Raw genomic sequence first — 124,275 nt, 5'->3', positions numbered from 1 at the left:
AAAAACAGATACCAGCCTTTCACTCTACAGCTGGGGAAACGTACCTCGCCTGGAAAGGCGGCCGGGGGGGCAGCCCTGGAGACTGGAGTGGTGGGATGGGGTAGCTGGTGGGCAGGGTTGCAGGCTGAGGTCTGCTAGGAGGAGGACCACAGAATGAAACACCTTTCTCCTCTTCTCTCCTTAGCCCAGTCTCACCTCCAGCTCCTGGACGCAGAGCAGGGACCCGCCCCTGTGTCTCCGTCCAGGCTGCACAGGAGACCTGACCTGCTCTCATCAGCCTCTGACCTCTGACCCCACCCAGCCCCTTGGTGTCCGTGGCCTCCTCTGTGGCATACCAAGGAGAGTCAGTGGGAAGAGCTTCTCTTGGTATGAGAATTCCTTGGTGGAATGCGGACAGGTGGAGGTCACAGAGGCCTCTATGATATCACCACGAAGGGGGGCAGGACAGCTTGGAATGAAGTTTCTTTGAGTAGTGGGAGGGACACTGAGCAACTATGGCGGATAACCAGAGTACCTGGTGGCAGCACTGGACCGACACCACCTATATCAAGCCTTTGAACCACATGGTAGGTGGTACCTGCCTGGCTGCACTGCCCAAGCTGGGCATCCTGGGGCAGGACGGGGCACTGGAGGACCATACTGGGTCTGGAGGGGCAGTGGCTGCACTGATGGGCCCTCTCCTCACCCTTGCAGAGGGCCGCTCACGAGCCCTACCTCCGGCCAGAGGAGCAAGTGCTCATCAACCGCCGAGATATCACTAGCAGTAAGGTAAGGCCGAGGCCGGGCCTGCAGCCTGTTGGGGGGCCTGCAGCAATCCTCACCCCCACAGTGACCCTTGTGCAGCTGTGTCTACGGGGCAACCGGCCCCCAGAATACCTCTGCCCCTTCTGCCTTCTAAATGTCCCAGCTGTGATCCCTGCAGTGACCTCCCCCCCAGGGTATGTTAGTAACCACTCGGCTGTGCACCTACAGGAGCCCCTATATAATGACAACCACTCGCCAGCAGAGACCCCAAAAGAGTCTCCCTTACAATGACCCCAACAAAGACCACCCAGCAGTGACCCGCTTTTGTGGCCATTTAGGTAGTGACCTCTACATTGAGGCCCCCGTTCCATGATCCCCTCTCAGGCAACTTCTTTCCCAAGAGTGGCCCCCAAGGGTCCCTATTCACTGAGAGCAAACTTGCAGGCAGAGGCCTCCTACGGTGACACCTGCCTGAAGGAAGGTTCCCCGCCCTCTCCCAGGATGCCTGGGACATGCAGGAGTTCATCATTCGCATGTATGTCAAGGAGCTGCTCCGACACCCGGCCTTCCAGCTGCTGCTGGCCGTGCTGCTGGTGGTCAACGCCATCACCATCGCTCTCCGCACCAACTCCGTTCTTGGCCAGGTGGGACTCCAGCCTGACCTCTGACCCCACTGATCTAACAGGGGTCTGGGCAAGTCACTTCCCTCTCTGGGCCTCAGGCTCCTCATCTGTTCATGATGGTTGGATTGGATGCTCTTCAAGGGCCTGTCAGTGCTGACTTTCCTAAAGATCAAGGAAGACTTCGTGGTGGGGGGGGACCCAGCTTTGAGAAATGCATTGGATTTGCAGAGGAAGGACAAGAGAAAAATGGTGTGAGCAGAAGCAGGCAAATGGGTGCCTTGTGGGGAAGGGTATCCCATTTTAATCAATAGCCACTAAGTGAGAATCACTCTGTACCAGATACTGCACTCAGTGCCAGGTATGGACACAACAGACCCAGTTCTGTCTCAGATAGACACAGACATATCATTCCAAATGCCTGGGTGTCACAGAGTATGTGGAAGCTCAAAGGAGGCATTGACCCTAATCTGGGGGTCAGGGAAGGCTTCCTGGAGAAAGGGACATTTAAGCAGAGAGCAAAGAATGAATAGGAGTTGGCCAGGCAGAGAGAGGTGGAGAAGAGTGTTTTGGGCAGAACAAACAGCATGGAAGTGAGTTCTGTGTGTCCAACTTGAAGTTTGCTATGGCTTGGGTCTTACCCTTGATGTTTTAATTTCTTACAAGGAGTCTACCACATACATGAATTGTGCTATTGAAAATCAATATTTTTAAAATGTCCAGTGTGGTGACTGATGAGTTCAGAGAGGTGGTCAGCAGCCAGATCACACAGGGTCTTTAAGTTTTGTTAAAGAGGATGGGTTTTATCCTATGTCATTGGAAAGCCAATGTTTATTTTATTTTACTTTACTTTTATTTTTTTAATTGAAGTATAGTTGATTTACAATGTTGAGTTAATTTCTGCTGTACAGCAAAGTGATTCAATTATACATATGTATATACATTCTTTTTTTATATTCTTTTCCATTGTGGTTTATCATAGGATATTGACTGTGGTTTATCGTAGGATATTGTATAGTTCCCTGTGCTATACAGTAGGACTTGTTGTTTATCCAGGAAAGCCAGGGTTTAAAGTATGGCAACATGAGAGTGACTGGCATCTAGGTGGATGGCTGCTGAAGCTCAAGGAATGGATGAGGTTGCCTGGGAGAGAGTGTTGAGTGAGAAGAGGACCAAGACAGAGCTCTGAGGAGAGCCTCCAAGTAGAGGGCAGAAAATAGAGGAGGAGATGCCAAAGGATGCTGAGGAGGAGTGGCCAGAGGAGTGGGAGGAACCCCAGGAGAGTGCATTACCAAGGGAGCAGGCAGAGGGTCAGATGTGGCTAGGAGACAAGGCAAGGAAAGGACTCTGAAGCATCCCTTGTTTAGCTCTTGTGACCTTGACAAGAGCTGCCTCTGATGTAGTGGAGGCAGAAACCCAATTGCCAAGGTTTGCAGAATGCGTGGACTAAAGGGCAGATCAAAACCCGTCAATGGCTCATGAAATGAGTTCAGAGTGTAGATAGCAGCATTTTGAAGTAGAATGAAATAAAATGAAAAAGAATGAAGTAGAAATTGTAGTGGGGGAGAGGGAGGGAGAGGAGGAGGGGAGAGGGAGAGAAAGCATTATGGTGTAAAATGTAAAATATATTTCTTTGAGTCCCAGTCAAAAATGCTAAAAACCCTGATATAGGATATGTGCCCATGAAGGTCAAATCCTAGAGACTTGTGAATGCCAGACTGGTTTTGAACCTCCCCCTGCAGCCCATAGGGGGCCATGGAAGCTTTGTGGGTGGAGAAGGCAACTCTGATTTAGCCACAGATGTTCATGACTTGGAGAAGGCGGGGGGACTGTTTAGGAAGCTCTTTCAATAAATAGTGAGGAGAGCCTATTGCCACCAGTGGCCAGTGGGGTAGAGCTGAAGGGAAAGATGAAGGGAAAGAAAGCCCTTCCTTGTTGTAGGCAGATGTCCCTGGCCCATGATGCCCTTTGGGAATTTGGAACAGGCTGGAAGCCCATAAACTTCAGCTCCCATCTGAGTTTCAGAAGCTCTGCCCAGAGAATTCCCTGGTGGTCCAGTGGTTAGGACTCCGCGCTTCCACTGCAGGGGGCCTGGGTTCGATCCCTGGTCGGGGAACTAAGATCCCGCATGCTGCGTGGTGTGGCCAAAAAAAAAAGAAGAAGAAGAAACTCTGCCCAGCCTCGCATTGGCTGGTGGATGGGGTTGGTGGCAAGGTGTGGGGAGCAAGAGGCTCGAAGCACTGAGTCTGTGGGCCATGGAGGTGAGGAAAGGGAGGAGTCCAGGTGACTTTGGTAGCTGCCAGGGTGGAGTCGGGGGCTGGGAGCTGTTCACGTCCCAAACTATAGCAGAGTCACAGCTTAACAGGAGATTGCGTGAACATGAGTTGGGTTTTAAACAGAATTCAAAGTCATGGATCCATCCATCAATCCATCCACCCAGGGAACATGTCTTGGACCCGTGAGTAGGGGGATACCCAGGAGTTTGGTCAGGCCTGGCTGGGGGCATTTGGGAGCTGGAGCAGCAGGAGTGGTTGGGACACTCAGAGAAGCAAGGATGGGGCTCGGTGTCCTCCATCTCAAGGGCCAGGTCTTTTCCTCCCAATCCTGGAGTCTGTTCTGCCTTTCTCCACCTCCCTTTTCCTACTCTAGAGGTTAAGAACGAGGGTTTGTAGTCAGACAACGGTCTTTATCATTAACTGTCTGACCTTGGGCACCTCTCTGAGGTTCCCATCAAGTGCAAGATGGAAGTAAAACCTACTTCATAGGACGATGGTGATGGTAACATGAAATAATACATTTGTGGCCTTAGCATGGTGCCTGGCACGTACATGGAAGGGGTGCTCTAAAGGGAGCTACAAAGATGCTGAGGATGAAGAGCAATAAGAATCTGGGCTTCCCCTCCCCTGCAGACATGCTCTCTCCCTGGTCTTGCCACCCCCCTACTCACCTCTCTGCCCTTCCTTTTCTCTATCTTCCATGTAGAAACACTATGAGTTGTTCTCTACCATAGATGACATTGTGCTGACTATCCTTATCTGTGAAATTCTTCTCGGCTGGTTAAATGGCTTCTGGATTTTCTGGAAGGTGAGATCCTGGGCCCTCCCTGCCATCACATCTATTCCTCCTTAGGGACGGCACCCCACCCCATCCCCATCCCCATCCCTGTGCACCTGGCCCTGCAAGGTGCACAGGGGGAGGGGGGTGTGTGCATGTGTGTGCATGCGTGCTCATGCAGAAGGAGAAACTAACTACTTCTGAGATGTCTGTGATGTGGCAGAAAGTAATTTGTACTAGGAGTGCAGCCTCCCGGGGTTCCAATTCCTGACCCAGCCTTCCCTAGTTCTGCGATCTTGGGAAAACCTTGATTTCCTTATCGGAGAAATACAGTTGAGAGTATCCACCTTAATTTACAGGGTTCAAGAGCAGGGGTCAGCAAAGATTTTCTGTAAAGGGTGTTGACCTGAAGAATAAAACAGTCAGTTATTTTACCAGCAAAAAAGGGTTTGTTTGGGAATAGCAGAGGAATCGCAAATCAGGACTAGCAAACTACAGCAAAAGCCATAGGCTAGTCCAACAAACAATGGAGAGGAACGTTATTTTATAGAGAAAAAGGAGGAAGTTGGGAAGGGTTGTTCTGAACCAAAATCTACTGGAGAAAAGTGAGAGTTCAGGGTGATGATGGTCTCTCATTGGCTGAGTTGCTGGAATAGTCGATTTCTTGCAGGAGATGCAATGTTCATCTTTTCCTGTTGGGGCCTGTAATTGATAATTCTTTCCCCTTTGGGATTTTTCTGTTGAAGTCTGTAATTGACAATTCTTCCTGTAATTCCTTTTGGCCTCCCAATTCCATTGTAGTGAGGTTTCCCTTTATTAATTTTCACAAGGGCCAGATAAATATTTTAAGCTTTGTGGGCCATACAGTCTCTGTTGCAAACACTCACTTCTGCTGTGAGAGCACAAAAGCAGCCATAGACAGTACATAGACAAATGAGCATGGCTATGTTCCAAATCAATTTCATTTGTGAATACTAAAATTTGAACTTTATGTAATTTTCACGTCACAAAACATTATTCTTCTTTTGATTTTCCCTCTAACCATTTAAAAATATAAAAACCATTGTAAACCTGAGGGTCTTTAAAAAGAGGGGCTGCTGGTCAATTTGGCCCTTGGGCTATAGTTTGCCTACCCCTATTCTGGAGGGTATCAAAAAGCTGTCTGGGTGGGAACAGATCTTAACATTACGTAAAATGAGACAAAGACTCAAATTCTTTGTTTGAACAGGACTTCTAGAGTCAAGGGATTTCTGGAGTCAAGGGATTTATCTTGCCTTTGGGCATGTGCAAGAAGAGGCTTTAAAAAAAAACACATCAGATTTTTATACCTTTCATAAAAAGGAATCATCATTTAAATACCATTACCAGGAAAACCAATTAGAATTACAAGCTTTCCAGGGGTTAGAGGTGTCACTTCATAAAACACAGAATGTAGAACCTAGAACAATATTTCTGAAGTCCAGATGTCTTAAAGACTGCTTTGTGAAAACAACACTTGGAAGGATGTTTATTAACAGAAAATAGAATAGGATGGTGCATATTTACATGTCTCCACACTGGAGAGGAGAACAGGTACGATGCTTTTTGTGAAATTTCAATGTACCACTTTTTCAGAACTAGCTCTAGGTTACAGGCAGACATCTGTTGCATAAGAGAGAATATTTATTCCTTCCTGTAGACGTGAGATTTCTTTTGTTACCGGCCAGGGTTCTTGGCCTCCTTAATTAATAGAAACTGATCAGAGGCCAGACAAGAAATTCAGGCAAGGCTTTATTGGGGCCCCTGCTGCAGCAGGGGGGAGAGAGAACAAGTAACAAGTTCCCTTGCTCACTTGCTTCAGAGGGGGGATGAGCTTGTGGCTTGGGTGGTCTGCCCACCCCTTTGGTGATGTTGTGTGCAAGGGGCATGCACAGTACCCTGCTTTTGCTCCCAACCCCCTGCCTTTGCTCCTTGCTCTTCAGAAGTGGCATTTGGGCCTTTTGTATCTTTTTGTCCATAATTTGCCCCAGCTGCTCATGCGGGCAGTTATTTTTACTCCCTTATAGTTTCTTTGTATTTTGTTGCTCGAGGAGACGTGTATCAGGTGCAAGCACTGCAGCCAAGGGTCCCAGGTCCCAGCCTGTCTCACTTTTAGCAGCAGTTAGGAAGGCCTGCACTTTCAAGGGGCCTGCACTTTCAAAGCTAAGCTCCAGCGTTTCATTAGCACAAGAGAACTGGAGCAAGCCTGAGAATCTTCTGTTCTTCCAAGCCACTCTGCTTGTCCTCTCAAGGACAAGATTTCTCAACCTCGGCACTGTTGACATGTTGGCCTGGATAATTCTTTGTTGTCGGGGGACTGTCCTGTGCATTGTAGAATGTTTAGCAGCATTCCTGGCCTCTACCCATTAGATGCTATTAGCACCTTCCTACCTGTGACAATCAGGGATGTCCCCAGACATTGCCAGATGTCCTCTGGAAGGCAAAACCACCCTCCAGAACTAATGGCTGAGAACTAATGTCCCAAACCCTAACCTTCATCTGGGGCCAGCCTCCCAGGGCCAAAAGCCAGGGCTTGTTAGAGGCCCTCTGCTGTCTCCTTCCCTACCCCCAACCCCTCCCCTGGTCCCAGCGTACAAGGACTGCTCCCTGTTGAATGGGTAGATGGAAAGGGAGAATGCAGGGGAGGGAGGAAAGTCTGCAAGTTAATATCTCAAATATTACCCAGGCACGTGGGGATCCCCAAAGTTTTGCCCCCAGTGCCCCCTTTTCTATGGCCCTCGTGTGGCTCCTCCCTCTCCTTCTTACCTCCGTAGCCTATTAATTACTATTTCACCACCTAAATATTTCTCAGATTTCTTGCTGCCTCTGCATCTCTGCTAACCCTGTTCTAGCTCTTACTTTGTCTTCTCTCACCAGGATGTTGCTATGGCTTCTTGTGTACCCCACCTGCCATCAAAGTAATTTTCCGAAGGCCCAAGACAAAGTACCCTTAAACTACTCCAGTGGCTCCCTATTGTTTATAGGATCAGGTCTAAATGCCTCACTGTGCTTAAGGCCTTCCATGATGTGGCTCTTGCTTGCTTTTGCAGCCTCATCACTCCTGGCCTTACCCTTGGGTATTCCAGCTACATCAAGCTGCTTGTAGTGGCATTCCCCAACACACACTTTCAAGTGCATGCATGCACACACACATACACACACACACACACACACACACTGCTGTTTCTCACCTCATGCCCATGCTGACCCCTAGTCTATAAAATCTCTTTGCCACTTACTCACTTGCTTTCCTCCTACTTACAGCTTAAGACTCATGCAGATGTCTTCTCTTCCAGGAAGTCTTCCTGTCTCTCCCAGGCTAGGTTAGTTGTTGCTCTGTCTCCCTAATGCTTTGTACTCACCTCTCACCTGGAGTTAAAATTTACTGTCTATCCACCTCCCTCAAAATAGTCTGTGAGCCGAGCAGGGCAGAAATTCTATATCTTCAGGATCTGATTTGAGGTGTGGCATATAGTAGGAGCTTAATACTGAATGGATAGAGGGATGGATCTGTAGACAGGCAGACTTGTGTCTCCCTGTGTATGTTTAGGCACCGACACTTCGAATGTGAAACACCAGGAGGGCTTGTGTTTATTGGACTGCCTAATAAATTTAAGAACTTTTTCTCCATTAAAAATCATTTTCTTTTTGAATATTTAATGCAGCTACATATTGGTCAAAACTGTATTGAGAGACTGTCATATAGAATGAAGTGAGTCAGAAAGAGAAAAACAAATATCATATATTAACACATATATGTGGAATCTAGAAAAATGGTGTAAATGAACTTATTTGCAAAGCAGAAATAGAGACACGGACGTAGAGAACAAACGAATGGATAACAAACAAACAAACAAATAAACAAACCAAGGGGGGAAGGGGGGGGTGGGATGGATTGGGAGATTGGGATTGACATGTATACACTACTGTGTATAAAACAGATAACTAATGAGAACAGGCTGTATGGCACAGGGAACTCTACTCGGTGCTCTGTGGTGACCTAAATGGGGAGGAAATCCAAGGAAGAGGGGATATATGTGTACGTGTGGCTGATTCACTTTGCTGTACAGCAGAAACCAACACAATACTGTAAAGCGACTGTACTACAATTTTAAAAAAAAGACTATTGAAAGGCACACACAGAATTCTTGTTCCCACTCCTGACCCTTCATCCCTTTCCCTCACCCCCACCCTCTTCAGATAATCTTCGTTATTTATAATCTCTTGTTTATCCTCCTAGTGTTTAGTTTGCAATCATAAGCAAATATGTACATATTTTTAGTCTTCCCTTTCCTAACAGTAGCATACTGTAAACACTGTTCTGCACTTTCCTTTTTGTCACTTAATGGATCTTTCTATATCAGTACATGGAGACCTTTCTCATTATCCTGTACTCCACTGAATGAATGTGCAATAGTTTATACAACCAGTGTCCCAACTGCTGAACACTTTGGTTATTTCAGCCTTCTACGAATGTCATTTTGTACTTGTACTAGAGTTTGTGTGGGTCGGATTTCGAGAAGTGGGATCACTGGTCAAAGGTAAATGCGGATTGTTTATTAGAGCAAATTCTCCTCTGTAGTGGTTGTGCTCGAATTTGTCATACACATGAGCTTCCTTCCTCCATCCCCATTCTAAAAGAGTTTGTGCCATATTGGACAAAGGGCTTGCAAAATGTGCCTTTCTTCTACAGTGAGAGTTAGTTCACCTCTGACCTGGCTATTGAAGCACTGTTCCTTAATGTTTTAATCAGTATTTATTTTCATTTTATTATTAATTGTAGTGTGTGTCACACAAAGCTGGAGCATCCAAACACTCTCAGGTCACCTAACTGCAGGGCAAGGCCATTGTCAGCAGCGCACTAGCCAAGGTGGGCGCTCAGCTTAGGAACTGGCTGTGTATGTGTGAGAGACTCCGTTGTGTGCTTCAGACGCTGCGCTTGGCTATTGACATGTGTATGAGACAGCGAGTGCATGCACATTTGTGGCATGTTTGGGGCGACAGCAGGATGAGTAACAGCAGTGGATGGCAGATGACTGGCCCTGCTTCGAGAGGACCATTGAGTCCCCCATCCTTGGGGTGTAGGGAGGGCAGACCCAGGATGAACCCATGGGCTGGGCCTGACAGACCCTGCTGGGGCTGGCCCACCCCCCAGGACGGCTGGAACATCCTCAACTTCCTTATCATCTTTATCTTGCTCCTGGGGTTCTTCGTTAATGAACTCAGTGCCATCTCTATCACCTACACCCTCAGGTAAGCTGGGAACTCTGAGAAAAGAAGGGACCTGTCTGGACCCTGGGAAAGAGAGGAAGGGGTTGTTACCAGGTGGGGATCAGCTCTGCCTTTCTGGGCAGGTGGGGGGACGGTGAGGAGGAGGGGTCTGGGGAGGGCCGAGGGGCACCCCTGAGAGGCTCTGCCACAGGGCACTTCGTCTGGTGCACGTGTGCATGGCAGTGGAGCCCCTGGCCCGGATCATCCGTGTCATCCTGCAGTCAGTGCCCGACATGGCCAACATCATGGCCCTCATCCTCTTCTTCATGCTGGTCAGTGCCCTCCCCTGCCCCCGGCTACTCCCCTTCCCTGAACAGGCCCCTAGGTCCCTGGGGATACAGGGTGTCTGGAGAAGAGGAGAGGCTATGGGCCTGAAGCTCTGTGACTCCCCTGGCAGCTCATTTGCATGTCCTGTCCCCAAGGCCCTCGGGTGAAGTCCGGGCGGGTCTCTGGTCTCTCTGGCAGGTGTTCTCAGTATTTGGGGTCACTCTCTTTGGTGCGTTCGTGCCCATGCATTTCCAGAACATGCAGGTTGCCCTGTATACCCTCTTCATCTGCATCACCCAGGATGGCTGGGTGGACATCTACGGTGACTTTCAGTGAGTGCCCATGGGGCTTCCAGGGGAGGGGGGGGCCCAGTCCAGGCGAGCTAGGCAGGGAGGGGCTGGGCTCCCAGGGGCAAAAAACTGACTGGGGAGGGAGACGGGCTCTTGGGTGGGAGTGCGGCTCCAGGGCTTGGGATGAGGATGGCACAGCAGGAGGGGGATGCCTGGGGCTTTAAACTGGAGAAAAGCAGACTCCCTGGAGCTGAGACCTCTGGGTTTGCAGTCTACTTGAAGCGTCATCCCAATGAAACTCCACCCGTTCAAGGTCCCACTGCAGGCTATTCATGGACATTTCTCCCATTATGCTCAGCAGCTGGGCAGCTAGGCCTTGGGCAAGGGAGCAGGTCTGTGGTTGCACCTAGGGTTCCAAGGCAGCCTCCCAGCCCACACTGGAGCCCACCAAGCTGCCTGGACTCCTGAGAACTTAGGGTCTCATTTATTCATTCTGAGACCCACTGCCCAAGGTCATTATTGGCCACAGAAGGCTGCCTGGGTTCTGTTCTTTACCTCTTTCCCATTAAGCCTAAACCCTATTTGTTTCCAGTCCACTCCAGGGAGTGGGTCCCCCTGACTGATTTTCTTTTTATCTCCTTCGTGTGAGAGTAGAAGCCCAGTTGGTGAAGGGGCTTCTGCACTCATTACCCATTATGATGCAAGCAGTGGAAAAATCATGGAGTGTGCAATAAAGATGGCCTGGGGTTTTGAGTCTGCTCCACTGCACTAGCCGTGCAGCCGTCTGAGCCTCAGTTTCCTCATCTGTCAACTGGGGATTATAATACATTATTAACCGTGTCATGGATTGCTATGAGAATTAGTAGAGACTGGCACTGTGTACACACACATGCACACACATGCATAGCAAGAGAGAGAAAACTATTATTTGGGAAAATATTTTATGGGAGATTTACAATAGGTATTAACAGTGGGTGGGATTTTTTTCCTGTATATTTTCCTTCTGATCTTTCTATAATGAGCTTGAATTACTTTTTATAATGAGAACGACATGACTAAAGAATATAGCCAATAGATTAAACTCGATAATTCTGACGTACAAATCCCCACCTTGCAGGGCTGGCTTGAGGACCGCCCACTGTCTGGCAGTACAGCTGGTGCTCAGTAAAAAGCAGCTGCGGGGACAATTAGGAGTAAGGCATTAGATCTCCACAACAGCAGTGAGGCAGCAGAAGTCCCAGTGGGCCTTGAGATAATTTCCCCATCTCATAGATGAGGAAACTGAGGCCCAAAGGGCCAGGGAGGTGATAGGGCCCCTGACTGCCATCTCCAGGATGGAGACAAGGGAGTACGCAGTGGAGATTGGGGGCGCCATCTACTTTGCCATCTTCATCACCGTCGGTGCCTTCATTGGCATCAACCTGTTGGTCGTCGTGGTGACCACCAATCTGGAGCAAATGATGAAGGCAGGCGAACAGGGGCAACAGCGTCAAATAGCCTTCAGTGAGGTGAGTGAGATGGGGAGGGCAGAGGGGGGAGGGGCAGAGTGTATATGAGTGCTGAATCGAGCATGTGTGTTTGTGTGTGCGCGCACACTCAAGGGCCTGAAGAAAGCCAAGCCTGAGATGTGGAGGCAGCATTGCCCACCACCAACTCACCAACGGGGGCTTCTGAGGGGTGTGGAGTTCCTGGGTGTCTTGTTCTATGGCAACTAAAAACTAAGCAGCTGAGTGACCTTAGGGCATTTAACCAATCTAAGCCTCAATTTCTTCTCCTGTAAAATGGAAATAATAATAGTACTTCATAGGGCTATTATGATAATTTCATGGGTAAACGAACAGTACTTGGCACATACTAAGAACTCAATAAATATTAGCTATAGTGTTATTCATTCAGGGGTAGAGCTTCCGAAAGGCTGGGGAGTGTAGCATGGAGTATTGCCTAAAGCGTTGAGGGCTGTGGGCTGTGACTTGAGAGTAGATAGGGTTTCAGAAGTTTGCTGGGTAGGATTTATCAGAAGTGAAATGGTGAGGGAAGCACTAAGTTTTGAAAAGGGGTGAGAATTTCCAAAAAGGTGAGGGATGGGCTCGTGCGTTTCAAGTTGAGCTCCCACGGCAAAGGAGAGAGCCTAAGATTGGTTAGAGCTGAAACGAGGGGCATTAGAACCCTGGTGTCCTGAGACTCATCCTCCCTGAAGCCAAGCAGGAAGGGGCAAGGGGAGGGGGTGCCGGCTGAGCCGCCCTTCCCTCTCCATTTCCCCCTCCCCAGACAGGCAACGAGGAGGGAAATGGGAATAACGAGCTGCCGCTGGTGCACTGCGTGGTCGCCCGTTTGGAGACATCTGGCGTCCCCCAGGAGCCGTTTATGGGGGGCCTCCCGACGAACCTCTCAGAAGACACATTCGACAACTTTTGCTTGGTGCTCGAGGCAATACAGGAGAACCTGATGCAGTACAAGGAGATCCGAGATGAGCTCAACACGTAGGGCGGGTACTGGGGGTACCCTCGAGTCTCGTGAGTCAGGGCTGAGTGGAGCCTCAGATTCTTCTAGCCTCACGCCCTCACCGTTTTATAATGCGGACCCTGGGGCCCAGAGAGGTTAAGTGAATTGCCCAGGTTTCCCCAGCCTGTCGGTGAGGGAACTGGAATCCAGACCTCCCGGTTCCTCGCATCTCACAAGAGCCGTGAGCCTCGGCCTCTCTCAGAGTAAAGGGGGAGGGCGAAGGGGGCTAGACACCAGGGAAAAGATGGGAGGGCAGCCTTCCAACCCTCACCCTCGGAACGCACCACCCCTCCGCCCTCAGGATAGTGGACGAAGTACGCTCCATCCGCTTCAACCAGGAGCAGGAGGAGGAGCTGATGCAGAGGCACTTGTCGTGGAGCCTGTCGAGGGCGAGCGGGTCCTCCACAGCCGTCCGTGAGATGACTTGCCAGCAAGACTTGATCACTGCGCTCGTCAACAGGGAAAAGGTGCAGCTTCCCTCTCCTACCCAATCAGTACTCACCTCGCCACCCCACCCAGCTCAGCCTCAGCCCCATTAGTCAAGGTCTCTGTCTGTTCCAAGATCTGGTCCGCCCCCTAGACTCCCAAGCACCCCAGCAGTCACCGCCAATCTGGTTAGGTTCCAACTTTTCCTTTTTCGGGAGGCCCCGCCCCTCCCATAGGGCTCCACCCACTGAGTCATCTCGGTCTTCAGCGCTGTCAAGCCTACCCTTTCTTAGTGAGACTTGAGCGGTTCAGTTCCTGTTTAGTGGCAGATACTCAGGCCCACTGGGGGCATAGGACCCCCAGGTCCTGTCTAGGGTGCATAAGAGGAGCAGCCTCCTGAGGGAGGAAGATTCTATGGAGAAAAAGTCACACTCCCACATTATTTAGTTTCTTTCTGCTTCCCACACCATCAGACTGGGAGCCTTGTGAATGTCCACGGCCTGAGCTCCCACGGTCAGAGAGCAGACTCGGCAGCCTAGAGTTAGATGTGAAGGACTTCCTGCCAGGCCTGGATGAACAGCTGTTGAGCTGAAGGAGGGGAGTAAGGGGGCGTCTGCCATGTCAGGGTGGGGGCATTGACAAGAAGACCTCTTGGTTTGCAGGTCCAGGAATCCAACACAAATGTACTCCTTAATAAACACAAGTCCAGCCGCTGAGAGGGCAGGACGGGAGCCAACGGGCATGAGCACGCACACCCAGCCACTGCATCTTCTGCATCACTAGCATGACTTGGCACATCCTGGCCTGAACCCATCCTCTCCCTTACACCCGGGCAGATGCCTGGGGATGGAAGGGGGCGGCATCTCTAGGGCTTGTGCCTGTGATCCCCAGGTCCAGAGGAGCCGGGATGGAGAAGGATGCTGGATGAGAGTGGGAGCCCTACCACAAGGATGAGCACAGAAGGGGGTGCTGGCCAAGGCAGCCAGGATTTGCCCTAAGGATGGGCGTCCCTGGTATCCTGCTAGACTAGAACTAGATGGAGTCTAAGTGGGCCCAAGCACCAAGAGAAGAAAGGTGAGGCCAGTGGGGCCAGGTATCTGTATCAACAATAAACTTTTGTGTTGGGATCAATGTGTCTGACTGGTGGATCTCCAAACCCTTGGGGCAGCCTTGCCCCTCAAAAGCCTGTTTGTCCAATGGGAGAGTCACTGACTGTCCTCCAGAGCTTCCAGTCTAATGGGAGAGAAAATCCACACCCTGAAAATTTTTGACTTAATGGTAGAGATATAATCCCTGCCCTTAGGGTCCTAAATTCTGGGGGTGAAAATCTGGTCCTCACAGTTCCTCACAGTTGGGAGTGCCTCTCTTATGAAGGAGACACCCTACCCTCTCTCTGTGTCTGAAGGTGTAGGAGACTGGTCCTCATTCTGGGGAGTTCTAGTCTGATGGGGTCACCATCGACCAAGTCACGCAGGTACAGGAAGCTCTATCCTGGATCAATGGAGAATGGCTGGGCGAAGTGTGGGTCCTGGCAGGCTCTCTGGGGGAGAAGAGCACTGAAGCTTCCTGGAAGGCATCAAGAGGAATTTGAAGGTCAGGTGAATGAAGTCCGGTGGAGAACTTGGGACCTGTGAGACCTCTTTGGGAGCTTCATACCAAAGACCATCAAGAGCCACAGCAGGTTCCTGAGGTAGAAAATGCAGAGTCTGAGAAAGCTGTGGCAGTCGTGGGCACTATGAAGAGCTGCCTTGGTGGATTCTCATCCTTGGGCAAATCACTGGGCCTCATTTTCCCAATCTGTGCAATCGGGAGAGGATAAGATTGAGCACCAGCTCTAAAATCAAATGGCCAGCACTCAGCCCCAGAGTTGGAAGACTGATGAGATCAGCTGTATGGCTGAGACTCAGGTCCCCTGATGTTGTGTGAGGGGAAGGCTGGAAGAGATGTTGTGTGAGAGTTCTGCCCAGCTGTTCAGCAAAGACTGACAACTAGGGGCCTTGGGGATATTCACCAGTTGGAATGGGAATCCCCAGAGGCCCACTGATTGCAGGTGATGGGAAACTCCACCCTTCATCCCCTCCCACTGGCATTGCTTCCAGCCCTGAAAAACCCCCTGGGGCCTGCTGGGAAGGAGTCTGGACAACTGGGGCAGGGGTGGTGCACTCAGCAGGCAGGTGAGAGGTGGCGCCCCAGCAGTGCTTCACTGTCTTGGAGTGCTATCTGTTCCCCTGTTTGGGCCAAGACTCCAGGACCATCAACCAGCAGAACGATGGGCAGCCAGTGGCTTTTGCTGCTGCTTCTGCTGCTGCTTCTGCTATTTATTGGGAATGGAGCCCTCAATCTGCCTGGTGAGTAGCCACATACACCCTTGCCATCCATCCTTCTCTGGGGGCTCTCACAGCCTTCTTCTGGCTCACCAGGGAGGGGAAGAAGGTGGTGGAAGATCAGGTAGTGTCCCCAGGAAGATCTCATGTGAGCACAGCCATCCCCCAACCCACCCCTAAATTGTCTGAAAGGCTTGGGGCACCAATGAGCTTGGGGGCAGGAACATGATGGGATGACCTCCAAAGAGCTTCTGGCTTTGCCCATCCATCCTCATCCAGGATGCTATATTTGTCTGTCTGTTCCCTCCATTCTGTCTGTCATCTCAGCTGTCTCCCCTTTTCTGTCTGTCCTTTCCATCTGGGCTGGGCCAATAGCTTGGGGTTTCAGTAGGCTAGTTCCCTCTCAATCTGGCCCAGAACTGAGGGCCCAGGGGCTTGGACCCCTGCTGCCCTCCGCTGCCCTACTCCAGCAAAGATCAGCCGCCACCCCCAATGCTTCACTGAGCCTGATGGAGGAGTGCAGCCCTGGATCCTGAGCTCCTAGGACAATATAGGGGAAGATATTGGGAGGTGGCAGGAAATTGCATGTTTTAGCAATCCCATGAGTCATGACTTTTTCCAAGGCCAGGAGTATCCTTGGCAAAACACCCAGGAAGCAGATACCAGTTTTGGTGAGAGGCACAGAAGGGGATAATTATTATCAATAGCAGTTTCTACTTATTGAACACCTACTGTATGCTAAGCACTGTGCTAAGTGCTTCACATGCATTATCTCATTTAATCCTCATGACCACCAGTGAGGTAGGTATTGTTATCACTGCTGTTTTACAGTTGAGGAAACCGAGACTCAGAGACATAAAGTGATTTGTCCCCTCATCAGAGCTGGGAGTATGTCCCAGTTCTGACTTTAGAGTTCAGGCCACATTCCATTGCTTCTCAAAGGAGCTGCTGTTGGCAGGAAACTTCAATATCATATAAATGTCAATTCTTACCAAATCTTTAATTGTGACACACTTCCAATCAAAATCCTAACAGGGTTTTTTGTAGAAGTTGATATGCGGATTCTAATACACATAAGGGAGAACAAAAGGCCAGCAATAGCCAAGATAACTTTGAAGAGCAAGATGGGAGACTCACTCTACCAGATACTAAGACTTACATTAAAGTAAGATAATGTGGTGTTGTTGCAACAATAGACAAGCAAACCAATGGAATGAAAGAGCAGGGAAATCAGTCTGGATGCATAATAACAGGTAGCATGACAAATCGATCAGTGGGAAAAGGATGGACTTTTCCATGAGGGGGCAGGGACAACTGGTTAACCACATGGAAAAAACATAAAATCAGATCCAGTGGAAACATCTCTTCCTGCAAATAAAAACTCGAGACTCTTGTAGCAAGACATCTGTTCATTTCAGCCTGGAATTTTGTTGCAAACGGACCCACAGATCACTAGAGTTTAGAGGACTCTTGCGATATTAAGCTCAAGTCCCTCACTGTGCTGAGGGGGATGTAGAAGCACTGAGAGTGGTGGGGTTCTTCCCCAAGACTACACAGCAAGTCAGTAATAGAGCCAGGTCTAGAGCCTAGATCCCCCACTCTTTCCGTGCATACTGGCAAGCACTCCTGCCCTATTGTGACCCCTTAGCTCTATTCAGGGCTAGAAGAAAGTGGGAGGTGGAAGGAGCAGATGCCAGATGGGGCGGGGGCGGGGAGAAGTGTCAGTGCCTCTTTGGAGCTAGGTTGTGGGAAGGACAAGCCCATCACCTCCAGTTTTCTGAATTAGTCCTTTGACAAAGACCAAGGTTGCAATGACAGGGCATCAGGTGATGTGCCTATTTCTACCCATTGCCCAGGGGAAAGAGGAAGGTTTCCAAGGGATCCAGCTCAATGTAGCTGATTTGGGCCTTTTTCTCTAGAGAGAGTGGCTGGCTCGGACATGAGAATGAAGCAATGTCTTTGTGAGGCAGTGCAGCGTGGTAGGGAAGACATTGGGCTCTGGGATCTGATGGATCTGATTTCAAAACCAGTGCCACCACTTCCTGGCTGTGTGACCGTGAACAGATGCCTTCACCTGTCTGAGCCTCAGTTTCTTCATCTGATAAATAGAAATAATTGTCCTTACTTCAGGGTGGATGTGAGGATTCAGTGCACCAACGCTTGCACATTGGAACAGCACCTTACTCAGACAAGGTGAAAAACCAAAGGTTGTCAAAATTATCTTTGACTGCTATTGCACTAAATGAAGCACTTGGCTTTTGATTAGGGGTCACGTTGTAAAAAAAAAAAAAAATGTGTATCTTTAAATATTAGAATCATATTCAATGCAGTAGGAAACTCACATCAAAAAAGGCATCGAGAAATCAAAGATCAAGTGTGATAATAGATTTCCATCTTTTTCTGACTCTGTCTCTGTAATAGTTCTCGAGTGGAATGAGACATAGTTGCCAGAATTAGTTAAATTCGCTCTCCCTGGCATGCATCAGCTGAGATCTATTAGCACAGAGCTGGCACATAAATGAATGCGCGCCAGTAATAATGTAGTTGGTGTTTTGTTTTTTGTTTTTGTTTTTGGCTGCGTTGGGTCTTCATTGCTGTGTGCAGGATCTCTCTAGTTGCGGCAAATGGGGTCTACTCTTCATTGTGGTGCACGGGCTTCTCATTGCAGTGGCTTCTCTTGTGGAGCACGGGCTCTAGGCGTGCAGGCTTCAGCAGTTGTGGCACGCAGGTTCAGTAGTTGTGGCTTGCAGGCTCTAGAACACAGGCTCAGTAGTTGTGGCTCACGGGCTTAGTTGCTCCACGTCATGTGGGATCTTCCCGGACCAGGGCTCAAACCCGTGTCCCCTGCATTGGCAGGTGGATTCTTAACCACTGCACCACCAGGGAAGTCCCATGTAGTTGGTGTTGATATCATTTTTATTGAATCTTTCAATAAGGATATTTGATAAAGTGAGAACATCTGAGAAGAACTCTGGATTGGTGGAGGGAACAGGTATATAGGTTTCTTTTTGTTTGTTTGTTTGTTTTACAGGCATTATGACAACCTGGGGGTCAGCTACAACATCTTCCACGAAAGACTCTGGAACTGTGGGAACTATAGAGTGTTCCTCCACAATTTCATCTCCATCCAACAATGGGAGAGACAATGGCCCTGCAGTTCCACCTAACGCCTCACCAACAACTGGGAGGACAGAACCGTCTGAGTCCCAGCAGCATACCATATCAGCTGCTCCTCCAGTTTCACTACCAGCCAGCAGTTCTGCTGGGTCCACTGAGCAGACAACCCCAGCACATGAGACTCAAGAGGAGAGATTAAATACAGTTATCACCACAACCTCTGAGGACACAACACTGCCAAATTCCATGGTGACTTCTACATTGAAGGACCAGGGAGGGACAACCAGAAGCACAGCCTCATCCAGCATGGCCACGTCAGCAAACCCCTCAAAACAGAACCAGTGTGCTCCAGCTGCAACCCCATGCGCATCAAGCTCTGGAGCCAATGGATTGGAGTCATCAGTGGTCGCTGACTCTCCAAAAGTCAGCCACGATCACAGCTCCAACGGCCTTAAACACACCAGGCAATGACGTCACATCATCGGGGTCCATGAGAACCACTGTCTCTGAGAAGTCAGCTACAACGCTATCCCCCGCAACACTGGACGAAATCACTGATGTGAAAGAATCTTTACCTGTGACAAGCAGTGCAGTTACACCGCTTCGCTAACCGTGACCACCTGGGGACAGACATGCCTGGCACTCAGGAAGGAGTAACTACCGCTGCACCCCCAACCCCAATAACAGCCCCCACGATGAGCGCGCTGTCCCGAAGACATCACAACACCATCACACAAGCACCTACCCATCCAGTGGAATCAGCCCCCAGTGCTGGCACTGCAATGGCCCAGTCACCTGAGACAACAGCTGCTCATTCAACAACCCTTATCCCCAGCTCCTCGGGGATGACAAAATCTGCTGCCAGCACTGGAGCCAGTCAAGCCTCCCCTAAACACACCAAGAACAGTAGTCCTGGAGCAGGAGTCTGTGCTTCGGATGAATACCCGGCGGACAGGAGAGTTTGTATGTGCAATAACAGCTACTATGCCCACTCAGGTAAGTCTGAGGAACTCATGTCAGTACGGCGAAGAACTCTTCACAACTCTGTGAAGGCCCAGATGAACACATGTCCAAAGGGTGTGGGAGGGCCAGTGAGGTTTGGTCAGACATTGATATCTAAAGAGTCCATCTGGGCAGAGGTGATTTCTAGTGAGAGGAAAGGTAGCTGAGCATATGAGTTTGTCTTAGTCAATTCAGGCTGCTATAACAAAATACCATGCACTGGGTGGCTTATGAACAACAGAAACATTTCTCACATTTCTGGAGGCTGGAAGTTCAAGATCAAGGCACCGGTAGATTCGCTATTAGGTGAGGGCCCACGTCCTGGTTCATAGACAGCTGTCCTCTTGCTGTGTCCTCACATGATGGAAGGGGCAAGGGAGCTCTCTGGGGTCTCTTTTATAAGGGCGCTAATCCCATTCATAAGGGCTCCGCCCTCAAGACCTAATCACCTCCCAAAGGCCTCACCTCCTAATACTGTCACATTGGACATTAGGATTTAACATATGGATTTGGGGTGGGGGGTGTGTGCAAATATTCAGTATATAGCAGAGGTAGAATGGACAATTCATCAATCCCCAGCCCCCAGGATTCTAATTACTGACCAGAGATTAAGCCTTCCTGGAGGGAGTAGATGATGATCCACTAAAGAAAAAGGCTGTAGCCCCAACACAGGCCTGGAGGGCTAGACAGGGAAACTGAGGCAAAAATCTTGTTGAGGCAAGACCAGTGTGGCTGGGTTCACAGGGTCTCCCTGTGTTAGTAGCAGTACAACTAACTCCCAGGATCACCCTCTGGCAGGGCAGAAGCTGGGTCCTGGGAACCAAAAAAGATGATGGTGTCCCCCAAACATATGCCTCCTACAGTTGAAATAAATCTAACCCCCCAAAACTTTTCAAGTTAGCAAAATTCTGATTTTCCTAAAATGACTAGCCTGCTTTTTTTTTTTTTTTTTTTTGTGGCTGTGTTGTGTCTTCGTTGCTGCGTGGGCTTTCTCTAGTTGCAGCGAGCGGGGGCTACTCTTCGTTGCTGTGTGCAGGCTTCTCATTGTGGTAGCTTCTCTTGTTGCGGAGCACAGGCCCTAGAATGCGCAGGCTTCAGTACTTGTGGCTCGTGGGCTCTAGAGCACAGGCTCAGCAGTCGTGGCGCATGGGCTTAGTTGCTCTGTGGCACGTGGGATCTTCCTGCATCAGGGATTGAACCTGTCTCCCCTGCATTGGCAGGCGGATTCTTAACCACTGCACCACTAGGAAGTCCTACCCTGCTTTTTAAAATATCAAATTTCTTCAAAAAATATTTCCTTGGCATTCCTGCTTTGGTCTATTGGATAATCCAGCCTTAGGATGAAGCTCCTATTACATTTAAAACTAGGCAGTGCTTAACTTATGGGCCAGTATTTTCCAAAATGTATTTTGTGGGACACCAATGCTATGGGATTTCAATAGACATTACACTAAAACAAAAGGGTTGTATTGTCAAATATATTTGGGAAATACTGGATGAAACAAAACTGTTTCTTGACTGCAGGACTTTTCAGAGCCTTTAATATTTAGTATTCCACTGTTCACTGTGACTCCTTTCAAAGTCAGATTTTTAAAACAGATTATGGCATGCATTTTCCAAGAGTGTCCCCAGAAACCTCATTCTTAGGAACATTTAAGCAGTACCTTGGAATATACCCTGTTGCCAACGAGGGAATTCAGATGAGAGCTGAGCAGGCTGGGCAAGGTAGAAGTGACCAGGATGACAAGTCTGACCCAGGGGGGCTTTAGTCAAACTCTGGCTCATTAGAGGTTTGTCCCCATCTCAAACTCTCCTGGGGAGACCAGGGTTATGTGCCCCTTGTACAATGCAACATGTGTCCCTCCACAGAATATAGGAAGTATATCATTGTGTTTTCACGCATTGAGAATGAGACACCTTTTCTTTTCGTGTTAACTTTCTTCCCTGTGAGTAAGAACATGGACTCTGCAAGATAGACTGTCTGGGTTTGAATCATGACTCATTTTCTTCTGCTGGAGATAATATGATCACATTTACTTCAGGGCATCAGTTTTTGAGTGTTAGCTATTACTGATATTATTATTTGGCATTCCATATCACACAATATACTATTGATTACAATAGCAGAAAGTTATGTGACTGACTTACACTGCTCCCCTTCCACCAACTCAGGTTGGTACAAAACATCTGCTCTTTTTTTTTGGGTGGGGTAACTTCCCCCACCAGGGATTGAACCTGGGCCACAGCAGTGAAAGCCTGGAATCCTAACCACTAGGCCACCAGGGAACTCCCAAAGCACCTGCTCTTATACTGCGGGCCCATCCTCTGACCAAACATGCCTTCCAAGATAGAATCAGTGAGCTTTTAAAAAAAGGAAAGGAAAACAAAATCTTCAAATTCAAAGTAATAAAACAAGTCCAGAAATATTTAGTATTTCCATAACATTTTACTATTTAATGACTAACTATAAGCAGTTCATCCCAAATTCAACAGCAAGTGTGGAAAGAGCAGACACAGAAAGAGGGAAGGGTTAAATATTGATATTAGCTTCTCCTTCATCACCCGAAACCACTGGTGCCTGACATGTATCAGGGTACCATGTGGTGCCAGGGGCAGAAAATCAACACTAACTGGCTTGAGCAAAATTAATTAATTAAAAAAATTGAAAACATGAAACAAAATAAAACAAAATTTGTTGCCTCATGAAACTAAGAAATCCTAAAAAGGACTTGAAGACTCGTCCCTCTCCCTCATGGCTCTCAAAGGCACTCCCTCCCTCCCCTCCCTCAGTGCTGTCTCTTTGGGAGTTTAGGCTTTTATAAGACAGAAAGAGCCATTGATTTCAGACAGTTTAGGTCCCTCAAAAACCCCCAAGGCCCAGGTTACCTGCTGGAATGAGAAGGAAATCAAAGAACAAAACAAATTAATATCTCCAAAAATAATCTGCCAGGCAAGTAACAGAAACCAACGGGGCTGGAGAAGGGGAAACAGGAGAATTTATTACAAGGGCATCTCATGGAGCCCAAGGGTAGCCTCCAACCAGGGTCTCCAGGGACTTGGAACCATGCATGTGGTGGAACCCAGGGAGTTGCCTCTCTCTTCTCTCAGTCTTGCTTCTCCCCCTCTGCACCTGTACCTCCTTTGTTCCCCTCTCCACACACTGGCTTGTCCTGCCTCTCAGCCCACGTGGCAGAAAAGGGCTGCCTCACAACTCTTAAGCTTTATACCGCCTCCTTTCAGGCTCAGTTCCTGGGCAAATGGTTCTGAGTGGATCAGCTAAGTCCAGGAATCAGGGTCCCCCAGTGCAATCATGGCAGAGGGGTCTCACCTCCCATTGGGGAGAGTCTTCGTTTAAGCGAGTTGTTATGGGTTGGGCTAATATCCCCACAGTGTTTCCTCCACCCAGATTAGAATGTGTACCCTTGCCCATGGCATCATCCCAGGAGCCTCAGGAGGCCTCTGCCCTGGCTCTTGTCCTCCTGCAGAACTATCCAGGGTGTTGGTGGCCCTGCACTGCCAGCCGCAGGAAATTGAGGTGGTCCTGAGCAGCTGCTTCCTGAAGACTCGCCACTGGATCCTGGAAGAAGGTGCCTTTTCAGGATGCTCCAGTGTCAGTAAGACAGAGGAGGGTCTTAGTGTCCAGGTCTTCACGATGGAGAAGAAGGAGGGTACCTGTGGACTCCGCCTCTCTGTGAGCAATCTGGGAGGGGCCCTCTGATAGGAAGTTGGGCTGTATGTGTGTTTCGGGGGAGGGACTGGGAAATGAATGATTGGGCACCAGTTGTGACTTTATTTCCATTTAACCGAAGAATAATTCTCTAGAATGGAGTCAAGTCTTAGCAGTCAGACCAGTCGTTTTGGGGAAGAGACCACGTTGTCCCCCATCAGATTGGGAACGCCTTTATAAATGGTGCCATGATTGATGGACTGGGAAATTGGTTCCCAAACTTGTCAGCCACAGAATCCTTTAAAATAATAACTACCACAACCACAACCAATATTTATAAATTTCTTACTGTGTACCATGTGCTGTGGGTCAAATTCTTTTTTACGTGCACTATCTCACTAAATCTTCACAATAATCCTGTGAGGTTCCCATTTTACAGATGAGCAATCTAAGGCTCAGAGAAGTTGAGGGATTTTCCCAAGTCACACAGCTAGTTATTAACAGAGCTGATTTGTGCTCCTAACTGCTCACTGTGCTGTCACCTCCTTTCCTTGGAAGGGATCTTACATAAAAGCCAAATATAAAAATAAATATATAAAAGCAGGGCAGGTCTGATTGAATGGAGTAGGAGGAAGAGTGCCCTGCTGGGTCAGCTTCCCCCTAGTGCATAGGTGGGCTTTAACGCCCCTTCAAAGAGGCTCTGGAGCTCCCCGGGCTCACTTTGAAAACTAGAGTTTGTTCTAACGGCAGGGTGGGGTGGGTGATTTAGTTCCTCCCGTGTCTTGTTCTGCCACCCACAGATTCATGGTTTCTCTTGCTTAAGTCATAGAACAGAATCGGCAGTTTCAACACGTAATAGCTAAGTCCTTGGCTCTGCCCCTAGAATTCTCTATCAGTGTTCTTTTTTTAATAAACTGCTTGATTTATAGCAACAAAACAAATCATTTTGATTCCTTTTTTAAAATCCTATGGAAACAATGAAATACCAAAAAGATATCTGAATCTTGGGATAAGGACCAGGACTTGGCAATTTTAACAAGCCCCACAGTGATTCTTTTATTTTTTTCCAAGAGATTCTAAAATGCACGTTGAAATTTGAGAACCACTGGCACAGAGGTTAAGAACATGGGCTCTGGGATCAGAGAGATGTTGAATTCTGGCTTTGGTAGTTGCTTTGGGCAAATCTTTTAACTTTCTAAGCCTCAGTTTACTGCTCTGGGAATTCCGTGGCGGTCCAGTGGTTAGTACTCTGCGCTTTCACTGCTGAGGGCCCGGGTTGAATCCCTGGTCGGGGAACTAAGATCCCGCAAGCTGCACGGCGCGGCCAAAAAAAACCCCCCAAAAACCTCAGTTTACTCTTCTGTAAAATGGGACTAATAACAGAACCCTCCTCAGAGAGTAGTGGTCAGGCCACAGTGCCCGGAATACAACCCACGCTCAGTAAACTTTAGTCATTACTCTTATTTAAATCAACAACTTGAAGCAAATGATGATGGAAGAAAGTGATTCCCCTGGAGATCTGAGAGTAATGGCTGCATCCCTGTTTCTTCTAGACCAACAACAGCCATGCCCTTTATTCTCTGGAGGCGCAGCTTCTGCAGGTTCACCCTGACTATACCAATACTGGCTCCACAATGCTCAACTTCAGCTGCACGTACCCTCTGGTGGTAAATGTCAGCCAGACTCACCCCTACCCGGTGGTCTTCTTCCCGTGAGTTCTTTTCTGTCAGCTGCCTCTTGGGCTGGGCCCTGTGGAGGCTCTCGAGTTCCCACTGCTACCTATAATCCAAGCAAAAGGAGTCAACACCCTCAGGATGTTGCCCCGCCATGCCCACCCATCATAGGTACCTCTTAGATTGAGACTTGGAGTATTATTGGAAGAAAAAGATGTTCTATGAAGTAATGCATTATGGGTTGTTTATGTAAATTACCTTGAGGTAGGATGGCTCAGATGGCTTCAAGGGTCCTGGGGTCTGGGGATCTGTGATGTGGCCCCTCACTTTTTAGGAGGTCCAGGAGGAAGATTAGCAGATTTGCTCCTCCCCTCCCCTAGTTCTCTATGGCTACCAGTGCTCAGTGACCTAGGGTGCAAGGCAGAATGCAAGTGATACCCCTACCTCTAGGGTTTTGTGGTGAGGGTCTCATTCCCGTCCCTCTCCAGATATATCACCATCCATATCCTGGGCACTGGGGACACCATTGTCATCCTGGGCATCTTCACAGACCCTCAGCTCTCATCTCCACTTGAGAACAGACCAGTTCCCCTTGGCAAGCCTCTCTACGTGGTCCTCAGAGCCACAAGCAGTGACCCAGACAGATTTGCCCTGGTGGCCAGTGAGGTCTTTACCAGCACCAACAGCTCCAGGACAGGTGCTGTTAAGGCCACCTACTACTTTGTGAAGGAGAGGTAAGTACCTGTTGGACTCTGGTAACCTCCTTTCAGTGCCACACTAGCTCTTGGACTGTAGCTTGTGCTGGATGGTTTTGTACCTATGAGCACAGATCCTGTCACTCTTCTCTGTATCGCTGGTACATAGACAGTGGGAGAAAGTAAGTGCTGGGTGAATGTTTGTTGAAAAATATGCAAGTATTATTACCATTCCCATTTTTCAGATGAGTAAATTAAGGCGCAGGGAGATTAAGGTCTGTCCAAGATTACAGCCAATTAATGACGCTCATTCCTTGTATTCCTTCCTCAATTACTGAGGACCTACAGTGATAAAAGTAAAAAACAAAAACAAAACTAACATTTCAGGGTGCTATACACTATGTAATATATTTGACATTTACTCCATGCCTGACACTGTTCAAATCACTTCACATATATTAACCCACTTAAGCCTCACAACACACTCTATGAGATAGTTATATTTTTGTTCCCACTTTATAGATGGAGAAACTTAGGCTCAGTTCACACAACTCGAAGTAGGAGACCTTGCTAAGTGCTGGGCCAAGTCCTTACTCGCAACAGCTTATGGTCTAGAGAAGGAGCTGTGTCTCCTGTCTTCTGGTTGTATTTCATTAATATTAACAAGTCTTCGCAGAACACAGTGAATCATTCATTACCTCATTTATACCTGAAAACAACACTGTGAAGTATTATTTCCCCCACTTTAAAGATGAGGGGATTAGAGACGGTGCAGAGTTTAATGACCAGACCCAGAACATAATGCTGGTCTACTCATGCTCCAGAGTCCCGGTTCTGAAATACCTCAAAAACAGTCCTAGCATGCAATTCTTCCTTTGTCAGGAGGAAAGAGAACCTAGTGATTAAGGGTATGGGAGGGCACTGCAGCCAGGTTGCTACCTGAAGAAACTTGGACAACCTACTTAACTTCTCTGAGCCTCAGTTTCCTCATCTTTAAAAAAGAAAAAGACCATCAAGGGGGGAAACTAGAATGAACTTATTGATGGTGAGTTTGATTCCTGGAATAAAGATCACAGGGTAAAAAAGACTAAATGGGCTTCAGGAAGCACAGGAGACAGAGTTCAGAGAGGTGACTCCCTAATGCCCACAGGAGGTAGCATCTGTGTGGCTGGTAACTCAGTGGGAAGATAATTTGCTGTCCCTTAGGCTTTTGCATTGGCTGTTTTCTCTTCCTGGAACCCTCAACTCCCTGATACCCGTATGGCAAATTCTCATCTCCTTAGTCTTTGCTAAAATGGCACCATTTCAATGAAACCTACCCCGTCCATGCTATGTAAAATTGCAACTACCCTCCACTCATCCAGTCTAGATCCCTATTTCTTTCTTCTATCTACTTATCACCTCCTATTATATACTACATTACATGAGATCATTTACTTTTTTTATTAAGTTATTTATTGTCTGTCTCCGCTCACCCACAAGAGAATAGGAGGTTTGGTCTGTTTTGTTCACTCAGTTCTCTAATTCTCCCAAGCACCTAGAACAGGGCCTATGTATAATAAGACTTTCTTTCTGCCCATGGACTCTACACCATAGGTCTATCCAAATACTACCAGTTATAGTGAAAGGGTTACATCTAGGTTATTGTCACCTCAAAAAAAGTCACCATGACAATAACGTGAACAGTTCAAGCCTATCTCCGAATCTCTTAGCTCAGAATTTTCTATGTCTACCAGAGTTTGCCACCAGTAACTAAAGTTTCCTTTTTTAATGTGGAGGAGTTACTTCTAATAAGTATCACTGATAAGCTATGCCCAGTCAAGAAGCAAACTTTATTGAAGGGGAGAGCCTTAGAAAAACAAACAAACAAAAAAATTAAAGGTCATCTTGCCATGATTTACTACCACCACACCATCAAAATAATAATAGAAGAGGGGAAGGAGAAGAAAGGAAAAGACAGAGGGAGAGAAAATGTGTTAGAAAAAAAAAAAGGAAGGAAGGAAAGAGAAAGGAAGAAAAAAGGGATGGAGGGAGGGAGAGAGAGGGAAGGAAAGAGGGAAAGAGGGAAGGAAGGGAGAGAGGAAGGAAGGAAAGAAAAAGAAAAAAGGGAGGGAGGGAGAGAGAGAGGGAAGGAAAGAGGGAAAGAGGGAAGGAAGGAAGGAGGGAAGGAAGGAAGGGAGAAAGGGAGAGAAAGGAAGGACGGAAGGGAGAGAGAGGGAGGGAGGGAGGGAGAGAGAGGGAGGGAGGGAGGGAGGGAGGAAGAAAGGAAGAAAGAGGGGGGCAAAACTGTCTTCCTCCTAGCACTGATGTGAGGATGAAATGAAATAATGCAGGTAAATTTTCATTATGAGACCCAGCATCTACACCCACACAGGACAAGCAAAAAAGGGGAAATCAGTGTTTGCCGGGGCTCCTAGCAGTGGGTGACGCTTCCTCTCCCCACAGCTGCCCAGTCAGCAACAGGCTGCTCGGGGGGCCTGCGGGCCAACGGGGCCTCCCTGGAGGTGACGCTGGCCTTTAAACTGTTCCGCTTCTCGACCGGCGATACGCTCTACCTGCAGAGCCGAGTGACCCTGTATGACAAGCGGGCGGGACGCCCGTGTCCGCCGGTGAGCAGACAGACAGCCCTAGAGGCTCCGGGCAGTCGCTGCAGCCTCCGCCGGCCGCAGCTCCGGGTGGCTAGCTGAGGAGCCGGACCCCAAGCAATGCAGTCGGGTAAGGACTAAGGAGGGGCCTGCAGGGACTAAGGAGTTGGGGGACGAATGAGGGGCCTGACTAAGGAGGGGCCTGGAGGGCGGCGGTGCTGGGGATTGGCCTATCCTGCAGGGGGGCGGGGCTGAAGGCGGGGCCGAGGGCGAGGGGCCTGTGGATTGACCTAAAGGGCAAGATTTTGGAGAACTCACTGGGGCTACCTGGGGGTCTCGGACAAAGGCCCGCCCAGGCTGGGGCGGGAAGAGACCTCGCTACCCTTCAGTTGTGTCCCCGCAGACCTGTAGTCAGAAGAGTTCGCCTGGGAGGAATCGAGCCTGGGAGATCTCAGCTCGGGAGGGTCTGGAGAGCGGCGCTGGCTGGATGGTGTTCGGGCCCATTAGATCAAGTGGTAACTGGATCATATGGGGGCCTCCTTGACTCCTCTTCCAGATTTTCCCACTGACCTGCTCTGAGACCCCGACCCTTCACTGAGCCTCCTCCTACCTGCGTGTCCTCAGACTCCTCCCTCAATTCTAGTCCGTATCCTCCCCAAGCTCATATCCTCCTCGGCCTACTTTGCTCTGGAGAGGTCTCCTCCCCTCACCCGGTCCCGGTTCCATTCTCACTCATTAAACTTCTCTCATCCCATTCTCATCTTTCCTGCCACACCAGACCAGTCTTCTACCAGTCTGTTTGTCCCTTGTGCCAGTATGCTTTTTGTAAATCCTCCTTGCTGGTCTGAAACCATCTCTCCTTTCTCTCTATTCCCTGACAACCTTCCAAAGCTCTGACCCTTGCGGGAAAGCCTATCTTCTTAGTAAGTCCATTCTTTAGAGGCAGAAGGTTCATCATCACACCCTTCTGAGTCCCTGCTTCAACAAAGGGTTCTTTTGCCCAGTCTTTCAATGATGGGAGTGTGCTGACCTTGTACTGTCAGGATGCCTCCTTAAGCTTAATCTTTCTTCCTTTGTGGTTTCAGAGCCCAATGCCTCCAGTAGCAGGAGTTTGGCAGGTTGGTACACAGCGATTGCTGTGATAAAGTTCTGATGACTGCGCCAGGGTCTGGGGGTGCACACTGGCTTCTGGAGGGTGCTGGTCTTGGATCTCGTCCCTGCTTAACAGTATGTGACTTGGGAGAGGTCAGTTACCCTAAGTCTCAGCTTCCTCAGCTGTACATGGTAGAGTTGTCATTGTGAGGTTGTTGGTAGTCATAGTTAGACTTTTATCCCTCATCAGAACCTGAGGCTTTCCAGAAATGATTTAGGGTAGGGGTTGAAATTTCAAGATACAAGGCCATGAAGGTAACAACAAGTGAGAGGGGTTGAGTGGGGTCCACACTGAGATAGAGAGTTCATCTCTGTGTCTCTAACCACCTCACCCCCAGTCTAACAGAAGAACTGGCACATGGTGAGTCCCAGGAAGGCTTTGTTGAAAGAATGCATGAATGACTTACAAAACAATCCCCAAAGTGGAGTATCTAAGCCTAAAAAGTTTCCCAGGCTCTAAAAGCCACCTAATCCTGCTTTATAATCATTTCTTTCTTTCCTGCAGGATCCTGGATGACCGTCTTTCTTCTGATGGTGATAGGCTGGATGCTAGGATAAAATCCTGCCCAGACACCTCCCCCAACTCTAGTCCTTAGCCTTTAGTTTAGTTGCCTGAGGCAAGGGTAGGGTGGAGGAAGATTTAGGGAGAGGCAAGTAGTCTGTCCTCTTGTTAGGGACCAGAGAGGTTGAGGGTGAAGATGGAATCCATGTGTGACCCAACTACTATCTGGTTAGGAGTGTGACCACTGAGCCTTGGGCAGTGCTTCCTCATCCCACCTTCCCTTCCCATCTCTGGAACTCTTCCAATGGTGGGATTGGGCAGCTCAATATGGTAAGGGGCAGGGCAGAGGGTATGGCCAATAAACAGCAGGGAACTTTCCTACTTTGTCTGACTCCTTTTCTGTGTTATCAGACCACAAAGCTTCAAGGCTTTATGAGAAATGGTGTGTGTGTGTGTGTGTGTGTGTGTGTGTGTGTGTGTGTGTGCATGTGAGAAGTCGCTTTGTTCTCTATGGGTCTCAGTTCCCCCATTTGTAAAACGAAAGAATTTGACCAGATGATCTCTGCTTCAACATGGGGACTCCATGACTCTCATTTTAGGGTAAGTTGCTGGGCCTTGGCCAACTGGTTCCAAGTCTCCTTTCTTCTGCAGAATGGGCAAGAGCTATTTAATTTCAGAATTAGGATTAAATGTGTTCATATAATATTGTTCTGACCATTAATTATTTCCAACTTCATTAACTCCCATTTCCTAATAGAGGGTGGATACAGGGAACAGTATGCTATCATTTATTCATTCAGAAGCAGGTTGGAATCTACTATGTTAGGCCCTGGAGATTCAATAGTACACAAGACACAGGCTTGGACCTTACAGAGAGGACAGTTGGGTGCAGGAAGCAGGTGGTGTGGACTGGGAAGCAGGACAGGCTTTAGAAGTTGACAGAGGTGGCACTTTCACAAAATCACAAGAAGGCCCTGTGCCTCTTTTTGTTGTTTCATTTTTGAAATACTACTGTTATTGATATCTATGATCATTTAGAAATTAATTTCTTGGGAAAATATGTTGTTCCAAGCAACAAAATAAAAATTAAATTTAACAGTCTCAACATTTAATTTGCAAAATCTCTTCTTGTCATTTAATGGTTTAATAGCTCCAGAAAAAAATTAAGTCAAATGATTAATCCATATTATTTTTTCATGTACATAAAAATCACACACTTATTAAATCAGTACAGTTAATTACATTTCATTGGGAATTCATATTCACTTCATAAGTCTGGAGTAGAAACTGTTTAAATATCCCTCTTGACAAAGGCATTAACCCTTGCCTGTGTTTAAAATAGATCCTAAAGGATAAGGGAAAAATATCATTGACTATATTATGCTTAAATATCTCAAAAAGAGAATAGAATGAAACAAAATGAAGTTAACAAGGAAGCTATTGAACTTAAATTATATTTAGTTGACCATGTTAAAGAAGCCTCTGTGCTGTGTAACAATAGATGCTTATAAAATAATCCACCAGACAACACTTAATGCATGTGAAAGTAGCTCTAATTACATGATTACGAAGATGCAGTTAGTTTACTTTCTCACTTTCCTTGGTTAAATTAGGGTGGGACATAACTGACCAACTCTAGTGTTTTTTCAGTCATGTCAGGTGATAGTTCCATTCATATATCTTACTGAAATATGCAAGTGGTTTTTTTTTTGAATTTTATTTTATTTATTTTTTATACAGCAGGTTCTTATTAGTTATCCATTTTACACATATTAGTGTGTATATGTCAATCCCAATCTCCCAATTCATCACCCCCCACCGCCCCTGCCACCACTTTCCCCCCTTGGTGTCCATATGTTTGTTCTCTACATCTGTGTCTCTATTTCTGCCCTGCAAACCGGTTCATCTGTACCATTTTTCTAGGTTCCACATATATGCGTTAATATACGATATTTGTTTTTCTCTTTCTGACTTACTTCACTCTGTATGACAGTCTCTAGATCCATCCACGTCTCTACAAATGACCCAATTTCGTTCCTTTCTGTGGCTGAGTAATATTCCATTGTATATATGTACCACATCTTTATCCATTCGTCTGTTGATGGGCATTTAGGTTGCTTCCATGACTGGCTATTGTAAATAGTGTGCAGCAAGTGTTTTAAAATAATAAAGTAACTGAAGATTTACTATGTCATAACTAAAAATTGTGAATGTTCTCTGAGATTAGTGCCAAAATTTTTCGTTAAAATATAATTGAGGAGTCATTCACATTTGAAAATTGGTATTATAATAATGGAGTTACCTTTAAAATATAGATACCCATTGGAGAAAACTGTACAAATGTACTGTTTGCCAATTGTAAATTTAAATCTCAGCACTTCCACTGTTCCCAGTCTGGTTTCTCTTCCATTCTCCGCATCAGCTTTTCAAATCTTCCCCATTCTTCTCAGCCCTCTACATGCCTCTGTTCCCTCCTTTCTTACAGTTGCTTTTCACCAAAGAAATAGAAGCCATCAAGTGGGTGTTCCCACCACCCACCAGCCTATTTCCTACCCACCAGTCCACAAATTTACTCATTTACACACCTATCCTTACCATTTATATTTTAATAAAGACTTCTGGTCTTAATTTCAGAGAATACTCCCTAAATTCATCTATCATATCATACCCAGATTCATTATCGATTAAATCTGTTATTTTCTGCCATCTATATTCTTACCTTAAAACACTATAAGAGAGGGCAAGTGATAGAACCCCAGAGCCCTTCCTCTAGAGTGAATTTGGTCCAGTAATTAACTCTTTATGTCTGGTTCTTCAAAGTTAAGAAATCACACAACTTTTATTTTTCTTTTGTTTTGTTGAGTTATAATTGGCACACAGCACTGTATAAGTTTAAAGTGTACAGCATAATGACTTACATACATCATGAAATGATGATTACAGTAAGTTTAGTGAACATCCATCATCTCATACAGATGCAAAAGTAAAGAAATAAAAAAGAATATTTTTTCCTTGTGATGAGAACTCAGGATTTACTCTTTCATATATAAAATACAGCACCGTTAATTATATTTATCATGTTGTATCACACAACTTTTTAATGCCTCTCCCTCCCAAGTCGAGTTTCCAGATACCTGGAATTTTACTGTACTTTGGCTGATGGCTTTGTTCCTCCTTTTAAACAATTTCAGTCTGATTTTTCAAGTATGTATTAATGCAAATAAACTTAGTTCCTTTTCCTAGGGACCGAGTTTGAGTAGGGAGGCAAGATTGATCCCTTACCCTTCAACCTGAGTCCTGATCACAGATCGACCACTGATTCTAATCCAGACCAAGCCCTGACCCTGACAAGACAGTGACTCTGGCCACACCCTAACTCCTGGTCACAACGTCACCCCCTGCTTCAGGTGGGACTACTGATAGATGGTGAGGAATGCGAGGAGGGTGGGCAGGTTGGGTGGGATCCCGGAAGGAGCTGCGCTGGCTGCCAGCTTCTCGATCTGCAGGCCGCTTCAGGCCGGGGTGAACAGGGCTCCGCCCAGAGGCGAGACCCGCCAAGGGGTAGAGGCAAAGGCAGAGAGCCGCGGCGGGCTCATGCGCAGAGAGATCCGTCGGTTCTCTGCGCCGACGGCGGCGTGCGGGGGCGGGACACCCGCGCGGCCCGACTTCTGATTGGTCGCAGGGGGGCAGAAAGGGGCGGGGCCGGGGCGGTGCGCGCTCTCAGGCGCGCGCGGCCTGGCGGGTGTGTAACGGCCGTTAGGCGAGCTGAGGTGCCGAACCGCTGTCCGCCGCCGCCGTGGTCGCAGTGGTTGGTGTCCCCGAGTGGAGGATTTCGGTGCCCGCTTTCAAGCTCACGTAAGTCCTCCTCCCTTCGGGGGCCCCCGTCGGACTGACAGACCCTGTCCCCTGCCTAGAGAGCCTTGGCGGAGCCTCAGACACTCTCGACCGGCCTCCGTGGTGGGAAGGGCCGCGGGAGAGCGAAGAGCATGCGCAGAACGACTGAGCCGTTCGTCTTGGGTCTCTGACGCCGCGGCTTTCTGAAATAATGCCCCCCGCTCGCCTCCTTGGGTCTCAGTGGCCTCCCGCCCTCATCGCCTCGCTCTCTCCCCGTCACTCACTCCGCAGCAGTTTCGGGACCTTTGCGATGGACGGGCCCAGTGCCGGTCGCCAGGGCACGGCGGGAGGGAAGTTCTTGCCCTCCAGGAGCTCGCAGCCCCGGGAGAGGAGTAGACGTCCCGCGGGTGGTTGCTCGGCCAGCACTCAGTAGTGCAGGGTGGCGAAGTACGGGAGCGCGGAACCCAAGGCGCCGACGGAGTCTGAGGGGGCGGGGAGCCCTCCCCGAGGAAGTGAAGTTTGAGCCGAGATTCGGAAAAAGATAGAGGAGGAAGGTCGGGGGACAGAGAGCCCTTGTGAAGGCGCTAGGCTGGAGTTTCTCAGCCGGCGCGATTTTGCTCCCCACGGGATACTTGACAGTGTCTGGAGACATTTTTGGTTCTCACAACTCGGGGATTGCTCCTGGCGTCTGATGGGTAGACGTCAGGGGTGCTGCTAAACAGCCTGCAGTGTACAGGACAACCGCACATCAAAGACTTACCCGACCTCCAATGTCGTTAGCACCGAGCATGAGGCACCCTGCTATAGACAGGGAGGAGCTGGTTCTCTGGATGAACAGAAAGTGTGTTAAAGCTTATTTATGCAATAGAAGGTGTTCAGAACTTATTTCATCACATTAAACCGGGAGGATCAGAGCCCTGTTTGTCTTTTACACCATCTACTTCCACGATATGGCACAGAGCCAGGCAAACAGGCACTCAGTAAATTTTGGTTGATGACTTGAGTACTGTGTGCTGGGAAGGGAGGAGTAGTGATACAAGGACGATTAAGAGAACCATGCCTCATTACTTGCCCCTAGGCCTTGTCTGTTTTATTATTATGTGGTGGTGTTCAGGACTTGTTGTTTGTAAAGGCAACACCTTGGCAAGGATTTGGCTTCTCTTTCTTTAGGTTTGGTTTAATGAATGATCAAGGCGATGAAAATAGTGTGATGGTGTGAGGTTCTTAGTGTGTCTGTGTCAGCTGTCTGTGTTTCCCTTCAAATCCTCTCCTGTCTTGATGTGGTTCTGTCAACCGCTGCCAAGTGTGTTCCACACTAAGATTATAATTCTTCAAGGGGAGAATACTTATAACAGCCAAAATCTAATTCTTGGGTAGTAACTTGTGAAATAGAGCCTGGGTGGTGACCAAGGGCAGAGTGAAGGAATGATATGAGCTGCCCCTGCTCCTAACTGCTTTAGGGCTTGCAGCTCTGGCTATGTCTGAGGCATAGAAACTCCAACTTGTGGTGCCTTAGTAACTTCCTTTATTTCTTTTTGTCACAGACAGAATGCTGACTAGACTTCTGTAGCATTAGAGCACAGTCCTGGCTTTGAAACCTCTTCCTAACGGTACAGTCTTCACCTTTCTAATCCTTTATTTTCTCATCCATAAAATGAGGATAATAGTAGTAACTACCTCATAGGTTTGATATGAGCATTCAGCATAACACATGATACTATAGAGTCTTTAGCACAATGCTTGATGGGTAGTAAGGACAGGCATACCTCAGAAATATTGTGGGTAGAATTCCAGACCACTGCAATAAAGCGAGACACAAATTTTTTTGGTTTCCCAGTGCATATGTAAGTTATGTTTACATTATACTGTATCCCGTTAAGTATACAATAGCATTATGTCTTTTAAAAATCTATGTACCTTAATTAAAAAATACTTTATTGCTAAAAAATGCTAACCATCATCTGAGCCTTCAGTGATTCGTAATCGTTTTGCTGGTTTGCTAGTGGAGGATTCTGCCTCGATGCTGATGGCTGCTGACTGAACGGGGTGGTGGCCGCTGAAGGCTGGGGTGGCCGTGGCAATGTCTTCAAACAAGACAGCAGTGAAGCGTGCTGCATTGATTGGCTTTTCTTTTCACAGACGATTTTTCTATAACATGCAATGCTGTTTGAGAGTATTTTCCCCACAGTGGAACTTCTTTCAAAATTGGAGTCAGTCCTCTCAAACCCTACTGCTGCTTTATCAACAGAGTTAGTAATATTCTAAATCCTCTGTTGTCATTTTGACAGTCTTGACAGCATCTTCACCGGAAGTAGTTCCATCTCAAGAAACCACTTCCCTTGCTCATCCATAAGAAGCAACTCCTCATCTGTTAAAAGTTGTATCATGAGATTGCAGCATTCAGTCACATCTTCAGGCTCCACTTCTAATTTTAGTCCTCTTGCTATTTCCACCACATCTGCAGTTACAATAGTAACATCAAAGATCACAGATCACCATGACAGATGTAATAATGATGAAAAAGCTTGGAATACTGCGAGAATTACCAAAATGTGACACAGACACAAAGCGACCAAATGCTGTAGGAAAAAATGGCACCCATAGACTTGCTTAACACAGGGTTGCTGCAAATCTTCAGTTTGTAAAAAATGCAATCTGTGAAGCTCAGTAAAGTGAAGTTCAATAAAAAGATGTATGCTTGTACTTAATACATGTTAAATTTGTTGAATGCATAGTTCTGTAGTTTAAACAACTTTGAAAATGGAAACTATCAATGTTGGGTGCTTTTCTTCTGTCTGCCTCCATTCATTCTTACCTTTCTTGGCTGTGTAATTGGTTATTTGTGTTACTGCTATTTATTTATTTATTTTAGAATTTATTTATTTATTTATTTATTTATTTATTTATTTATGGCTGTGTTGGGTCTTTGTTTCTGTGCAAGGGCTTTCTCCAGTTGCGGCGAGGGGGCCACTCTTTATCGCAGTGCGCGGGCCTCTCACTGTTGCGGCCTCTCCCGTTGCGGAGCACAGGCTCCAGACGCGAAGGCTCAGTAGTTGTGGCTCACGGGCCAGCCGCTCCGCGGCATGTGGGATCTTCCCAGACAGGGGCACGAACCCGTGTCCCCTGCATTGGCAGGCGAATTCCTAACCACTGCGCCACCAGGGAAGCCCTATTTATTTATTTTTAATTAATTAATTTATTTATGTGGTTGCATCGGGTATTAGTTGCGGCATGCGGGATCTTCGTTGTGGCCTGTGGGGTATTACGTTGTGATTTGGGCTCTCTAGTTGTGGCACGTGGGCTTAGTTGCCCCGCGGCATGTGGGATCTTAGTTCCCCCACCAGGGATCAAACCCGCATTCCCTGCATTGAAAGGCGGATTGTTAACCACTGGACCTCCAGGGAAGTCCCTGTGTTACTTCTTATACATTCATTTCTCTCACTTTTATCTCAAGAAGTCTGTCTCCTTCAATTGGTCCTAAAAATTTCCACCAGTAGGCCATCTACTTCTGAACTTAAGTAGGAAGAAGTTTAAAATTATTTATTCTGTACTGTTTTACTCCTTGGAGTTTTTTTTTTTTTAATTAAGGTATAATTCACATACCATAAAATTCAATTTTATGTGTGTGCAATTCAGAGGTTTTAGTATAGTCACAAGCCATCATCACTATCAAATCTCAGAACATTTTGATCACCCTAGTAAGAAACCCCATACCATTAGCAATTGCTCCCCATTTCCCCCTCTCCCTGCCCTCCTCTTAGTCCCTGACAACCACTAATCTGCTGTCTCTATGAATATGCCAATTCTGGACATTTCATATAAATGGAATTATACAACATGTAGCCTTTGGTGTTTGTCCTCCTTCACTTACTATAATGTTTTCAGTAGCAGGTATCAGTGCTTCATTCCTTTTTGTTGCCTAATAATATTCCATTGTGTGGATGTACCACATTTTATTTATCCATCAGCTAATGGACATTTGAGTTCTTTCTATTTTTTGGCTATTATAAATAATGCTGCTATGAAGATTCATGTACAAGATTTTGTGTTGACATATGTTTTTATTTCTCTTGAATATATATCCAGGAGTGGAGAGTCATAGGATAACTCCATCTTTAACTGAGAGTTCTTTTGTCATCCCATTTGCAACCCCTCTGAATTTGGAAGGGTCTCAGAATCCAATGGGCCTACCATTTTGTTATATTTTAAAGAAAGGGGGACTTCCCTGGCAGTCCAGTGGTTAAGACTCCACGCTTCCAATGCAGGGGGCATAGGTTCGATCCGTGGTGGGGGAACTAAGATCCCACATGCTGCGCAGTGCAGCCAGGCCAAAATAAAAGAAAAGATCCTTAATTTAATCACATCTGGAGGAAAAACCCTTTAGAAAAAAAAGAAAAGGATTAAAAACGTTTTGATATTGACGATTCAGTATGACTAGCAGGTAGGGCGTCCTTCTGTGTCACGAATAAAACACTGAATAATACTAGCCATAAATGGAATCTTTTTTTAACTGAACAAAGTTTCTCTTACCCAGTATGTAGAGACCTGGGATTTCAGGGGATGGTACAATTTCTGTTGTAGATGCAATGAATTAGTGAGGGTTTGTGTTATTGTTACTAAGAGGAGACTATAGAGGTCAGTAAAGCACATCAGAGAAATAGTACCATATAGCTTTTTTATCCCCCCCCCTCTCCAAAGTTAAATTTCACCTTTCAGAATTGTGTTCTGTTGACAGGGTTTGTCCTAAACTCTTTTGGGGCTCTTATAAATTCAGAGTTTCTAAATTCGTACTTTATCTTCTGAGGACTGTACTGTGTCACTTTTTATTAACATAAAATGTTAATATGCCAAGTATAACAAAAACATTAAGCACTTAATATGTGTCAGGCACCATTGTAAGTTAATTATAAATGAATTAGAATGAATTAGGTCCTGTCTTTATCCTCATTTTTATATGAAGGAACTGAGGCACAAAGATATAAAGAAATTTGCCCAAGGTTACACAGCTAATACATTGCTCGTGTCAGGCTTCAAACCCCAACTGTCTGATCAAGAGTCAATACTCTGGGGACTTCCCTGGTGGCACAGTGGTTAAGAATCCGCCTGCCAACGCGGGGGACACGGGCTCGAGCCCTGGTCCAGGAAGATCCCACATGCCGCGGAGGAACTAAGCCCGTGTGCCACAACTACTGAGCCTGCACTCTACAGCCCGCGAGCCACAACTACTGCAGCCCGCGTGCCTACAGCCTGTGCTCCACAACAAAGAGAAGCCACCACAATGAGAAGACTGCACACTGCAACAAAGAGTAGCCCCCGCTCGCCACAACTAGAGAAAGCCCGCGCACGGCAATGAAGACCCAAAACAGCCAATAAATAAATAAATAAATAAATTTATAATAAAAACAAGTCAATACTCTGAACCACTTTTCTTACTCTGTACTGCCTCTCAATTACTATGCATTTACAAGATATTATTATTTGCTATTATTAGTTACAGTTAATTAAAGCTTTTGTTTACATAGATAGTAATCAAACTTATGCTAAATTCTCAGAACCTACCATTAGAATAAATATAAATGTTTTAAGGAATGGGGTAATGAGAAGAAAACCTCATGTTCCCAGCTGAGTGTTGAGGTTCTGCTTATGACCAAAAAATCTATCTTTGTACATCATATGACTAACTTTCAATACTGGAAGGAATCAGGGAATTCATTTTACGTTAATCATAATTGAAGCTATAATACTTCACTGTTGGTTTGGTTATTTAGTTTTTTTTCCACCTCACTCTTCCAACCTGTTCCCATGGGTAAGAAGATCCATGGCAATGTTTGTTAATTAAAAGTAACATTATTTTTAATTTTTGCAACGATTGGAGGGGTTCTAGACCTAATAGGATCAGTATTGGGAATCTCTATTTGGTTCTAGGTTTTTTCTTCTTGCTTCAGGAGAAGTAGAGTGGAATATTGGGAGTTGCTTTTCCTTAAAAAAACATCCTCAGGAGTAAAACATGTGGAAGAATACTTGAATACTCTGTGTGTTTTTGACAGTTTCAGCTGAATGAGAACAAGTTACAGGGAATTAAAAGATAGTGGAGAGATCTGACTGGTTCCTTCATTCTACAGCTGGCTTAAATAACTGTGTTGATGGCCATGCAGGAGAAATACCCAAGTGAGCGGATCTCGCATGCCACATCACCAGGTGAGTAGTCAAAGTTTTCTGGGTTAAATTCTGACCTTTCCTCTATTATTTTATAACAGAAATTTCCTTAAAAGGAAATACTGAACAAACAAGCATTCACTGAAAGGCTGGCGCTTAAAGAACAAAAATGACATGGGGCTACATTGAATAGAAAAATAGGTCTCTCTGAGAGAGCAACTATTTATCTCTGGTCCTACGTAGCTTCCAGCAAGACCACGTGATTGATTGGGAGAGGAAGACACATAAAGGATTGGAACAAAATGACTTTGGAAGATAGTTCCATTTGAAATCAGAAAAACACAGCATAAATTACTGTGTTCTATGTTGTCTTTGTAGTCCTGTGGGTGGGTCAGTCATCTGTTAGCCCACAAAGATTGGAATTCTTCTTGGATGCCAACAGTCTCACTTGTGTTGTCACTAGAGACTCATGAATTTATCTCTAGAATGGATTTACAGGGTTTTGAAAGCTCAGTAGATATCCTAAGTTGATATGTTGGAAGTTTGTGTATGTATTTAATATATATATTAAAACATGTAAATATATATACATACTCAGTAGACAATATTAAGTAGATATGGTATATTCAAATAGGAAGTAGCATTTTAGAAATATAACTTTTGAATTTGGGGGGATTTATGAAGAAAGGAGTACATTTGATGGAACTAATGGTGTGTTTTCTTTAACTTGAAAAATCCCACAGTGCCTTGTAGCAGACATTTGGTAGATATGTTCTGCTAGGCATACTGCCTTGCATATAATAAGCACTTCTAAAAGCATTTGTTGAATCAGTTCAAGGTTCATTCAGCAAATATTTATTGAACATTGCTATGTGCCACACACTGTCTTAGGACTGAATTATACAATTTCTTATGACACTTACGTGTATAGTGCACGTTTTTGGAATGTAGCAATTCCTAACAAAGCTCACTGCTTTTCTGATGGCTTTGTTTTCAGTCATCTCTCATTTGATTGATAATGGTCTTAATATTTGATAAGGATGCTGCTGATATGACGTGATACCAGCTTTCAGACTTGAATTTTGAAATAATAAGTCTCTATAACTACACCAAAACATATTTTTATTTTAGCAAATATCACTTTTAGAATTGATGTATGGAGTGGGTGAACAGAAAAGTGGTAGTGGTGAAGAAGATCAGTAGTAGTAACAGGGAGTGGTTTCCAGTAGGAGGCCAGGAACATGGTAATAGAGACCCTCAATTGATTTTCACATTTCAAAAGACCTGATAGATTGTACACTGACTAGAGAGATAATGCCATATAGACTCACCAGGAGGTCAAATTTCTTTGCTTCTGGCCAGAATTATGTTAATTTAGTATAGTAACACTGGCTAATCTTATGCTGATCAGATGCTCTGATTTTTGGCTGTGTTTTCTATTAAAGATTGTTACAGGGACTTCCCTGGCAGTCCACCGGTTAAGACTCTGGGCTTTCAATGCAGGGGATGCGGGTTCGATCCCTGGTGGGGAAACTGTGATCCCGCATGTCATGCGGCACAGCCAAAAAATTAAAAAAAAAAAAAAAGAAATTGTTACAGATTACTGTGTGTATATAGATTCTTTCAAATCAGGCAGTCCACTGAGACCCAAAGAATAAAAGGAGTTCTTGGGGCAAGTGAGGTTGTCTTCAGTAGAAAGCAGAAGTAAGGGTAGCAAAAAAAGGAGCAAATGTAGAAGAAAGTAGGTTCAAAAGATGGGAGAAGCACTAAATTCAAATATCATTTGCTTCCCACTAAATCATAGAGTCTGTAGAACCATATTTTCTGATTTCAGCTCAAACTCTGATGCTTTAAATGGATAAGTAGCTACCATTACCTGTTTGTTTGTTTACATGGATCATCAGATAAAGTTTAGAAAAATTACAGTGATTTTTAAAAAATAATTTGAAATTAACTCTTTGCTAGTATATTAGTAAATCAGGTATTTATTGAACACTTCGTATCTACCAGCCCTCAAACAACAAGCTGATAAAGTCAAATAAATCTCATCAGTCTTGTTTCATCTTACCTGCTCAGAAACTTTAGTAGTTTCTTTGCATTGCCCCCGCCCCACAAACTCTTCAGATTAACTTATAAGACTCACCTTGATCTGGATTTACCCTAACCACAAGGGTACCCTGATGCAGTCAAGCAGTGGTTTTCAGCAGGGGACTGGATTGCCTGTTACCCTGCAGAGCATTTGGAAACATATGGGATGTTTTCAGGTTTTATAGTGATGGTGGGATGGAGTGAGAGCTGCTGCTGGCATTTAGTGGATAGGGAGGGACTAGGAATGCTTAACCATCCTGTAATATGTAGACTGTACATTGAAGAATTGTCAGGCCCAGAATGCCAAAAGCACCTGTTGAGAAACCCTGTAGGAAAGAAATGTGGGTATTGGAATCAGAACAACCTGGGTTCAAATCTCAGCTCTATCCTCTGCAAAATAGGGGTTATAATACTTTTCAGTGAGTAGGTAGATGAGATTATGTTTGTAAAGTGCTGTGGCTTCTAGATTGCAAAGAATGGAGCTGCTATTAACTATTACTGTCCCAGTACCCCTGGATTCTTGGTAGTTTTTATTTCTGTCTTTGAACATTCTTACCTCTTATGCTATTTCCATTTAAAATTAACTGGGCTTCCCTGGTGGCGCAGTAGTTAAGAATCTGCCTGCCAATGCAGGGGACACGGGTTCGAGCCTTGGTCCGGGAAGATCCCACATGCCGCAGAGCAATTAAGGCCGTGCGCCACAACTACTGAGCCTGCGCTCTAGAGGCCGCAAGCCACAACTACTGAGCCCGCCTGCCACAACTACGGAAGCCCGTGCACCTGGAGCCCATGCTCTGCAACAAGAGAAGCCACTGCAATGAGAAGCCCACGCACTGCAGTGAAGAGTAGCCCCCGCTCGCCGCAACTAGAGAAAAGCCCATGCGCAGCAACGAAGACCCAATGCAGCCATAAATCAATCAATCAATAAATAAATTTTAAAAAAGAAACCTCCCTAAAATTAACTAATTCAGAGTAGCTGAAATAGACACAGGAGAAAGAAAGGGGTGGGGTGCCACTATTCTCTGATAGGTTTAAGTGATTTTTTTAAAAAGTTTTGTGGGGTTACATGAGCAGATTCACACTAAAGGTGGGAAATGCCACTTGTTTCAGGTTCCAATGTGATTCAGAGGGGCGGTTCCCTGGGGACTGAATGGCAGACCCCAGTTATCTCGGAGGCCTTTCGGAGCCGCTTCAGCCGCTGTTCAAGTATAGCCGACAGTGGGGACACAGCCATTGGCACATCATGCTCAGACATTGCGGAGGGTAAGTTTGGATTAATGATTTGCTTACCAAAATATGTTGTCATTTTCAAATTGTATTCCACGTATATTGTCATTTCCAGAGTATTCATAAGTCAATCCATTCAGTCAAGGAGTCTTCTTGATCCTTCTTATCCTATGCTCCTCACCGCTGGTCCCTTCCTCTCAACTTCTACTGTTTGTCCTGTCTGAAACAACTTTCTAATAGGTTTCTTGGATCAGGTCTTTCCCTCTCCTGCCAGATTAATCTTTCTAAAAGCCTGATTTCGTAGTTTCCCTTTCCTGCAAATCCTCAGTTGTTTCTATTACTTCGAGGATAAATGTCAGAGTCCCCAATTCTGTGATATGGCCCTATCCCATTCAAACATATTTCTTACTGTCACCAGGTATGTTGTCTAACTATGCTACGAGCAGAACCTTTTTTTTTGTTACCTGAGCGCTTTCCTTCTTTAATCTGGGCCCCTTTGTGCTGTTCTCATCTCCTCTTGCCCCTCCCAGCTATGCTTATCTTATTTTTCATGATTTAATGACGTGTCTGAAAAAACTTTTCCAGTTTCTTCCTCCCATTACTGATCTTCCTTTTCGCAATTTTATATCTTTATTTTTTTCTGCCACTTGTTTTTGCACTTAAGTATTAACCGTCAGGCTGTACTTTACAAGAGTATTTTGTTTTTTCATTTAGATGGTGGGTTCCTAGGAGGGCAGAAAACCTAATGATAATAATTAATTACTGTTTTTCAAATACTTTATGATGCATACTGTGCTAAATTTTTTCTATATTTTTTCATTAATACCTTTAAGAACTCTATGAAATATTTTATTTCCAATCTACAAATGAGAGAGCTGAATTTCAAAATGATTAAATGAGTTGATTAAAGTCACAAAACTAATTACCTTGGTACTTGGTGCATCTGATAAGATGTCACACCCACTAGGATGGCTATAATCAAAAAGATAATAACAGTCGTTGGTGAGAATGTAGAGAAACTGGAACCTTTGTACATTGCTGGTGAGAATGTAAAATGTTGTAGCTGCTTTGGAAAGCAGTTTGGCAGTTCCTTAAAAGGTTAAACATGAAGTTGCCTTATGACTCAGCAAATCTAGGTATATATACGCAAGAGAATTGATGAAAGCATACATCCACACAAAAACTTGTACACAAATGTTCATAGCAGCATTATTCTTCATAGCCCCAAATTGGAAACAACCCCATGTCTATCAGTTGACAAACAGATGAGTAAAATGTGGTATATCCATATGATAGAATATTATTCAGCCATAAAAAGAAATGAAGTACCAATACCCCCCACAAACTGGATGAACTTTAAAAACATCTGTGCTAAGTAAAAAAGCCAGGCGCGAAAGACCACATATTGTGTGAAATATCCATAATAGGCCAATCTGTAGGGAGACAGAAAGTAGATTTAGTGGTTGCCTAAGGCTAGGGAAGTTAGAGTAAATGCAGCATGACTGATAAAGGGTAAAAAGATTTCTTTTGGGGTTGATAAAAATGTTCTAAAATTGATTGTAGTGATGGGTACATAATTCTGTGAATGTACTAAAAACCATTGAATTGTATGTTTCAAGTGGGTAAAAATTGTACAGTATGTAAACTATATCTCAGTAAAGCATTTAAAAGAAAAATGTTTGGAAAAAATAAAAGAAGAATGAAAAGGAGAAAAACAAACACATCCTCTACATCTACTACTAGTACTGACTCCTGGACACCTGGCATTTAATTTTTTTTTTTTTTTTTTGGCCACACCACGTGGCATGTGGGACCTTAGTTCCCCAACCAGGGATGGAACCCACGCCCCCTGCCGTGGAAGTGGGGAGTCTTAACCGCTGGACCACCAGGGAAGTCCCTGGGATTTAATTTTAATAGTTTGACAGCTGTGTGTACATGGGCCCAGTGTCAATAAATATTGAATTAATGGAATCATAGATTTTAAGGTAGACAGAACTTTAAAAATCACTTAATCCAGTTTTTTTGCAGGTGCGTAGCAAAAATTCCCTGAGGGGTTAAGTAACTTGCCTGATGTCACACAACTAGTTATCAGATTCAGATCTCCCACCTGTAGTGTTCTTTCCATCACTTGTGTAATCAGAAGTGTTACTGTCAATGTAGTTGTGACTTGTTAAGGTTTTGTCTGCATGTGCAGTCATGGGACCTTTTTCATTCTGAGTAAATAATAGGACTTATAAAAATCAAACAATGGTCTAGATTTTTCCCCCCCATTGAATTGACTAGCTATATCTCATTCAGTCAAATTGTTACACAGATTGTGTGTGACTCTGTGTGCTTTTTATTCCTTTGGGGAAATATATATATTAATTGCATAGTACATTCTTTTTTTTTTAAATAAATTTATTTATTTTCATTTTTGTCTGTGTTGTGTCTTCATTGCTGTGCAGGGGCTTTCTCTAGAGAGAGGGGGCTACTCTTCACTGCGGTGTGTGGGCTTCTCATTGCAGTGGCTTCTCTTGTTGCGGAGCACGGGCTCTAGGTGCACGGGCTTCAGTAGTTGTGGCACGCTGGCTCAGTAGTTGTGGCTCGTGGGCTCTAGAGCGCAGGCTCAGTAGTTGTGGCGCATGGGCTTAGTTGCTCTGCGGCATGTGGGATCTTCCCGGACCAGGGCTCGAACCTGTGTCCCCTGCATTAGCAGGCGGATTCTTAACCACTGCGCCACCAGGGAAGCCCATCTTTTTTTTTTTGGCCGTGTGACACGGCTTGCAGGATCTTAGTTCCCCAACCAGGGATTGAACCCGGACTCCTGGCAGTGAAAGCGCCCGGTCCTAACCACTGGACCGCCAGGGAATTCCTGGTAGTGTGTTCTTTTTAAATTGTAGTAGCCTTGACGTAGTGGCCAAAGCCATCGGTCTAGAAGTTTCTTTTAAAAGAATCTAAGGTGTCTTTTCTGCCATGTTTGATATATACCGTGATCTTTATCTTAATCTTATTTCTTGCTCACTTTGTTCATGAATGTAGCTTGGTTTATTTGGAGTGCAGTTGACAAGAACACTTATGACTGGTATAAAATATAGTTCATTGGGGGTTTTTTTCTTTTTTAAAAAAATTTTTTTATATTGGAATATAGTTGATTTACAGTGCTGTGTTAGTTTCAGGTGTACAGCAAAGTGATTCAGTTATACATATACATATATCTATTCTTTTTCAAATTCTTTCCCATTTAGGTTATTACAGAATATTGAGTAGAGTTCCCTGTGCTATGTAGTAGGTTCTTATTGATTATCTGTTTTATATATAGTAGTGTGTATATGTTAATGCCAAACTCCTAATTTATCCCTCCCCCGTCACACCTTTCCCCTTTGGTAACCATAAGTTTGTTTTCTAAGTCTGTGAGTCTTGTTTTCTGTTTTGTAAATAAGTTCACTTGTGACATTTTTTTAGATTCCACATATAAGTGATATCATGTGATATTTGTCTTTCTCTGTCTGACTTACTTCGCTTAGTATTATAATCTCTAGGTCCATCCATGTTGCCACAAATGGCATTATTGCATTCTTTTTTGTGGGTGAGTAATATTCCATTGTGTATATGTACCACATCTTCTTCATCCATTCATTTGTCAATGGACATTTAGGCTTTTTTTTCTTCTGGCTGCACTCTGCAGCTTGTGGGAGCTTAGTTCCCTGACCAGGGATTGAACCCAGGCCACGGTAGTGAAAGCACAAAGTCCTAGCCACTGGACCACCAAGGAATTCCCCATTTAGGCTTTTGATTCTGCCCTTCTCTAAGGTGTTTTACCTTGAAGATTCTCAAGGGACAGGATAGAGGTGGGTACTGGAGAGCTCAGAAGGCTTTCAGTTTTTTGATAAAGACTGAAATTGTCACTGGCTTAATTCAGACTACCATACTTCATAAACCAGTAAGTGATGTAGGCAGAAGTGATCAAAATTTAGCAATAGCTAAGTCTACCCCTTACCAAGAAAGGGGAGTTGCTAGAAAGAACAAATTGCTTTTGAGGGGGATGGGGGTTGAGGGGCAGGGAGTGTGTTTGAGGAAAGGAGAGATTTAGAAATACATCCTTGAAGTGGCAAAAACCCAGTGATTTGGGGAATTGTAAACTTCTCATAAAAATCACATATCCCATACACTAAATTTGGAAAGCCTTTGAAAATTGTAGAAGATAGTGGCCCTTTTGAAAATGTGTTGCTATTTCGTTTCAGAATGCTCTAAAACACAAACCAGACTTAAAGTGTGATGTAACTTGACATTTTATAGCACTTTCTGAGGATTACACAGTTGCCTTCATATAAATAGATAAACCCAATAGATAAGTGACAAATGCTGACAAAGACCTCACTTCATCATCTGTAGGTGGACCACACTCACCAGAAAATTAGAAAAACCATATTCTCTTGGGCAGTTGGTACCTTTCTTCTTGGCTTTGGTTTTGCCATTACTGCTTTAGGCATTATGGGCTCAAAACTGAATTTGGTGAGTCTTGAGAGAGAGTGGTGCTGTGGATGGAGAATGGAAGGAGGTGTTGCTGAGTTCAGCGTAGTAGCAGCCCTCATAACCACAGTCTTACTGTCCTCTGTTCCATAATTATATTTAGGAGTGGGGACCCTTGGTGAGAGTGGATATTATGGTGCCATTATGGAAGATTTCAAGTAGAGAGCTTACTAGTCTTAGAAGTCTTCATCACCACCAGTCTACCTTAACCCTGTTGACTAGTTCTGTATTTAAGTTTTGGGACATCAAAAACTGTGTCCTTTGACTCTGAAATGCCCTTTCTTGGTCCTGAGAAGCTGATGCATGTCATCAAAAATTACTGGTTGTTTTGCTTCTTGTTTGTTTTTAGTATGGCATTTTATATATCCCACGATCATCTGAGTAGAGGAAATTAGACCGTGTGCATATACTATAAGGGATAATTTGGCTTGCCTATGTTTTTAAAGAGCTGCTTACAAACCCATATGAGAAGATGATAGTTGATCTATACTCATATAATTCTGGAAAAGGTTAGTTTCTGTCCTCATTAGCTGAGTGTGTTCTGTGTTGGTTGATGGAAAATGAAAAGAAACAAATCGGAGGTCTACTCTTCTCTGTGGTAGACATGCTTAGTTTGGAAAAGAATACTAGACATAGTTGAAAAAGGAAGACGTTTATATTCCTTGTCCCCCTCACTCAGTTTTCTGCCTGCTGAAGGTAACAGGTGTGTTTCCTCATATTCCTGTATTGTTCTTCACTTGCAGCCCACTGTCCCGCGTTAATTCTGTGACCTTGTAGTCCTCTTCAGAGTAGCACTTGAAAGTTGGAAATATGTAGAAATATGAACCTTCTACAGCAGGGCCAGTCAGCGAGTTGTCTCCCAAGACTAGGCAGGAGCTAAAGGAAACATAAATCCAGTCTGAAGGAAAGTGAAAAATCACAGTTGTATACAAACAAGGGGGTAAATAAAAGGCAAAATATAAAATAGAGGATTTCACTGTTTACCACTTGAGAGTGCTCACTGTGCTAGAATGAAACCTGAGAGTTACTAAGAATAACTTCACATATCCCGGCAGTCAGGTCTGGTGTGTGGGAGAGAGAACAGAATCCTGATTCAGATGCTGTGCTCCCTGCCCTAGATACAAAGCAGCACTATCCAGTTCGCCTTATTTTTCGGATAGTTTAGATTCATTGCTCACCTTCACAGGGGAGCTTTTGGAGATCACAGAGGATTCTGGCAGCCCTTGGAAAAGACATTTTTATTAGATTGGATTATAGCTTAGAGTTGCCCAGCCCTTAGAAGAGTAGGATCTAATCCATTTCCCTTAAGTAAGTGATTTTTTTTTTTTTAAGTTCAGTTTTCAGCTTTGTTGACTGGCAGGATTTTTTATTCAAATACAAAGGACAGAGTATAAGTTAAAAGTGAAGCCAGTGTTGCCTTTTGTTGGTTTGCCTTGTGAATGGCATTTGAGATCCTAGAACACACATCTCCTGTTTAGGCTGCTGTGTTTTTTGCCTGATACTTGGGATGACAGTACGCTTTCTGCCTGGTCTTAGGACGGGCAGAGAATGTCTGGCATAGCAGCCAAAGTCAAGAAAGCTTGCTGCCTCAATTTTGACTTATGGAAGACTGTTCTCTCCGCAGATTTTTGCAGCTCAAGTAGCAGTCCTTCTTTCCAGCCCATCAAAAGCCACGTAACCATTCCAACAGCCCATGTGATGCCTTCTACTTTGGGGACCTATCCTGCCAAGGCAAATTCTCCTGCCGGACCCTCTTCTTCCAAACTTCCTTTGTCAGGGTTGACTGAAAGTGTGGGGATGACAAGAAATGGAGACCTCGGTGCAATGAAACGTTCTCCAGGCCTGTCTAGAGATTTCATGTATCTTTGTGGTGCTGCTGGAGAGAATGGAGTTGAGCAGTCCTGGTTTCCAGCAGTGGGCCATGAAAGAGAAGAAGAGGCGAGGAAGTTTGATATTCCCAATATGGAGTCTACCCTCAATCAGTCGGCAATGATGGAGACACTTTATTCAGATCCCCACTACCGAGTCTTCTTCCACAACCCAAGAACCGACACAAACAAGGAGTTATACAAAGTGTTGCCTGAGACCAAGAAGGCACCAGGCAGTGGGGCGGTATGTGAGCGGAATGGACCACACCCTAGTGGCAGCGGGGTTCTTCCTTTGGGACTCCAGCCTGCCCCTGGGCTCTCCAAGCCTCTACCTTCTCAGGTGTGGCAACTGAATCCTGACCCTTGGCATCCCCGCGAGCGATCTTGTGAGCTCAGCACTTGTCAGCAGCAGCTGGATTTGATCCGTTTACAGATGGAGCAAATGCAGGTAGAGACCCTTCTTTCTTTGGATTTTGCAGTTTCTGTGCTGATCTTAGAACTGTATAGGTTTTGTCCTATAAGTTTTGACTCCAAAGAAAGCATTTGTAAAAAGGAGGAAAGATGTTTGTAGATAGGAAATGAAGTGTTGTGAATGTCATCAAATCTGTTGGTGGTCTAATTGAACACCAGATAGTTTCTCCAAAGCAGAGGGTTATAAAGGGAAACCCAGAGTCAGGACACCAACACTGACTGTGTGTGTATGTATTTATGTACCAGTCACTAGGCTAGGTACTTTAACATACAGAATCTTACTTAATCCTTATAGCACTCTGATGAGGTAAATGTAGAAATTTACCAGGTTCTTAGAATAAGTAATCTGTCCAGGGTCACAGAGCTGGTGAGTGGCAGAGTTCTAGGGTTCAAAAACTATCTTTGGATCCCAGGTTCTTTCCACTATAACACTTTTGGGTTTAAAAAAAAAAAAAGTCCTTGTGCTGCTTAAGAATGGGAAGAAAGGAAGCAGGACACATTCTCCTTTCGTGGTTGGTGAGGACATATTGGCTCCTGGTTAGCTTCTGTTGCCAGATAATGAAAGACAACTGACCTTTTCTTAGAAACTGGAGCCTTTCTGAGCAGGGAGTGTCCAGTTGGCAGAAGTCTCCCTAGCAGGTTCTTTCCAGTCATACATCAGAGCTAAAATTATTTCATAAACAGTGGGCCTTCTCAGACTGAGCCAAAGTAAGCCTTGACTGCAGACCCAGCTGTAGCTCAGGTGTTTTCAGGTGCCTATAGGTCAAGATTAAGCCGCTCTGGGCCTGCTTGTCTTTCAGCTTCAGAATGGAGCCATCTGCCACCATCCTGCTGCTTTTTCTCCTTCATTGCCCACATTAGACCCAGCACAGTGGATCAGCATCTTGAACAGTAATGAAAACCTTCTGAAGGAAAAGGAGCTCCTTATTGACAAGTAAGGGGGCAAGGGGTGTCATAGGGCTAGCCTCTGCTGTCCCAGCCCCACTAAGGAGGTCTTCCCAAGGGCAGCACATCCTCCTCTGTTTAGGACCCTGCCTAGCCTCATGGTAGAGCTAGGTCAGTAAGCAGCCTAGTCCAGTATGTGAGTAATGTGATAGGCCAGTTGCATATCTCTGCAGGGGCTGTGGGGAGTGCCTAAAGGAGGCAGCTGGCTCTTCGCAGCTGATGTTTCATTTCCTCTGTCAGTTTTCTCATTTGCTCTTCCTCCTCCAGGAAACAGCACTGACCAGAATCCAAGGTCCTTGCTTACAAAGTGTGGTTTGTACCTAAGGAAAGTGGGGGCTCATATTGCAAGTGGATTTGTGTCAGGACCCTGGACCTCATTCTATTCTGGCTTTTGCAGGCAGAGGAAACATATCTCTCAGCTGGAGCAGAAAGTGCGAGAGAGCGAACTACAAGTCCACGGTGCTCTTTTGGGCCGCCCTGCCCCCTTTGGGGATGTCTGCTTGCTGAGACTGCAGGTAAGCCTTGGCAGCCAGGATGGCATTCTGCTTGTCATAACTCAGTATCTTCCCTGTGCTTGGCACTGTTAGGCGTCCAGGAGATAGAAAATGGACCAAGTGATATAAGGTGTCCCTGCCCTCAAAAAGTAAACATCTTAATTATAAAGTATCTTCTGTTCTGCCCTTGTGGGGGCAGAAAAGGCTTGAGGGTAGATCAAGTGGAAGTCCAGGTGCCTTGGTATCAGGACATACTTGGGAGAAAAGGAAGACAGAGCAAGGTACGTAGTAAGACTCTAGAACTGAGTGATGCTTTGAGAAGTCTTAATATACCAGCCCTGGCCAAATGGAGGAGGAAGCAGAGGTAATACAGGATTTAGAGCCATTCCCACTTTTATTCTTCCATGTCTAGGAGCGACTGAAGGAAACCACACTCTCACTTAGGTCAGTAGCTCTAAAAGAAGTTGGCCAAGCTTCTTCTGTAATTGGGGCTTTTGAGTGATGTCTGTTAGACAGATTATAGTACTGCACTGGCTTTGCCACCTAGTGGGCCTGTTAAGGTAGTGTTCCATCTTGTAGAATCAGAATGATAGTGTAAGAAGGGCTGTTAGATAAAATCTAGTTCGGTCCTCTAATTTACTGATGAGAAAATTGAGGCCCAAGAAGGAGGAAGAATTTGCCTGAAGTCATATAGAGAATGAGTGGAGGAGAACCAGGCCTCGAGCCCAGGTCTTCTGATACAGTGTCCTGTATTCCTTTGTTATACTACAACTCATCAAGTATTGCTTTAAGCCAGTGGTTCTGAAATATGAGTATGCATCTGAATCACCTGGACGGCTTGTTAAAACACAGATTATTGAGACCCATCCCCAGAGTTTCTGATTCAGTGGGCCTGGGAGTTGGGCTTAAGAATTTGTATTTCTAACAAATTCCCAGGTGATGCTGAAGCTGTTAGTCCTAGGACCACACTTTGAGAAGCACTGCTTAAAGAAATTCTTAAGAGAAAAGTGATATTTGACCACAAAGTATACTAGGTATAGGTAATGTGTATGGGATTGTCAGGGTAAGGAACAGTTATATATTGAGAATCTTTCTGCAGGAATTGCAGCGAGAGAACACTTTCTTACGTGCACAGTTTGCGCAGAAGACAGAAGCCTTGAGCAAAGAAAAGATGGAGCTTGAAAAGAAACTCTCTGCTTCAGAAGTTGAAGTCCAGCTCATCAGAGAGTCACTCAAAGTGGCACTGCAGAAGCATTCAGAGGAGGGGAAGAAACAGGAAGAAAGGGTGAGCTAAGGAGCTGATAGCTTTCTAATTCACAAAGGAGTTGGCAGTCAGCCCTCTCCTGCCAGACCCTAAGCTGTTTCTGACCCCTATTCTTGGAACCTGGAGGAGCCAATTGGGTGAAACCCCCTACATTGACTTCTTATGCAGGATTGGTGTGTTAGAAATGGAACCCCTCCTTTCTGCTTCATCTGCACAAAACTACCACAGACAGGGAAAGCCATATAATCCCTCACTGTCCCAGGTTGTGATGGGCTACCAGCTGGCCTGGGTGGAAAATCAGCCTGGGCAGTCATACGAGATTGTACTGTGGCAAGATGTACCTGTGGTACCTCATTCAGCCTGTTTTCTCCTCACTCTACCTAAAAAGTAGGTGAAGAATCCCATATATGCAGATATTTTGGGAGTTTTAACATTTTTGCCAGTGCTCTTAGAATTGCCTTAGGGTGAGATTGGTTATCATAGAAGGAGCTAAATCTTTTGGTTCTGTTCACAGGTTGCACTAATGCAGACATTCTTGGGGGACCAGTTTAATAATGTTTAGTTCTGGACCACTTGCATCGAAGTCAGCTAAAGCAGTGTTTCTTAAACTTTAATGTGCTTAAGAATCATTTGGAGATCATGATAAAAATACAGATACAGATTCAGTAGTTGCGGGACGGAAGGGGGCCCTGAGATCCTGCATTTCTAATAAGCTCTCAGGTGATGTTGGTGCCATTGGTACAGCATAGACTTAGAGGCTTGTTAAAAAAGAAACTTTTAATCAAAATAATACATGTATCTAAGTTAAATAACCAACATGTTATCAAATATCAACGTATTTATAGTAAAAATTAGTGGCTCTGTGCCCAGCCCCACTCCACAGAATTATCTGTCCTCAACTCTTTTCTTTCTCCTGATATATACCTCTATATTTCTGAATAGTATTCTTTTATTGCATTTTTTGCTGTTTCTGTTTCATGAATGCAATATCTTTTCTCTGATGATATTGATTATACCTTTTGAGATATCTTCATCTGCTCATAGTGTTGTTTCTTGTTTCCTTCAGGTCTTTTTATTTTGTTTTGGTGTCTTTCATGTTAGAGGCTTGGTGATCCTTGAATGAAAGAGTGCTCACATTTAAGAATGTAGTATTTTAGGGACTTCCCTGGCGGTCCAGTGCTTAATACTCCACGCTTCCACTACAGGGGGCACAGATTCGATCCCTGGTTGGGGAACTAAGATCTCACATGCCGTGCACTGCAGCCGGAAAAAAACAAACAAACAACAAAAACGTATCAGTAGTATTTTAAAGCTGCGTGGAAGCTCTGGGTTCATGGTAGTTGCCTGGTGGGCTTCCCTGTGGGATGATCAGACTTAGTCTGCCCTTTTCACTTGGGAACCCTCAAATATCAGTATCTGAATGTCTCATCTCACTCTCTCTAGGAAAGACTCTTCAGCCTGCTGCCTGGTGGGGAGACTGGGGACAGGAATGATTTTGGCCTTTGGGTTCTCAACACTGAGAAGGAGATTAGGTTTAAAGTCCCACAGTTCTATACATAGATTTTTACGTATACTTATTTTCAACACAGTGCTTCACACTCTCTCTCTCTCTGCCGTGACTGATATCCCTGAGCTTGACTCTCTCAGTTGCTTTCTCCGGAGAATAAATCTTCAGTCTCCTTTTGGGGAAACCTAGGGTGAGAATGGTATCCAGCTAACCTGAATATAGACTTCTAGTGAATCCCCCTATTTTTCAGGTCTATGGCTGATACATACCTCCCTCAGGTATCTGGTGCTTCAGGTACAGGGGTTCTTGCGGGTTGTGAAGGGCACATTGTTTTCCAAGTTGTCTGTAACTCCTACTGCAGATTGTAACTCCTCTGCTCCAAGTCGTTTATCCCCCCATTCACTTTTTTTTTTTTTTAAGATTTTTTTTTTTTGATGTGGACCATTTTAAAATTCTTTATTGAATTTGTTACAGTGTTGCTTCTGTTTTTTATGTTTTGGTTTTTTGGCCACGAGGCATGTGGGATCGTAGCTCCCCGACCAGACCAGGGATCGAACTCGCACCCCCTGCATTGGAAGGTGAAGTCTTAACCACTGGACTGCCAGGGAAGTCTCCCCCATTCACTTTTTAAAAATTTATTTATTTATGGCTGTGTTGGGTCTTCGTTTCTGTGCGAGGGCTTTCTCCAGTTGCGGCAAGCGGGGGCCACTCTTCATCGCGGTGCGCGGGCCTCTCACCATCGTGGCCTCTCTTGTTGGCGGAGCACAGGCTCTAGACGCGCAGGCTCAGTAATTGTGGCTCACGGGCCTAGTTGCTCCGCGGCATGTGGGATCCTCCCAGACCAGGGCTCGAACCCGTGTCCCCTGCATTGGCAGGCAGATTCTCAACCACTGCGCCACCAGGGAAGCCCTCCCCCATTCACTTTTATCTTCTGAAAACATGTTGAAATATCTTGTATACTTTTGTCTCCTCTGTTGACTTTTAAAAATCAGTACTTTATTTTCCTCCTGTTGTTTTAGAGATGTTTTGGAAGAGAGAAAAGATAAACATCTCTGGCCAGTCTACCATTTTTTTAATTCACAGTTGGTTATCAGCATTTTTAATAAGCTTCCCAGGTGATTCTGATGCATATTAAAATGTGAGAATCTGGAGAATCACATGGAGCTTAAAGATTGTACCTGGGGTAAAGGTTTTGACTGATTTTCAGGGATCCCTCTTAGTACTGTGTTATCTTTGGATTAAATTAGGCCTGTGCCTCTTTGGCATCAGTAGATCTGCCTTACGTTTTCTCTGCTTTCTCTTACTTCCTCCAGCTTCCTTTTTCATAAGGCAAAGAAAAAGCCATAATAGTGAAGAAAAAGTTTCCATTCAACAAATCTTTTTTTTTTTAATTTATTTGTTTTATTTATTAATTTTTGGCTGCATTGGGTCTTCGTTGCTGCGTGCGGGCTTTCTCTAGTTGCGCTGGGGGAGGGCTACTCTTCGTTGCGGTACACGGGCTTCTCATTGCAGTGGCTTCTTTTGTTGCAGAGCACGGGCTCTAGGCGCGCGGGCTTCAGTAGTTGTGGCACATGGGCTTAGTAGTTGTGGCTCGCAGGCTCTGGAGCACAGGCTCAGTAGTTGTGGCGCGTGGGCTTAGTTGCTCTGCGGCATGTGAGATCTTCCCAGACCAGGGCTCGAACCCGTGTCCCCTGCATTGGCAGGCGGATTCTTAACCACTGCGCCACCAGGGAAGCCCCCTTCAACAAATCTTAATTGATTGCCTGCTCAGTGCGAAGCATTGTGCTGTGTGTTGGGGATATGATAATAAGCAAAATGGACACAGCCCCTCCTCTCAAGGAGTTTAGAGTCTCAGTAGCCTTTCCAGGTGATTGCTTAGCTTTATATCATATGTGCTGCTTAGGGAAGAATGCATTACCTATCTCACCAGAACAGACCAGACCGGCTGTATGTTTACTGTATGTACAGTTATATTTACTTTTGCAATTCAGTTCTGATGCAGACCACTTAAGAGTTAGCATCAGATTCCACAGGTTTAAGGGCATGGTCCCCCAAAAGACTATGCTTATTTGTTACTTCCGATGCCAGCTGCAAGTTTTGGGTTCCCTAGACTGCCTATATACTTCTGACCAACTGGCTATAAATCCAGGGGTTCCCATGACCCCTTCAGGTTCAGTAATTCACCAGAACAACTCAGAACTCACGATTACTTAGGATTACAGTTTTATTATAAAAATACAAATCAGGACAAGCCAAATAAAGAGACAAATAGGTTGAGGTCTGGGAAAGTCCTCAAAGCAGGGCTTCCATACCTTTTCCCCCTTGGAATCAGAGCCTGTCATCCTCCTAGCACACCCATGTGTTCACCAACCAGGAAGCTCCACTGAGTTTCGGTGTCCAGAATTTTTAATTGGGGTTTTATTATGTAGGCATGATTGAACTCAATCTCCTGTCTTTGTCCCCTCTTCACAGGGAGTTGGGCTCAACTCCATTGGCCTTTATAGTGACCAGTCTGCATTCTGGGTCATCTCATTAGCATAAATGCATTTATGGTGGGCTCTGGTCCACTAAGAAAAACAAAGATACTCCTGTTCTATTATTTGGGATATTCTAAGAGTTTAGAAGTTACCTCCCAGAAAGCTGGACAAAGACCAGACAAATTTTTTTTTGGCTGCACTGTGCAGCATGCGGAATTTCCTCAACCAGGGATCCAGGGATTGAACCCCAAGCCCCCTGCAGTGGAAGTGCGGAGTCTTAACCACTGGCCTACCAGGGAAGTCCCAAATTCCTTATTATACAGTAGAGCTACCAATTTTTGAAAACTGCCAAAGGAGCCCCCCTTCCTTGCCCTTGATTAGAAAGTTCTTGTGTGTTACCTCTGCATTTTATGCCCTAATCTCAAATGGCAAAATTTTATCAGCTTCCTGCATTCATTGTAGTGGAAAACATTTATAGCCCTAAGGGCAAAGACATCACTTCAAAAAAAGTTGGTGTTCAGGGTTGTAGAGGAGTCAATGGAGACAGATTCTCGACATTTCTTCCCAATAGGTCAAGGGTCGTGATAAACATATCAATAATTTGAAAAAGAAATGTCAGAAGGAATCAGAGCAGAACCGGGAGAAGCAGCAGCGTATTGAGACCTTGGAACGCTACCTGGCTGACCTGCCCACCTTGGAAGACCATCAGAAGCAGAGCCAGCAGGTAGCAGCAATGTCTGGGCATACCTGGGGCAAGAAGGGAGTGGCCAAGCAGGGGGGCTTTCTCAGCCTCTGCTGCATGCAGTTACGTTGTGGCTTCCTGAAAGGAAAATCCCAAAGGAGTCATGTCCACACTCATATCACAACTGAACTGCAAATTTTTTGAGATACCCAGACAGCGTCTTCCTTGGCCTGTTGACCTAAGCATGGAATCCTGTCTTTCAGCTTAAGGATTCTGAGTTGAAGAGCACAGAGCTGCAGGAGAGAGTGACTGAGCTGGAGAGTTTGCTGGAGGAGACCCAGGCAGCCTGCAGAGAGAAGGAGGTTCAACTGGAAAGCCTGAGACAGAGGGAAGCAGAATTCTCCTCCACTAGACATAGGTAAATACCACTGTGGGGTTGAGGAAAGGAGTGGAGAGCTAGGTTCTGGTCCTGGCTACCCCACTCACTACTTGTGTGACTTTGGGCAAATCACTTCACTTCTCTGAGCTTCATTTTCTTTGGATTGTAAGTAATAGGAAAGCTGTTTATGGACAAGGACTATGTCTTTGAGATGGAATGTGGGGGGTATAGTGGTGCAGTGGGGTGGGATTTGTCACTGTATCCTTTGGAAGGCTCCAACTCAGTACCTGGCATAATAATACTAGATAATAATCCTTGAATATATATGTGTTGAATGAACGGGAGCACTTTATAAACTGGAAAATGAGTATCTCTATATTTGCAAAAGTAGATCCTGGTGCTGAGGACTGGGGGTTATCCACATTTTGAATCTTGCAAGGTAAAGCTTACCAGGAGCATCTGTTTCTTCTCCTCAGCCCTAGGGATTGCTCTCGATTGCTACAGCAGGTTCTGAGAACAAAACAAGATGCCATAATGTACTCTCAGGGTGTCTTGGGAGCCTCCTCCATGTTAATAGCAGTTTCTGAAAATGTGGCGGCTGTGTTTCAACAGCCTCTTGGACCAAATCCAGCTGCTAATGGGATGGGTTGGATTTCTCATCCCATATTCAACCACAGTGACCCTGTTGTTTATTTCAGCAGATGGGCCATGATGAAAGTGATTGTGGGGATCCATGGGAGGAGACCATTGGTTGGAGTCAGAAGTAAGGTTAGGGGACATAGCTGGGTCTGCCCCAGACTGTATGTGCAAAGAAAAAAGATTTTTTTGGTATTTTCTAAAATTTCTGCATTATATACATGTAACTTTTATAATTTAAATACATGTGATGAATGTTTACTTTTAAATATCAAAACAAAGAATAAAAAAACCTTGGGCAGGTAGAGAATTGGTAGCACACTGTATAGATGCTGACCTCTAGGGAATGGAACTAGCATAGACTGAGCAAGCAGCTTCTGTGTGGCACTCCCTACGTTATACAGACCTAAGACATTATCCCCACCTATGGCTTGGAAGGGCGTAAGTGTCTTGCCCCAAAACATACAGTAAGTAGCGGAATCAGGAGTCAAAGCCACATCCCTCTAACTTCAGAGTTCTTTAAGAGGCCACTGTTTTTCAGCTTGCAAGATAAGCAGTGTGTGGAGGCGGCCAGTGGAGAAGATACAGCTCAACGGGGAGAAGGTCCCCAAGTGGAAATGGAGTCCTGGCAGAAGGAATGTGATTCCCTTCGAAAGGTGACTGAGGGTGCCCAGGCTGTAACGGGGTAGGCTTAGAGGAAAGAAAAGATTGGGTATTGGTAGGGAACCATGAATTTCTGACCCTGAGCCCCCTAGGATCTGCTGCCCAGAGTTTTCCTCTCTTTTCTGAGAAGTCATCCCTGCGTGATAAATTTGCATTTTAGATATTCATCCTTATGACTGGCAAGCAAAGTTAGGGAAGAACATGCCTCTGAACATCCAAATTTATATGCTCCAAAATGGTGCGCTGAAGCTTGGTGCACTTCATTCATGGCTCAGGCCCTATTCAGAACCTCTTGCATTGGGCAAAGTTCTACTCAGTGAGGGGGCTCTAACTCAGCAGAAAAGAAGGAGCTCAGGGCCTAGCAGTGAGACTGGTTGAAGGTCAGCAAAAAAGACCCAGAAATGGTTCAGAGAGTACCTGAGGTCTCAAAGGACAGGAAACTAGGCCTGTTTAGGTTCTCTCCTCAAACAGTCAGTGTGACCAAAGCTATAAGTAATGATAACTGTCACAGCCCTGGATAGGGCAAGCTTCATTAAACTGAATTTTCAGTCATGTCCTTTACCAAAGAACCAGAATATACACTGGCTGTATATGAAGTTGATTCTACTGGCCTACAATCATCAGGGTGAGGGTGTCTCTCTCCACCCGACTTCCCCATGGTGGTCATAGGTCCACACTACATTCCTCTTTGTTTAAATCTCTTTGTGACTAGAGCACAGGAGTGTGAAGCTAGTTAGCCAGGATAGGGAGTCTGGGTTATATTTCTGTAGGTAGAGCTAACTTGTCTTCACTCTGTTCTCACTATTGACTGGCTGTAGCCAGTTGGGCTAAGAGCCAGACCACAGATCCTAGTACAGCCTCTTGCCCTCTGACCTCACTATCAGCATGTGCTTACAGCCTTCCTTGATAACTTTGCCTTTCAGATTGTGGAGAAGCAACAGCAGAAGATTGATCAGTTGCGTTCACAAGTACAGGTGAGCTGGAGTCCTTGAGACATGGTGGGCAGGACTTAATGATGGCATTTCTAGAATTCAACCAACACTATTCTCTGCCATGCAATTTACTCGGTGTTAGGAGCACAAGAATGAGACCCAATCAGTGCTTTTAGCCTACATTCTTGTTGGGAAGGGGTTTTAGCACAGTACTGTTAGAGCATCCGTATTACCCTGGGGGAGCATAAAAGAGTCAGTGGAAGTAGGGAGGTCAAGGAAGGGTTTCTGGAGATCATGAGCTGCCTTTTTTTTTTTTTTTTTTTTAATTAATTAATTTATTTTTGGTTGCATTGGGTCTTCGTTGCTGCGCACGGGCTTTCTCTACTTGCGGCGAGCGGGGGCTACTCTTCGTTGCAGTGTGCAGGCTTCTCATTGTGGTGACTTCTTTTGTTGTGGAACACAGGCTCTAGGCACGCGGGCTTCAGTAGTTGCAGCACACGGGCTCGGTAGTAGTGGCTCGCGGGCTCTGGAGCGCAGGCTCAGTAGTTGTGGCGCACGGACTTAGTTGCTCAGCGGCATGTGGGATCTTCCCGGCCCAGGGCTCGAACCCATGTCCCCTGCATTGGCAGGCGGATTCTTAACCACTGCGCCACCAGGGAAGCCCTCATGAGCCTTCTTGAAGGAGGAGGAAGAGTTAGCCAGTCAGTAAGGAGGTGCAGGATAGGATGGTATTTCCTGATAGAAGGAACAGCATGGGTAGGAACGTGAAGGCATGAAACAGCAGGGTTTGCACATGGAGCTGCAAGCAGTTTGATATTGTTGAAGTAAGGTGGTAAATGGAGAACTGGGCTATGGGAGGGCTGGGACTGTTCAACTAAGTTAGCTTTTATTCTTTAGGTAGGTGATGGGAATCTACTATAGTATTTAATTGGGGCGTGATGTGGTCAGGTTTGCAACTCAGGCTTGAGTGTGGAAGAATATTGGCACTTGGAGAGCGACAAGGCTGGAGGCCAGTGGACTGTAGCAGAAATCCTAGTGAGAGATGATGAAGGATGATGCATAAGGCAGCATTGCAAGAAGGAGTTGTGAGGGGACAGATTTAAATGAATTTTAGGAGGTAAAATTGAGAGGAATCAGTGACTGATAGAATGTAGGAGGTTGAAGAATAAGGAAAAATCAAAGACAACTCCTGGTTTCTATTTTGGGCCAGAGTAGGAGTGTCCTTAATTGGGTTCTCCAAGAAATCCTAGGTACAGATTCTCTTTGGACTCTAAAAGAGGTTTTCACACCAAACAGGAGAGATACACGTCCACTGAGGAAGAACTGAAAGCTGCAGTCCTACCCTTGCCATTATGTGGGTCTATTTAGTTCACATATTTCAAGTCCTGTAAGGAGATAGTCAAGCCTAGTGAGTGTTTACATCCATTTATTATTATTATTATTATTATTATTATTATTATTATTATTATTAGCTGCACCACTCGGCTTTCGGGATCTTAGTTCCCCAATCAGGGATTGAACCCAGGCCCTCGGCAGTGAAAGTGAAGAGTCCTAACCACTGGACTGCCGGGGAATTCCCTACATCCATTTAAAATCCCAGGATTTTAGTAGTTTTTAGTGGATCTCAAAGTATGTTTCCTGGAACTCTGAGGTTCCACAGCATTTAAAATAGTATATTTACCCATGATAAGACTTTGGTGGAATTAGTTGGATTCAAAATGGTCACCTTGGGTGTTTCATAGTGGTGAGACATTCTCCTTGGCTGCTAAATTTTTTATTAATACAAAATGGAAAAGTTCAGAAATATTATTTATACTTTATTTGTTCAAGTCAGTTTCAAAACTGGGGGGAAATTGGAATGAACCAGAATGCGAGGCAGAAGATAACAAATATAAATACCTCCCTCTCCTGACCCTGACTACCCCTACACACACACACACACGCACACACGCATTATAACTAGATTAGGTGCCTGAGAGAGTGCTCTCTCTACCCCTTCTCATCTCTGTCAAAAGCATTTAATATACAGTATTGTCAAGGGCATTTGGCTGTGAGCTCCTCAAAGACAGGGATAGTTTGGTATTCTTTTTAGTATCCCCAGTGCCTGTCAACAGTAAGTGCTCGATAAATAATTGAACTCAATTCAATGGACGTTCCTTGCCCTCAAGAAAGTTATGGTCTAGTGGAGGGAGGAATCATGTGCACAGCCAACAAATGTACTCATGAGCCATGATGGAGGTATGAGTAGCAGGGCAATATTAGGATTAATTGGATCTAATTTGCAGATTAAGGAAGGTTCTGGCAGAGCAGAGGGGCATTCTGGGCAAAGGGGAAGAGGAATGAGCAACAGTATTGGAACTGGAACCTTTGGGGATGAAGGCCAGTTAGTCGCTCAGTGTGACTGGAGTAGAGGCTGTGCGGAGGGTAGAAAGAGATAAGGTTAGAAAAGTAAGTAAGGGCCACGCTGGCCTAGAATGCCCTGCTGAGGAGCTGGCCTCTATTGCTACATGGTCAGGGGCTAGAGAAGGGTTTTGATGCGAAGTCACAGATCAGGGCTGTTGTAAAATAATCTCTTAGCAGCAGTGTGTGGGCGGGGTGGAGCTTTACTATGTATATAGTCCAGACCAGAGGCGATATGGTCTGAAGTAGACTTGTTACCCCTGATGTGTTCTCCCACCCTCTTTGCCATGGGATTCAGAGCCTAGAGCAGGAAGTGGCTCAAGAAGAAGGAACAAGCCAGGCCCTGAAAGAGGAGGCCCAAAGGAGGGAGACAGCCCTGCAGCAGCTGCGCACAGCTGTGAAAGAGGTGAGCAGCAACAGCTAGGCCTCTTGGTACTGTCTTTACAAACCTGATTTCTCTGTGTATCCTCCCGATCCCTTCTCCCACAGGAGCCCCCCACGTTTGGGAGGTCCCTGCTAAGCTTTTTTGGCAGAGGAGTAAGAAGGGACATTGCATCATCCTTTATATTAAAGGTCCTAAGCCTTTGAGTGGCCATAATTACCCAGGAATGCTTTTTGGATATGGAAAATCACTCTTATTTTGTATTCCCACAGCCACAGGTTTGTGGGGTTAGGGATGAAGGGTTCAAGAAGATTGAAGGTTTGGTGATCCTCATGGAGTAAACAGAGCTGTCGGCAGGGGGCGGCCAAGTCACTGGCCAAGTGCTGAGGAAGGAGTCTCCCAGAACTAGGATTGTCACATGGCCCAGTGTGGGTGGAGGGCGGGGACTGGAGGAGAAACTCTATTCAGTGTCTTTAAAACAGAATAGAGGTAGGAAGGGAAGGAGTGTGCATTAAGCTGTTCTGGGAAAGGGAGGGAAAGAGGCACAGATAGACGTGAATAGCTGGTCTCTGTAGTGAAGCCTGACTCCACTGAGGTGAAGGATTGAAAAGGCAGTACACATTTCAGCACTATGTCCTCCAGGTCCCCAGCTTCTTCAGCCCCCCCTCGTCCCTACCCACCCAGTGGCCACTAGCTGTCATGTTGTCTTTCTTGCCTGCTTTATTCCTCTGACACACTCTGATCCGGCTGGCTGGTGGCCACTTTTGTCAGGGTGGCAGGGAGAGATTGAAACCAGTGTCTCCTCAGATTTCACAGTTCATGTTAAGCCTTCTCTGATAGCCTGGCTAACAGAGTTGGCTGAGGGACTGGCTTCAGATAGAGTTCCGAGGGGCGGGAGTATCTTCTCTGGTTCCTGAACAGAAACCTGGAGGCTGCTGACTCAGTCTGCTGGGGTGCAGTTTCCCCTCCAATGCTGCAGCCCTGTGGGCCCAACCTGCCTGCAGGAGAAACTAGGCCTGATATTGAGGGGGAAGAGGGGAGTGCAGGGAGGGGGGACATCGCCTTTGACTCATAGCTTCCCCTCCACACACATATATACATATATCCACACTCATGCGCAGATACTCTGCTTTTCCCTGGGCCTGGGTTAATGCGCTTGCCTCTCTATCTGCTCAGCTTTCAGTACAGAACCAGGACCTCATTGAGAAGAATCTGACGCTCCAAGAACACCTGCGCCAGGCCCAGTCAGGGTCCCCATCTTCATCAGACACGGCCCAGCTGGCATTTGAGCTGCATCAGGAGTTGGCCAGTTGCCTTCAAGATCTGCAGGCTGTCTGTAGCATTGTGACCCAGAGGGCCCAGGGTCATGACCCCAATCTCTCCCTGCTCCTGGGCATTCACTGTGAGTCCTCAGGCCAGTCTGGGACCCAGGAGAGAGTGGCTTTCATTCTCCTCTCACCCCTATCCACCTTTCCCATCATTACTGGTAATGTGTGAACTGGGCTCCGTAGCCCTGGTCACCACCCTCTGGGAGTTTATGTGTTTTGCAGAGTAGACGTTCAGTAAATCTGTTTTGGAAACAGGCATCCTTATGGGGTACCTGGGTGAAGGACAAACAAAAACGTGGCCCTTAGGCAACAAGATTTCAGCCCATTATCCCTAGGTGCTTTTTAAAAAGTGCCATGTTCCAAGACCACAGGCCTTATGGTACTGCGTATCCGTACTGCGCTTTTCACAGGAAAGTGTCTCCTGAGTGACTTACTAATAATCTCTCGAAATGCTCTCCTCCCCAGCTACACAGCACGCAGGGACTCAGCTAGATTTTCAGAAGCCGGATGTGATCAGGAGGAAACTAGAAGAGGTTCAACAGCTACGCCGTGACATCGAGGACTTAAGGACCACCATGTCAGACAGATACGCCCAGGACATGGGAGAAAACTGTGTCACACAGTGAGGAATGCTGGGGGTGGGACAGGCTGTATTCCCCAAGGGAGAATCTGGTCTGCTGAGAGCCCGATCCAGCAGGTCCTGCCCTGACAATCTCTTGCCTCCTGTCTGCTGCTATTCCCAGAGAGAAGGGATGGAGGGGAGGTATGAGCCTGCATCTGGGGCCAAGGGCTGATTAGAGAATTTTGTTTGCCCTGCCCCACTCTGGCCTTTGCCTTGTTGGATTGCATTTGTCCTGTCATCCTGATTCACCCTTTGAGGGTGAGTTAATAATTAACTTTTGCAGGTAGACTGGTAAGTCCTCACAGACTGTTCCCAGTTGCAGGCTGACATCAAAGGCAAGCAGGCCGCTTACCTCCTTTCTCCATCCTTTGGGATGGCTCCACATTCATTCCCACTCCATACCTTGGTCGTGCTGATGCCCAGAGTTCCTTAGAGGGGCCAGGAAAGGCTGAGTACCAGTAACAATGGCCATTTGAGAATTCTCAGGCCCCATGTGCCAGCCTTCCTGGGACCTGAGCTGGCTCTGGGTTTTCCTAGGTCCAGTCCCACTGCTTCTTCCTCAGGGCTCTTGTTCTCGTAGATGCCTCAGGGTGATCTATTCCTTAGCAAAGTACTAACTAGAATTGGGAGCCCAGGGATTATAACCAGGGCTTCTTTATCTGTGCTACCATGCCCGTTTACAGGAGACCCCACTCTAGTTGCCCCGTGCCCTTGGGACCCTGGTCGTGTGGTTAGCACAGCCCTTTCTCCTTTGTTCTCAGGCTGGCCAGGTAGCCCCCTTCTTGGGCTTTGAGTGCAAACTCACTCCTCTATGGTTCTGGGTTTGGGCAGGATTTTCCCCCAGGATACCGCAGGGCAACTGTCAAGCTGCTCACCCCCTTCCCCCCGGGGCTGGGGCCAGTGCCCGGCCTTCTGATTTGTGCCTCTCTTGTGTTTGGGATTGGGGGTCCTTTCCCTTTCCTGCTCTGGGCTCCTTGAGAGTTCAGAGTACCCAGTACAGGTCAGCTTTAAGGTACAGCTTTCAGTATTTTTCGTTGTTTCTCCAGGGCCTTTGGACCCTCTGCTTTCTGGTTTCTCTTGCCTCCTCGTTGAGGGAGCATCTCGTAGTTGTTTCTATCTGGTTGTTGGGCCAGCCCCAGGCCTCCTCTAGATCTGGAGCCAGGCCAAGCCAGGCCATGTGTGGGGAAAGGGGAGCACTGAGTAGTTCAGGAGTCCAGAGCCAGCCATTGGGAGATTCTTGCTAAGCTTTGGGCTGGCAGGGCAGCATCCTGGACCTCACTCCTGGCCTGAATGAGACTCCTTCTTCAGTGTTTTTACAAGTTTGTGTTTTATTTATGGAGTGACTTATCCCTTCCATTCAGAGCAGCCCCACCCAGCCATCCCCTCAGCCTCTGGGCTCCTGCCTCCTAAAGGCAGAGCTGCCTGGTTGGTCTCCACCCTGTATTGGCAGCCCAGCCACCATGCTCACGGGTATTTTTCCTCATAAAGTTTATAAGCAGTTATTTATATGAATTCTTGTTATGTCAACTGGTTTGTATTGCCTATTTTGATTACAAAATAAAAATTTAACAGACTCCTTGGTTTCCCATTGCTTTCCATCACCATCAGCTCATACTCCACCCCTCATTTTGGCTTGTTGGAGCTAAAGCCTGGGTGTTTAGCCAAGTTCTCCAAACAGCAGCAAGGAGGGAACTTTGGTAGGTCCAGCCTCATGTCTGTATTTCTACCACTTCTGCTCCTCTGTCTTTCTGTGGGGACAGATAAGATCTCTTCCCACAGCACTTTCTGTTGGGTGAAGCTGCCCTGAGTCACAGAGCAAGTTTGTCATTGAGTTTCAGTAATCCTCTGAGGAGGAGGTCTGCTGCCTGTGGGTTGCTGTAAGGAAGTGGCTTCCCCAGAGCAAGGCAGGACTCTGCGTTTACCTCCAGGAGCTAGGGTTGTCTTCCTGGGCTGTTCTCGGAGCCCTGGACCTGGGAGGACTAATGAGGGGTGTCATGTCCAACCCCAGACAGATGGCTGAGTGTCCAAGGTTGGGCTGGTTGCTTCCTCTGCACCCCGTGCCATCTGCTGCGAGGAGTTGGGGTGGGGCTGGGGCCACCCCAAGACCAGCGGTGGATCTTTAACAAGGGCCCAGACTCTCAGGAGTCCTGACACCAGCCTCTACCTCCACCCAGTCCAGAACTAGAAGCCTCTTTCATACCTTGGCCTCCATCTGGCTCTGTGAGGGTGTGGCCCCGTCTCCTGCCACCACCCTCACTTGTCTAAACCTGCCGATCTGAGCGGAGAGGAACTCTGGGGAAATCTCTAATCAGAGGCCCTCCGTGCTGTGGTGTGCCCCGGGGTTAGCTACGTGTGGGTGGCCCCTGGGGCAGTGTGTGCGTGTTGGGGTCGGGGGCAGCCCGTGAAGCGAGGCTCCCTAGCGGGGGAACTTTAGGTTTGAAAACAGCCCAAGACTTCAAAGCTCGGAGCGGAGCAGCGCTGTCGTGGCACCGGGGGTGGGTAGTTAGTTGGGTGCAGCAAACCCGCGCGAGGCTGAAGGGGAGGCCTCTGCCAAACCCACGCCCTCCCCGGCCCTTCCTGCAGTCAGCTTGCTCCCCAGCCTCACACTGTCTGCCCCAGCTCGGAGGGCTGAAAAGGGCGGCCCTGCGTGGGACGGGGATCCTCGGCGCGCCCGGTCCCCAAGGGGGGCGGGAGGGGGCCCGGCGTTGCGCGGGGCGGGGCCGCGCAGGCCCCGCCCCGGCCGCGCGCCTGTCCGCGCCGCCCATTGGTCCCGAGAGCGATGACTCGCGGGCTGAGCAGGAAGGAAACCGCTCCCGAGCGCGGCGGCCTCGTCTCCAGGCCGTGCAGCTGCTGCCACCGCCACCCCGTCTGCCTGTCGGCCCGTTGGCCCGTCGGCCCATCCGCAGCATGAGCAGCCTGCGCGTTTACAGCACGTCGGTCACCGGCTCCCGCGAAGTGAGTGCGCGCCCTGGGGTAGAGTGCGGGCGGTGGTCCTGGTGCTCTGGACCCGGCGCCTGGGACCCGCCCCCGGGGCGGGGGCGGCGAGGTGCTGGGCACGGCCTCCTGAGTTGGGTGGGGGCAGGCTCCGCGGCCCCATCCTGAACACTGAACACCTCCTTCGGGCATCCTGGGTCCTCTGCACCCCCACTACCAGGCTGATCCTTGACCATGTCCTTATCTTGCCCTTTCTCTGCTCCACTGTGTGTGTACCTGGGGCGGAGACGGCGCCTTCCCCGTCTCCACCCAGGCCTGCCCTGCTTTCTCTTTGCCGAGCTCCTGGCTCTCCCCACCCTTAATTTATCTCACTTATGTTCACTCTGACTCCCCTCCTCATGGTTGGTGGTCCCTCTCTCCTTCCACACCACCACAATCCTGACTCCTCCTCCCAACTCCTAGTGGCCAGAACCCTCCCCTAGGGCGTGGAGCGGGACAGTGGGACAAAAGCTCCTGGCCACAGTCCCTTTTTTTCTGCCCAGGGTTCCCCCCATAAACCCTCCAGTCTGCTCACTAACCCCTGCCCGCCCTTTGCCCCCAGATCAAGTCCCAGCAGAGCGAGGTGACCCGCATCCTGGATGGGAAGCGCATCCAGTACCAGCTAGTGGATATCTCCCAAGACAACGCCCTGCGGGATGAGATGCGAGCCTTGGCGGGCAACCCCAAGGCCACCCCACCCCAGATTGTCAACGGGGACCAGTACTGTGGGGTATGGGCCTGGGGGTTGGGGGTGGAGGGAGTGTTGTAGGAGGATACCAGCCAGAGTCAGACCTGAGACAAAGCACCAGCACTCAGGTGACCACCTCTTGTCCCCTCCCCCAGGACTATGAGCTCTTTGTGGAGGCTGTGGAACAAAACACACTGCAGGAGTTCCTGAAACTGGCCTGAGCCGAGTCAGCCCCCTGGACTCCGTCACCACATTCCCCCCAGCCATCACCCATGAAGGACCTTGTGACAACTCCGTTATTCCTAACCTTCCGACCTTGGAGCCCCTCCCGCCAACCCAAGACCTATCTCCTCCCCTAACTGTAGCCCCCTCTCCTCTATTCAAAGGCAACATTCCTTACCCACTAGTCTCAGAAATTGTCTTAAGCAACAGCCCAAGTGCTGGTTGTCCTCAGCCTGGCCCTGAGGCTGCCACCCTGCCTGGCACTGGCTGATGGGCACCTTTGTTGGTTCCATTAGCCAGGGCTCTGCCAAAGGCCCCGCAATCCCCATCCGGGAGCACTGCAGAAACAATTAAATGTTCCATTCCATTGGCATCGTGTCTGTTTGGTGTGGCCTGGACATCCTGGCTCCCTGCTCTGAGCAAGTCTGGTAGATGTGATTGTGCTGAGGCTGTGCTCCCGTGTGGCACCTCTGTGTGTGATTGATAGTGCGTGTGTTTGGATATATGCCCAGCACACACATACCTGTGTGGACCAACGGTTTCTAGAGACAGTGTGGGTGGGTCACCCTCCAGTGCACATGCATGTGATGGTGTCCATTGCCTTGGTGTATACTGCACGTTTGCATGCCAGTCAGTAATGCGGGTGTGCCTCGTGGCCACCTGCCTGTGTCCCAACAGCTCGGCTAGGTGTGGATGTTATGGAAGTGGGTGCCCAGATGCAGTTCTGCCAGCGTTGGGGCAGTGGCTTTGGTGCATAGTGTTGAAGTGTCCCCACGTGCTTGTGGCTCTGCGCGTGTCTGTGCGCAGGGATCTGCACACTGGCACATGAGGCGCTGGGCTGGGGCGGGCCCTCTCTCCCCTGGAGCAGCTTAGCCCTTCTGGGCAGAAAGAGGAACCTAGAGGACAAAGACCCAGCGGCCAGGCCCGCCAGCTGGGGCTCGAGTTACAGAGGGGCGGCTCAGCGCCGCCCCCTCCTCGGCGGAGCTAGTGCTGCTGGGCTGCCCTGCCAAGAGAGCCTCACAGAGCAGCCGCTGTCAGGGTGGGCGCTTTATTCGGGGCTGGGGGCGGGCGGCGGAGCCCGGCGCACCCGAAGCAGCAGCGTGGCGTTGGGCACCAGGCCCGCGGCCTGCAGCGTGAGAGCGTCATTGTGGTAGACTGTGGGCGGGAACGTACTGAAGATCTCGAAGGTGGTGGCCTCCACGGCCCTGGGGACAGGGAAGAACGAATCAGGCCGGGTCGTGGGGCCAGAGCCCCGCTGCGGCCGCCAGCTGAGCCCTGCGCCCACCTGGCCTGTGCAAGCAGGGTGCGCACATCACCGACTGTGTCCTCCGGCCGCATCATCAGCAGGAAGGCCTGCTCGCCATTCTCAGACTTGATGCGCAGCGTGGAGAGCGTGGGCGCGGGCAACTCCGGAGACTCCTGGCTCCTGTGGACCCAGAGGCCGTCAGTACCCCCTGGTAGCCCAGTCCCAGGGTCCTCACCTCTCCACTCTGCCCTCACCTCTCACGCTCAGCAGCCAAGGCAGGTGTCTCCACCACGATCTCCTGGATCCGGACACGCAATGAGCAGCAGTTCTGGAAGGCATCGATGGAGTGGACAGAGCCCTGGGCCCTGCCAGTCACACCCTCCCCCCAACCCCTACAGGGGACTTCTCCTGACCAGGGATGGATGAGACCAGTGAGCCAAAGGGGGAGGGGGTATTCTGTGTAAACAGGGGCCCAAGGAGAGGAAACAGAACGGAAGCTTTGGGAGGTAGCCCCATCATTCCCTTCCCTCATTCTAGTTGGGGAGACAGAACCCCACACAGTGACCAGGCTGGGTGCCTAACCTAGCATGGGTCAGGGAAGGCTTCCCTGGGGAAATGACACCTGAGCTGTGACTGAAGGATGAAGAGGAGTCCTTAGAAATGGAATGGGGGGCAAGGATATTCCAGACAGCATAGGTCAGGGACGACTTCTGAGAAGAGGTGATATATTTGAGAAAGTGTCAGCATTCATGTGGCTGAAGCTGGGAATCAGGTTGGACTGGAAGAAAGAAAAGGTTAGAGGTGGGAAGAGGACCAGAAAGGAATGACAGGCCTTACCTAAGAACCACTGGAGGGTTTCAACAGGGAAGAGCCAAGATCCAATTTGCATTTTTAAAAAAGCACAGAGGCTGCTGGGGGAGGATGGCTGGCAGGGCGGGAGTGGAGGTGGGAGGCCAGTGAGGGGCCACTGCAGTTGTCTGGAAGACACTCTGGAGCCTAGGCTAGGATGGTGGGCAGCGGGAATGGAGAGAAGAGATGGATTCGGGAGCAGTTCTGGGGATAGACAGATCTGACAGGACTTGGCCATGTGTGGTGAAGGCAGAGTTCTGGGAAACGGGTTTGGTATCTTTCACAGGTGGAGACGAGGGAGGAGTAGCAGGATAGTGAGTGAGGAGAGAGGATGATGAGTCCTGTGAAGGCCAGGAAGGTGTATTTCGGTCTGGACCTCAAGAGGGTGGCCTGAACTTGGGCTCACCCCCAACCTAGACTCCCCTGACTTTCCCACTCTTACAGCCACACTCCTGCGTTGGCCAGCTGCTCTCTGGTCGCAGCTCAGAGAGACCAGGAGACAGTCTTGAGAGCTCACCAGCTCCATCGTTTCCAGGAGACAGGGGAACAGCTCTGAGGAACTCATCTCTCCATCCAGGCCATCCTCAGGGGCCCTCAAGCCTGAGCCTCCAGATAAGCCGCTGCTCTGGTAGGCTGGGCCAGGGTTGATGGTAAAGCCTGCCCCCACCACCCCCCCACCCCGCCAATAAGGCTGGGGGAGCCAGGGCTGGCCTCACCTTCAGGGTGTCCCGGATGGGGCCTCGAATGTCAATCACCTCGCCTTGTCGGATCACAAATTTGGGCAGCCTGTTCAGAAACTTCTCGGCGGTCATCCTGGAGCCTGCAGAGAGGGCATTGGGAGCCTTGGCCGGGGCAGGGACTGTGTGTGATGGTGGAGGAGGCTACCTGGAGCTTGCCCTGCACAGTGCCCCCACCACCTGGCTCAGCCTCAGGGCCGAGCTCACCTGGGTGCTCCATCCTGTCCAAGGGCTTTCGAATCCTCTGCCAGCCTACCACTCGGCCCTCGCCTGGGAACGCGTCCAGCCCATTCTCTGGGTAGACTTGATTGCGCAGGTCACTCACCTGGCAAGAAGGAAGGGAAACAGCGGCTGGCACAGCTCTTCAGCCCTGGGCTCCATGCCCACCCCTACTTGCCCAAACAGAGGCCCCAGGAATAAACCCCAAGGGATGGGCTGATGCAATCCCCATTTTACAGATGAGGAAACTGAGGCCCTGGGAAAGAGCAGGAGAGCTGCATGCAGTTCATGCTGCTCCCACCCACCTGAGCCCTGCTCTTCCTGCAAGCTCCCCTCATCACGCCAGCTGGCGCCACAGTACTGACATCCTCCTCACAGAGTCCCTCTCGGGAGCAGACCAGGAGGGGCGGGACGAGGATGTTAGGAGAGGGCAAAGCCCTGCTTGGCATGAACTACCTCAAACACCCCTGGTCGTGACTCACGCTATTTTCCAAGCCATGGTGGCACACACTCCCTCACACGCCCTCACTGTGGAACTAACGCACCACCCTCTGGGACACGGCCTCATGTGCTCCCATCACAGCACCCTCATCTCACTGCCGACTGCCCCCACAGCAGGGGGCTGGCTCCATCTCAAGTCCTTTAGTCCCAACGTTTGCCCCCCAATGGCACTGCCTTCCACCCCAACCAGGAGGCTCCAGGAGCCTCTGGGGGGAGCCAGGCCACTTTTGCATGGACTCCTCACGTTCCCCAGGCTGTCCAGGTGTCCTGAATGCTGGGGAGGAGGGGCAGTGGTCCCACGCAGCTGAGGGCTCTGCTTTCAGGATGCCAGAAGGGGGCGCTGCCTGCCGTTCAGCTACATGCCTTCCCCACTGCTGATGCAGCAAGTATGGCCACGGCAGCCTCCCCGCTCCCTTCCCAGCCCCCTTTCAGGCTCACCCTCCTTCTGGAGGTCATCAGACTGGGGTCTCTGAGGTGGGGCAGTGCCCCTAGGTGATGCCTGAGGAAGCATTCCCACCCCCTCCAAAATCCCCACACTGGGAGTGAGTGGTTTGAGGAGAGCCCATCACCTTAAAGGGGACCCCGTCAGGGTACAGCCGCTGGAGCTCTGACGGGAAGAAGCCATCCAATATGTCTCGGAGGCAGCGCTGCAGGGGGAGAGGTAGGGTGAGGCCTGGCTGGACCTGTGCGGTGCCCTACACCCTGCTTCCTGTCTAGATGGCAGGCTCTGGGCCCCGGGATCATGGGGCCAATTACTCTCTGGATCAGACTCTGGAAACAGAGTCCCAGGACATGGTTGGGGGGGGGGCGGTTCTGGAGGTTCTGCATGAGCCTGGGTGCTGGGGGTGAGCTGGGCCCATCATCTCCAACTAATGGTGAGCAGGGGGTGGGCCACCACAGTGGCTTGAGGGTGCACAGGCCTATCTCCCCTCCCCGTCACTCCTACCTGTGTGGAGGGATCATGGAAGGGCCGGAAGGGCCCATCGAACATCACGATGCCATTCCGGTAGAGCTTCAGTGGGATGGGCTCAAGGACACAGTGTGGCACTCTGCTGGGCATTGGCGCCAGCTGGGTGTCACTGTCTACCGCCAGCTCACTGAGATCCTTCAGGCTAGCCAGCAGCCTGTCAAAGTCCACCTGGGGGGGTACCGGTGAGTCCCCTGGCAAAGAGGATTGACACCCATGAGCCTCTCTTCACAGCTGCTGTGTGCTCCAGATCCCTGGCTTCCACAGCCCCCTCCCATGCTGGGCAGGGGCCTTAGCATCTCTTTAAGTGACCACCTGGGGAGGAGGAAGGACAGCTAACACTAGATAATAATAGCTGTCTTTTAGTGAGCATTTACTTTGTGCTAGGGGTTTAACATCTATTATCCCATTCTTTCTTCATACCAACCCTATGCTGTAGGGACTATAAACATCCCCATTTTCCATATTAGGAAACTAAGGGTTAGAGGTTAATGGCTGGCCTAGGGACACACACAGTAAGTGGCAGGAGCAGGAGCAGATCCCAGATTAGATGTGCCAGGCACTGGGTTAGCAGCTGAAAGGCACAGTGCAGAGTTCCCAGCTGTCTGGGCTCAAATTCCAGCTCCTCCACTTCTACCTGTGTGACCTTGGTCAAGTCATTTAACGCTCTGCACCATAGCATTCTCTTCTAGAAGGGGATGATGATAGGACCAGGATGGCTGTGAGGGTCCAAGATGACCACGTAAGAATTCCAACAAGCATCTGTCTGTGTTAGTTATTGTTACCAGCTCTACCGTGCACAAATGGACCTCAGGCCAACCCAGAGGCCACGCAGCAGGGGTTATTTATCTCCATTTTACACATGAGGAAACAGGCCCACAGAGATGAAAAATGATTTGCCTCAGGCCACTTGGCAAGTTAGAAGAGGGGATTGACCCTGGAGTCTGTTTTTCCACCCATCTGCACCATCAGGAGAGAGAGGTGAGGGTCGGGACACCTGCTGGACAGAACAGACATGGGAGACCTTGGGTTGCACATGTATTTGGCCTCCTCTTCTGAAAAATGTGTTGTCCATAGAGCTGTTCATAAGGTTCACGGGGTGCAGGTGGGGTGATGGAGACAGCCCAGACAGATGCCAGAGCAGAAAGAATACAGGGCAGGTGGGATGCTGGTGGAGGACAGGCCAGGAGCTTGTTCTCAGTCCTGAAGGGATCTGGCCCCGAACTAAGTCATCTACTAGGGTGTAACCCTATAAAACACTGGTGACTTTCTGGGCCTTCTTGGAAGCTGTTTTTCACCAGGACAGCCAGGCTGAGGCAGGATGTGGGTCAGGACTCTGGGGACCCAATTCCTTTCCCCACAGTGGTGCAGTGGCTGTACCGGGGAAGTACAGATGTGGGCGGCCCTGTTTCCTGTTGCCTTTGTGGCTGCTGAAACGGTAGGCCCCAGCTGGCCTTCCCTTCTCACCTACATCTCCTACTGCTGCAGGGGCTGCACCTGCGCCCCCCTCTTCCTGGGGTCCCCTGGAGTCCCTGAGAGTCCCAAGAAAAATTCACAGAACATCCTGGATATCCCTGGTATGAGCCAGAACAATCTCAAGACACTATTTTCCTTTAACAACTAACTAACTACTTTCAGAACACCTAGGTAAACCTAAAAATAACAACAGAAAAGCTCATCACTTTCAACACCTGCCCCCATCCCTGTATTCTTACAGATGGGAAAGTGAGGCCTAGAAAGTCACATGACTTGGCCAAGGCAGGCCACACAGCACAGCCAATAGGACGACTCAGATGCGCGCGCGGACTGCTAATCCAGCCGCCTCCTGGGGCCTGGGCTTTTTCAGGGAGCTGACGCGTCGACAGGGGAAGGGGCAGGTGGAAACCAGGGGAGGATGCCAAGAAGCAATGAAAGAGAAAAGAAAAGTTGGCCGAGAAAATCAGCCCCGAAGGCTCTCAGCCAGGGCTCGGGGGTGGAGAAGTGAAAGCAGGGTGGGCCTGGCAGGTATCAGATGCAGCAGAATTGAGGTGAGATAAGGGGCCCGGGAGAAGGAACCGCAGCTCTGGACAAACCAGGGCTAAGAGAATAAGGCAGGAAGAGCCTGGCATCGCCACCTCACAGCCGGGAGTGCTCAACAGAAGCCTGGCCCTGTGCAGCCACGTCACATGGGATGAGGCAGGTCAGAGGTCAAGTGAGGCATTTCCTCTCTGAGCCGCAGCTTTCTTTTCCAGGGAATGGGTAGGTAATAGAAATCTTCATCCTGCCCGCAAGATCCAGGGGTGAACTGACTGTGATGATGACTCAGCATTTACTATGTGCCAAGCACCAAGAGGCAGGTCTTCCTTCTCCCATTTTACAGATGAGGAAATTGGGCCTTGTAAGGTGACATGCCCCGGGTCACGCAGCTTGCAGGGCCCAGGTGACTCTAAGCCTCTGTCCTCAGTGACCACACAGGCTGCCTCTCAGTGTCGATTCTTCAGATACTGCTCACTGGGGTTCCTTTCCAAGGAGGGGTATGGTGCAGGGAGATCATCTCTGAGGCCTCATCCAACTTCTGAGAGCCCATGATTTTATTTAAAAGGGGAGTGAAGAGGCCTGGAGATCAAGTCCAAGCTCCTTGGCCCAACTCCCAAGACCCTCAGAGCCCTGGCTCCCCAGCCTGCCCTCAACAAGCTCCCCTGCTCACACTCTGAAGCCCTACAGCCCGGGCTACCACTTCCAAGCTATGTGACCCCGGGCACATGGGCCAACATCTCTGGGCCTCAGCTTCCTCTTCTATAAAATGAAGACAATAACAGCCCCACTTTCCAGGGTTGCTGTGAGGCTCACAGGAAGTGCCTGGCAGACAGAGCTGTTGTTGTCACTAACACCCCACCATCTTGATCATCACAGGGCTCAGGCGCTCTCTCACCACCTCCTTGGAGAAGCCTTGCCCAGAGCCCCTGCCCCTGAGCCTGGGCCTCTGTTCCTCCTGGGTTTCTGGAGCCCTTGGGGCCACTCCTGACCCTCATCACAGGCTGGTGTCATTTTGTTTGCTTATTTGTCTCTTCAGCTACACCGGTCACTCCTTGAACACAGGCAAGAGCATCCAGCCCTGGGCCTGACACAGAGTGGGTGCTCAAGAAGCACTGGATCCGTCCCTCCACCCCACCACCCCGCCATCCAGCAAGTATGTCCGCAGCGCCCGTGCTCTGCCAGGCCCTGAGCAGCATGGCCACGCCCATGCCCAGAGTCCTGCCCTCCTCAGGCTCATACTTGAATGAAGGAGACAGGGTGACAGACAGTGACAGTGGCATGTGTTAAGTGCCACCATGGGGCTGCAGGGCCCAGAAGAGGGCCAGACCCTGCCCCTAGCGCAGGTGAGTGGTGAGCCTGCCCTGGGCTGGCCCCTCGCACCCTCACTGCGAGGACAACCTGCTGCCGTGAAATCCCGGCAGCGCCCGACGCGCCCCAGCAGGCCCGTCCCAGCACCGCAGGCGAAGGCTGTTGAAAGGAAACAGAGCCACTATTTCCACACACCTGCACGCCAGGCCCTGCTCTGGGGACTTCACCTACATTCACTCTGCTCTTCCGAGGAGCCGGCGGGGAGAAAACGGGCTCCGAGAGTCTGGTCACCGCCAGGGCCACAGCCAGCCTGCGACTCGGCAGGAGCTGACTTCTCTGGCCCTTGCTTTGATCATCACGCTGCTTGTCCCCACCTCCTCCTGTACAGAGGATAGTCCCAGCGGGCTCTGACCATCCAGGCCAAGGGCACCCAGGCAATGCCTGCCAATCACCTGCATGTGCACGTGCCCTGGCCTTCGGGTTGAGCCCTGTGCTGGCACTCTGGAGCACAGCAGGGGCGGGGCAGTAAATGGACACGGTCATCATTCACCGACCGCATGTCAGCCTGAGAGAACACTCCACATACTCCACACTGTGGTGTTCAGTGCTCTCAATTCAGGGCCTAGGGGTCAATCGTACCATCTCCTCACTTCACAGATGAGGATGTGGACTCAGAGGTGAGGCAGGTTCCCCACACAGGGTACGATCTGACCCAGGCCCCCCTCTTCAGCCAGAGCCTTTAAGGCTTTCACTGCAACGCAGAGCCCCTAACCACGCGCCCGGGGCAGCTGCAGGGCGGCACAGCGCCTGGCGCCGAGCAGGCACTCCACGCACATGTGCTAGAGCAGGTGGGGTCTGAGCTGAGCTTCACAGGAGGGGAGAAAAGGGGGCAGGGCACTTGGGGGACACAGCACAGGCCCGAGCTAGTGGGAGTGCGGGTGGGAGGAGCCCAGCCTGCCCGGGGTCTAGGCCAGGCCAGTTCCAGGGGCACAAGGGCAGCCCAGGGACAGCCCATGGTGGAGTCAGGCTGGCTTCCTGAGCAGGGGAGGGAAGAGGCTCCCACACAGATGCCGGAGCCTGGGCTTGGGGAAAAGGGTTGGGGAAGTGGGCGCTGGGAGGGGGAGGGGGAGATGTAGAGAGAGGGCAGGGACTTGATGAGGGGTGGGGAGAGTGAGGAGCTCAGAGGCGAAGGGGGGAGGAGGCGGGGGAGCTCAGAGTTGGCTGGAGCTCTCAGCCCTGAGGCTCAACACCTGACCCGAAGGTGGTAGGACCAGAGCCGGAACTGTCCCTTTCATGTCTCCGCATACCCTGAAGCACCTGGCACGGCATCCTGTTTGCTACTCAACATACTGGTGGGAAGGGGTGAATGATCTGGCCTGAGGCCAAGCCCTTGCAAGGCTTCCTCTCCCCTGAGCCCCTTCATGGGCCCAACTGACCCTCCTCCTTAAGGCAAGAGTCCCAGGCTCTAGAATGTTTGAATCAGCCCCAGTCTGCCTAATACAGATGCCCCAGCTCACCAGTCCACTGGCCTGCTGCCCCAGGCCTGTGGGGAGTGGTACCCAACAGAGGGAGAGCCAGAGAAACAAGCCAGAGCATCAGGGTCAGCCAGAGGCTGGCTTCATGGACCCAAGGGCCCTTGGGGCAGGAGCAGGTTGGCACCTGGGGACAAGGCCATAGGGAGAGGAAGGGAAAAAGCCAGGAAAGGCGGGGGGGGGGGGGGGGGGGCAGTCCCAGGAGGAAAAACTGCTAGAAATGAAAAACATGTTGTTCATCTGTCAGAAAAGCTAAACTGAGGCCCCTCCATGTTGAAGAATCAAAAGGCAAAAGAAGAAAAAAGACACAAATCAGGAGCTTGTGGTCAGGCTTTAGAACAAGTGGCTTTAGAACAGCCGTACTCTGAGCAAAAACAAACAACACAGAGCAGTTGGGGGCTGCTCTCTTTTTGGGAGGAGAGGGTAGAATCCACAGAACCAGGTCCAGAAACCAGCTGTCTGGTCTCACCCCTTCCCCAAAGGAGCAGGGAGGCCCCCACTGGCCAGAAGGAAGTCTGCCCTCCAACTAGTCAGCAAGGCCACATGAGGCCTGAGCCCAGCTCACCACACAGGGGCGGTGTGTGTGTGCGCGTGCGTGCGTGCGTGTGTGTGTCCGCAGTGCTGGCAGGCCTCTGGCCCTAGACCCGAGGAAGGGACATTCTTACAGCTTCTGGCAGTTGCCTGCCAGGGTCTCACCTCTCACCCAGGGAGAACTTCCCATAGCACTCAGCCCAGGGTTCAGCTCCTGGCATGGCCCGGGTGCCATACAGCTCCCCAGCTTTGCCGTGTCCCAAATGGACTGAGCATCTTCCCCGACAGCCGTGCTTCCCAGGGTCATCCCAGGTTCCTCCCACCCCCTCCCTAACGTTCGAGCAATCGCCAAGGCCATGGATTCCCCTCCTGAATCTCTCTGCTCTGCCCCTTCTCACCAGCCCCACCAGTATCACCCTTATGCTGGGCATCATCTCATCTTCGGCCTGGATGACTGTAATCGTCTCCCAGTGGGCTCCCAGCCTTAAGTCTTGCCCCCTTCACTCAACAGTCTTCAGACTGCTTAAGTGCCTCAGTTTCCCCATCTGTAAAATGGAATAACCCCTGGCCCGTGACAAGGCTATTTGTGAAAATGCTTGAAAAGTGGCAAATATGGTGCAAATGGGAAGTGATGCTTTTGAAACAAGGGTGAGGGGGTTTTCCCCTGAGATTTAGGGGGATCTAGCCAAAGTGCAGCAGGTGGGACTCTCATGTTTTCAGTCTGGGTTTTTACCCAGCAGGAAACTTATGAAATTAAGAAAGTACAGTTGTCTTCCAAACAGTCCCCCGGGAGCCAAGCTCATGTTCCCGTGAGACTGCCACTGCCTTCTGACCGTGGAAAACAATGAGAGCTCCCACTTGTGGGGCTGATGACATGCGAGGTCAGTGCTAGGTGCTGCGTCCAACCCACTGACTCCTAGTAACTCCATGGGAAAGAATACACCCCCATCTACTGATGAGGAACTGGAGGCTCAGAGAACAGAACTCGAGTACCCAAGTCACACCTGGGCTAGGCGGTGGAGATGAGGACCCAGGTGTGACCAACAGAGCCTGGAGAACTACCTTCCAGGCAACGACCTCCATTCTTTGAAGAGAATGGACCCAGCTTTCAGAAGTGGCCAGTTCTGGGACCTCCCTGGTGGCGCAGTGGTTAAGAATCTGCCTGCCAATGCAGAGAACACGGGTTCGATCCCTGGTCTGGGAAGATTCCACGTGCCGCGGAGCAACTAAGCCCATGTGCCACAACTACTGAGCCTGAGCTCTTGAATCTGCGAGCCACAACTACTGAGCCCGCGAGCCACGACTACTGAAGCCCGCCCACCACAGAGCCCGTGCTCCACAACAAGAGAAGCCACCACAATCAGAAGCCCGCGCACAGCATCGAAGAGTAGTCCCCACTCGCCGCAACACAAGTAGAGAAAGCCCGCGCGCAGCAACGAAGACCCCAATGCAGCCAAAAAAAAAAAAATATATATATATATATATATATATATATAAAAAAAGGAAGTAGCCAGTTCTATGGCCCCAAATCTCTGGAATGCATCCCCTGGGATATTAGCAGTTGAGTTAAAAATAAAAGGTGGGGCTTCCCTGGTGGCGCAGTGGTTGAGAATCTGCCTGCCAATGCAGGGGACACGGGTTCGAGCCCTGGTCTGGGAAGATCCCACATGCCGCGGAGCAACTAAGCCCGTGAGCCACAACTACTGAGCCTGCGCGTCTGGAGCCTGTGCTCCGCAAAAAGAGAGGCCCGCGCACCGCGATGAAGAGTGGCCCCCACTCGCTGCAACTGGAGAAAGCCCTCGCACAGAAACGAAGACCCAACACAGCCAAAAATAAATAAATAAATAAATATTTTTAAAAAATAAATAAAATAAAATAAAATAAAAGGTGGTGGAGGCCCAGAGATGCAGGTAGATTTCAATAGTTTGCTACAAATGAACCTGGAAAGGGAGTCCACAGAGGGGGCGGAGCCCTTGGACTGAGGGGCAGCTTTCAAAGCAGGGGGATTGCTTCTAAAGGCCACAGCTTTTGAATGGGTGACATTTTGTAAACTATGGTGCCTGAGACAAATGAGGTCTTGTTACATTTTGTATCCCTGGGTCCCTGGAGCCTTAGAAAGATGAGCAAGCAGAGTCTAGGGTTAGGTGGTCAGGGATGGAGGCTGAGGCCTTTCCGTCCTGCCCCTGTGTCAGTGGCAAAGTGTGGGAGGCCTTGGGGCACCTTATGCTGGCAGGAGGGGCATGAATGAGCTGGCCTCTGGACAGCTGTGGGCCATCGGGAGCTGTAGGGGAATTCCCTTTGCAGGAGGGGCCGGGGTGGACCCCGACTCTACCTGGCTTCCAGAACTTCTTGGCTGTCATCCAGTCCCTCTCGCCATCTTCCGAGTCCTCCTCACCCATGGGCTCGCCCACCCACTGCAGGCCGTAGTCACCGAGGAACCGCTGTGGGGAGAGACGAGGGAGATGTCGGGGGCGCTGTCAGCTCAGCCCCTTCCAGGGGAAAAGGCGGCATCAGCCCAGCCCCCAGCCTCAGGCCTCAGCTCCCAGCCGACTGGATAGAGGCAATGGGCCCGGGGGTCTTGGCCACTTCCTGGCTGTGGCCTTGGGAAGCCACCTCACCTCCCAGAGCCTCAGGCTTCTCCTTGTAAAATGAAGCTTGTGAGGACTCACTAAGGTAATTCACGTCATGTCCTTAGCACAGGGCCTGGCACAAGTAGGAACTCACTTAAGTCAGCCATTATGGCAGCAGGGAGCCATGTGGGTCTGGCCCGAGTGGGAGGAGAGGAAGGGACACCTGCTCTGCAGGTCTGAGAGGACATGTCCACCCACATGTCCCACATGTGGCCTCTCTAGGGCTGGCCTCCCAGCGCCTTTGCCACAGGAAAACTGAGTTGTCTGTGCTTCCTGTTGCTGCTTCCTCATCTCCACTCCTTCCCTCAACCCACTCCAGCCCGGCCTCCATCTCCACAACTCACTGCAACTGCTTACGAGCAGCCATCAGCAACCTGCCCGCTGCCTAACCCAGCGGGCACACTTCTGCCTTCATCTCTTGCAACATATGTTCTTCTTTTTCAGTTTCAAATTTCTAGTCATCTACACTTAGATGTCCAATAGTCATCTCAAAATGAACTTGGCCCAAACAGTCATGGCTCCCTGCCCCCACCTCCCAAACCTCTTTCCCTTCAGCCTCCCGGGCTTAGTCAATGGCACCCCCTCCACCTGGGCCTCATCCATGACCCGATCCTCTCCCTGCCCTCCAGGGCCCACAAGGCCTGTGGCACCAGCTCCAAGGCAGACTTGAGTCCGTCCACCCTGCTCCCTCTCCCCTAGTTCAAGCCGTGGTCATCTCCGTCCTGGACAACTCAAACTGCGCTTCTACCTGCGTTCCCCCCCCCCCACTCCTCTACCTGAAACCTTCCTATGGCTTCCCATTCTTGAGGATTCTGTTCCCGACCCTGCCCCGCCCCACTGGGATGTGGTCCCTGTGGTCTCTTCTCCTTCTCCCTTTCGCTCCCCACAACTCCCAGCCACAAGCCAAGTCTACATGGCGGGAGGTGGAGACTTTCATCTCTTCAGCCTGGATCCTCTTTCCCTGGTCCCCTCCTCATCCTCTAGATCTCCTGCCCAGTGTCACCCCGCAGCAACCTGTCCGCTGCCTAACCCAGCGGGCACACTTCAGACTTCATCTCTTGCAACATATGTTCTTCCTTTTCAGTTTCAAATTTCTAGCCATCTACACTTAGATGTCCAACAGGCATCTCAAAATGAACTTGGCCCAAACAGTCATGCCTCCCTGCTCCCACCTCCCAAGGCAGGGAGTGGCCCACGTCCCAGCTAGTCTCTAATGTGTTACCCTTTTAAATATTTCACCATACTCTGTACTTGTGTCTCTTCCTGTGTACTTGTTTATGTGTCTGTCCCCTCTAGACTGTCAGTGCCATGAGGGCAGGGACCCTGTCTGCATCCTAGTGCCTGGCAGGGTGCCGGGTGCACAGGAGATATTTTGTCTGAGTTTGCTAAATTAATGAAGCAATAAATGTGTGAACAACGTGAACGTGGGAGCCCCAATGCCCTCTGCCCTGAGGGGGCAGCCCTCACTCCTGTGGCAGCTGCTCAGAGAAGCCCCACGGGCTGCCGGCAGTCCTAGCAGGCCGCTCAGAGAGCAGCTGTTTACCCACAGCCCCGGGTATGAACAGGGCTGGGTGGGAAGGGCCCTTAGCTGCAGCTGCTGCTTGGGGGTTTGCGTCTGTGGTCTTAAATTAGATTGGGGCTTTGGAAACCAACTCTGTGTGGAGAGGGAGAGGTTAGACCCCAGGAGGAGCTTCTGGTGGGGCCGGTGAGGCAGTGGGGGACCCTGAGGATGTATGCATGTCTAGGACCCTCCCTTGAGCTTGGGGTCCCTCCAGTTCAAGCCTTGCTGTGTGAACGAGGGCAAGAAAGGTGACACTGGGTGAGTGAGATGCCACGTCCAGAGGCAGGGAATGGCCATGACCAATGAAGTAAACACACATGACCAGGCCCCTGCCAGGTCCTGGGCGCGCAGCAACGAACAGGAGAAAAGTGGTCCCTCCCTCCTTCCCTCGTGGAGTCCATGGTCCCCAGAGGAAGAGAGATGTGGTACTAAGAAAGCCCAGGATGGAGAACCTGCCCTGGTCAGAGGTGAAGGGGGTCCCCTGGGAAAGGGCTCCCACCTTGACTTGAGACTGAGGATCAGTGAAAACTCGCCAGGGGAAGGTAGAAAAAGAAATTTCAGGTGGAAGGAACAACACGGACCAAGGTCCTGAGGTGGGAAAGAGCTTGATGTGGTCAAAGAAGCAGAGGCAGGTCCCCATGGCTGGAGGGGAGAGTAGTTCAAGACAACACTGAGGAAGGGGGAGGGGCTAGCCCAAGCCTGAAACGGGGTGGGGGGTGCCCCGGGCCCCTGTGTGGGATGTGCGGTGAGGGGACCCCAGAGAGGTGGGCTCTGACCCAGTCCCTGGGGGCAGACAGCCCGGGGCCGGCACCTCCCTCACCTCCATCTCCCCGATCTGCTGCTGCAGTTGCGCGCACATGGTTTCCAGCTCCTCCTGCCGCTGCAGGGTCACCGTGCCTTCAGGAAAAGACGGGGAGGGGTTCCAGTGCCCCCCGCACGGAGGCTGCCAGGCCACTTGCGGCCATGACAAGAGCTTTGGCCTGAGGGTCATCTGGAGAAGCTGCTCCACGAGAACTCGAGGGATCCCTGGAGAAGCACCTCTTGGCCTCTCGTCCTGACCTTGAGAGGGGATGCCCTGACTCTCGGGAGGCCGCCACCCCACCCGAGCGAGGCTCCTGAGGGGGCTGCCTTTCCTCCAGGCTTTCGATGGCAGGCCCTGTGCTCAGGGCTGGGTTAGGGCTGCGCTCGGGGGACTCAGTCCCACACAGAAGGGCACCGCCCTGGGTGTCACAGCTCCCCTCTGGGCTCCACTGCCCAGACCCCACCACAGGACTCAGCTTGATGCTCTTAGAGCCCTGATACCCAGAGGTCGCCGGCCCAGGGGGTACAAAGGGGGGCTGACCAGCCCACAGAGAGGGCCTCTTACCCTGGTGCTCTTGGAGGGTCTCCACCAGCTCCTCCAAGGCCCGTATCTTCCGATCCTGCAGCAACGAGGCAGGAGGGGAGCAGACCTGGTGGTTCCCAGAGCCCAAGGGAGCCCCTTCCAGATGGGAAGACCCGGCTTAAAGCCCCTGCCCCGCTCTGGCGCTGCTCCGGTGCTCAGATGGCCCTTGTGGTCCCACTGAGGTGGGGGCAGGGGGTGGGCACCCCCAAGTGCTCAGCACTCAGCAGCCACTGCTGCCACCCAATCTGAGGTCTACAGGCCTTGCTCACATGTGGAGAAGACCCCTAGCCTCTCTGCTCAGGTCACAGGGACCCAGGTCAGTTCCAGGCCAGACCTGGCCCTCGAGTTGGGCGGTTTGGTCAGGGAGATGGTTCTAGAACCCATCCACCATGGCCTATTGCAATAGTAGCCTCACTGGCCTCCCCAGCCCAGGACCTTCCACCCCTCAGACCAGACCCTGGCCCTCTCCCCACTGGGGCCCCACCTTGGAAAGCATCTCATCCGCCTGGGCCTTCACCTGCCGCTCCAGATCCCGCACTTTCCTCGCCATGGCGGCCATCAACTCCGAGTCGTGGTACACAGGGACTGCCAACCAGACAAAGTCCTAGAGCCCGGGCCTTGAGCTGAGGCTGAGGTATGGGGGTCCAGGGGAGGGGGAGAGGGAGCGGGCTCCCCAGCAGCGGAAATAAGGGTGGTAACAACAGCTGCCACCGAGATAATGGGGACAGTTCTACACACTTTTCATATGTCAGCTTTTCTGAGGAAATGAACTGTTTTGGGAAACTGAGGCACAGAGATTCTGTAATGCACCGAAGATGTATATACGAGGGAGTGGTACAACATACGGGTTACATCACCTTGAAACACTGTCAAAAAGTTCACCCTTAAAGCAACTATACTCCAATAAATATTAAAAAAAAAAAAATGTTCACTCTCAGTTGAATCACACCTCTAATCTCACCCCTAATCACAGGAAATACGGTGGATAGAGGAGCAAGTTAAACACCACCGGACAAATCACTACAGGGGACATCCTGCGGGACAAGTAGCCTGGACTCTTCAAAAAGTGTCATTTTTTAAAAGAGGCAGGGATTCTGCTCTAAAGAAGTATAACAATCAAATGCAGTGCATGACCCTCAATTAGAACCTAAATCGGGGCGGGGGGAAAGCTATGAGAGATATTTTGGAACACTGGGATGTTAGAGAGAGTTACTGAATTGTTCATATTCTTAGGTGTGATCACGGCATCGTGGTTACGTACTTCCTTACTCCTAGAAGATGCAAAGGGAAGTATTTAGAGCTGAAATGTCATGATACCTGCAACTGATTTCTAAATGGCTCATCCAAAAAATACACTTGTGTTCGTAACATATGTGTATATGGATAGAAAGCAAATATGGCAAGATGTCACTAACTGTTGAATCTAGGCTGAGGACGTATGGGTGTTTGCTGTACTATTATTTCAACTTTTCTGTTTGCTGACAAATTTTCAAGTTAAAACATTTGTGAAAGAAAACAAGAGAGAGACATGGGAAGAAACAGGCCCCCTTCTTCCCCTGGATGTTGTCTCTCTCTGTGTGAAGCCGGAAATGTAGCTGTAACCACGCGACCATGTGGAGCTGACAGGCCCAAGGATGGTTCAGTGGAAAGGTGGAGAAACCTGAGCTTCTGACAAGGTCTTTGAGCTGTCTCCCTAGGACTTCTTGGTATGTGGGATAATAAAGCCCCCTGATGTTCCTTGGTTGAATCAGGGTTTTCGTTGACTTTAGTCAAAAGCTTCTTAACTGATATATAGACATTTGGGAACTGTCAGCACACGGACGACAGCACGTGTCTGAGGCGGAGCGGAGAGAGAGAGGAGATCCCAGGCAGGAGGAACGTCACATGGAAAAGCTGGAGCTGGCAGGGAGCCGAGAGGGAAGAGCCTAGGGGGCAGGAGGACGGCAGGGAGGCTGTGTTATGGAGGCCAAGAGCCCGGGGTGTTCTGAGAAGAGGGAGCAGGGAACTGTGTGGAATGTTTCCCTGCAGAGAAGTGAGACAGGACAGGCAAGTCCTTGACTGTGAGCTTGGCAGGGGCAGCCCCTGGCTGAGAGTGGGCTGAGGGGTGGTGGCGGGGGAGAGGCAGAGAGACCTGGGGAACAGCCAGTTGCCGTGGTTGATGTTGAAAGCGTCCCCCCTGGGGTGATGGAGATCCTGGCTTTGTGACCGAATGGCTGTGGGGCCAGGCTCTTCCGGTCTCCTTTTCCACCTCAACCGCCTCCCGATCTGTACAGCGGAGGGGTCATTCGGTGGAGGATCACCTCCTCCCATTCCCACTTCACACAGGAGGAAACGGAGACAGAGAGACAGGAAGCTGCTCACCCAAGATATCACAGCTAGTGGGAAACTCTAACCTCATCCCCAGCTCCCCCAGACTCCCAGCTCAGACCCTGCCCCTGCCCAGTGCTCCCCACAGCTCACCCTGCCGGCCCACGCGTCATCTGTGCCCAGGACTGCTCAGTCCTACCTCCTCTGGGAAGCCGCCCCAATGAGCCCCATCCTACTTTGGGCACCTCCACTATTGCAGTGTTGCCACAGCCCTTTGCAGATGGTGTGGGTCAGGCTAGGGGGACTGTCTAGGGGACTTGGGCCTTGTCCAGAGCCCTGCGGAAGCAGGAAGGAGATGCCCGGAGGCTGAGCTTCACCCCCAGGCCCTTCATTCCTCTTGGACCCTGAATCCTAGAGCCACTGACATCACTCTTGATGGGGATTCCAGCCAGGTATACTCCAGAGGTGCCAGCCACAGCCCGCCCTGGGGCTTTGCCAGACCTCCTGAGCTAACGGCCGAACGTGTGTGTGGCTTTACGCCAAGCCAGGCTCTGAACAGGTCTGGGGTGCAGGCCCAGGGCCACAGTCAGCCAGGAGTAGAAGCAGCTGCCTCTGACCCAGCAGGTGGGAGAAGGTGCCATGCCTCTCAGGGCCTCCCTTTCCCCGGGGTCTCTCCTGCTGCCAGGGACACAGACCCCTTCGGGCCTCTGCACTCACCTTGCCTACTCACAGGGGCACCTATGCCACCATAGCAGGAAGGAACAGAGATCCTTTCTTCTGAGCCGTGTGCGTCATTCAGCACGTCCGCCTCATCTTCTGCAGACAGGGATGCCCAGGTCACTGCTCTGGGGCTGAAGCCCAGGTGAAACGGGGGCCCTGGGCCCTGGTCAAGTTGAAGCAGCCTGTTCTCTGTCCCCCCAGCATATGAGGATAGAAAACTTGGGATGCTGGAGAGCAAGGATCCAACCAGAACAGGGCTCTTCTTGGAGTTCTCCCAACCTGGCTCCCTGGGGGGACCTGGGTGGCCAATGCCAGCACCACGCTGAGGGCTAAAGGGGGGCTGGGATGCAAAGGTCTGAGCCTGCAGGAGGCAGGGCAGCAATATGAGGACTGGGCTTCAGGGAGAAAAGGCTGTAACGGGCCGCAGGTGGCTGTCGGAGAAGGAGGGCTGGGGTCTGCCCCCTCATGGCCAACCCCACAGTGAGTGGAGGGGTTCAAATGTTAGTGATGACATCTCCACTAAGGGTGTGGGGTGTCCAAATCCGAGAGCTGCAGATAGCCCTGCAGCTGGCCAGCCACTCTGGCTGACGGGAGTTCATCATGCTCTTTCTCTCCATCCGCCCAACTGCAAGGACATGAGGAGGACACGAGGGCACAGCCCACACTTACCATTTCCGTAAATTTTTATCCCTCGCCTCCTGGGAATGGGGCAGGAAGGAGAAGGAAGACAGACAAGTTAGGACCCCCTGGATTGCCATCAGGGGAGGCTCTGGCACCAGGTCCCCCATCAATCCTAAAGAAGGTGTCTCCTGAGGACATCCACCCCCAAATCCCATCCCGGCCCAGGGGTGAGCCCAGGGGCAGGCTTCAGGGTGTCCGACTCCTCCCAACAAAGAAGGATGGGGAAGAGCTGAAGGGCAGAGCTTTGGAGAGAAGATTACAAGAGTCCCCAAGCCCAGGAGCCCAGCCCCAGCTCTGCTCTGAAATGGCTGCAGGACCCCAGGCCTGTCACTTAACCTCTGGACTTCCTTGGCCATGATGCAAATGACTCAAAGTGGGGTTCAGAAGAGCAAGGAGAGAGGTAAAAAATGCTTTGAAAAGATGAAACTGATAGATGGACAAACAGGATTCTCTTCACTGAGAGCCCAGCATGTGGCCAGGCCTGGAACAGGTGGGCCATCAGTGTTTGAAGAACTAATTCATGAGCAATGAATAAACAGATGGATGCTGAGCCACCTCACAGCCCACACCTCACTAAATGGCACAGCCCAGTGTGTGCTTAGACACATGGAGAGCCTCCCAGAAGAAGGTTCGAGAAAGATAAGGTGATCGGAGAGAGATACATAACTTCTTATCGTTTTCCCCAGGACACTAGGAGTCAATCTCCTACTCCATGGGAGGGGCCGGGAGGAGGCAGGGGCATGGACACAAAGATCCCATGAGGCCAGCTCCTTACCCCGGATTCACAGGCTCCGAATGCAGAGGCACTCGCCGGGTCTTGCCAAGGGAGGCCAAAGGTGAGCTCATAATTCTACTCCTAGTCTCTAGCTGTCAGGAACTCCCTGAGAAGAAAGAAGTCAGCCCTTGGGGACAGTCACTCAGGACCAGGGAGCGGCCTGAAACTTCCTCTGCCCTGGCGACTTTCCCCAGGAGGGAGCACTGGCCAGGGGGCGGCACCCCTCACTTCTTCCCACTGCCCCTGCAGAAGTTTCTGGAGGCAGCCTGGCCTCAGGATCCCTATGCTTGAGGTCCACCTGCTCCGCTGGATATCCAGCTCTCTGCTCTGCTCTTGGAGGTCTCTGGCCTAGCACTGCTTGGGAAAGGGCGATGGGGGTGGGATGGGGTGCAGAGGTGGGCCGGAAGACTGGGACTTCCCCGGATTTCAAGCCCTGGCACAAGACTACCCAGCAGGCCTGGGGCTTTTGTCTATCTACCAAGGAGCTGGTCATCACGCCCAGGTGTCCCCTCCCCTTCTACCAGAACCAGGTGCCACCTCCAACTTCTCAGAGCCAGACAGGGGCAACCCCAAGGCAGGATTCTACCAAGACACCCTGCATGGCAGGGAGGTCAAGAGCCCAGACTCTGGATAGGTTCTGCCATTCCAGTATAGCCTGTGCCTCAGTTTCCTTTAGCGTAAAGTGGGGATGGTAATAGTACCAGCCAGGTAGGGGTAACACACATAAAGCACCTAGCCCAGCGCCACTCTCAAAGGAATTACTTAAAAATGTGAATTGTGGCTGCTGCTGTTATTGGCACATAGAAGGCCCTCATAAATGTTGATTTCCCTTCCTTTCCTCTTCCTTCTGGAAAGATGAATGAACATCAGGGATGCAATTAACGGTCACTACTCTATTCAGTGAATTAAATATCACGTGGCTAATATCTAGAAATCGAAGAATCAAACGACCTCCATCAGGGCCTGAATCAAGTCTTTCGTTCCACTTTGGAAACGTGTGGCACTGGCCTCCACCAGCCCCTGAATCTGCCCAGCAAGGGGACCTGCATCACCAGGAGGCAGCTCCCTTGGTCTTTATTCTGGAGTTTGGGACTCATGCCCCGCCCCTTTCTCAGAGGTGCCCTCCAAGGACAAGGCCCAGAGTTTCCTGATCCCCATCATCCAGCATCCAGCCTCTCAAACCTGCCCCCAGCCTGCCCGGTTCCTGCCGTCTTCTCCGGGCATCCTCAGGGTATGTGTGGCCAAGTGTGATGGCCCCTGTGGCTCCCTTCACCAGTCTCCACACACTGCCAGGGGAATCTTCTTAAACCCAAAGCTGACATGTCACTTCCCTGCTCAGTACTCCCAGTGGCTCCTTCTCACCCACAGAAAAAAAATTCAAAATTCCTTAACATGGATGATCTGGTCCCTGCCTGTGTCTCTGGACCTCACCCATCATCACCCACAGTCCCCCCGCATCGCACCCTCCACTTGAGCCACTCTGAACTGTCGGCCCTGAAATGCACCAGGGCTTTCTTTGCACACATGGCTCCTCAGACCTGGAACCCGCTCCCCCGAAATGGTCTCCCTACTCCTACCCACACCCTTCCCTTGGCTGGCTAACTGCTTTTCTTTTTTTTTTTTTTTTTGCTTTTATTTGTTCTTTAGTTATATTTTAACTTTTTGCTTTAAAATTATTATAGATTCACAGGAAATTAGGACAATAGTAGAGAGGTCTTGTGTATCCTTCACAGTTTTCCCCAATAGTCACATTCTACATGACTGTTGTACACAGTATCAAAATCAGGAAATTCACATTGTACAATTTGTGTGTCATTCTATGCCATTTCATCCCCTGTATAGATTCTGTGTAACCACCACTGCAATCAATATATGTACAGCGGACTTCCCTGGTGGTGCAGTGGTTAAGAATCTGCCTGCTAATGCAGGGGACACAGGTTCAAGCCCTGGTCCGAGAAGATCCCACATGCTGTGGAGCAACTAAGCCCATGCGCCACAACTACTGAGCCTGTGCTCTAGAGCCCGTGAGCCACAACTACTGAGCCCACGTGCCGCAACTACTGAAGCCTGCGCGCCTAGAGCCCGTGCTCCGCAACAAAGAGAAGCCACCGCAATGAGAAGCCCACGCACTGCAACGAAGAGTAGCCCCCGCTCACCGCAACTAGAGAAAGCCTGTGCGCAGCAATGAAGACCCAACGCAGCCAAAAATAAATAAATAAATTTATATTAAAAAACAATATGTACAGAACTATTCCATCACCACAAAGATCTCCCTTGTGCTACTCCTTTAGCATCACACTCATCCTCCTCCTCACCACTATCCCTAACCCCTGGCAACCACTACCCTGTTTCCCATCTCTATAATTTTCTTACTTCAAGAATGTTATATAAATGGAATCAAATAGCATGTGCCTTTTTTTAAAAAAAAAAAAAACAGTTTTATTGAAGTATAATTTACACACTTAACTCTTTTAAAGTATACAATTCATTGGTTCTTAGTATATTCATAAATTCAGAGTTACGAAACCACCATCACAATCAGTTTTGGAACATTTTCATCACACTAAAAAGCCCCAGGCACTGTGCCTTTAGTAGTGAAAACTACCCTGCATGAACTCCCACCAGACCTGATTATCCCTCCTTTCTCCAAATTCTCATCACCATAATGACCCCTCAAAAGAAACTGGTCAAAAAGACAGAAATTAATAAGCATTGGCAAGGATGAGGGGAAACTGGAACCTTTGCTGGAATGTAAAATGGTGCAGCTGCTGTAGAAAACAGTCTAGCAGTTCCTCTAAAGGTTAAACAGAGTTATCTTATGGCCTCCATACCTAGGTATATACCCAAGAGAAATGAAAGCTTACATCCACACAAAAATTTGTATATCTATTCATAAGCAGCATTACTCATAATAGCCAAAAAATGGAAACAACCCAAATGTTCATCAACCAGTGAATGGATAAACAAATGTGGTATACCCTTACAATGGAATATTATTTGGCAACAAAAAAGGAATGAAATACATGCTACAATGTGAATGGACCTTGAAAACATTATGCCAAGGGAAAGAAGTCAGTCACAAAAGACCACCAATTGTTATGATTCCATTTATATGAAATGTCCAGAATGGGCAAATCCATAGAGACAAAGTAGGTTAGTGGTTGCCTAGGGTAGGAGGTGTTAAAGGGAGACGGGGAGGGTGGGGGTGGACTGCTAAAGGGTACAGGGTTTCCTTCTGGGCTGATGAAAATGTTCTAAAACTGATTGTGGTGAGGGCTGCACAACTCTATGAATATACTAAAAACAATTGAAATTTACATTTTAAAGGGGTGAAGTATACAGTATGTGAATTATATCTCAATAAAGCTATCATAGGAAAGAAAAGGACCTGGTCTCCAAACCAAAACCAACATCTTCCCTCAAAATAAGCTCCTCCCACTTCCCCCTTCTTAATGGGACCCCATCATCCAAACACAACAATTTTCCCTCCTTCTTTCCCTCTTAATCACATCAGTTACCAAATCCTGCAGGTTAAACTCTGCAAGTCTCTCACACATAGCTCCTCCTCTCAATGACCACTGTTGGCCATCCTAGTGGGACTCTCACTGCCCTTCTTTGGGGCTGTCATAATGGCCCCAAACTGACTTCCCCGGTTCCAGTCTCACTCCAGACCAATCCAACACACTGTCTCCAGATCCATTTTCCCATGGATTATAGGACACCCGTGAGGACGATGATTGTATCTTCCTATCAGCCTGGGGACTCCTGACCGCAGGGCTGTGTCTCCTCCCTCAGACCGGGGACCCTGGTCTACTCCCTTCACTTTGGGGTCTTCCTGGGAGGACTGTGTCTTCCCCCTCAAGCCGGAGGCGGTTAAAGGTTAGGCTGTCTGCCCCTTCAGACTCAAGCTTTGAGAGGAAAGCTCTGTCTTATGCCTCTACATCTTTGGGAGTCAAATTTATCCCCCCACAGGTCCCAGTGCTCTCCAGCGCCGACACGGACCAGCAGGCTGTACGCCTTCAACCCCTAAATCCCAGGCTGGAAGCGCTCACCACGTGAATTCTATCACCAGCCCCGCCCTAGGAGCCGCGTCGCCGCGCCCCTGCCTCCACGCGGAACCATGGTAGGCGGGGTACCGAATCTGCTCCCAGGGAGCGGGGGGCTCTGCTGGGGGAGCCGGGCCGCGGGCCTCGCGTGTCCTTGAGGCTCTCGGGGTGAGGGCCCCAGCCTGTGTGGGGGGCTCCATGGGCAGAAAGGTCTGGGGCCGTGACTCACCACGCAGAGCTGCAGAGCCGCCCGCGGCGCCGCCATCTTGTTGTGACATGGTTTCCCAGGCGACCAGGACCCGTGCGCTTCTCATTGGCTAATTCGAGGGGTGTCCCTGAGCAACCAGCAGGCAGCGGAGGCGGGTACAGCCGTCTGTGCTCGAATTCTATTGGCCCACGGAGTCTAAACTCATCGCTGGATACTGCAAGTCCCAGAATCCACCGCTCTGAGCGGACTCTGGGTCTGGGGAAACGGAGGGTCCATTCATGTCACCCCAAGGCACATAAAGCGGAGAACCTGGGATTAGATTCACGAAGCTGCTGGAAGCCTCTGGACCTGAATGTGTAATCCCGACAATGCCACTGTTTTGCTAGATTGATTTTGGGAGAAATTACATTTATCCCTCTGAGCCTGTTTTTTCATCTGATCAGTACAGTACTAAGGGGGCAGTTCTTTTAAGCATGAATGGAAATGATGCAAGTACTTAATAAATGTTTCTTAAATCTGAATTTCTCTGCTAACTTCTTGACCAAACGGCGCCCTGAAGGGACGCTCATATTCTGTTTCCTTGTGTAAAAATTTGGGTGAGACTCCCCCTGCCTTTGGATAAGACACTTTGTGTGATTTTGGGTGAAACACTTCCCCTCCTGAGCCTCACATGAAAAAATAAGGTGTTGGGTTAAAGCAACTAGAGATAGTTAAGAGCATGGACTTAGGCCTCTGGAGTCGTGGATCCTGACTTGTGTGTCCTTGGGCAAGTTACTCACCTTAATTTCTTCTTCTGTAAAATGGGGATAATACCCACCCCCACAGAGTTGCCATGAGAATTAAATGAGATAATGCATGTCACAATACCCATACAGAATAAGTTTTCAAAACATTTCCTGCTTTTAACTAGCATTATCATTATCTCAGTCTTCCAGCTGTGATGATCTGGGTGTCTATGATTTCTGGCACCCACTTCCTTATGCCTTGGCTTAACCACCAAAGCCCTTTCTCTGCGTGTCTCAAACTGCACTTACTAATATTTTCCATTTGACTTTCTCATCTACTGCATTTAGGGGAGGGCAGCCTCCTTGAGGCGTTCTTTACACACCAATTGAAGACTGAAGGAAGCTACCAATTAATGAGTGTCTTGCAAGTGCCAGATGCCAAAATTATGAGCTTTACAGATGAGAAAACTGAAGCTCAGAGAAATAAAGTGACTTGCTCAAGACTATGCAGGTAGAAAGCAGAAAAGTGGATTCAAACCCAGAACTGTCTGCCTCCAGAATCTGTGCTCTTTCCAGAAGCTCCCACTTTAGTAAAACAGGCAGGCACAGGTAAGCCAAGGTGCAGGTGGTACAGGTCCATGGCCAAGGGAAGGGTTCAGGTGGAAAGTGTGACTGGAAGGTGGAGGTGGGAGAGCTCTCTTGCCACTAAGCTGCTCCCAGAAAGTTCTCAGAGGCTTGAGATATATGAGATGAGAAAGTTCGAGGTCATGCTGGGGCCAAGTGTTTTGGGGGGTTGGAGCCATAGTCAGGGGACTAGCAACCTTTTACTGTCACCTTGCTCACGTTCCTTCTGCTCTTAAAGGTAAGCAAGGGCCAACAGCAATGGGAGGCAGGGGGCTCTGGCCTCATGGGTCCTGGTGTGCCCGCTGCCTCCCACCTCAGCAAGACTGGGGAGTGAACTGGCATTTACCCAAGCATCAGAGTTTACAACATACCTCCCTCCTACCCAGGGCCGGAAGCATGGCCTGAGATTCTGCAGTAGGCAGACATTCAGCAAATATCTCGTTCCTGTGAGGGAGGTGGGAGCCCTCTAACCTGGCGGGCAGTTTATTATTATTATTATATATATATATTTTTTTGGCTGCGTTGGGTCTTCATTGCTGAGCACGGGCTTTCTCTAGTTGCGGCGAACGGGGGCTACTCTTCGTTGCGGTGCGTGGGCTTCTCATTGCAGTGGCATCTCTTGCTGTGGAGCACGGGCTCTAGGCGCCTGGGCTTCGGCAGTTGCAGCACGCAGGCTCAGTAGTTGCGGCACATGGGTCCCAGAGCACGCGGGCTTCATTAGTTGCGGCACGTGGGCTCAATAGTTGTGGCGCATGGGCTTAGTTGCTCCACGGCATGTGGGATCTTCCCGGACCAGGGATCGAACCTGTGTCCCCTGCATTGGCAGGCAGATTCTTAACCACTGCACTACCAGGGAAGTCCCCAGTTTATTATTTTTTAAAAAACATTTATTGGGAGAAGTCAGGGCCTTATTATAAAAGTATACATTTTCATCATAGAAACTTGGAAAATAGTGATGGCCATCATTTACTGAGGAAATATTATGGGCCACCAATACTTAACAAGTCTACGGGGCTGGGCTCTGTCACTTACTAGCTGGCTGTTTCTGCTCCAGCTACTCCACTGAGCCTCAGTTTCCATATCTGGAAAATAGAGATACTAATAGAACCCACCTTGTAGGGTTATCGTGCAAATTAAATTTCTCATAATGTTGTCATATTATTGTTTTTAAAAAGATGTTTTCCAAAAACAAAGTTATGAAAATGAAACAAGAGTCTAAGCTTGCCTAATAGTTATTTTTGTGACTTATATTTTTCTATCTCCCATCTTAGATGGTTCTGGAAATCTTTCCAAGGTCTCCAGGCTTACATAAAATTTGAGTGCTAGGGACTTCCCTGGCCGTCCAGTGGTTAAGACTTCGCGCTTCTACTACAGGGGGCACGGATTTGATCCCTGGTCAGGGAACTAAGACCCCGCGTGCTGCCCAGTGCAGCCAAAAAAAAAAAAGATTTAAGTGTTAGAAGGACATTGGAGGAAAATTTGTCCAGCTTCCAAGCTCACCCAGGACTCCCTCTGGACTTCTGGGGTGGGGGCCACTTGGCCTCTTCTTGATTCCATCCTGGGGTGGATGCTCATTGCCTGACAATGGTGCAAAGGCCCTGGAATGAGAGGAGGGAGGCTCTTTCTGGGTCTGCTCCCCACCTGTGGGATGAGGAAGTAGACGGTTACAGGGTTAGAGGGTTAGAGGGTTCTGGAGGACTCTGTTCTTGAGAATAGAGTCCACTTTGCTTCTAGGTCATTTCCTGAAAAACCCTTATCAGTTATGACCCCTTTGGGGCTAAAGAGTTTATCAACTCCTAGCAGCTCAGGACGGAGAGGTAAATAATAATGGAGAAAGAGGTCCTCTCAGTCCAAGCATTCCTTCAGAATAAAAACCTGGCTATCTCTCCCACCTTCCCCCTCTTCTTCACCCACATCACAGGCCCCGTTGGGTCAAGTCCTCCCTATATCCTGTTGACATTTAGGACCTTCATATTATGTGTCCTTCTCAATGTTCCAGAAACTATCATGCTCTCTCCTATGTTGAGGCCTCTCCTTCCAATGGGAACATCCTCCTTTGCCTTTTCCCCCTGGGAAAATCCCCCTCCATCCTTCAAGAACTAGTTCAAATGTCCCCTCCTCCATGAATACCCCCACTCCCCCCAAGTAGAATCACACTGTACATTCTAGTAGGCCTGCTGCCATTATAGCATTCCTTATTCCTTTTTGTGATTTTTTTCTGTATGTGTCTCCTTCTTGGACTATGAACTCCTCAAGGGAAGGGATCTTTACTCATTCATCTTACCTGATACAGAGTAGGTGTCAATAAATTGTCTGAAATGAATGGATGGACGGATGGTTGGATGAACAAACGGATGAAGGTTTCCCTTGGAATGTTCTGTGGCGCTGTTGGATCACAGCCCTCTCTCAGTGGGGATGAAAGCTGCAGGGCAGATCATACTGTAATATGTGCTGCAACCCCCTTCCTTTCTCCCCATCCTTGCTGTGTTCCATTCTGTCACTGAGCTCAAGTACATATTGAGCACTTGCCCATTGTGAGACTGTGCAAGGCCCTGGGAACAGTCATTAAAGAACACTGTGAAACTGGGACGGGGAGTGGTCTGAGGTGTTTTGCTCACCCAGGTCCCTCTTGTTCTGCACAAACATTCCCTTTGAGTGGTCTTCCCTGAACACTAACCTACAATATGTCCTCCTCCCATTTCTCTTTTCTCACACCACCCTTTTGACTTCCTCATAGCATTTACTGAAATCTTAAATTACCATAATTTTTTTTCATAATTTTTAATGTTTTCCCCCATTCAAATGTCAGTTCCATAATAACAGGGACTATGTCCTTTTTTTTCACTTCTGTAGCCCCAGTGTGTGCAGTACCTTGCACACAGCAGATACTTAGCAACTATATTATGCTGTAATATTTTAGTATCATTTTCTACTTCACTAATTCTCTCTTCATTTGTGTCTAATCTGATGTTAAAACTATCCACTGAGTTCTTAATTTCTATTATTGTATTTTTAAGTTCTAGAATTTCCATTTGGTTCTTATTTTTTTTAATAAATTTATTTGTTTTATTTATTTTTGGCTGGGTTGGGTCTTCGTTGCTGCGTGCGGGCTTTCTCTAGTTGCGGCGAGTGGGGGCTACTCTTCCTTGCAGTGCACAGGCTTCTCATTGTGGTGGCTTCTCTCGTTGTGGAGCACGGGGTCTAGGTGTGCGGGCTTCAGTAGTTGTGGCTCACGGGCTCTAGAGCACAGGCTCAATAGCTGTGGCGCACAGGCTTAGTTGCTCCGTGGCATGTGGGATCTTCCCCGACCAAGGATTGAACCCGTGTCCCCTGCATTGGTAGCCGGATTCTCAACCACTGCGCCACCAGGGAAGCCCCTCCATTTGGTTCTTTTCTATAATTTATAATTTGTGGTCTTGTCTTATATGTCTTTGAATACACTAAGCATTGTTATTTAAAAGTTTGGTTGATAATTCCACTATCTGGATCTTCTGTGTAATTGTTTCTATTATCTGTTGTTCCTCTTGTTTTTTTGTTTTTTTCCGGGGTTTTTTTGTTTTGTTTTTTGTTTTTTGATCACGTTGTCTTCAGTTTCTATGACGGGCTGGGCTGTTGTTTCCTGTTTATTCTTACTCCTCAGGTGTAACCTTTCATGGTCCCAACCCAAAGCCTAGTGGAGGGTGGCAGAGTTTACCAGGGCCCCCATTTCTTAGTAGGTCTTGAACTACAGTTTTTCTCCCCCAGCCCCATAAATCTGTAGAAAGCTCTGCTCAGTTTCTCAGCTGTCTCTTCTGGAAGTGGCAAATACTTTTAGGGGAAAAGCAGCCCCAAACGAAGGGCTCACCTCTTTGTTCCCCTTAATCCTTTTCTTCATTGGTAACTCCCAAGTACATAGTCTGCTATTGCCCCATAATAAGCATTTATTGGCTGCATGAATACAGGTATGCAAGGCTTGGAGGTGGGAGTGATCACCTTATATTCACCCATTCATTCAGCTAGCCTAACTGCCATATTCTGGTTTTTTGTTTTGTTTTCTTTTATTCATTTATTTATCTATTTTTGGCTGCGTTGGGCTTTCTTTAGTTGCAGTGAGTGGGGGCTACTCTTCGTTGAGGTGCGCGGGCTTCTCATTGCAGTGGCTTCTCTTTCTTGCCGAGCATGGGCTCTAGGCACATGGGCTTCAGTAGCTGTGCCATGCAGGTTCAGTAGTTGTGGCTCGCGGGCTCTAGAGTGCAGGCTCAGTAGTTGTGGCGCATGGGCTTAGTTGCTCGGCAGCATGTGGGATCTTCCCAGACCAGGGCTCAAACCCGTGTCCCTTGCATGGGCAGGTGGATTCTTAACCACTGCGCCACCAGGGAAGTCCCATATTCTGTTTTCTGCTGAGTTAAAGAGGTGACGAGACCTAGAGGGACCTGGTGTTGGGTCAAGCTACTAGACCATATTCTTAGCAGACACAACCTTTAGTGCAGTGACCAACAGAAGGAGCTCTTGGAACACTGAGGAACTCCCTCTCTTTGAAGGAGTTGTAGGGGGTGTGGATTGAGATTTCCCATCAAGTCAGGTTTGGAGAAGGTGTACAGTAGGACAGGGAAGTCAAGAAATAGACTAGGTTCTATCTCCAGCTCTGCCATTAACCTGCCCTTCTTGGGCCCTCAACTTTCCCATCTGTAAAATGGGGGTCCCTCTAAGCTCTTTAAGCTTTGCGACCAGGGTTCTGTCTGTCCAGATGGTGTCAAGACAGAATGAAACTGCTCAGAGGGCAGGAGAGGAAAAGGTTTGAAGCCCCACTTCTCTCAGGTACTGACAGACTCCAGATATCCCTTCATGCCCCAAGTCCTGATGACCCTAAAACCCCTTCCAGCACCCAGATCCCCCCACCACTAGCAGCTCAAGCTCAAATGACAGCAGAGACCCAGGATGTGGAAAAGAAATTTCTCAGGTTTGTAAGAATATTTTTGCAAATATGAGCTTGGCATTTAAGTATCCTCACAAGAATCCACAGCATGGAGAAAGGACATCCTGGCTGGCCCCAGGGTTTAGCCCCTGCCCAGTATGATGGAGCCAATTTTCAGCAGAGCAATCTTGGACTTCAACATGGGCCTCTTGTCTCCTGAGCCAGTGCCATTCTGGTATCTCTGCCTCACAGACTCTCATGAACCCCCAGAATCACCCACCCCAACAGGTGCACCAAAGGCAGCTGAGACTTGAACAGAGAGTCATGAAAGGCCTCCGGTGAAGGAGCTGACGGGGGTAGGCAGTGACAGGTATTTGAGGGCTCCACCCACTTCCTTCCTTACCCACCTCCCTGGGGCGAGATTCCTACCCCTCTCTCGCCACTTCCTGGCTTTCTCTCTCCAGCCTTGACTTTCAGTTCTTTTGTGTTTCTTTTTAGCCAGGGCTGGAGGCCCTAAAGGCCCACTCAGGTTTTTCTGAGGCTTGATACATGAGACACAAAAGCATAGAAGGGAAGTGAGAGGGTTTTTTTTTTCACCATCTGGCATGCAAATGAGACACAGAATAGACTACGGAAGGGAGAGTAAGTGAGGCTGGAGCTGGGCTGTAGAGCCAATCCCTGGGTCCTCCAGGAGGGAGTGGGTCAGGGAACCAAGACTTAATTGGTGACTTCTAGGAAAGCCCCAGAGGTTACATACATGGCTGCAGCTTCAGACATACCTGGATTCAATTTCACGTGAAACTGGCTCCACCTTTTATTACCTTGGACAAGTCACTTAATATCCAAGCCTCAGTTTCTTCATCAGGAAAATGGGGATAATTATGAAACCTACTGCAGAACCCCACTGAGAGAATAAAATGAGAGGATGTATAAAGAATGGAGCACTGTCCAGGCACCTTTGTGATTCAGCTCATCCCCCACCCCTGGCTAGAACTTCACAGCCACCCCACCCCAAACCCCTTCCCCAGCAGTTTATTAACTTCTGGTCCCTCCACTAGCCCTCCTCCTATCCATCTGAGATTGATATACACAATCTGTTATTTTCTTCATCCAAATCACAAGATGCTGGGTCTCAATAAACTTCAGAAATAATTCACTTCAGCCTTCTCACTTGAAATGAGAAACCTGAGGCCCAGGGGGAATGGGCTTACCTAGAAGCTAGGTTTCTGGATTCCTAACACAGTGCTCCTTCGTTTTCACAGAAATCTCCTCCCCCACCACCCCAAATTTTCATGCTCCCCAAGCCTTCATTCTGAACCTGTGGAACAGTCTACAACCTTATCTTGAAACCTAAATTTATCCCAGCCTTTTCTCCTTCAGCGCCTATCCCCTGCCCCAATCTCCTTTTAATTATACTGTATTTAATTCTCTGGCAGCTCTTTTGTTAAAGGCTCAGAGAGGTACAGTTTCTGGCCCAGGGTCTCGGAGTTGATAGGTGATTAAACCAAGATTCAATCCCTGCTATGCATGACTCCAAGCCCAGGGTTTTATTTACTGCCCCACAGGTGCCTCGTGGATGCCTACCTCCCATCCCCTGGGATGTGCCTCAGTCCCTCTCCAGAACCCATCATCTGCCAGGGCTGTAGAACCTAGGGCCTGGCACGCTCCACCCCAAGGTCTGTAGAAAAGCAGTAGCACCCCACCCCACGCGGTAGGCCCTCCTTCCTTTCCCTCTACCCCGCCTCCCTGCCTCCTTCTCGTTCAAAAGCAGCCAAGCCAAAAGAGGCCTGCAGACAGCCCTGCGTTCATCTCCAAAAGCTGCTACAAAGAGGGCCACTGAGAGACTCCCAAGATGAAAGGCTTCCTCTTCCTCCTATTCACCATCAGCCTCCTGATTATGATTCAGGTAAGAGCACCACCCCAGAGCCCCCGGCACCATCACCCAGGACTCCCCAGACCTGCCCGGCATGGGGGAAAGGGCATGCAGGCTTCTGGGCACCCAGCCTTCTTCCACGAGAGCAGAGGCTCCAGCAGGGGAACCCAGGGCTCAGGGGGCCTGGCTCCCAGCCTTCCAGTCCTTCTGGTTGGGATCAGACTGTTTGAGGGCTGCCCCTGAGCAGGACTGTCTCCTGTACCCGAGGCTGGGGAGCACTTACAGGGTGCCAGGCACACTGAGGCACCCAAGGGGTGCTGTGGAGTAACAGGGGATTAAGAGGCTTGGGAAGACAGCCCTGAGTGAGGATGGCATCAACCCACAGGGAACCTGGGGAAATGGTCCTATGGGAGGGGGCCGGGAAATGTTCAAATGGAGCCTGATCCGGTTCTGGAGGTGGCAGGAAACCTCCCGAGAGAGGAGCCTGCGTGTTCGGCAATGCTAAGAAGATAGAAATCTCCCACTCCGGAAACAGGTAGAGTCTCGAGATCAACTGCTATTCCGAGAGGCAGCTTTGGCAGCATCTCACATGTTAGTCGGTATGGGAGATGGGAACCATCAAGTTTTCGATCAAGAACAGCTTGATCAAGCATCAAGAACAGCTTGATCACCATCAAAAACAGCTTAATCTCCATCAGGGGCAGTTTTAGTTGCAGCCTGATCAAGCATTGAGAACAGTTTGATCACCATCTGGCCACCTCCTCACGGGAGAAGTCACACCCTCCCCACCCACCTACACTTTGCCAGGTGCCTTCTCACCAGCCCTGTCTCATGTGACCCCCATGACTGTGACGGGCTCTTATCCCCATTCACAAGATGAAGAAACTGAGGTTCAGGGAGGCTCAGGCCCTGGATGGTCAAGGGCTGGGGCCACAGGCTCCCCTATCTCCTACATGCTGGAGGAGCTGGTGATCTGGTGGACGTGAAAGGAAGGTTCTGTGGGATGTGGACCAGGGACTGCCTCTGACCCTGCCTGTGTTGAGGCAGGAAGCAGCCAACCATCCCCACAGGACCTTGTGGCAGAAGTTGTGGTCACTGGGGCAGGAACTGAGAACTACAGTCTTGGAGTGGGGGAACTGTCTCTAAACAACAAACATGAGATTCAACCCCCTGTGAGCTTGCTGCACTTCTCCTCTTGCAGATACAAACTGGAGTCTTGGGAAACAAGACCACCACCACCAATTCCAGGAATGGGGCCCCAGCCCTCGGAAGCCTGGGCGGCGGCAGCATCCTTCTCTTCCTGACTAACACCCTCATCCAGCTCTTCCACCTCAGATGAGGTGACACGGCCCAGCCCAGCCCTAGCCCCATTCCCCTGAGAAGCTGCCACCATCACTAGCAAGAGAAGCCCCTCCCCGCCCCATCCTTGGGAGGGGCTGATGCTAGAGGTGAGCAGGTTGTGGGAATTGACAGGTAGAGCCTGGGGGGCCATGGCCGACACAGCGAGATACTGACATGGAGGGGCAAGCACCACCCAGCCGGGGCTCAATAAAGTTGTCATGTACTTGGAGTGGGGTCCTGTGTGTGGTCACTGGACGTCACCAGGCCCAAAGAGCCAGGTCTGCAGCAGCACCAAGGGGCCACCTATAGCCCCATCAGCAGGCGAGGTGGCACCAGCGAGCTCGCACCTCACCTGCCCTGCGCCCAAGTCCAAATGCAGAGGCCCTTCCCCTTCGAATCCCCCTGCAGGGACACGACCCAGAACCTGCCATCTTCACCCTCCCTTTAGTTGCATTTGCTTACCTGTCCCTGGGAGTTTGGGAATGATGGTCCCAGAGGACCCACCCACCCCCACCCCCTCCCAGACCCTGGACATCCCCAGTTGCGGAGGCTCAGAGAGCCCCCCACTCCACTGCCTCGGTGTCCTCAGAATGACAGATTCAGAGAGAAGCGCCCCCCCCCCCAGCCTATAGGGGTTCCCAGCCTCACAGCCATCCTCCTGTCTTCACGTCTCCAACCACTGGGGGCTGAAAAAGATGAAGAGGCCACTGTCCATTTCTTCCCTGCCTACCCATGGGCTGGGAAGGAAGGAAGGACAAACAGCTGTTCCAACCACTCCTACCCCTCCTGGGTTTGGGCTGGTGGAATTGGGAGCTGAAGAGTAGGAAGGGAACTCTGGAGAAGCCCCCAAGGGACTCGACCATCTCTGCCTCTTCCTGGAGGAGGTTGGCCAAGGGGACAAGTGTCTACTAGATTGAAAGACTATGTCCTGCCCTCTCTGAGCTGGGTTAGGGACCAAGACCCCCTGTTCTGGCTTCTTGGGGGCCAAACCTTTAGGACTTGAGACCAGAGTTGGGGGAAATTGAGAGGAGCCGGGTGCGCAAGGCCCTTTGAGGTGTGGCTCCCACTTGCCTTTCCCACCCCGCCCACTGAGTCCCCACCGCACTGCACTTCCAAGTTTCCGCCCCTGGACTTGTCTGCATCCCTCTGCCACCCTCTAGCCTGGCTGTCTCCTTCTCATCCTCCACATCTCAGCTGAGGGTTCCCTCTTCCGAGCAGTGTTCCCTGCCCTGTGCCCCTAAATGGTTTAGGTTCCTCCCCCGTGCATCCCTCCAGTTCCATTCTTACGCAGTCACCGAGTGTATCACCCTTCCCAGCGGGATCCTCCACTGGACTGTGAGTTGCTTGAGGGCGGGGACCAAGGGGCTTGGTTCATATTTGTGTCCCCGTAGCCCAGTGCCAAACCTGGCTCAGAGCAGGATCTGAGAACACATCATTTGGGGTGACTGCATACAAGACCACGCTCAGCGGTTAGCCTGCTCCCAGTGTTCCCTCTGGTGGCAGACGGAGGCCTTACCTGGGCCCCAGAACTGGAGCTGGGAGGGAAGAAGCCCACCTGAGTGCAGGCAAGTAAGGAGGCAGGTGAACAAATCCTCACTCCCACCCCCAAATATCAAGGTGCACAGAGATGAGGATACCTGGGAGCATATTATAAAACAGTTTATGTTACAACAAAAAACCCTATAAAAACATTTCATCCCAGGGAGAGCCTCCAGGGCTGGGGGGTGGGGGGGAGGTTCAAAGCACATGGACAGTCCAGATCTGGGACGCCCTGTCCTTGGCCAGCTCCCACAGCACCGCGTGGTCCCGGTCGTAGCCCTGGCCACCTGGGGGAGGGGGTAAGAGATGGGGAGATGGTCAGAGAGAGCTGGGGACTCCGCTGCCTGCAGGGGCCTTCTCCCACACACATGCCCAACTTACCCTTCACATCTAGGATCCAGCCTTCAAACATCTGGCTGCAGATGTGGCCTGATTCGTTGATGCTCCACGTCTGGCGGGGCAGGCGGCTCTCAGCCCACAGCACTACCTTGGAGCCTGTGCTGGGGATGCCAATCACCTGCAGGCTCATGGTGGGGGCCACCTGAGGCCCCAGGAGGTCGTCAGGCACTGGCCCTCCCCACAGAGACTCCACCAAACCCAAGACACCATTGACACACCCAGCTTTGAATCCTGGCTGTTACGGACTGTGACTCTGCGCAAATCTAATCCTTCTGAGCTCTGGTTTCCTTGGGGACGGCTGTTGTGAGGGTTCAATGTGAGAAACCATAAAAGGGCTGGAAAAATACGCGCTCCTCCAGGAAGCCTTCCATGACTGACTCCTGAAGCACAGGCTTTAGCAGCAGACAAGCTTCCACATACTTACTGGCTATGTGACTTTCAGCCAGTTACTTAACTTCTCTGTGCTCTTGTTTCCTCGCCTATAAAATGGGAAGTATAATAGGACTTGCCCCCCTAGTGCCCTCTAGGGATTACATGAGGCATCCACGTGAAGAAACCTGCAAGGTGCCTCCCTCCAATGCCACCTTCTCGGGAAGGGCTCCCCTTGTCAGAGCTACTGATACTTCCTATTTTCCTTTCTTAATGTATTTTTCCTCTATTGCACTTTTCAACACCTAAGGTACTAAGATATTTTACTCATTTGTTTCTTTCTCTCCCCACTAGGATGCAAGCTTCAGGAGGGCAGAAGTTGTTTCTGTCTTCTCACTGTTATATTCCCAGCACCTAGAACAGGGCCTGGAACATAGCAGGTGCTCAGGAAATGTTTGTGGAGTAGATCTATCATTATTAATAGGATCCAAATCTGTCACAAGATATCAGAGCTGAGTGGTTCCTTAGAAGCATCTGGTTCAACGCTCTTGTTTTGCAGATGGGAGACAGGACCAGAGAAGAGCCCGAAGTGCCCAGGGGTACGCAGCCTGCATTCTCCACCTCCACCAGGGTCCTGGTGTCTGTGTATCTCTCTGTCTCTCTGGCCCAAGGCTGGGTCCTGTTCCTGACTGGGAACAGGCTGGGACTCCCAAAGGTAGGCTTGTGAGGGTCTGGGGCCCTGGTGACCCTGTCCCAGTCCCTAAACTGGTACCTGGTTCTTCAGCAGCCCATCCTCGTAGTACCAGATACAGTTGCCTGCAGCTTGGGGCTCAGAGACCACCACGCGGCCCGCCTTCATGTCCTCCACGTGGTCCGGCACTGCCAGGAATCCCCCCAGTGCCGCATTCCAGAGGTGGAAATAAGCCCGGCGCTGGTGAGTGGGGGGAGCTGAGAGTCAGGGGTCTCTGGGCAGGGATGCTCCCACTTGGGCCCCCAATGCCCTCAACTCTGGACCCTCCAGTATCCCAAGCTCCCAAGCTCTCCCTCCTGCCCCACACCAACCTCGACCCTGCTTCTAAGTCACCCCTTCTTTCTCATACACATGCCGGGGGCACATACGTAGTGCACACGCACACAGTTCCACGTCTGCAGAGGTACACACAGAACACTGGCAGATACACCCAAGATCCGCATGGTTGTACAGGAGTGCCGCAGGCACAAACACATGGATACACGTCGACATGTACACTCACACTATTTGCTCCCCCAGCCGACTCCATGCCAGGCACTTACGTTTGCCAAAAGTTTGGATGTGTATGGGAATACAGATGTGCACACACACTTACAGAGAGAAATGCACGCACTACCCATGCTGAAGAGGTACCACAGCAGGGCGGACACTGGGCTGTCAGACATCAGACCTGGCTCAGCCACAAATCACCTGGGGGTCTCGGACGGTGGTGACAGTAATAATAGTAATAATAATAATCACGGCTAACATTTGTTGAGTGCCTAACCATTCAAGCACTGTTCTAAGGGCTTTACATCATTATTATCTTCAATCCTCTAAACAACTCTATCATACATAGCACCCCCATTTTAAAGATGAGGAAACTGAGGCCCATGGAGGTAAAATACTTGTGAAGATTGCAGAGCAAATTCTTGTCCACTTCTCTGGGCCTTTATTTCCCCATCTGTAAAATGTGAAGGTTGGAGATAATCTCCAAGATTCCTTCTAGCAATGATGTTATAAGAGTCTGAAATAGGGACCACACAAGTTTCCTCACACAAAGACACACACTTTCAACGGTGTCACAAGTACAGGCACGTGCAGTCATAAATATACTCTCACAGATGTACAGGGTGAGGGGATGACAAACATCCCCCCACAGATCACCTCCAGAGGAAACATGGATACAAGTAACATCACAGACACAGAAACACCCTCAGATGGGCATGCGCGCGCGCACACACACACACACACCCCCTCTGTGGCCATGCCTCCACATAAATGCACATGCACATAAATGAGACACATGTCCAGACATGTACCCACAGACATACGGAAACACAAGTACAGACACAGTGTTTCAAAGTGAGGTGTGCTTACCACTGGTGGGTGGTACAGGAGATAATTTTCAGGCTTATGTGGATAAGCCTTATTGTTAAAAATGAATTTATCACAATGTCTATTAAGGAAAAATCATACATACACATCAAACCCATGATCTTATGGACATTACTCCTTAGGATAGGAAAAAGTAAAAAAAAAAAAAAGTGAGTTGGTTTAGAGGAAAATATTAAGGAGACAATGGTTCAAAAGGAATGATGGTGTGACAAAAATTGTGACAAAAGTACACAAAGGTTGAGTTTGGGAAACATGGGAAACGCACAGACAGACAAACAGCCAGACAGACTGGCCCAGACGTGCTCAACCCGACATGCTACCTACCTGCTTGATGGGGTAGAGGGAGCCCACCCTCTGGGTCCCACTGTACGTCAGCCAGCTGGTGATCTCGCAGCTGCCCACCAGCCACTGGCGGCCACGGAAGTCACTGTGCTGGCACAGCACCCAGCTGGGCCCAGCAAGTGCCACAGACACAGCGAGGAAGACAGACAGACAGACAGGCAGGTAGAAGAGGAGGAGCAGCCGTCAGAACATTCTCTACCTCCTCCTCTCTCACGCCTGGACTCCTCTGCCTGGGGTTCAGGTCCCGGGAGGGGGTAGAGAGGGAGGCTGGGAGGGAGCTCTGGGATTTGCAGGGCAGGGGAGGGTGCTGGAGAGCACCTCGGGCTGGGGTCCAAGCCCTGAGGGCCAGTGACCCTTCTCAGCCTGCACTTCCCCACTCTCCCTCCTGGCGTGGAGGGGAGTGCAGTAGAAGTGGGGGGAAGACCTGGAGGCCCCCTCCCTCCCTCCCTCGCAGCCCCCGCAGCCCCGCGGCACACTCACACGCCCCCCTTGATCCGCACGGACAGCACGTGGTTGTTGAAGCCCTCAGCTTGCAGGCTCCGCAGCTCCCCACTGAGCTCGATCTCCTTCCCCTCGAAGCACTCCAGGCCATACAGGAAAATGGATGGCTCTGAAAAGTGCTGCGGCCGGGGGCACGGAGAAGGGGTGAGGCCACGAGAGCCCCCGACTCAGCCCCTCTAGTTCCAGACACCCCGACTCCCAGAATGGTATTTCAGGCTCTCTTCCCTCCTGAGCTCCACCCCACAGGGCCCCTGACTCCTGGACACCGCCAGCTGGGTGTCCCCCAGATTCTCAGATGCAGCATGTGCCAGATGGAACCCCCATTGCCCCTCAAACCTCCTCCCCAGTAAATAGCACTTCTAAGATGAGTGACAAGAATAATACTGGTCATTATAGCAGTTCTCACGTATTCAGGGCTTACTACACGCCAGGTTCTGTGCTAAGTGCTTTACCTGATCTCATTATAACTTCTCAACAGCCCTATAAGAAGGTGCAATTATTATCCCCACTTAGAGGGAAACTGAGGCTGGAGAAGGTAAATCACTTGCTCAAGGCCCTAAGGCCAGGCTTCAGAACCAGGTCTGTTTGTCTTCAGAGCCCAGCATGTAGTTGTACAGAACCTGGCTCTGTCTATTACCAGCTGCGTGACCTGAAGCAAGTCACGTGACCTCTCTGCGCCTCAGTTTTCACGTCAGAAAAAGGAAGAAGATAATAGTTACATGGCTCATAGGGTTGTGGTGAGGATTAAATGCCTTAGTGCACGGGAAGCCTTTTAAACACTGCCCAGAGCAGTACAGGAAACACCAGCTGTTCTGTTTGTGCTGCTGCCACTGGCCACCCAGCCCACAGCCAAGTCCTACAGACTCCAGGTCCTTCATCAGCCCACATCACTCCTCTCCACATCTTCCTAGTCCAGGACATCATCATTTGTCCTGGATCACGGTAGCAGCAGCCCCACTGCCTTCCTCCCGCCCACCGTTCCCCCCACGCAGCAAAGCCATCTTGCCATTCCACTCCTCCCTGCCCAGAATCACCACCTCATCGGTCGCCCCTGCCCCCAGCCCACCCCTGAGTGCTAGCCCCTCCTGGCCCCGTCCCACCTCAGTTTCAGGACACAGCACTCTGAGCTGTAATCTTTCTGGGTTCCTTGAAGGCAGGGCTATGTCTGATATATTGCAGGGTTCCAGGACCTATCTCAGCAGGGGCTCAATAAATCCCTAGTAAGCTGACCTGGCTTTGAAGCCCTGGGGTCGAGGGGACCTGGGGTAGTTCTGAAGACTGGGTTTAAGCCCCAAAGCCCACTCAGCAGTGAGAAGAGGCTCTGTGTGTGGGCTCCCCCAGCAGCAACCCCTGCCTCAGGGGTGCCTGGAACTGGAGCGGGGCACTTACCAGGGGCACCTTCCGAAGAGAGCCCAGGACCGTGGAGGCCAGGCAGCCCATGGCTGTGAGAGTGGGGAACTCGCCCTCAGAGAGAATGTGCTGCTCACCCTCAAAGTTCTTCTCATCAAAAAGGATCCAGCTGGGGAAGGAAGGGGAAGAGTGGGGGGATGTGAGTAGATATTTGAGCCTACCCTCTCCTTGGCCTGCCCAGGTCCCCCTGAGATACAGCAGAGTGGATGCAGACTTGATGGGGATCCCCCGGTCCGGGGGAGGCCAAGGATAAACGGGCATTGCAGCAGCAGGGACGAAGGTCAGACTTAAGAAAGGACTGAATGAAATCATACCGCCCTTCGGGGGAAATGTGGCAACATCAAGCAAAACTCCATGCACAATTACTCAGCAATCCCACTTCTCAGAATCTATCCCAAGGACATCCTTCAAAAACATGAAATGACACATACATAAGGCTATTGATTACACACTGTTTGCAGTGGCAGAGTGGGAGCAGCCAAATGTCCATCAATTGGGGATTGGTTGAATAAACTAAGAATCTGGAGTGTAACATAGCAGTCAAAAAGAATGAGGAGGAGCTCTTAAAGGGATATAAAGTGATATACAAACTGTTAAGTAAAAAAATCAAGGTGCATAACAGTGTTTACAGTATGCTTCCTTTTAAAAAAATTGAGATATAATTCACAAACCATAAAATTCACTCTTTTAAAGTGTACAATTCAGTGGTTTTTAGTATATTTACCAGGTTGTAGTATGCTTTTTTTGTGTAAGAAAATGGAGGAGGAGGAAAACAAAACATATTTGGTTTCTATAATTATATGTAAATTTATATATGAGTGCATATTTGCTTATATCTTCAAAAAGAAACAATGGATGAATAAACTAAACACACACACACACACACACACACGCACGCACAAAAGATTACCTATAGGGGGAGGGAGTGGAAAAGGTAGCAGGGACAGAGATGAAAGCTATTGATTTTTTAAGTCTTGACTTTGGAAATATTATGGACTGAATGTTTGTATCTCCCCAGAATTCCAATGTTGAAGTCCTAACCTCCAATGTGATGGTCTTTGGGAGGTAATTAGGTTTAGATGAGGTCAAAAGGTTAGAGCCTCCATGATGGGATTAGTGTCCTTATAGGAAGAGGAAGAGCTCTCTTTCTCAGCCATGTGAGGACACAGCAAGAAGGCAGCCGTCTGCCAGCCAGGAAGAGAGCCCTCACCAGGGAACCAAATCAACCAACACCTTGATCTTGGACTTTCAGCCTCCAGATCTGTGAGAAAATAAATTCCTGTTGTTTAAGCCACCCAATGTATGGTATTTTGTTATAGTAGCTCAAGCTGACTAAGACAGGAACACTACAAATATTTTATGTAATTAGGAAACAGAATTAAGTAAAAATGAGAAGTATTCATAAAAATATAAATAAACAAAATAAATGAACCTAACTGTATATCAGGTTGGTGGCATAACTGCACAGAAAAAAGTATTATTTCAAATGTCTTAAAAACACAATAGTTTGAACTGTACATACCTAATGGGATGTAGGTGAATGTTCTGAGGACAAAAAGAACAACAGAGAGACCTCAAACAGCATTCACTGGTTTTTACTGTTAGTAGTAATATCAGTATTATAATTTTGAAACACCTAGCGTGCAGATTTTGGTCTCCAAAGAGCATTATGCATTAAAAGCAACCAGGATTCTTTGGGAAATGATTCCCGGTTTGAGGCAAAAAATGTACAAAATGATCCCAGAACCTCTTACTGTACCAGAAAAACAAGGAAGTTATAAAAAAAAACTATTGGGGTCATATAAAAAATACCCAGGAAGCAATTTGGAGGTGCTCCCATTTGCCAAAGATGAAACAATTTGAGTACACAAAAGAATAGTGACTCCAAGGGACTGGAGCATTTCATATACATAAAAAACCCATGAGTTCATAACAATACTTTAAAAAATCTTCATTGGTCAGCTCTGGAGGTTGCTAGGGCACCAATTCAGAAATTATTCTGAAAATTGATAGAAAGGGGCAAACACTGATTCTTGGGAAAAGATCAAACTGCCTTTTTTGTATAAACTATTTCAGGTAAACAAATAGTTGAAAAGGGACAGTTCTTCTTTATAGAAGTATTCCAGCCAATATATGTATAGGGAATAACAAAACTTAGAAAATCATTTTGTAACCTCTAAAGAAATAATGGGTCTAGGCAATTATCATCAATGGATGCTAAAAATCTTTAGGTGAAAGGTCAGCGAGGAATCTTATAATGTAGGGATCTTAATATCATTAAAAATGGGACAGCTAGACATGTGCCTCCTGATGTGATGCAGTGGGAAGTACACATACCACCTCTAATAGTCTTCTTGCCAGCAAAACAAAACAAAACACCCTGGATCTCATCAATCCTCTAGATCTAACTACCAGTTTACAGGAAGTATGGGGCACAGAGGAACAAAATTAAAACACCACCAGGAAGCAATCAGCTAAATACAGAAGATGGGAAACTTACAGGGCAAATTATTGGGTTCTTTAAACGAATAAATGGTATAAAATAAAAAGAAGGGAAAGGTACTGTTATACATTATAGATCAAATGGACCACATGCAATGTGTGGACCTTGTCTGGATCCTGAGAAAAACAAACCAATTTCACAAAGGCATTTTTTGAGATAACGGGAGGAATTCGAACATGGACTGGGTATTAGGTAATAATAAATTATTGTTAATTTACACTATACTGTCTACAGTTTTTACATTTTCTACTAAAACTTTATCTTGCTTTGTTTGCTTTAAGATTGAATAATTCGGGATAGAATAGCTAATCTCAAGGAAGCCAAAGGAAGGAAATCATTTGAAACAAAGACCTGTAATTACAGCCTCGATTTCCAAGCTGAGCTAAGCGCTTCTGAGCAGGTGCCCCCCGCCCCCCTCCCGCCCCCGTCTCCCCTTCCCCACTTCCTCACCTGCCGCCGTGGACTCGGCAAGACTGGGGCTGGAAAGAGGGGGGAAGAGAGGTCTGGTCATCCTCAAAGGAGATGTGGTCGCCCAGGAAGTCCGGACCGGAGAAAAGCTGAATCTGGCGGCACAGACGGGAAGAGATGAGAGTGAAGGAGGGTGAGTGGGACAGAGAGAATGGGTAAGTGGGGGAGAGATTTGAAAAATGAGGGAAGAGGAGACATAGGCCCCCACCAGCTCCTTACCTTTGAGACAAAGTGCGGATTGTGCGCCCCGACCTGAAGGGAGGGACCGAAGTTTCGAGATTTAAGGAGTGTGCTAGCCCCCAGCCTCAGTTCCTCTGGTTTCAATATTCCCGACCCTTTTCGCAGGTCCCTCACCCTCCAGGTCCGTATTAGCCTCGCCCCTTCCAGGAGGCCCCGCCCCTTCCAGGAGGCCCCGCCCCCAGGAGCTCCAAGCCTGGTTGTTCCAGTCCCGCCCCCCTGCGGGGGGACGCCAAGCCCCTCCCCTCTGAGAGGCCCCGCTCCTGCGGCGGGCACACACCTGCAGGACCGGCTGCAGAGAGGCGAGGGCGCTGTTGCTCGAGCCCCAGTCGTCGCAGTTGCGGTACACGCCCTTCTCCAGCACGTACTGCTCCCCGGAGAAGCCCACCTCCTGATAGGCCACCCACCTGCAGGAAGGGCGGGGCGCGGGTTAGCATGGAGGAGCCAGTGCCTCTCCTGGAACCGCCCCCCCCCCACCGGCCCAGCTCCCGGAGCTTCGGTCACTCACACGCCGCTGAGCACGTGGATGGCCTGCGTTCGGGGGCCGTGTCCCGCCAGCTCCACGTCCGGCAATGCCTCGCTCACCTCCACGCCATGCCCCTCAAAGTCCATGGCCTCAAACAGCACCACCGCCGGGTCCCCGAAGTCCTGGGCCCCAGGGACAGTCAGGTTTCTCCCGCCCACCGACGGACACCCCTGGGAGTGCCCAGACCCCAAGGACGCAGTCCACCAAAGGACTTTGCGGTGAGGTGATCAGTGTGGGCTGGGGAAAGGCAGCAGGAGGGAGAGAGGCTAGACCTCAGGGAACACTTCCAGGTGCTCTAGAGAACAGGGAGAGGAGGCGCAAATTCTTCCCTCAACAAATTGTGCTGGGGTAAGTATGGCTGCGGCCAGAGGCAGAGGGATGTCCCAGTTGCTCTTGCTTACCGTCCGGATGACTCTCAGGGAGGTCAGCGCCTTGTTATAGCCTCCCCAATGTGACCAATCAGCGTATTCTCCCTCCTCCAGCAGATACTGGTGACCCCGGAAACCCTCCTTCTCGTAGCCCACCCAGCTGGGGGAAGGGGGAGGCAGACAAACAGACTCAGTCACAGGAAGCCCATGGATGTGTAAGAGAGCTGCCCCCACCCCTAGGCAGACCAGGTCACTTCCCATCCTGGAGGGTAGAGGCTAGTGGGGAGGATGAGGGAGAAGGAAGGGTCCTGAGTCCTCACCAGCCCCCAAGAACTTGCAGGGACCCCACAGAGGCCAAGCTGGGGCTCTGGCTGTCCTCTGGTTGCTGCAGGTTGTAGATGTCTCGGCTCACTTCCCAGCTCTGGCCCTGAAACCCTGGGGCCTCATACACTACAGCCTGCGGGGGGAGAGGGGCTGTGTGAGGTTGGTGGGGAGTGATCTGGACCCAGACCCACCCAGCCACCCCAGGATGACTCTATCCAGCATCAACCCAGAGCTAAGCCCTCCCATTCCCTCACTGAGCCCCAAGCCCTTACCTAACTCCTGTCTCTTCTCTGACCTCTGACCTGGTCCTTACACATCAAAAGCCAGTTCCCAGTTAGCCCATCGGGTTTCCACCCCGCCCCTCCCCAGCCCAGCCTCTAGCCCCCAGCTCCCACCTCTCCCACCTTCTAGTTCAGGCCGTGATAGCCACACACATACAAACACCCCACCCAAAGGTCCTCTTTGACCCTGAGGCCCAGATGCTTACCTTGGGCTCTCCTGGCTTCTCCACTCTTGGGCAGCCCTGCAGAGGAGACAGAGCTGAGACACCAGCCCAGAGGTGCGGGAAGACAGATGGGGCTGGTGACCTAGGGTTTACTTGTTCCTGGGGCCCCTAAAAATGGCCAACCCCATGTCCTCCCTCTCCCCCAACCCTTGGACTAATCCTCCCTCTCCTCCAATCCCATTCCCAGTAGGAGCTCCCAGGCCCTGCCTCTTCACCCAGACTACAGGACAAGGCTGCTTGGGACCACCTGCTCCTTACCAATCTCATGGGCTTCAGGGAGCCCACACTGGGGTCTGATGCACACCAGGCCTCTGGGGTGGGGTACTCTCCAGGCTCCAGGATGCAGGGAGTGTCTTCAAAGAAGGGCTTGGGGTATAGAAGCCACCTGAGGGGAGGCAGAGAGGCAGCTGCACCCCAGACTCCCGGGAACACAGGTTAGTGGATGGGGTGGAAGGGGTAGAGGGGGGAAAGAAGTTTTGGGGGAGAGGCCCCCATCAAGGGGACTCTGGAGGACATTTCAGGCCCCCATAATTTCCTGCAGCAGCCACTCCATTGATCTCCCCTTCTCTGACCTGGCCCTCTCTAATTGCACACAGCGGCTGAGAGTTCTTTCCAGCAGCTGGACCTGCTTAAAAACCCCTGGTAATTCCCCATTAGCCTCACAATACAGCCCAGCTGCACAAAGAGGCCTTTTGTCCTGTCCCCCTGCCTTCCTCCTGGACCTCACATCTCCCCACTTGCTGCTTTCTTTGGCCAGAGTGAACTTTCAAAGTCAGTCTCTCACTTCTGGGCCTTTGCAGGTGCTAGTATACTCTTTTCCCCATTCATTCAATTAACAAATATTTAGGGGCATCTACCCCATGCCAGGCCCTGCTTCAGGCATCAGAGATACAGTAGTGAACAAAACATACAAAGTCCCTGCCCTCATGGAGCTTAGATTCTTCTGGGGCCAACTCATCCCAGCTGAGGAGTCTCCTCCTCCAGGAAGGCTTCTCTGACCTCAGGCTGGTTTGGTGCTGTTCTATACTCCCACAGCCCCGTGTCTCTCCATTCCTGGAACTCTGGATTGCCACTGTCTGCTTGCTTGCCTGGCCCCACCAGTAGACTGAGCACGTCTTGAGGGCAGGAACCATGTCCTGTCACCTCTGTGTCCCCAGCACCCAGCACAGTGAATGTTAAATGTAGGGTTTCCAGAACAGCCCAGACTCACAGTCCTGCGGAGACAGTGGCAGATGCCACCTGCAGAGGCCTCTCCAGGCCCTGGGGGTCCTCCAAGGCCTTGGTTAGCTTCACTTGCTCCCCCTTGAGGCCCTCCTCAGAGTACAGGCTGATCTCTGGGGTAATGTAGTCCTACGGAAGGAAAGGGGTGGAAAAATGAAGTATAAAACAATAGCCCTGGGGCTTCCCTGGTGACGCAGTGGTTAAGAATCTGCCTGCTAATGCAGGGGACACGGGTTCGAGTCCTGGTCTGGGAAGATCCCACATGCCGCGGAGCAACTAAGCCCGTGAGCCACAACTACTGAGCCTGCGCGTCTGGAGCCTGTGATCCACAACGGGAGAGGCCGTGACAGTGAGAGGCCCGCGCGCCGCGATGAAGAATGGCCCCCACTCACCACAACTGGAGAAAGCCCTCGCACAGAAACGAAGACCCAAAACAGCCAAAAATAAATAAATAAGTAAATAAATAAAAATTAAAAAAAAAAAAAAAAAAAAACAGCCCTCAGAGACCACCCCCACCCACACCTTCTTCCCCAAGTCTGTCCAGCTGGGGCTCCCAGGGACTTCTCCCCAGAAGCCAGAAATGACTAGGGTGTTCTCTGCAAGGTCAGCCAGACAAGCCTGAGACCAAAGCCCTCACTGGTCCCACTCTGGCCCTTTGGGACCTGAGACCAAAATTCCCAGTAGGAGCCTGCCAAGTGCCATGCCCTTTGCCTTGCCTCTGGGAGCCTCATTTCCAGCCTGGTGGAGGGATGGGCGGGATAGACAGCCACTTCCTGAGGTCTCACTTTGACCCTTCTTTTGTATACAATTCCTGACTGTATACAAATCTCTATGCCTGTCCAGACTGGCCTCCTTATCCCAGGAAGCTGCACCTCATCCCAGGAAGCTGCAGGTCCTCTCTGCATTCTGGGTGTTTCTTCCTCACTAGGGCCATTTTCATTCACTCCTTCATCAAATGTTTATGAAGCACCTACTGGGTACAAGGCATATATATAAGGGCCTGTCCTACCCCTTCTCATTTGGTCTTCCCAACGAGAGTTATTACGCCATTCGCAGACTAGGAAAGTGAGGCTCAGTGAAGTTAAGTGGGCCGCCCCAGGGCACACAGCCTGTAAGTAGCAAGACCAAGAACAGAGCACTGTGGTTTTCGTTCACTGTTGCAACCCGGCACGTCCCAGGTGCCTGATACACACTAGGCACCCAATCAGTGCTGAATGAATCAAAGGAACCCAGGTCCACTGGACTTCAAAGCCCTTGTTTTTCTCTTGTACCTCATTACCTCCCACGTGAAGATGAATTTATTGTGAGAAGCCCACAATAAATTGTCCACAAATATTTGTGTGTTTCTGGAGAGGCTTTGAAAATTCTTGTCCCTTCCTTTGCGTGGCTGGGCCACTGCCCTAATTAAGATTCTCATCCTCTCTTACCGGGAGGATTTCAACAGCTCTGGACTCAGGGTTATTTGTCCTTCCATTAAAAACAACAACAAAAAACAAATTAAAAAAAAAAAAACCCGAAACGTTGGCTAGGCCCTGCTTTTAGATCTTTGCTTTCTCATCTGGGTCTCCCTAGCGGCCAAGACGGCTTTGTCAAGCTTAATTTTAGCAGTTTGTAAATTTGTGTTATGAAAACAGTATTATTTTTCCCCACTTTACAGATGTGAAACTATAATAAGACTATGCCTTTTCAAACCACATACCCCTCCCTAAAAATTCAGAGGTTCCCCTCGGCTGGAAATCACAGCCCTTCCTGGTCTTCCTGTCTCCAGAATCCCAGTCTTTTCTCCTCCTGGCAACCAGAAGGATGTTTCTAAATCTCTAATCTGTTTATATGGCTTTCCTGCTTCAAACCCAGCCCTCATACCCTAGCTTGACCATGAGTCCTACAGGGCAGAGAGCAGATCTCCCAACCTACTCATTGCCTGGCATGGTGCCGGGCACACAGCTGACATGAAAGAGCATCTGTGAGCACGTGAATCAACACACATCCATGGCACCTTGGCTCTGGCCGTGGGCCTGAAAGCCTGGGCCCGGGGTGGGGAGGTGAGCGCTCACAGCCACCCCTACCCGCTTCTGTTGCTCTAACTGAATCCTTCTCCAGCACTAGCTGGAGTTACTGGAGCTTGGCCTCTGCCTGGCCCCTGCCTCCCCAAGCCAGGCTGAGCACACCCAGAATCCTTTTCTTCCCCACTGGCTCCGAGGTTGGGACTTTACAGGTGAGACCATGATAAGTCCTCTCCAGGCTCCGATCCCATATGATCTCTCCCAGAAATTCCAACTCTAGGTACCTGAGGCTGTCTACCTCCTCAGGGCCTGGGGCTTAGGGTAGATGGGGCAAAATCTGGTCCCCCACACCCAGCCACTCACCCGGACAACCCTCCTCAGGGAGCCAATGCCTTGGGTACTCCATGCTGGCCCCAGAGCTCCAAGTTCCACATCTCCTTCAGGCAGGACCAGCTTCTGGCCCCGGAACGCCGGCTCTTCGTACAGCACCCAGCTGCGGGCACAGAGACCTAGGGTCACTGAGTGGGGAAACGATGTACCCACAAGACAGGGTCTCTGGGTAGCTGAGGGGGTTTCTGCCAGGCACTTCTCACTGGGCACTTCCCACTGCCCTCACATCCCCCAGGTTCACACACAGGACCCCGCCAGGAACTCCGCACTCACCAGCCTCGTACCACCCGTATGGAAGCCACGCGGGCCCAGCCTGAAGCATCAGCAGTGTCTTCCCAAACCTCCCTGCTGCTGCCTTGGCAGCCAGGCTCCGAGAAGAGGATCATCTGGAGAAGGCACAGAGGAGGTCCTCAGGCCCTGTCCCCAGGTGCCCCACCTCCTGCTGCCCCACCCATTTGTCCCCCACCCCCTACCTTTCCAGGCCTGGTGTTCAGTTTGCCCTGGGTCTTCAATGCTGAGCTCTGGAATGGAGAGCGGTGATAGATCTTATGGGGTTGCCTCCTTACTGTCTCCCCCAACCTGCCATTCCAGGAACCCCACATCCTCCCTATGGGCCTCCACCCCCAAAGAGCTGGCCTACAAAGGATGCTACACTTGCTCCCAACCCCCAGGTGCCTTCATCACTCTGTCCCTGGAAGCTGTCCCCTTCCCCAGCTTCCAAGATATCAAGCCCTTTGGAATCCACAGTGCAAATCTGCTGTTTGGATAGGGAGACGGAGGCCCAGAGAAATGTGGTCACACTGAACTAGACCTCAGACCCACGCCCCTGGCCCCTGGAGACTCTGCCCCCCAGTATCATGGTCTTCACACCACCCAAACCCTGGCCCAGATGAGGCCAGGCCCCCTCCGTTGCCCACCCAAGGCCTCACTTACCCACCCCTCCGGGGGCTGGGCACATGCGGGCTTCTCTGGAGGTGGCCTTTCCCTGTAGAGCAGGGGCAGCTGTCCTCGCACCTTCTTGAGCCCTGGTGCCCCGTGGGGCGGTAGAGCGGATGGTTTTGTGCCCAGTGGTTCCAAAGTGGGGGCCTCCTTGGGGGCAGGCACCAGACCCCCAAAGAGAAGGCTGCATCCAAGACGGGAAGTGAGCCGGCTGCTTGCCTGCTGCTCTGGCCCAACTTCTGGGTGGGCGCCCTTGGCACCTGCTGTGTGCTTCTTCATCATCTCCAGAAGAGAGCAAGAGACCTGGGGGGGTCGGGCAGGGTGGGATTCCCAGGAGGGGCTGGGCCTGGCTTTCTCCTGCCTGAGCTGGAGCTTTTCACTGTCGCTCAGGTAGGGGTTCTGTGGTTCTTCCTCCTCCTCCTCCTCCTCTCCCTCTTCCTCTTCATTTTCTTCCAGTGCAGGCACCCCCTGGGGGCTGGGTCCCAGCACCCATGGCCCAGGCTGGTCCTCCTCGATGGCGGGCAACGTGGCGTATATGGCCAGGTAGGAGGAGCGGGGGGCTCGTGGCAGCCGGTGAGTGCGGAGGATCTCGGGGGGCTCCATACTCCGCAGGGTATCCAGGAAAATCTCCAGGTCAGCAGTCAGGGCCACCTCCTCCTCCTCCCTTGATGGCTCTGGGAACGTCTTGCCCTCGGCGGAGTCAGGGACAAGCTGGGACTCCAGGCTGGCCTCTGCTCCCATCAGCCTTGGGGCAGGGGGGCCTCCTGGGCTGAGGGATACCTTGCCCCCTGAGGAGGAGGGGGCAATGAGAGCAGTAGGGCCCTGGACAACTACTTTCTGGGTAGAATATGGGACAGTAGAAGCACCAGGGCCCTGGACAACCTCTTTTTGGGTAGGAGATGAGATGGGGCTCTCCTCAGAGTCCTGAACCTCCCTTTCCTGTTTGGGGGATGGGACAGCAGGAGCTGTCAGGCCTTGACCAGCCTCCTCCTTGGTGAGAGGAGGGGCAAGGCTGCCTTCAGTACTCTGGACAACCTCTTTTTGGGTGCTAGGGCTGCCTTCTGGGGCCTGGGCAACCTTGGTTGCTTTAGGGGATGAGGCAGCAGGAGCACTAGGACCCTGTACTACCTCTTTCTGGGTGGGGGTTGAGTCAGCAGGAACCCCAGGGCTCTGCACTACCTCTTTCTGGGTAAGGGAGAAGATAGGGACATTTTCAGAGTCCTGAACAACCTTATTCCTTGGGGAGAATGGAGCAGAAAGACCTCCTGGGCTGGTGACAGCCTTCCTTCTTGTAGAGGATGGAGCAAGAGATTGTCCAGGGACTATAACAGCCGCAGTCTTCACCGTGGGCAGGCTGGTGGCAGCAGGGGGATCTGGATGCCCTTCCGTTTTGACGGAGGGCCAGGCCTGGGGTCCCCTGGGCTTGAGAGTCAGCTGGGCCCTAGCATGAGTAGGTACTTCAGGCTGCTCTGGGGGGTGACCTAGGCCCAGGGAGGGGGTTTGGGTCTGGAGTCTGGGAGAGGAGGGTACTGGTGTGTGGCCCTGAGAGGTCTGGAGAGGGAGCTGGGTGGGGCTGGATGCTCTCTGCACTCTTGGGACCTCATGGATCCTGGCATCTGGGGCTTTGTCCTGGTCTCGGTCCGGGTGGGTTGCAGGGACATCCTGGTTCTGAGGCGGGTGGGCATAGTCCGGGAAGCCTACGGGAGCCAGGACAGATCTGTCCTCTGGCTCTGCTGTCCCTGTCTCAGGCAGCTGCCCCGGGGCTGCACCCTCTGTGCTGCCCAGACCTGGACTCCTTGTCACAGCAGCCAGGGGCCTGGGAAACCGGCTGGCAGGTGGGCTCCACCCAGCAGGCACAAGTCTACTTAGCAGCTCCAGGGCCTGGCTGCGGCTGGGTGAGTCCTCGGCTCGGGGGCTCACCACCACTGCCTGCACCATGCGGGCGGCATTGCGGCCCCTGGGCAGGGCCTTGCCCGGGAGCGTTAGCCCCACGGAGTTCGTCACAGAGCTGTTCACCTGTCGGTCCACGTGCCCTCCCACCGCCATGGTAGTCCGCACAGCGCGTGTCACCCGCCGTTCCTCGAGGCTCCGGGAGCTCCTGCTGGTGAGACTCACACCTGGGTTGGGCCTGGGCTCATGAGGCCCATGCACCGGCGCCAAACACTCAGTCTTGGCCGTGGCTCCTGGGCTCGGTAGCTCAGTCCTGGGGTCCTGGGGACTGCCATCACCCTGGTCCACAGCCTCCTTTGGCCTTCCCACTGGCCTTTTCTCCTTGGGGGGCAGTGTGTACTTTTTGGAAAAGATGGGCCCATGGCTCTGGAAGCTTTTGGAGCCAGCCCCGTCCCCGGGACCCTGGTGATTCATAGTCTCTTCTTCCCGTGCAGCAAAGCCGTTGACTTCCTCCCGACGGTGGCCATTCTCAGACATCTCCTCCTGGGGGACTTCCAGCCGTGCCCCTGATAACAGGGACACCTTGTGAAAACGGTGTTTGCTCTCTTCCTGGGCAGGGGGCCACTGCCCCCATGTCAGTGAGGTGCTCACCACTCGGGCCTTGGCCCGAGCTGGGGGCCCACTGGCCTCGTCCGTGTTGGGCCCCAGCAACGGATCCTGAGGTGTCCTTGGCTCACTGTGGTCCAGCTCACTGCAGAGGGTGCCGGGAAGAGGAGAGACAGGGTCGGGGGTGGTCAGGGTAGCTCTCTGCAGTGCAGAATCACTCCCCCTGCCAAGGTCAGGCTGAGTAACCTCAGGCAAATCATTTGAGCTTTGGGGCCTTTGTTTCTTCATCTGTAAACCGGGCACGATACTCTCAGATCTCCCACCCCTCTCCCTACTTTCAGGTGTTCTCCTATGCCAGGGTCCTTCAAGGGGTGAAGCTAAGGCCTAAGCCTAGAAGGAGAGAGAAGGGAGAGAGCAGAAAGGCATATGGGTCTGACCCACTGGTCTGTGGATGGGGCTGGGACTCTGCCCAAGGAGCCCTGTGGCTAGTCCTCAAGGAGCTGAAAACTAGAAAACCGTAAAACTGAGAATTAGGCAAGTGATGTTCTGACCGTGTTTCTGATCACTATAAAGGAAGGTAAGGAAAGACAGCTTTGGCCTCCAGCAAAGCTGGATTCCCCCTGGCCCTGTCACTCACTAGCAGGATGACCTTGGGCAGCCACTTCTCCCCGGCAAGTTTCAGGGCCCCCAGCCACAAAACTGGAATAACAAGAGTATGTGCTTCACAGGGTTATTGTCAGCATCCAGTAAGAGAGAAAGAATAAAAACTCACTTTATGAGAAAAACAAATATTGTATATTAACGCATATATGTGGAATCTAGAAAAATGGTACAGATGAACCTATTTGCAGGGCAAGAATAGAGACACAGACGTAGAGAACGGACGTGTGGACACGGTGGAGGGGGGAAGGGGAAGTGGGATGAACTGGGAGATTAGGATTGACATATATACACTGCCGAGTGTAAAATAGATAGCTAGTGGGAAACTGCTGTATAGCACAGGGAGCTCAGCTCAGTGCTCTGTGGTGACCTAGATGGGTGGGATGGTGGGGAGGGAGGTCTAAGAAGGAGGGGATATATGTATACATATAGCTTATTCACTTCATTGTACAGCAGAAACTATCACAACATTGTAAAGCAACTATACCCCAATTAAAATTTTAAAAAAAGAAATAGATGTTAAAAGAAAAAAACTCACTTTATAAACTAAAACGCTGGCTCATAAGCTTCCTCATAAAGAACAAATTATTCACTATGGAAAACAGTATGGAGGTTTCTTAAAAAACTAAAAATAGAGCTACCATATGATCCAGCAATCCCACTCCTGGGTATATATTCAGAAAAGACGAAAACTCTAATTCAAAAAGATACATTTACCCCAATGCTCATAGCAGCACTCTTTTTTTTTTTAGTTTTTTTTTTTTTTAAACAGTTGCCATTTTTTAAACCTGTGATTTTACTTTTAAATTTATTTATTTATTTATTTATTTATTTTTATGGCTGTGTTGGGTCTTTGTTTCTGTGCGAGGGCTTTCTCTAGTTGTGGCAAGCGGGGGCCACTCTTCATCGCGGTGTGCGGGCTTCTCACTATCGCGGCCTCTCTTGTTGCGGAGCACAGGCTCCAGATGCGCAGGCTCAGTAATTGTGGCTCACGGGCCCAGCCGCTCCGCGGCATGTGGGATCCTCCCAGACCAGGGCTCGAACCCATGTCCCCTGCATTGGCAGGCAGATTCTCAACCACTGCACCACCAGGGAAGCCCCATAGCAGCACTCTTAACAATAGCCAAGACATGGAAGCAACCCAGTTGCCCATCAACAGACGACTGGCTTAAGAAGATGTGGTATGTAAATACAATGGAATATTACTCAACCATAAAAAAAGAATGAAATATTGCCATTTGCAGCAACATGGATGGACCTAGGGAGTATTATACTTAGTGAAGTAAATCAGACAGAGAAAGACAAACATTATATGATATCACTTGAATATGGAATCTAAAAAATAATACAGGGGCTTCCCTGGTGGCACAGGGGTTAAGAATCCGCCTGCCAATGCAGGGGACACAGGTTCATGCCCTGGCCCAGGAAGATCCAACATGCCGTGGAGCAAATAAGCCCCTGTGCCACAACTACTGAACCCACGTGCCACAACTACAGAAGCCCACGCACCTAGAGCCTGTGCTCCGCAACAAGAGAAGCCACTGCAATGAGAAGCCCACGCACCGCAACGGAGAGTAGCCCCTGCTCACCACAACTAGAGAAAGCCCGCGCACAGCAACGAAGGCCCAATGCAGCCATAAATAATTAATTAATTAATTAATTAATTAAAAAATAAAAAATAATACAAATGAATCTATATGCAAAACAGAAATAGACTCACATACATCGAAAACAAACTTATGGTTACCAAAGGGGAAGGGGAGGGGATAAATTAGGAGTATGGAATTAACAGATACAAACTACTATACATAAAATAGATAAGCAAAAAAAAAAAAATAGGTAAGCAACAAAGATTTACTGTATAGCAAAGGGAACTATATTCAATATCTTGTAATAACCTATAGTGGAAAATAATCTGAAGATACGTATAACTGAATCACTTTGCTGTACACCTGAAACTAACAATTATAAATTGTTATTAATTAACTACACTTCAATTTTAAAAAACAGAATAAATTATTTATAAATTATAAACAAGGGACTTCCCTGGTGGTCTGGTGACTCTGTGCTCCCAATTCCAGGGGCCTGGATTCGATCCCTGGTCAGGGAACAAGATCCCACGTGCATGCCGCAACTAAGAGTTCGCATGCTGCAACTAAAAGATCCCACGTGCCACAACTAAGACCCAGCGCAGCCAAATAAATAAATAATTTAAAAAATTATAAACAAACATTCCCACTTTGCACATGAGGGGGGAAAGGCTCAGAGAGGTTAGGAAACTTGCCCAGAGTCACACAGTAGCAGAGGCAAGAGTTGAACCCAACCCTAAGTGCTTAACCACCAAATCAAATTCCCTGATGTATCTGGTAAACTAAGACTCTGTGGTTTGGGGGTTTACTTTTAAAGGAGGCCACACAGTCCTAGAGGGGGAGGGGCCAGTCAGCTACTCCGACTTCCAGGCTGCACTGAGCAGGGCAATCCTATTCTCAGGCCTCAAGGACCCAGAAGGTCAGCTTGTTCCGCATCAGCCTCAGTACCAGCCTGTCTGCAGCTCCTCCTCTCTGTGAGGCAGCCCCCAGACCATTATAAGGGCAGTTAAGGCCGGAAATGGAC

The 124,275-nt window shown here is 49.5% G+C and overlaps 5 protein-coding genes across 11 annotated transcripts; 3 read left to right on the top strand and 2 right to left on the bottom strand.

Annotated features, from left to right (window-relative positions):
* The first annotated feature begins 494 nt into the window (after window positions 1-494).
* On the top strand, window positions 495-13,908 carry CATSPER4 (cation channel sperm associated 4). The gene is made up of 11 exons (XM_061186953.1): window positions 495-566; window positions 694-768; window positions 1,245-1,388; window positions 4,347-4,448; window positions 9,592-9,689; window positions 9,859-9,979; window positions 10,173-10,306; window positions 11,598-11,772; window positions 12,533-12,744; window positions 13,068-13,233; window positions 13,855-13,908. Exons 1-11 carry the CDS (start codon window positions 495-497, stop codon window positions 13,906-13,908), a joined length of 1,353 nt encoding a protein of 450 aa, XP_061042936.1.
* Window positions 13,909-33,649: 19,741 nt separating this feature from the next.
* Window positions 33,650-66,340, top strand: CEP85 (centrosomal protein 85). Of its 4 annotated transcripts, none has more exons than XM_061186951.1 (15): window positions 33,650-33,764; window positions 35,288-35,353; window positions 39,866-39,941; window positions 43,098-43,250; window positions 49,351-50,042; window positions 50,866-50,999; window positions 51,408-51,525; window positions 52,604-52,789; window positions 57,324-57,476; window positions 57,698-57,852; window positions 58,991-59,105; window positions 60,036-60,086; window positions 62,743-62,850; window positions 64,003-64,228; window positions 64,620-66,340. In XM_061186951.1, the coding sequence occupies exons 3-15, from the start codon at window positions 39,887-39,889 to the stop codon at window positions 64,778-64,780; spliced, it is 2,307 nt and encodes a 768-aa protein (XP_061042934.1). In that variant the 5' UTR covers window positions 33,650-33,764; window positions 35,288-35,353; window positions 39,866-39,886; the 3' UTR covers window positions 64,781-66,340. The 4 variants fall into 4 exon arrangements, with proteins under 4 accessions (XP_061042934.1, XP_061042932.1, XP_061042933.1 ...); XM_061186949.1 differs by having other exon boundaries at window positions 39,791-39,941; XM_061186950.1 differs by lacking the exon at window positions 35,288-35,353.
* Window positions 66,341-67,553: 1,213 nt separating this feature from the next.
* SH3BGRL3 (SH3 domain binding glutamate rich protein like 3) lies at window positions 67,554-69,032 on the top strand. The gene is given in 4 exon segments (XM_061184693.1): window positions 67,554-67,660; window positions 67,663-67,731; window positions 68,312-68,479; window positions 68,593-69,032. Coding segments are annotated over 4 exon segments (408 nt in total). The 5' UTR covers window positions 67,554-67,555; the 3' UTR covers window positions 68,659-69,032.
* Window positions 69,033-69,676: 644 nt separating this feature from the next.
* UBXN11 (UBX domain protein 11) lies at window positions 69,677-92,945 on the bottom strand. 4 transcript variants are annotated; one of them, XM_061186946.1, is made up of 15 exons: window positions 92,899-92,945; window positions 88,624-88,729; window positions 87,837-87,865; window positions 87,165-87,263; window positions 84,625-84,725; window positions 84,123-84,177; window positions 83,577-83,653; window positions 80,898-81,006; window positions 73,158-73,372; window positions 72,781-72,858; window positions 71,699-71,816; window positions 71,471-71,574; window positions 70,160-70,233; window positions 69,945-70,085; window positions 69,692-69,864 (listed from the first exon to the last, which is right to left on the bottom strand). In XM_061186946.1, exons 2-15 carry the CDS (start codon window positions 88,692-88,694, stop codon window positions 69,708-69,710), a joined length of 1,428 nt encoding a protein of 475 aa, XP_061042929.1. In that variant the 5' UTR covers window positions 88,695-88,729; window positions 92,899-92,945; the 3' UTR covers window positions 69,692-69,707. The 4 variants fall into 4 exon arrangements, with proteins under 4 accessions (XP_061042928.1, XP_061042931.1, XP_061042929.1 ...); XM_061186947.1 differs by having other exon boundaries at window positions 69,971-70,085; XM_061186945.1 differs by having other exon boundaries at window positions 69,677-70,085.
* An 11,074-nt stretch (window positions 92,946-104,019) lies between these two features.
* CRYBG2 (crystallin beta-gamma domain containing 2) lies at window positions 104,020-121,290 on the bottom strand. Its single transcript, XM_061186943.1, has 19 exons — window positions 118,501-121,290; window positions 118,041-118,088; window positions 117,841-117,953; window positions 117,541-117,670; window positions 115,164-115,303; window positions 114,212-114,338; window positions 113,936-113,971; window positions 113,445-113,581; window positions 113,158-113,284; window positions 112,739-112,878; window positions 112,511-112,637; window positions 112,213-112,245; window positions 111,976-112,088; window positions 109,002-109,131; window positions 107,592-107,731; window positions 107,094-107,217; window positions 105,414-105,572; window positions 104,255-104,414; window positions 104,020-104,160 (listed from the first exon to the last, which is right to left on the bottom strand). Exons 1-19 carry the CDS (start codon window positions 121,288-121,290, stop codon window positions 104,072-104,074), a joined length of 4,863 nt encoding a protein of 1,620 aa, XP_061042926.1. The 3' UTR covers window positions 104,020-104,071.
* Window positions 121,291-124,275: the final 2,985 nt, after the last annotated feature.

This window comes from Eubalaena glacialis, chromosome 3 (genome assembly GCF_028564815.1).
Source record: "Eubalaena glacialis isolate mEubGla1 chromosome 3, mEubGla1.1.hap2.+ XY, whole genome shotgun sequence".
NCBI lineage: Eukaryota > Metazoa > Chordata > Mammalia > Artiodactyla > Balaenidae > Eubalaena > Eubalaena glacialis.
Note: the sequence above shows the minus strand (reverse complement) of the source record. Positions and strands in the feature narration are given on the sequence as shown.

Coding starts and splice junctions, on each gene's coding strand:
- CATSPER4 (XM_061186953.1), top strand. CDS start 495: ATGGCGGATAACCAGAGTACCTGGTGGCAGCACTGGACCGACACCACC. Junction 567..693: donor TCAAGCCTTTGAACCACATG/GTAGGTGGTACC, acceptor TCACCCTTGCAG/AGGGCCGCTCACGAGCCCTA. Junction 1,389..4,346: donor CCAACTCCGTTCTTGGCCAG/GTGGGACTCCAG, acceptor TCTTCCATGTAG/AAACACTATGAGTTGTTCTC.
- CEP85 (XM_061186950.1), top strand. CDS start 39,887: ATGGCCATGCAGGAGAAATACCCAAGTGAGCGGATCTCGCATGCCACA. Junction 51,000..51,407: donor AAGGAGCTCCTTATTGACAA/GTAAGGGGGCAA, acceptor TGGCTTTTGCAG/GCAGAGGAAACATATCTCTC. Junction 57,477..57,697: donor ATCAGAAGCAGAGCCAGCAG/GTAGCAGCAATG, acceptor CCTGTCTTTCAG/CTTAAGGATTCTGAGTTGAA.
- UBXN11 (XM_061186945.1), bottom strand. CDS start 88,694: ATGAGCTCACCTTTGGCCTCCCTTGGCAAGACCCGGCGAGTGCCTCTG. Junction 70,234..71,470: donor CCATCCGGGACACCCTGAAG/GTGAGGCCAGCC, acceptor GATGCCTTCCAG/AACTGCTGCTCATTGCGTGT. Junction 70,086..70,159: donor TTGGCTGCTGAGCGTGAGAG/GTGAGGGCAGAG, acceptor CTGGGTCCACAG/GAGCCAGGAGTCTCCGGAGT.
- CRYBG2 (XM_061186943.1), bottom strand. CDS start 121,290: ATGAAGAAACAAAGGCCCCAAAGCTCAAATGATTTGCCTGAGGTTACT. Junction 113,972..114,211: donor CCCTGAAGCCCATGAGATTG/GTAAGGAGCAGG, acceptor TCTCCTCTGCAG/GGCTGCCCAAGAGTGGAGAA. Junction 104,415..105,413: donor ATGGGCTGCTGAAGAACCAG/GTACCAGTTTAG, acceptor CTGGGGCCTCAG/GTGGCCCCCACCATGAGCCT.